This window comes from Neoarius graeffei, chromosome 11, assembly GCF_027579695.1.
Source record: "Neoarius graeffei isolate fNeoGra1 chromosome 11, fNeoGra1.pri, whole genome shotgun sequence".
Classification (NCBI taxonomy): Eukaryota; Metazoa; Chordata; class Actinopteri; order Siluriformes; family Ariidae; genus Neoarius; species Neoarius graeffei.
The window spans coordinates 567,108-692,397 of record NC_083579.1 but is presented as its reverse complement, the minus strand read 5'-3'; the positions used below and the strand labels follow the sequence as shown (position 1 = coordinate 692,397).

The 125,290-nt window shown below is 45.2% G+C and overlaps 1 protein-coding gene across 2 annotated transcripts; it reads left to right on the top strand.

The window, feature by feature from the left end:
* The first annotated feature begins 13,293 nt into the window (after window positions 1–13,293).
* LOC132894017 (zinc finger protein 551-like) lies at window positions 13,294–80,554 on the top strand. Of its 2 annotated transcripts, XM_060933202.1 has the most exons (7): window positions 13,294–13,406; window positions 14,236–14,306; window positions 21,785–21,956; window positions 42,125–42,396; window positions 57,831–57,898; window positions 58,059–58,249; window positions 78,326–80,554. In XM_060933202.1, exons 1-7 carry the CDS (start codon window positions 13,346–13,348, stop codon window positions 79,279–79,281), a joined length of 1,791 nt encoding a protein of 596 aa, XP_060789185.1. In that variant the 5' UTR covers window positions 13,294–13,345; the 3' UTR covers window positions 79,282–80,554. The 2 variants fall into 2 exon arrangements, with proteins under 2 accessions (XP_060789185.1, XP_060789186.1); XM_060933203.1 differs by lacking the exons at window positions 13,294–13,406; window positions 14,236–14,306; window positions 42,125–42,396 and having other exon boundaries at window positions 21,797–21,956.
* Window positions 80,555–125,290: the final 44,736 nt, after the last annotated feature.

Here is a 125,290-nt window from a genome sequence, read left to right as displayed (position 1 = left end):
AAGTGGTTCGGAAGAACTCGAGGCCATGCTCGAAATGGGCATCGTCGAGGAGTCTCACAGTGACTGGAGCAGCCCGGTGGTCTTGATACCCAAGGCCGACGGGTCGGTCCGGTTCTGTGTAGACTATTGAAAAGTCAATGCGGTGTCTAAATTTGACGCGTACCCAATGCCTCGTATTGATGAGTTGCTCGATCGACTAGGCACGGCTCGCTTTTACTCGACACTGGATTTAACAAAGGTTTATTGGCAGATCCCCTTGACTCCATTATCCCGAGAAAAAACGGCCTTTTCCACACCGTTCAGCTTCCACCAATTTGTCACACTTCCTTTTGGGCTGTTTGGGGTGCCCGCTACGTTTCAGCGGCTGATGGATAGGGTCCTCCGCCCCCACGCCACCTACACGGCCGCATACTTAGATGACATCATTATCTATAGTAATGACTGGCCGCGGCACCTACAACATCTGAGGGCCGTCCTTAGGTCGCTGAGGCAAGCGGGTCTCACAGCCAACCCAAAGAAGTGTGCGATTGCGCGGGTGGAAGTATGATATCTGGGCTTCCACTTGGGCAACGGGCAGGTGCATCCCCAAATTAACAAGACAGCGGCAACTGCGGCCTGCCCAAGGCCCAAGACCAAAAAGGGGGTGAGACAGTTCCTGGGGCTGGCTGGCTATTATCGTAGGTTTATACCTAATTATTCGGACGTCACCAGCCCGCCCGCTGACTGATCTGACTAAAAAGGGAGCACCAGATCTGGTCCAGTGGACGGAGCAATGCCAGCGGGCTTTTTCTGAGGTAAAGGCTGCACTGTGTGGGGGGCCACTTTTACACTCCCCTGACTTTTCTCTCCCCTTTACTGTATGTTACAGACGGATGCATCGGACAGAGGGCTGGGGGCTGTTTTGTCCCAGGAGGTGAAGGGGGAGGACCGCCCAGTGTTGTACATCAGTAGAAAGCTGTCGGTGCGTGAGGGGCGCTACAGCACTATTGAAAAAGAGTGCTTAACAATCAAGTGGGCGGTCCTTGCCCTCCGTTACTACCTGCTGGGACGCCCTTTCACCCTCTGTTCGGACCACGCGCCTCTCCAGTGGCTCCACCGCATGAAGGATGCCAACGCGCGGATCACCCGTTGGTATCTGGCACTCCAACCCTTTAACTTCAAGGTGATCCACAGGTCAGGGGCGCAGATGGTCGTGACCGACTTCCTCTCCCATCGGGGGGGGAGTCGGCTGCAGGCCGGACGGCCTCCCGGCCTGAGTCGGGCGGTGGGGGTATGTGGCAGCGGGGGCGTGGTCAAGCGTCGGTCTGTGACCGGAGGGCGGAGTCAGGGAAGGTAAGTGGCTGAATCACTGCACCTGATGTTAATTAATGTGTTTGTGTGTCTTCCCCAGTGACCGCGCCCTATTTAAGGAGAGAGAGCGAGAGCAGAGGGAGGTCTCTCCCCCAACCAGATGACTTGTGTGTGTGTGCACGCGCGTGCGGCTTGGAGAGTCAAAAGTTTGCACTGAAAAGTGAAAAATAAAAGAGTTTTGTGAACTCAGTTCTGGCCTGCCGTCCTTCTGTGCTCCACCCACCCATACGAACTGTCACAATTATCAATATGAGTTTCAAACGAAAGACTGGGGTCAATGATCACTTTGAGGTCTTTTACTGCTGCATGTGTAGAAACGGAAAGGCCATCCAGAGGTACTATGTAATCAGAAAGCCTGGTCTGATGAGTCTCAATTTCTGCTGCAACATTTGGGTGGTAGAGTCAGAATTTAGCATAAACAACATGAAAGCATGGATCCTGCCTTGTATCAACAGTTCAGGCTGCTGGTGGTGGTGGAATGGTGTGGGGGATATTTTCTTGGCACACTTTGGGCCTCTTAGTGCCAATTGAGCATCATTTAATCACCACAGCCTACCTGATTATTGTTGCTAACCATGTCCCTCCCTTTATGACCACAGTGTACCTAACTTTTGATGGCTACTTCCAGCATGATAACGTGCCATGTCACAAAGCTCAAATAATCTCAAACTGATTTCTTGAACATGACACTGAGTTCACTGTACTCAAATGGCCTCCGCAGTCACCAGATCTCAATCCAATAGAGAAACTTTGGGATGTGATGGAACGGGGGATTTGCATCATGGATATGCAGCCAACAAATCTGCATTAACTGTGACGCTATGATGTCAATATGGACCAAAATCACTGAGGAATGTGTTTAGCACCTTGTTGAATCTATGCCACAAATAATTAAGGCAGTTCTGAAGGCAAAAGGGGGTCCAACTCAGTATTAGCAAGGTGTATCTAATAAAGTGGCGGGCGAGTGTGTATACGTCTTTTTTTATTATTATTATTTACACACACATGATGTAACCTCTGCTCCCTCTCTCCCTCCTCTCTTGCCTCCTCTGTCACTGCTTCCTTCCCACCCTTTGAATCCTTCTCCAGTCTCCCCACTGTATGTGCTGCATCTTTTCTGCTCTCCCCTCTCTCCTCATCACTGGATACATTATCTCCTCTTGTCTCCAGGCCAGCAAGATCTTCTCCTCCTAGTCCCTGGATGTCTGAAACACTTCACACCAACAGAAGCAGTCTACGTGCAGCAGAGAGGAAGTGGAGAAAATCCAGGGCCCCAGCCAACCTGTCTTGCTACCAGTCCCTCCTTGCAGAGTTCATAGCTTTTCTCAAATCAGCCAAGATCAAGTTTTATCACTTCAAAATTCATACCTCCATCCCCAACCCTCGTCAACGGTTTTGTTTTCCCTTCTCTCCTCAACTCTCCACCAGCTCAATCCTCCATCACTGCAGAGGACTTTGCAGTCTTTTTTGAGGAAAAGATCATGGCCATCCTCAACTCCTTCACCACCCCTGCCTCCCCCTCCCCATCCTCCCTGTCTCTTCCCCCTTGCTCTCTGCTTTTTCCCCTCTTTCTAATTCTGATGTCTCCCAGCTCCTGTTCTCTCACCGTCCACCCACCTGTGCCCTTGACCCTATCTTCTCATCTTTCCTCAAGACTATCACTCCTGACATCCTTCCATTTATCACCTTTCTTTTCAATGCTTCCTGTTCCTCTGGATACTTTCCCTCCAGCTTCAAACAGGCCCACATCACTCTTCTGCTGAAAAAACCCACCCAAGACCCTTCTGTCATCCAGAACTACCACCCCATTTCTCTTCTCCTCTTCCTATCAAATACACTTGAAAGTATTGTTACTAACCAACTCTCCTCTTTTCTCAACTTCCCGGATCCTTACCAGTCCGGCTTCTGAGATGGACACTCAACCAAGACTGTGCTTCTCTCCATCAGTGAGGCCCTTCATGCAGCTTGTGCCACCTCCCTCTCCTCTGTCTTAATTCTCCTTGACCTTTCTGCTGCATTTGACACTATTGATCACCCCACCCTACTGTCATCCTTGTCAGCTCTGGGGATCTGCAAGACAGCCCTAGACTAGTTCAAGTCCTACCTCTCTGGTTGCTCCTTCCAGGTTACCTGGTCTGGTACTGTATCAGCACCATGCCTGCTTTACCACTGGTGTCCCTCAAGGTTCAGTCCTTTCTCTCTCTTCCTTTTTCTGACAAACAGGTCTCTGCTTGCATCTCTGCTTGCCTGTGTGACATCCAGAGCTGGATGGACAACCATCACCTGAAGCTTAACCCAGGCCAGACAGAGGTGATCTACATTCCCACTCCATCCTCTCCACGCCAGACATCGTCATCTCTCTGGGGGACATCTCTATGTCCCCTTCACCCAGTGCAGACAACCTAGGGATGGTGTTTGACGACAGACCCTCCTCCTCAGAGAACATCACTGCAGTGACCCAGATACGTAGATTTCTCCTCTACAACATCTGAAGGATCCACCCCTTCCTCATCACCTACTCTACTTGGCTTCTGGTCCAAGCACTGATCCGCTCCCACTTGGACTACTGCAACTGTCTCATTGCTTGCCTTCTAGCATCTGCCATCAGATCCCTGCAGTTCATCCAGAACACTGCAGCCTGCCTGGCCTACAACCTCCCTCGTTCCTCCCACATGACCTCTCTGATTGATGCCCTGCACTGGCTACTTATCGCAGCTCACATCAAATTTAAGATATTGGTGCTAGCTTACCAGGCAGTCTAGGGACTAGGACCAGCATATCTCCAAAGACTGATCTGCTTCTACATACCAGCCAGATCCCTATGCCCCACTACTACTGGTCACCTGGCCCCTCCTCCTCTCCGCTCCTGCCCAGCCCACTCAAGACTGCTGTCTGTCCTAGCTCCCCGTTGGTGGAATGACTTTCCCATTGAGGTCAGAACTGCCGACTACCTGCCCACCTTCAAGCCCAGACTGAAGACTCACCTCTTCAGGCTGCACCTCTCCCCTGCTTCCCTGCCCACTGTGTAACTGTGTATCGGTCCTGACCAACCCAGGCTGTGTATTGCAGGGTTTCCCGCAGCGCTTTATAGTTAGGGCGGCCGCCTTGACAACAACTGCCCCCCCGCCTTGACTACGTCCCCCCGGAAAAAAAAAATCTGCTGCATCCACGCATGCATAGACAATTAAAATACGGCCGCATCACGATGAGGCCAAATAGCGGCATCTGCTGGTTAAATATGTTACTGCGCCATCTATCACTTGTTGCTATGCCAACATTATTTTTTAATAATATTTTTTAATTATAATAACATTCTTGTTATTGTTTATTTTGTTATTGCACTTTGTTATTGCACTTTGTATGTTGTTATCTTGTTATTGTGTTATTGCACTTTAACTGTTTTGTTTATTTATAAAGAGTTCAGTAAATAAAAGAAGGCTGTTGCCCTTAAAGAAGTTGTTGGCCCTGTGCTCCCGATTTCTTGCCAACGTCACCCAAACAGGACACCGCCCGCCCAACCCGGCTCGACTGTCGCCGCCGCCACTGACCCCCGGCCGCCGCCCCCTCCCCCCGGTCACCACCTTGACTAACTGATTTTCTGCGGGAAACCCTGTACTGTCTAGCCTGGGGTTAGCCATTGGAATTTTACTTTTCTCTATTTAGTTGTACATTTTCAGTTCATTTGTATGGTTGAATTGTTTCCCTTGGCTGTTTGTTGAGTATTGGTACTTCAAAAGAATATTACACTATTGACGCTTTTCCACTACAAACGCGGCTGAGTTGGGCTGAGCCGTGCCGTGCTGAGTTGGGCTGATTCGAGCTGAGTGGGGCTATTGGAGTTGCATTTCGACTACCACTGCGCTGAACCGTGCTGGCTGGAAGTGGGTGGACACATTGGGTGGAGTTAGCGAAAGTGGGTGGACATCACATGATGTCGTTAAGCGGCACAAACAGTGACATCAGTGATCTTTTAAGCAGTAGTCTCACAACCCGGATAGTAAACAATAAACATGGAGGACATGGAGTCGTTAGTGTTGCTGGTCTTGGTGCTGTGGCTTGTTGTCACCGACAACGCCAACAGATACTGGCAAGAGCGTATAGATGAGGTGAGGCGCATAAGGCTCCAGAAATTCTCATAATTCGTAATTCTTCTTCTTCCAGTGTTTACAGATCCCAGCGTGCTCGCAGGGCGTGTGTGGGCATGTGAGGACACTCCTCCTCACCAGTCAGTGCACAGGGGAGTGTCTGCTCACGCCCCCAGCCTCACTCAGCTCGGTTTGGCTCGCTTCAGCCCCACTCCAAAACCGTGCGAGTTTTGGGTGCTAAGCAGGGCTGAAGCGAGCTGAGTCGTGCTGTTTTGAGATAGTCGAAACGCAAGCCGTGTCGGGCTGAAGTGAGCTGAAGTGAGCTGAAAAAGGGTAGTGGAAAAGGGCCATAAATGTTCTGTCACTTGTTCAGTTGGCACTAGAAATTTATTGTCTAGAATTTCAGCACTTCTTGTACCTAACTTTTGCACTTGGTGTATGTCACTCTTGATAAGAGCATCTGCTAAATTCCATGTAATGCAATGTAATGTAATGTCATGCCAATGTGACAAATATAGCCACATGGACTCAGGAGTACTTTGGAAAAACATTATCACTTAACACAGTGTGCTGCTGCATCTAGAAATGCAACCTGAAACTGTATTACACAAGGAGGAAGCCATTCATCAATTCTATGCAGAAATGCTGCTTGTTTCTTTGGGCCCAAATTCATCTCAGAAGGACTGAAAGACAGTGGAAACGTGTGCTATGCTCAGATGAGTCCACATTTCAAGTCGTTTTTGGGAAAACCGGATGTCGATTTCTCAGTGCCAAAGGTGAACACAACCATCCAGTTTGTTATCAGAGAAAGGTGCAAAAGCCAGCATCTGTGATGATATGGGGGGCATCAGTGCCCATGGCATGGGTGAGTTGCATGAGTGTAAAAGTACCATTGATATGTTGGAGCATATATTGGGATTTTAGAGAGAAGTCCATGCTTATTTCAGCAGGACAATGCTAGGCCTCATTCTGCACCGATTACAACAGTGTGACTTCGTAGACAGTGTGTGTGTGTGTGTGTGTGTGTGTGTGTGTGTGTGTACTTGACTGGCCTGCTGCCAGCCCAGATCTGTCTTCCTATTGGGAATGTATGGTGCATCATGAAGAGGAGAATCAGACAATAGTGATCACAGATTGTTGAGCAACTGAAGTCTTGTATCAAGCAAGAATGGACAAAAATTCCAATTGCAAAACTGCAACAATTTGTATCCTCAGATCCCATATGATTAAGAAGTGTTATTTAAAGGAAAGGTGATGTAACACAATGGTAATAATGCCTCTGTCCCAATTTTTTTTGACAGTGTTGCAGGCATACACTATATTATATACATATATAATATATATAACGAGAATAATGAGAGACGACAAAGAATGAAAGGCTTGGTATGAACTAGAGAAACACAAAACAATACTTTGCATTGGAGCAGAGTGAGTGAGGAGCTTAAATAGCATGACTGGCAATTAGTGGGATGAGTGGCAGTTGTCATCCATAAGCCAGTGACGGAGAGCACTGTGGTTCTTGGGAGTTGTAGTTCAAAGAGTCCATGTCTGTAGTTTGGTTGTTCTCAACGGGTTTACTGACACACACACACACATTTTATATATATATAAAATATCACACGTGTGTGTGTGTGTGTGTATTACTACTCTGGAAAAAATTAAGAGAGCACCACAAAATTATCAGTTTCTCTGGTTTTACTATTTATTGGTAAGTGTTTGAGGAATATGAAAATTTTTCTTTCTTTTTTAATTTAAATTTTATTTTTTATTCTGTCAGGGTGCAGGCACTTACAGATGCAAACTCAGGAGAGAGCAGGTGCAGCGCAAACTGTAAACAAAGCCAAATTGGGAAACTGGAGACATAGGGACAGGCAAGGGTCAGGCGAACAGAATATCAGAGATCAGGCCAAAGAACAAAGTCAGAAATAAATGTAAACAGAGTTCAATAACGGGAAGTCAGGCAGATGATCAAACGGCTCAGTAAAGTCAGGCATGGGGACACAGAACGATACTTTGCAAAGTCAGAGTGTGAGAGCTGAGCTTATCTAGGGGACGTGATTGCCGGTAAATTAGAGACAGGTGTTGAGGTTAGAGTTCTGGTGACGCGGGGCGCTGTGGTGCTTGGGAAGTGTAGTGCAGAATGGCCATGTTTGGAGGCTGCTCCGAGCTCAGGTTTTCAAGCGCTGTTACTGACATATTCCATAAACTACTGACAATATTTCCCCCAAATTCCATATCAAAATATTGTCACTTTGAGCATTTAATTGCAGAAAATGACAAATGATCAAAATAACAAAAAGATGAAGTAGTTTGATGTTGAATAATGCATAGAAATCAAGATCATATTCAATTCTAAACACCACAATAATGTTTGAACTAAGGATGAGCTCAGAAATCAATATTTGGTGGAATAGCCCTGACATTTAATCACAGCTTTCATGCATTTGAAGAAAGAAGAAACCTTTATTCGTCACATGCACACTTCAAGCACAGTGAAATTCATCCTCTACATTTAACCCATCTGAAGCAGTGAACACACACACCCAGAGCAGTGGGCAGCCACACCAGAGCACCCAGGGAGCAGTCAGGGGTTAGGTACCTTGCTCAAGGGCACCTCAGCCCAAAGCCGCCCCACGTCAACCTAACTGCATGTCTTTGGATTGTGGGGGAAACCGGAGCACCCGGAGGAAACCCACGCAGACACAGGGAGAACATGCAAACTCCACACAGAAAGGCCCTCGCCGGCCACTGGGTTTGAACCCGGAACCTTCTTGCTGTGAGGCGACCGTGCTAACCACTACACCACCGTGCCACCATGCATTTGGGCATGCTGTCCATCAGACTTTCACATTGCTCTTGGGTGATTTTATGTCACTCCTGGCACAAAAATTCAGTCAGCTAATATATATATATACTAGTGCATCTCAAAAAATTAGAATACCATGAAAACGTTCCTTTTTTTCATAATTTAATTCAAAAAGGTAAACTTTCATATATTCTATATTCATTATATGTAAAGTGAAATATTTAAAGGCTTTTTTTGTTTTAATTTTGATGATTATGGCTTATAGCTCATGAAAATCAGAAATCCAGTATCTCAAATTATTAGAATATTCCCTAAGATCAATCAAAAAAAGGATTTACAATACAGAAATGTCCAACTTCTGAAAAGTATATTCATTTATACACTCAATACTTGGTTGGGGCTCCTTTACCATGAATTACTGTATCAATGCAGTGTGGCATGGAGGTGATCAGTCTGTGGCACTGCTGAGGTGTTATTGAAGCCTAGGTTGCTTTGATAGTGGCCTTCAGCATATCTGTATTTTTGGGTCGGGTGTTTCTCATCTTCTTCTTGACAATACCCCATAGATTCTCTACGGGGTTCAGGTCAGGCAAGTTGGCTGGCCAATCAAACACAGTAATATCATGGTCAGCAAACCATTTGGTAGTAGTTTTGGCACTGTGGGTAGGTGCTAAGTCCTGCTGGAAAAGGAAATCAGCATCTCCAAAAAGCTTGTCAGCAGGTGGAAGCATGAAGTGCTCTAAAATCTCCTGGTAGATGGCTGTGCTGACTTTGGACTTGATAAAATACAGTGGACCAACACCAGCAGATGACATGGCACCCCAAATCATCACAGACTGTGGAAACTTCACACTGGGCTTCAAACACCTTGGATTCTGTGCCTCTCCACTCTTCCTCCAGACTCTAGAACCGTGATTTCCAAATTAAATGCAAAATGTACTTTCATCTGAAAAGAGGACTTTGGACCACTGAGCAACAGTCCATTTCTTTCTCTCCTTAGCCCAGATAAGACACTTCTGACATTGTCTCTGGCTCAGGAGTAGCTTGATATTAGGAATGTGAAAGTTGTATCCCCTTTCTTGAAGATGTCTGTTCGTGATGGGTCTTGATACACTGACACCAGCCTCAGTCCACTCCTTGTGAAGCTCTCCCAAGTTCTTGAATCAACTTTTCTTGACAATCCTCTCAAGACTGCGGCCATCCCTGTTGCTTGTGCACCTTTTCCAGCCACCCTTTTCAGCAATGACCTTTTGTGGCTTACCCTCCTTGTGGAGGGCATCAGTGATCATCTTCTGGACAACAGTCAAGTCAGCAGTCTTCCCCATGATTGTGGTTGTGTGTACTGAACTAGACCGAGAGATGCACTGTGTTCATACTGTTTTACTCAAACTCGAAATGAAATATTCTCCAACCCCGATTCCAAAAAAGTTGGGACAAAGTACAAATTGTAAATAAAAACGGAATGCAATGATGTGGAAGTTTCAAAATTCCATATTTTATTCAGAATAGAACATGGATGACATATCAAATGTTTAAACTGAGAAAATGTATCATTTAAAGAGAAAAATTAGGTGATTTTAAATTTCATGACAACAACACATTTAAAAAATGTTGGGACAAGGCCATGTTTACCACTGTGAGACATCCCCTTTTCTCTTTACAACAGTCTGTAAACGTCTGGGGACTGAGGAGACAAGTTGCTCAAGTTTAGGGATAGGAATGTTAACCCATTCTTGTCTAATGTAGGATTCTAGTTGCTCAACTGTCTTAGGTCTTTTTTGTCGTATCTTCCGTTTTATGATGCACCAAATGTTTTCTATGGGTGAAAGATCTGGACTGCAAGCTGGCCAGTTCAGTACCCGGACCCTTCTTCTACGCAGCCATGATGCTGTAATTGATGCAGTATGTGGTTTGGCATTGTCATGTTGGAAAATGCAAGGTCTTCCCTGAAAGAGACGTCGTCTGGATGGGAGCATATGTTGCTCTAGAACCTGGATATACCTTTCAGCATTGATGGTGTCTTTCCAGATGTGTAAGCTGCCCATGCCACATGCACTAATGCAACCCCGTACCATCAGAGATGCAGGCTTCTGAACTGAGCGCTGATAACAACTCGGGTCGTCCTTCTCCTCTTTAGTCCGAATGACACGGCGTCCCTGATTTCCATAAAGAACTTCAAATTTTGATTCGTCTGACCACAGAAGAGTTTTCCACTTTGCCACAGTCCATTTTAAATGAGCCTTGGCCCAGAGAAGACGTCTGCGCTTCTCGATCATGTTTAGATACGGCTTCTTCTTTGAACTATAGAGTTTTAGCTGGCAACGGCAGATGGCACGGTGAATTTTGTTCACAGATAATGTTCTCTGGAAATATGTGACCCCTCACCGAATCCAGGGACGCATGTCGGCCGAAACGAATCCGAGATAATCGCAAAAGCAGCATTTTTTTTTCGAAATTTGTGATTTTCGTTTTTTTCCATCATGTGCAAGTTGAGATCTTGAAGAATGCAATCAGTATTTCAGATAATAGATTGTTTTGTTGGAAAAGCATACATTTTTTGTTGCAAATTGTCTCGTTTTTGTCAGGACTGTAGCCTGCTGGGGGGGTGTGGGTAAATTACCATATGGGCCATTCACATGATAATTTAAGTCTTTTGGGTTTTTTTTCGCCAATCAGCTGTATGATACGAGCTGAGCTCGTGGCTGCTTAAGCTGCATACAGGCATGTAATTTCACTATGGAATGAGCAAGCTAAACAGAGCGCAGAGGAGCTGAAACACCGCGAAGCAAACAGACACACAGTATTTACATCGGAGATAACCATTTCTAGCAAAAAAACCCGCAACCTCGTTTTCCAGATTGAATGGAATACTTGAATGATTGGATGATACACGGACCGTTCTAGGATTACATTCCATCGGAGGCATTGATGTGTGCAAGGCGACGTTTCTCTTTCTGATGGGGTAAGTTTATTAATCTAAGGCTGTGTGGTTATTTTTGCATGTAACGGAGAGTGTTGTGGTTTGGTTAAGCCTAGGTCACAACCGGACATACGATTTTTTGGCCGTGCGATTTCATGGAGAAAGACGCGCGTTGGCCGTAAGTTTGTCTTGCAACCTGAAAAAACGTAAGCACCCGTAGAGTTTGTTTGACATGACAAAGAACCTCTGTGGCCGGTCTGCGGCTCGAAAATCAGCACATCACATGCGCGCTCTCGTGCGTTTCACGCACGCCCTCTGTGCGTTTCTTGCGTTTTTTGCATGTAGACCGGCCGTAGGAGCACGTACGGCCGGTTGTGACCAAGGCTTTACATGAAACTAGCGTTGTGTTAGTTGTGTCATCATCGTGTTATCTTTCTTACGGTGTGAGTAATTTTTCAACCACAAAACATTAAAGTATACTTTAGGACTTATTTTTGCACTTCATAATTGTTTTGGGCATACTTTGTATGGAAGGAAAATTGACGTGGTGATCTTTGTTTACATGAAAGTAGTATCGTGCTAGCTCATAGGGGGTAGGGCTTTCCTTAATGTCATGCAGATGAGCACCATTATGTGCCCGCCCTACACCCAGAGTAGCTGAGATGGAAAACTTTGAGGGCGATTTTCTCCCTTTTCTGTTTTAAGAGGTATGCACTTTCAAAAGGCCACACATTCTTCAAATATTGTCAGATCTCCACATGGAAGGCATCATTGGAAAGCTTAGAAACTGTACTTTCTGAATCTGTCAATAACTCAAAATGCCCCCGGGTGGACATGTGTCCCTGGATTCCATTATCTGACGCATATTCCTGAGCCCATTTTGTGATTTCCAATACAGAAGCATGCCTGTATGTGATGCAGTGCCGTCTAAGGGCCCGAAGATCATGGGCACCCAGTATGGTTTTCCGGCCTTGACCCTTACGCACAGAGATTCTTCCAGATTCTCTGAATCTTTTGATGATATTATGCACTGTAGATGATGATATGTTCAAACTCTTTGCAATTTTACACTGTCGAACTCCTTTCTGATATTGCTCCACTATTTGTCGGCGCAGAATTAGGGGGATTGGTGATCCTCTTCCCATCTTTACTTCTGAGAGCCGCTGCCACTCCAAGATGCTCTTTTTATACCCAGTCATGTTAATGACCTATTGCCAATTGACCTAATGAGTTGCAGTTTGGTCCTCCAGCTGTTCCTTTTTTGTACCTTTAACTTTTCCAGCCTCTTATTGCCCCTGTCCCAACTTTTTTGAGATGTGTTGCTGTCATGAAATTTCAAATGAGCCAATATTTGGCATGAAATTTCAAAATGTCTCACTTTTGACATTTGATATGTTGTCTATGTTCTATTGTGAATACAATATCAGTTTTTGATATTTGTAAATTATTGCATTCCGTTTTTATTTACAATTTGTACTTTGTCCCAACTTTTTTGGAATCGGGGTTGTAATATTTTGAGATTTTTTTTTAATGTTTTTGTACTGTATGCCATACTGATTAAAATTAAAATAGAAAAATGCTTGAGATGCACTAATATATATATATATATATATATATATATATATATATATATATATATATATATATTTTTTTTTTTTTTTTTTTTTTTTTTGACCAGCCATCTTCCTCTGAGATGGATTTTAATAGGGTTCAGGTCTGGAGTTGGGGCTGGCTATGATGGGTTCTTGATCTTGTGATCCTCCATCAACACAGGGGTCCAGAGTGCCATACCCGCTAGAACGGCCACTGATCCCTGTACACAAACAGGGACACATAATAAACAATGGGGAAACCACCACAATTATTAATTTATCCTCGACTGTACTTGGGAATGGTTTTAATGAAACCAAACAACGAAAGACTTCCGTTTTGACGCTCACCGCGTTTGGCGTGAACGTGCCTGTGGGTTCGGATTGGTGTCTTCTGCCCTGGAACTCAACTCCAGCCCAGCTGGTGGCGACAACGCGCCCAGTAGCTGCTTCTCCAACCGCTAGAAAACATTGGCGAAGAAGCTGATACTCCTCATTACCACCGTGCAGTAGGTGGCAGCAGGACGCCACTGGTGTCCATGGCAACGCTGGCCATCAGGCGGGTTGGCGGGAACTGGCAGTGGAAACAGAGAGGATGGAAACGGAAGTGTCGACAGAGGAACACAAAGGAAATCCGGAGAATTTTGAAGCTTCAGGTATGTTTTTGCCATTTTTATGATTTAAAATGCAGAACAAAACAAAGTAATTTAATGCAACATGATGTCCAGTTTTGCTTGCTGTGTAACTCTGTTATCTAAGTTCGCTGTGTGCGGATCCTCTGATATCAGTCGCAGGGGAGAGAGAGCTCGATTAGATTGACAAGCCTAACGCGATCCATTTCAGTGCGGCGTTTAATGCTTACAGACTTAAACTTCCCACCGACTGGATCAGTAATCACTGTTTTTTACGTTTACAGCTAATGGCAATTTAGGTTTCGCTATTTGGGGAGAGTTTTTCGGAAAACGTTAATGGAACGGCGTTGAGCAGAAAGTTCTGGAACACCAGCGCAGTGTTTTGTCTGCGATTAATATTAATTGTCCAGCTCGTAATGAGTTGAGTCCGGTATACTGATACAGTGAAAAGTTTAGTGTGCAGATCTGCTCTGCTTCTCCATCCGTAATGTCGTGCTGTTCTCCTCTGTTGCAGTGTTTCTCTTAGCGGGGCTGGGGGAGATGGGGGCGGTTAATTTAAAAGAAAAAGGATGATGGGGGCCGCCGGTTAATAATCCGAACATTCTTCCAAGTCACGCTCTTTCTTTTCGGCCACCGTACACTAATCAAGATAAAAACAGATTGTATAAATTTTGCTGAATGACTTAGCAACTTAGTATTTTTTCATCCCAATATTCTGTTTTTGTTTCTTAAATTTTAACAATTTTAATGCAGAGGTTTAAAGGTTAATGATCCGCTTTAAATATTTATTTTCTTAGAAATATAAACTGTTATTATTTATTATTATTTTTTCGTTTGTTTGTTTTGTTTATAGCTGTTATAATGAGCTCAGCAGAAGATAGACAGTGCTTCTCAAGGAAGTCTGGGGCTCCTGATCCCTCACAGGTAAAGCTTAATAATGATTTGTGTTACAAAAACGTAGGGGTCGACCATAACCTGAGCCGATATTCAACATGTTTATGGTTATCAGAATCTGCACTTAAACTTGTTTCCTTGGCTACAGAAGCCTTTTTTTTGTGATGTATGTGTATATCTGACAAAACCGTGATCAAACGGGTACACTTCTGTAGTCTGGCCCAGTGTTCTTCCCACAGCATTATTGGATTGCTTGGAATGTGGATGATGCATCGGGTACAACCACCCAACACTTCTGTAATCTGTATTACGGTCGGGCCGATGGGTGATGCTAATGGGCATCACAATGTTGAGCCCAGCGTCATTATTCCTACCACCCACCTACAACCAATCCACACCAACAGTGGGACACACCTTGACGCATGCACACTATAATTCTAGTGTCTTTTCTATAACGTAGAAAAATAAATTAATTGCTTGTTCCTTAATTATTACTTATTTGTTGGGATTTCCCCAAGAATCAAGTTGAGCTGTAAAACTGATGAATATAAATTTTAAGGAGAGTCAGCCAGGCAGCACAAAAATGAAGGATGGATTTATTCTAATTCTAAGGGCCAAAGTATACCGAAATCCAACCCCAGTGAAGAGACGGTGGGAAGCCATAGTGTAAACAATCAGTAAACAAGAATCAGTAATAAAGATGTCATAACCTTTGAATGTGTGTGGGTGATAATATTTCTTGTAAAGTTAGATATAAGCTCGCCAACCTATCAATGCCAATCTCCCTTAAAAAATACAAGTCCCAGGAAAACTGAGCTTAGCCCTTGGTCTTTTCAGAAAAAGAAGAAACCTTTATTCGTCACATGCACACTTCAAGCACAGTGAAATTCATCCTCTGCATTTAACCCATCTGAAGCAGTGAACACATGCTCAGAGCAGTGGGCAGCCACATCACAGCGCCCAGGGAGCAGTCAGGGGTTCGGTACCTTGCTCAAGGGCACCTCAGCCCAAGGCCACCCCATGTTAACCTAACTGCATGTCTTTTGGATTGTGGGGGAAACCGGAGCACCCGGAGGAAACCCACGCAGACACGGGGAGAACATGCAAACTCCGCACAGAAAGGCCCTCGCCGGCCGCTGGGTTCGAACCCGGAACCTTCTTGCTGTGAGGCGACCGTGCTAACCACTACACCACCGTTTCAATAGCTAGAAATACCCCTGGGCTAACAAATGATGAAAAACACCATGTCATTCTGGGTTTGACTTAGACTTTCTTTATTATCATTCAGATTTGCATCAAACAATACACATCAGAATGAGATTTCGTTGCTTTGGCTCAGTGTAGTGCAAAACGAAACAGCAGCAAGTATATTACCTGAATAAATAAATATGTATATAAAAAAGAAAACTGTGTATAAAGTCCTATATACAGTGCCTTGAAAAAGTATTCATACCCCTTGAACTTTTTCACATTTTTCCACCTTACAACCACAGACTTAAAAGTTTTTTATTGAGATTTTATGTGATAGACCAACACAGAGTAGCACATAATTGTGAAGTGAAATGAAAATGATAAATGGTCTTCAAAATTTTAAACAAATAAAAATCTGAAAAATGTGGTGTGCATTAGTATTCAGCCCCCCTGCGTCAATACTTTGTAGAGCCATCTTTTGCTGCAATTACAGCGGCAAGTCTCTTGTGGTATGTCTCTACCAGCTTTGCATATCTAAACACTGAAATTTTTGCCCATTCTTCTTTGCAAAATATTTCAAGCTCAGCCAGATTGGATGGAGAGCGTCTGTGAACAGCAATTTTCAAGTCTTGCCACAGATGCTCAATGGGATTTAGGTCTGGACTTTGACTGGGCCATTCTAACACATGAATATTCTTTGATCTAAACCATTCCATTGTAGCTCTGGCTGTATGTTTAGGGTCACTCAGTACGTTTACATGCACATCCAAATTGAGCTGCTGTCGGTAATCGAGCAAAGGGTCCCAGCAGGGGTGCCAGAGAAATCCAATCTTACATGCACACAAGGAAATTGAGCTATTGTGTGAGGTACATTGTGCACCCGAGCCACAGGTGGCGCTACATGGCCCATCGTGTTGGTGCACTTCCGGTTGTCGTCATGAAGAAGAGCTATTCAAGAGTGTAAACAAAGTTATCAGTTCCGTGTTCTCCATTGCGCGTTTTTCTCCCATCCATGAATTTTAATATATTCAACTCCTTAAGCTGAATGAGAATGAACTCTCTCTCCTCATTGCTCCAGAAGTGCACGTTTCTGCTCGCCATTTTCTCTTCTTCGTTTGTTCCTCCTGACCTCTTCTGCTGCTCGCTACTACTGTTGTCATGCCGACCGAGGCTGTCGTGTTTCCCGCTTGTGGTCTCATCACTCGTCAAATCAAATCAAGTTTATTTGTACAGCGCTTTTAACAATAAACATTGTCGCAAAGCAGCTTTACAGAATTTGAACGACTTAAAACATGAGCTAATTTTATCCCTAATCTATCCCCAATGAGCAAGCCTGTGGCGACAGTGGCAAGGAAAAACTCCCTCAGACGACATGAGGAAGAAACCTCGAGAGGAACCAGACTCAAAAGGGAACCCATCCTCATTTGGGCAACAACAGACAGCCTGACTATAATATTAACAGTTTTAACAGGTATAACCCTCAACTGTCCTCATGGGGCCGTCCTTCACAGGAGCGATGCGATAAAACTCCGACCAGACACAGGGCACCAGGATGGATCAAGCAGGTCCGAGGGGCAGAAAAGGCCAGCATCTCAATCCCAGGATCAACATGTAACTCAGAGGGACAGATGGGGGGGGGAAGAGAGAGAGAAAGAAAACACGTTGTTAGGTATGCCCTAAAAATGACAAGTACTAAATCTGTGTGGTAGGCTCGCAGAGACGAGAGTCTTTACATCAGGCATAACACACAATGGCATGTTAATATGGTAAAAAATATATCATGACCTGCTCTGGCTGGATGCTTGATTGGGTGATGGGAGCACACTCCTCAGCAATGATGAGATGCAGATGGGACCCTTAGGGCTGGCCAAGACAATTCAGTTACATTTCACCGGGTCTGGGACATGCGACAGAATGTCTGACGGCCGATTCCCTGCAGGCTACGATAGCCAGTCGAGGTCCCCACCGTCTCCACCAAAAGATTTCCTGTTGACTCCATGTAACTCAGAGGGACAGATTTGGGGTGGGGGGGAGGGAAAGAAAACACAGGTGGTTAGGTATGCCCAATGTCACCTGAATAAGTAGGAACCTTGCTCAAGGTCACTTCCGGAAGGGGCAGTGCTGAAGTAAGTAGCTCGACTACGTAGCTCGATAGGGTATACATGTACTAAGTAGCTCGGCAAAAATTGCATAATCTAGGTCGTGTAGCTCGATTACGAGAAATCAAGTTCAGTTCAATTTCAGCCTAGCTAAGGTGTTTCCATGGCATTTAGAACTTCGATTTCAGTCGAGCAACAGCAGAAATTCGATTTTCTCTATGTGCATGTAAACGCACTGACTGTCTTGCTGGAAGGTGAATCTCCTTCCCAGTCTCAAGTCTTTTGCAGCCTCCAACAGGTTTTCTTCCAGGATTGCCCTGTATTTAGCTCCATCCATCTTCCCATCAACTCTGATGGGATGCAGGGTGATGAGCAGTGTTAGTTTTCCGCCACACATAGTGCTTTGCATTTAGGCCAAAAAGTTCAACTTTGGTCTCATCTGACCAAAGCACCTTCTTCCACATGTTCGCTGTGTCCCCTACATGGCTTCTGGCAAACTGCAAACGGGACTTCTTATGCCTGTCTTTCAACAATGGCTTTCTTCTTGCCACTCTTCCAAAAAGGCCAGATTTGTGGAGTGTACGACTTATAGTTGTCCTGTGCACAGATTCTCCCACCTGAGCTGTGGATTTCTGCAGCTCCTCCAGAGTGATCATGGGCCTCTTGGCTGCTTCTCTGACCAGTGCTCTCCTTGCTCGCTCTGTCAGTTTAGGTGGACGGCCATGTCTTGGTAGGTTTGCAGTTGTGCCATACTTTTTCCATTTCTGAATGATGGATTGAACAGTGCTTCTTGAGACGTTCAGAGCTTGGGACATTTTTTTATAACCTAACCCTGCTTTAAACTTCTCCAGAACTTTATCCCTGACCTGTCTAGTGAGTTCTTTGGTCTTCATGATGCTGTTTGTTCTTCAGTGTTCTCTAACAAACCACTGAGGCCTTCACAGAACAAGTCTATTTATGCTGAGAGTAAATTACACACAGTAGGACTCTATTAACTAATTAGATGACTTCTGAAAGCAGTTGATTGCACTGGATTGTATTTAGAGGTATCAGAGTACAGGGGGCTGAATACTAATGCACACCACATTTTTCAGATTTTTATTTGTTTAAAATTTTGAAGACCATTTATCATTTTCGTTTCACTTCACAATTATGTGCTACTCTGTGTTGGTCTATCACATAAAATCTCAATAAAAAACTTTTAAGTTCATGGTTGTAAGGTGGAAAAATGTGAAAAAGTTCAAGGGGTATGAATACTTTTTCAAGGCACTGTACAATATAAAGTGTATTGCCTGAATATAAAGTATATTCCCTAGGTGGTGGGGAGGGTTAATTTGGTTCAACAGTCTTATGGCATGTGGGAAAAAGCTGTTGTAGAACCTGGCTGTTCTACGCCGGAGGCTGCATAGCGTCTTTCCAGAAACCAGCAGCGAGAACAGTCCATAGTGGGGGTGGGAGGTGTCTCTACTGATGTTGCAAGCCCTGGTCAGGCAGTGTTTTTCTGCAATATCCTGTATTGGAGGAAGTGAAGTCCCAAGGATTTTCTCCACTGTCTTCACCACCCTCTGCAGGGACTTCCAGTCAGAGGCCTTGCAGGCTCCTGACCAGACAGAGATGCAGCAAGTCAGTATGCTCTCTATAGTGCCTCTGTAGAAAGTGGTGAGAATTGGAGAGGGGAGATGTGCCTTCTTCATCCGGCGCAGAAAGTGCATGCGCTTCTGAGCCCTCTTTACAAGGGCCCCGGTGTAATGGGACCAGGTCAGAGTGTCCGTTATCTGCACCCCCAGGAACTTTGTGCTGCTAACTCTCTCCACTGCTGTGTCGTTGATGATGAGTGGTGTGTGAGTGCGCCAGCTCCTCCTGAAGTCAACGATGATCTCCTTGGTTTTGGCGACATTCAGGACCAGGTTGTTGGTTTGGTTTGTAAATCAACGGGAAAATTGAATTTCTTCACTGTTGGTTGTTCCAAAACTCTTCTCACTTCTGATCAAATGTAAATCAAGTTTTGTGTTGAAGTAAAGGCTAAAGGGAGTCCTCATACCCCTTTTGAATAATTCCATGTTAAAATAACCTTGAAGCATATACGCAGAGCCATGGCTTCACTTTCGTTTATAAATGCCTTGAGACCTCAAGAATGGCACAGGAATAGTTTTAAGCGCTAACAATAAATCTAATATAGTAATTTTTACGATTAAAGTAATTCATATAGGTAGCAGTCTGAGTGAATGACCTTAACGTCCATAACATCACAGTAGGAAGTCTATCGGTCTCGTCGCTATTTCCGCTATACTAAAACACAGAGCTGACTGCAACTCTGATCCTCCATTTTGAGCTAATTTATCGCCATGCCACGTAGATGTGGTTTTGGCCAGTGCAGCAACACAACAGAAAGGGGATTTATGTTGCATTCATGGCCCAAGAATGTTCAAACTGCAAAGATTTGGATGCGTTTTGCGAGAAAGTGACGGACATATTGGGCGGCTATGAAGTGGTCTCTCCTCTGCTCTGCACATTTTACTGAAGACTCGTACAAAACCTCTGATCTGTTGAGGAGCGTTGGCTATAAGCCCGTGTTGAAAGAGGATGCAGTACCAACAATTAAAGGAAAATAAAACAAGAAAAGAAAGTATTTATTTTATTTTTTTAAAGTGAGTTCAGTTGCACTAGTCCTCCTGGAGCATGAGCCGAGGGTTGTTGCTAAAACCCGGAACGGGACAGGACATCTCGCTCGGGCAGTGACCTCCCTGTGGTTGTTGCTAAAACCGGTGACATCCTGTTTCGTCCCGGGTTTTAGTAATTGCCTGAGCCGAGCAGTAATGACGGAATACGCAGTATGGAGAGAATGAATGGACCAGCTGTCTTATTTCTAAACTGGATGTTGCTTCCATCTTGCCCTTATGTGGAAGAAGCGAATGAACAGAGAACTGAACAAACAACTGAAAGTCAGACTGTTTCTAAACAGTCGGCCACAAGATCAGACTTGAAGAAGTGAGAACACAGACGGGTAAGCTCCGACTCTCATTTGGATAAAAAGCAACAAAAACAACTCGTTGTTTCCCTGCATTTAGATTAATACAGGTAACTTGTATTGTGTGTTTAAGTTACTGGTATAAGGTTATTTAATTTGCTTCAGAATGTGATGGTCTCAGTTCATCTGATTATTTAATTAGCCTTTTACGTTTTATCAGTGAAAATGCATGCATGTACATGTATATTGCATAAGTTATAGATTAGATTAGATAGAACTTTATTGATCCCTTTGGGAGGGTTCCCTCCTTATAACACCTATCCTGTTTTAATGAGAGTCAAACCACAATCAAGTCAAATCAGTCTTACTTGAGCAAGTCGGTAATGGTATTTCTTACTTTCACCATAAATTTTTATTTATATGACTTTGGTCTACAGCTGTAAAAGGCCTTGGCCTTTAAACCGGTTACCGCTATGATGTCACGCACTCAGGGCTGGCTGGCTCAGCGGGGCAGCTCCAATGCCAACTTTGCAGTCGATTTTAACTCAAAAATATATATTTTTTTATTCCCATTTATGCAGCATACAAGAGTCAAGGATGGAGATACTATCCACTCAGAAATGTATTTAAAAATAAAGGCTCTGTGTATCTGCTTTAAGTAAGCTCAAACTAAAAGATGTTTATTTTAGCTTGATGGTGCACAGGGCGCCCCAAAACGGACCTCTTTCTTATTAGAGGCTGGAGTGGAGCCCAAATTTTATATGTAATGGAGAGGCCTGTATCTGTACAAATATTTTAATTGTGCCAGTTTGGTTGGTATAAACCTGTATTAAGTCCATTTTGATAAGTCGGTAACTAAGAAAAAATACAGACTAAGAAAAAGTGAAAAATACTTATTGGACTTAATTTTCCAAGGAAAAAAATGGAGAATATTTTTCAGAACCCAGAGGGAACCCTGTACATGCCTAAGAGTGGTCTAATGTTAAACATTTATATATTGTGAGTAAGAATTTAATTCTTGTCAATTTTGAAAATGTAACCATCAAATTTATGGTGAATGAATATCTGTCCCAAATATTGGTTATTGGTGTCCTTGATTACTAATTATTGATATCTGTATTGGCCCAGAGTAAAACCTATTGGTCGATCCCTAGCATAAACAATGTTTTCAGATTAGTAAGCCTTATGAGCAGATTTATAAACAGTGCTGATATTTTTTGCTAAATAAGTGTTTATTATTTGATCCTCAGCTGTGTGAGGACATGAAAACAGAGACTTCAGATGGAGAGACAGCCGAAGCATCAGAAGTCTGTGTGAAGAAGGAAGAGACGCTGGAGCTGAACAACCATGGAGATGATCTTGACAACCCACCTGAAAGTCTCTCCATTAAAGAGGAAGAGCCTGACAATAAAGACTACCTCTGTAAGACATCAGGCCACTCTGGAGCTCAGTAACAGTCTAGCTGATTGCACTAAAAGTACAATAGTCATTTGGGATGTAGCCTCTGTCTCAGATTTAGTCACCAAATTGTGACTAATTGAATTTGTATTTTGTTTTTATTGAGAAGGTGCCTAGATACCTAGGAGTGAGGGGAAACTAATTAATTTTTAAAATTTCCTTTAAATACATTCCAGACATAAACACGTGCCGACAATCTGAACAAAAAAGTGTGGATTAACACTTGATGGCTCATGCAGTTATATAAAAACAAGCTATGCCTGGGTGATTTCATAAAACAGCATGGTCCAAAGTGTCTTATTCCCCTTATACCACAGTGATTTTCCTACAATTGCAGGTTTTAATTTATTAATGAATAATACATCGCATGTTTTGTTCATTTATTGCTATATTTAATGTTGCTGAATGTCTGTGTTCCTGTTCTCATTTGTTATAGCAGCTATAAACAGTCATTCTCTCTGTCACGATCCAGCCCGGAACTTCCAAGTCCTATTCTTTGTGTCTGTATTCCATGTGGTCCACTCTGGGTTTCCCTGTTCTCACCTGCGCTACAGTAGCGCACCTGTTATGCATTCACCATTAGTTACCTTATATAAATGCGGCATGGGTAGCGACTCAATGTGGAAATATACTCGCCGTCACATCAAGTCTCGCTTGCGTTTTTCTGTGTCACGGTGCAGGCACTTACAGATGTAATCGCAGAAGAGCGACAAGGAGTAGGCAGTGTCAGGGCCAAAATGTGAGACAAGAATCAGAGTTATAGAACTAGCGAGGGTCGGGTGATCGGCAAACAGCGTTAAAGGGAAAAGAAAGAGCACAAACAGAAAACAGGGAAGCAAGAGTCAGAAGAATGAGAGTCAGTCAGAAAATAACAAGGCTTGGTATGAACTGTAGAAGGCAGAATGATACTTCGCATTGAAGTGGAGTGAGTGGTTTATATAGGCAAGGGGACTAATTGGAATAATGAGTGACGGCTGATCTCAGTACTCGGGAGACAGAGGGCACTGTGAGTTGCGGGAAGTGTAGTCCATGGTGTCCATTTTTGTAGTTTTGGACAGGTTCAGTGGGTTTACTGACAGAGCCCCCCTGAGGAACTCCCACTAGGAGCTATAGTCTTTCTAGGATGCCCCCTACCTCTGGGTGCAGGTTTGTCTGGGTGTAGTGAGTGGAATTCTTGCTTGAGGAGTGGATGTAGGATGTCTTTGGCTGGAACCCAGCTCTGTTCTTTGGGCCCATAACCCTCCCAGTCTACCAGGTATTCAATCTGCCCTTTTCTACGTCTAGAGTTGGGGAGCTTGTTTACCTGGTAGATGGGTTCACCTTCCATGACGAGAGCTGGATGTTCTTGGTATGGTGAGTTCTCAGAGAGAGGCCCCGGGATGGCAGGTTTGAGGTATGACACATGAAATGTTGGTGATAGTCTACCGTGAGGAGGAAGTTCTAGCCTGTACAAGACTTCGTTGATGCGGTCCAGTACCTTAAAAGGCCCGATATAACGTGGCTGGGGCTTTCTGCAAGAGTTGGGTTCCCTGAGCTTTCTGGTTGCTATCCACACTCTGTCACCTGGGTTGTATGTTGGGGGTTTCTGCACGATGCATATCTGCATACTTCTTGTACTTGGCATTGATAGTCTCGATCCATTGGTGGACCTCCTCCCATACGGCCTGGCTGCGAGTGAACCACTCTTCGACGGCTGGAACCTGGTTGGGTGTGTCGTTCCAGGGGAATAAAGGCGGCTGGTAGCAGAGTATGCACTGGAACGGTGTTAGTTGGGTTGCAGAGTGATTGAGGGAGTTTTGTGCATACTCGGCCCATGGTGGAAAGCGTGCCCAATCTCCCTGGTTACGCATGCAAAAGATTCTCAAGAAGCAGCCAATTTCTTGGTTGGCTCTCTCGACTTGTCCGCTAGACTGAGGGTGGTAACCAGAACTGAGACTGACAGATACCCCTAGTTTTTCCATGAAGGCCTTCCAGAAGCATGAGATGACCTGAGAGCCTCTGTCACTTACATTGTCTTCAGGGAGACCATAGTATTGAAAGATGTGTTGAAATAATAGTTCTGCTGTTTGGGCTGCAGTGGGAATGCCAGGTAAGGGTATTGGCTTGAGGGCTTTGGAGAAGCGATCAATGGTTACCATAATTGTTGTGTGATTTTGTGAGGGAGGAAGGTCCGTGATGAAGTTTATGGCTATGTGGGACCATGGTCTTTGAGGCACCGAGAGGGGACAGAGCTTACCGGTGGGTGGAGTTCTGGGTACTTTGGCTTGTGTGCAGCTCGAACATGATGCGATGAACTGGTTGTGACGACCATACGGTCTATGGTGACGACTGCGAGTGCTCCTGGGCGCGGTTGCACTGATTGCCACCTGGCGGGATGAGCTCACCTGCGCCCTTATTTATTGGACTTCCCTCAGTTGTTAGTTGCCCGTGAGCATTAGGCTTCACGTTGGCCGCTTATTGTGTGCGTTTGGTTTTCTGTGATTGTGAACTTGCAAGTGTTTTAATAAAAGACCCATGGTATTTTGAATTTGGTTTTTGGGTATTTTTTTTGGTGTTGTTACGTTTTTGAGCCACACTTAACATATGGGGGCTCGTCTATTTGCGATTAGTTGAATTGGTTGTTTTGTATCTGGTTTGCATCTGGTTTAGTCAGTGTGGAGGATAGTGAGTGCAGTGTGTGGGATTGTCCATTGTTGGAGATTTAGTCTTATCAGGTGAGTAAGCAGTGCTCAAATGAATGTGATTTAACCCTGGGTAGGTCTAGCGGCGTGTTTCATTTTGAGGCATGTCGTGTTGTTTTTATAATAGTGTTGTGCTGAAGGCGAGTAGAGCATTGCTAGGGAGCACTTCTGTGGAATCGCAGGCTGTTGCTGATTGCCAGTCACGGCCGGCGTTCTGCTGGTAATAGTGCATAAGTACCCCTCTCTTGTAACCGCATGAAGACTAGGTATAGTGTAAATAGGGTTTGGGGTTGTAGTTAGTTGGGGTGATCACTTTTATTTGTGCTTGTTTACGCTTTTATTTTCTCCAACATGGATGTCAGTACATTTGTTGAGACTCCGTGTGACTTGTATTTGAACAGTTGCACTAAAGAAACACTGTTGCAAATTGCCTCCCATTACAAGATTCCTATTTCAGACACGGACCGTAAATTAAAAGATAGCATTAAGCTGTCACTGAAAGGGGCTTTGCTTGACAAGGGAATTTTGCTTCAGGAACCTGGCCCAAAGTCCGCTCCGGGGACGCCACCTGGAGGTGAAATATTGACGTTCGAGCAGAGGAAAGAATTGCTGTTGCTGGAGATAGAACAGGAAAAATTGAGACAATCTTCAGAAACTAACCGTATTGCTTTAGAAAAGGCGAAGTTAGACCTGGAATATCGAAAGCTTGATTTAATTAAGGATGGTAAATTGGGTGTAGAGGGTTCAAAGGAGGTGTCATCTAGTTTGCGGTTGGTTCCTCAGTTTAATGATAAGGACTCTGATGTATTCTTTACTTTGTTTGAACGTGTTGCAGACACCAGGAAGTGGTCCGATGAGCACAGGTGTTTGTTGCTGCAGTGTGTGTTACAGGGGAAAGCACAGGAGGCTTACTCCTCTTTGTCCTCGGAGGATGCAAGAGACTACTCTAAGGTTAAAGCTGCTGTTTTGCGGGCATACGAGCTTGTGCCTGAGGCGTACCGCCTGAGATTTCGGCAAGCAAGGAAAGAAGTAGGACAAACGCATCTGGAGTTTGTGAGAGATTTGCGCAAGCATTTCACTCAATGGTGCTCTGCTGGTGACATTAAAACGTTTGATGATTTGTCTGATTTGATGATAGTTGAACAGTTTAAATCTTCTGTGCCTGAACGTGTAGCTACCTTTATCTCTGAGCATAAAGCTAAAACTCCTGAAAAAGCGGCGGAACTGGCTGATGAATTTACATTAAAGCATAAAAATAGTTCTCATGATGTTGGTAAGCCTGGGTTAAATGCAGCCCAGGGGGCGAGTAGACCATTGCCGGGGCCCTTGACGTCATTGTCAAGTCAGGCCACGGACTTAGTATGCAATTACTGTCGCGAAATTGGGCACTGGAAGGTTGATTGCCCCGCCTTAAAAAATAGACCACCGCGCTCGACTTATAAGTATGTTAAACCAAATGCACTAGCTAGGTCTTTGCATTCTATTGAGTCGTGTGCACGGAGCTCGGGGGGTGACAGAGATTTTGCAAAAGATTGTTTAATGTCCTATTTGCCCTTTATTACTGATGGCTGTGTTTTTTTTTTTTTTTTCCCAGGTCAGAACAGTGTTCCGGTGAAAATTCTGCGGGACACAGGCGCTGTAGATTCGTTTATTTTACAGTCTGTGCTACCTTTCTCTGAGCAGTCATACACTGGTGATAATGTTTTTAATTCGTGGAATTGGTTTGAATACTGTTTCTGTTCCCCTTCACAGAATTAATATTCAGTCTGATTTTGTGCAGGGGGAAATTGTCCTCGGGGTTCGTCCGGCCCTCCCTGTGGATGGAGTCCATATTATTTTAGGCAATGCAATTGCAGGGCACCGTGTTTGGGGTGACGCTCCTTCACCCATTGTGTCTGATTCCCCTAGTACACCTGTTTGTGCTCCCAGTAATGAGGGGGAGAGCCCAGCCTGTGCAGTGACAAGGTCGATGAGCAGCACTGATCATCATGTGGTGCCGACTGCTGTGCAGAGGGAAAGTTTGGGGTCTGTGCTAGGTGTTCCTGATTTGTCTAATCTGCCCTTTCCTTTGTCAGGGGAGGAGTTGCGCAATGCACAGGCTGGTGATCCAGGGTTGGCTGATTTTGTTTAAGAACGTTTTGTCCCCCACAGATGCATTGGGAGTAGCAAGGGGGTACTTCCTGGATAATGGGGTTCTCTTCCGTAAGTGAGTACAGCAAGGGGAGGTGTTTGTGGGGGATGCCTATGTCCAGGTGGTAGTTCCTGCTCAATTTCGAAATTCCGTATTGCAGGTTGCGCATGACCAGTGCGGTCATGGGGGCGTGAAGAAGACGTATGATCGAGTTCTTAGAACTTTTTTTTGGCCGCGCGTAAAAAAGGATGTGTCCGCGTATATAAAGACATGCTATACCTGTCAGATCACTAGTAAGCTAAATCAAACGCTCAAACCCGTGCCTTTGCGCCCAATTGTAGCTGTTGGGGAACCTTTTGAGCACATTGTTATTGATTGTGTAGGTCCACTGCCTAGGTCGAAGAATGGTAGTAATTATATTTTTACGCTAATGTGCTTGAACACTCGTTATCCTTTCGCTTTTCCTTTCCGCACTATCTCTACGAAAGCGGTACTACGAGCTTTAATTCAGTTTATGTCTGTTTTTGGCATTCCAAGATTTGTGCAAAGTGACCGCGGGTCTAATTTTACTTCCCGTGTGTTTGCTGATGTCCTAAAACAACTGCGCATAGAACACCTTACATCCACAGCATATCATGCACAGTCACAGGGTTCCGTTGAAAGATTCCATCAGTCTATGAAATCTCTCCTCCGCGCTTACTGCGTGCAGCTGGATGCAGACTGGGAGGAGTCACTACCGTGGCTCATGCTGGCTGCTCACGAAGTTGTGCAGGAGAGTACTGGGTTTAGCCTGAATGATTTGGTGTTCGGTCACAAGGTGCGGGGACTTTTGTCAGTTTTGGGGGATGTAGGTAAACCTGTTGTACCGCCCACCAATGTTGAAGGTTATGTGCTTGGGTTTAAGGACAGGTTGTCCAGGGCTCGGGATATAGCAAGAACAAATCTGGAGAGCGCACAAAAGAAAATGACTCTACGTTGTATCATGTAAATTTGATGAAGCCTTTTTATGAGTCTATGTGCACCAAGCCAGTCTTAACCTCTGCTCCTGTTTTTGCTGGAGAAACTGGTGATGAAATTGTCAATCCAAATGATGGCATTCTTCGTGGGCGTTTGAAGAACTCTGAGTGTTTGTCGCAGTTGGAGGGGATATTTGTGTACATACCTGAACCCCAATGGGGGGAGTTAATCCATCTGATATGTAAATATCCCGACCTGTTTGGAGACATTCCGTCTCGAACCACCTGGATGGAGCATGATATTGATGTTACTGACTCTGCCCCTATTAGACAACACTTTTATAGAGTGTCACCAGAAAAACGCAAAGTCTTGGAAACTGAAATTAAATACCTGATTGATAATAACCTTGCTGTACCTTCCTTTTCGGAGTGGGCGTCTCCATGCATCCTGGTAGAGAAGCCCGACAAAACGGTTAGATTCTGCACAGACTTTAGGAAAGTGAATAGTGTCACCAAAGGAGATAGTTTTCCTTTGCCTCGTATTGAGGATTGTGTGGATTCAGTGGGCTCTGCCAGGTTTGTAACGAAACTTGATCTCTTGAAGGGATATTGGTAGGTGCCGTTAACACCAAGGGCCAGGGAAATATCATCCTTTATCACCCCGTTTGGATTATATCCTTACACCGTTATGAGTTTCGGTCTGAGAAATGCGCCCGCCACGTTTCAGCGGCTTATGAATCGGGTAATTTCGGGGTTAGAGGGCTGTGCCGTTTATTTGGACGATTTAATTTTGGTCAGTGACACTTGGGAATCACATCTGCAGAGGCTCAAATCAGTGTTTGATCGCTTGATTGAGGCACAGTTGACGGTGAACTTATCCAAATGTGAATTTGCCAGAGGGACTGTGACTTACCTCGGCAAAGTTGTTGGCAAGGGTGAAGTGCGCCCTGTTGATGTTAAAATTATGGCTATTCAACAGTACCCACCCCCAATTACAAAAAAAGATTTGCGGAGATTTTTGGGTTTAGTGGGGTTTTACAGATGTTTTTGTAAGAATTTTGCCACCGTGGTAGCACCATTGACTAATCTTTTGAGGGATGGAGAAAAATGTGTGGACTTCTGGCTGTCAAATGGCTTTTGAAAATGTCAAGTCAATTCTGTGTTCTGCTCCTGTTCTGTCTGCCCCACGTTTTGATAAGCCTTTTGTATTACAGGTTGATGCCAGCAACGTCGGAGCAGGCGCTGTTCTGATGCAGGAAACTGTGGAAAAAAAAAAGCTACGATCCAGAGGGCTCTGCGTTTTTTGAAAGGGGGGGGGGCGTGTGATGACCATACGGTCTATGGTGACGACTGCGAGTGCTCCTGGGCGCGGTTGCACTGATTGCCTGATTGCCACCTGGCGGGATGAGCTCACCTGCGCCCTTATTTATTGGACTTCCCTCAGTTGTTAGTTGCCCGTGAGCATTAGGCTTCACATTGGCCGCTTGTTGTGTGCGTTTGGTTTTCTGTGATTGTGAACTTGCAAGTGTTTTTGATAAAAGACCCATGGTATTTTGAATTTGTTTTTTGGGTTTTTTTTTTTGGTGTTGTTACGTTTTTGAGCCGCCCATAACACTGGTTGATCTCAGTGAGCCTGTTTTCTCATCAATATTTGTTTCGAAGCATCTGATGGGTGCAATGGCTGCCTAGGTGTCCTGTGGCGGGTAATGCATGTGCCCATGTGATGAGTCTGCTTCTGAGTTGCTTGGGTACATATAGTAGACCAGGTGGAAGGTTCTCGGGGAGTTGTTGAGGTTGAGAGTCTCTGATTTCTCTGTCTAAGTCCCAAGTGATGGACTGGAGGAAGCATTGGGAAGGGAGAATGGGATGGGCAGTGGAGTCCTGATGAGGAGGAACAAAGATTCGTGAGAGAGCATCAGCCTTAGGATTCTTGGAGTCAGGGCAGAAAGAGATGGTGAAATTGAATCTAGTGAAGAAGAGGGCCCATCTGGCTTGACGGGGGTTTAACCGCTTAACCTTCCGGAGATATTCTAAGTTCTTATGGTCTGTTAGGATTATGAACGGGTAATTGACACCTTCCAATCAATGGCGCCATTCTTCGAGGGACAGCGTAATTGCGAGTAGCTCCCGATTTCCTATGTCATCATTTCTTTCTGCTGGTGAGAGTTTCCTCAAAAAGAAGGCCACTGGATGAAGTTTCTGCTTCTCCCGGAAGCGTTGGGAGAGAACTGCCCCCACCCCCGTGTTGGAGGCATCAACTTCCAGTGTGAACGGCTTGGAAGGGTCAGGATGCTGTAGGATGGGGGCCGAGGTGAACGCTTTCTTGAGACAACAGAAAGCCTCCTCTGATGCAAGGTTCCACTGAAGCTCCTTGGGTCCCTTCTTGAGGAGTGCCATTAAGCGGGCGGCGATAGAACTGAACCTTCTGATAAACCGGCGATAGAAGTTTGCAAAACCTAGAAAGCATTGATGTTCTTTGACGGACGTGGGAATGGGCTGAGACGTAACTGCAGAGACCTTTGACGAGTCCATGCAAACCCCCTCGGCACTGATGACATATCCAAGGAAGGAAATACGTGTTTGATGGAACTTGCATTTTTCTGCTTTCACACAGAGATGATTCTGGAGCAAGTGTTGTAGAACTGTTCTCACATGCACTTGATGGCTCTCTTCATCTGGGGAATATATTAGGATGTCATCGATATATGCAATAGCACACCGACCCAGCATGTCCCATAGCACGTCATTGATGAAGCGCTGGAACACACTGGGCACCGAAGAAGGGCCATACGGCATTACCCGGTAGTTGAAGTGACCAGCAGTGGTGCTGAATACAGTTTTCCATTCATCTCCCTCCTTGATCCTGATAAGACTGTACGTGCTGCGTGGATCTAGTTTTGAGAAGATCCTTGCTGATCGAAGTTGTTCTAGGGCTGCGGGAACCACAGGAAGTGGATAAGGGTATTTCACTGATACCTGCTAAAATCCCCTGTAGTCAATACGTGGGCAAAGACCCCCGCCTCATTTTTCCACAAAAAAAGTCAAGCCTGCTGAGGCTAGAGACCTAGAAGGGCGGATGTAACCCTGCTTGAGATCCTCCTGAATGTACTCCTCCATAGCTGCTTGTTCTTTCTGAGACAGAGGGTATATATGTCCCCAAGGTGGTGACATGCCTGGCAGGAGGTCAATAGCGCAGTCATATGGTCTGTGAGGCAGTAGACCACAGGCCTTTCCTTTACTGAAAACCTCCTTGAGGTCCAGATAACATTCAGGAACGTTGTCAAGGGTGTCAGGCTGGGGGCTCTCCACAGAGGTGGGTGCGAGAGTGACTTGAGGTCGAGTAATGCAGCCCTGAAAGCATGCAGGAGACCACTGTAGAATATCCTTGTTCTGCCATGAGATGAAAGGGTTGTGAAACTGGAGCCAAGGGTTGCCAAGGATAAGATCATGACTTATGGTGGTAGTGACGTAGAGCGAAATGAGTTCTGAATGAATTGCACCCACTTGGATGCAGAGAGGAGTTGTGCATAGAGTGACAAAACCATCTCCTATTGATCCTCCATCGATGGCCTGAATGCTGCGCGCAGTGTGCAGTGGTGTTGTTTGGCAAGTTGAACTTCTGCACAATTGAGTTGCTGAAGTTCCTCTCTGCCCCTGAATCAATGAAAGCAGAAAGGATATGAGTAGAAGTAGCCAACTTTAAAAGAACTGGAACCTTGAACGATTTGGAATTGAACCTTCTTATAGGACTTACGTTGCGAGGAGGACGAATGAGACAGTTATTGAGCTGATGTTCAGGGCTACCGCAGTAGAAGCATAGTCCCTCTTTTCTTCTTCTGGCAGGTTCAGAATGAGTTAACCGAGTGCGTGAGACGTCCATGGCAGAACTTTCCTCGGAAATAGGCTCCGGTTTAATACTCTCCTGTAGAGAGGGTCGATGAGCCAAGAGATTGCTTAGGTGGATCGCAAGGTCAATGAGAGAATCGGGCGTGAGTTGTTCATCACGGCAGGTGAGTTCACGCAGAATTTCAGGGCACAAACCTTGGCAAAATACGGCCTTCAGCGTGGGATCATTCCATCCGCTAGCGGCTGCCAGTGTTCTGAATTCCATAGCATACTCGGCCACGCTTTTGGAGCCCTGTGATATGGTGAGTAAACTTTCACCTACTTCAATCCCCTTGGGTTTGTGATCAAAAACTCTTTTGAACAGAGTGAGAAATTGTTCATAAGATTTTGTTGGCTTGCCGCCCTTACTCCAAACCACGCTGGCCCATCACAACGATTTTCCCGTAAGGAAGGAGAGAAATTTGGCAAACTTGTGCTCGTCAGATATGCTAGGTAGAGTCGTGAAATAGATGGAGCATTGAAGAAGGAAGCCTTTACAGGCGAGCGAACTTCTCCGGAGTTGTAGCGCTGAGCTCGTCGATGACTCAGGACGCGTTATGAGGGCCTGCGACATCACAGTTGCTAGCTGGGATATTCTGGTGTTGAGGTCGGCTAGCATCTACTGATGCTCTCCTAATAAGCATCCTTGGACGTTGAGAGCAGTTCGCTTTGCTTCTTCCACTACATCCATGGTGGCGAAGTATCCTGTCACGGTGCAGGCACTTACGGATGTAAATGCAGAACAGCAACAAGGAGTAGACAGCGTCAGAGCCAAAATGTGAGGCAAGAATCAGAGTCATAGAACTAGCGAAGGTCGGGCGATCGGCAAACGACATTAAAGGTAATAGACAAAGAGAGTAAATGGAAAATAGGGAAGCAAGAGTCAGAAGAACGAGAGTCAGTCAGAAAATAACAAGGTTTGGTATGAACTGTAGAAGGTAGAATGATACTTCGCATTGAAGTGGAGTGAGAGGTTTATATAGGCAGGGGGACTAATTGGAATAATGAGTGACAGCTGATCTCAGTAGTCGGGAGACAGAGGGCCCTGTGGGAAGTGTAGTCCATGATGTCCATGTTTGTAGTTTGGACAGGTTCAGCGGGTTTACTGACACTCTGTTTAAGTTCTGTTTTTTTTTGACTCTGCACTCTGTTTTTGGATTAAGAGTTTTGCCTGCTGTTCTGGGATTCTCGCTCTGGCTATATTAACTGTGTTTCCTGAAACTGATCCCAACCTGTGCTCTCCCTTGCGGAGTCTTCACTACAAAGCCTCACCAAGGTACATCTTGGTCCTCTTCTCTGTGATTACTGTAGCTGCTTATCATGTGCTCATCTGCACCAGCAACTTTCGGGCCGTAACAGAATATTTCCGCCTCATTATGGACCCAGCAGTCTATGACGTGTTCAAGGCTGCATTAGTTAAACAGGGCTCAAAGCTTGGAGCCCATCAGCAAGAGATCATAGCAGTCCACCACGGCATGACCATCACTGAGACTCTGCAAAGACTCTCCTCCCAGATGGAGAGCCTTCAGGCTTCTATCACTGGCCGACCAATACCGATGCCTGTCAGCTCACTGGTGGCACCTGCATTTCCACCTCTGAAAGCCCTGGCTGCCTGCTCCTCAGCTGTATGATGGTGAGCCTGGGACATGCTATTCACTCCTCTCTCAATGCTCCTTAGCTCTGGAACTTCAAGCGTCTGCCTTCCCTTCTGAGAGCTCTTGTGTAGTGCATGTCCTCACGTGTTTACCATGAAAGGCATGCTAGTGGGGCATAGTGGTTTGGGATGTCAAGGCTCCCTGATCAAGTTTTAAGGAGTTTTTGGAAGAAATGCAGAAGGTTTTTGACCAATCTTGCAAGGGCAGGGGGGTGGCTAGATGGCTAATGGGACTGAAACAAGGAGGTAGACCAGTTCACGATTTTGCCATTGAGTTGCAGACTCTGGCTGTGGCAGTGGATTGGGATGCTAGTGCCTTATATGACACCTTTTTTTTCATGGACTTAATCATGCCATTTTGGATGAGATTGTGCCTCATGGCCTTCCTGAAAGCTTGGATGGCCTGGTGGATCTTGCCAGCCGGGTGGACAATCGCTTACAGCTGTGGAGTCGGAGAAGAAGCCGTAGGTTAAAGCCTAGGACTGTCACCCCTCAACTGGATGGTGCCACCTCTGCCAAACCAGAGCCCACGCAATTAGGCAGGACCTGGGTAACTCTGGAGGGAAGAAGGTGCTGACGTGAGACTAGTTCCTACTTTTACTGTGGACAGTCTGGACATTTTATCTTTCTCTGCTTGTTAAAAGGGGTCTGCCCACCGGTAGCTACAGGAATACACATGGGTGTCTCAACACATTCAAAGAGGGCAGCCTTTACCATCAAAATAGTTTTTCAGAATAAGATTCAATCTGTCAAAACCCTCATTGACTCTGGGGCAAACCAGCAGCCGGTTTCACTGAAGTAGTTTAGACTGGTCTATGGGTTAAGATTGGTCTTAAGTTTCTTTATAGACCAGTCTAATGCAAGTAAGACAGTTTCACAAAAGTTAAGACTAATTTTTTAAGTCTAATTTTAGGCTTAAAAAGTAAGACACCCTCCCCCCAGTCTAATATGGGTCTAAGGGCTATGTCCATCACAGCGTAGAGGACAGAGAGGATGAAGAGGACCAGCAAGGAGCTGGTCGATTTGTGTGCCAAATGTATGTGGAGAGAATCTTCAATGCACAAGACTGACCAATCTCCAACAGAAACTAAAGACCACTTGCATTGTGTGTTAGCGAAATAGTGTGTGAATCAGTGTGTGTGTGTGTGTGTGTGTGTGTGTTTATTATTATTATAGTGTTGTTCTTGTTATTATTACTATTGTTGCTGTTGTTGTTGTTATTATTAATATTATTATTATTATTATTATTATTATTATTACTATTGTTACTATTATTACTGGACATACTTTCTTAAATGAATAAAATTTAATTAAAAAAAACAGTCAAGCCATAACTGCCATTAATGTCAATAACTACAAGAAAGCTTGAAATGTTAAGGCAGTGAAGTACATTGCAAGTATGTAATACACAAATTTAGGCTATTATAATCTAACTATGAAGTATTCAATAAAGAACAAACAGTGTAATGCTAGCTTATTCATTTTATTACTTATAAATAATATAAATATATCAATTCATTTATGCATATAATTACATCACCACTCATCACTTATCTCTCTCTCTCATACACACACACACACACACACACACACACATTACTACATCACTCCATCTGCGCGAGTCTCTTCAATTTAAGTTGCAGTCTTTCCTTTTGGAGCTGCAAGACCTCAATCTTGTTGTATTGCTTGTCAAGCACCATGGCCTTGGTGGTGGTTCTGGTGGTGGCAGATGTCTGGGAGTCCTCCACAACCAGTTCAGGGACCAAGGAAACTTAAAAAAAAAAATCAGACCAAGGTTTTCATTATTAGAAACTGTAGTCACACCACAACATAGTATTTAGGTCAGCTTGTTCCAAACGTCTTTCTTTACGTGTACTACCTACTGTAGCAGAATTTAAATCTATGTTGGTCAAACCAACGACTGTATAGTCTATGGGTCAAACCTATGTTCCATCGTTTAGTAACAGACCTTGGTATCAACCGAGTGGAATAGCTATTTCGCCATCGCAAGGTAACTGTAGCTTAGCTCAGTGCTGTGGGAACATAATCTCCCCTACTGTTTATGCTGAAATGACAATAAAACCCCACTTGACAACGTTTATAACTTAAACAAGACTCTACCTGTAATTTCCTCCTGATCGGTAGGCTCTTCGTGTAGTGTCACATCCGCGCAGGTACTGGGTGATGACAACTCCGAGGGTGAAGGAGCCTCAGCTTCAACGTTGCTAGCAACGTTGCTAAGGGAGTTGCTGCTGGGTCTGGCGAAGCCGGTTACTCTGCTCTCCTTTCCTCCTTTCACTCCCCAGAATAAGGGCGACTCGTCGCCATAAATGTTGATGACCATTTCGGTGGTTACTTTTAGTTTCTTCAAACCCCCTCCTCAAGTGGGGGTGATTTTACATTTGAAAATTTCTTTTTTTGCTTCTTGGACCATATTTTTAAACCGTTTCTGCATGGCAGTAACATCTCTTCTCGCAGATGGATTAAAGGGATAGTTCGGGATTTTTGACATGAATCTATATGGTATCCCCGTCAGCAGTGTCGTGCATCCACACTGACTTACCCCCGACAGTGTTCTGTGAGCCTAGATATTGTCCAGTGTTGGTCAGTGCACAAGTAGTTCCGGCAGGTTTCCTGGGGTCTGCAAAGTAACACGTTTTTCTTCTCAAAACAGTTCGTGTTCGAATGAGTGATTTATTAGCATAACAAAACCCTTGTAGTCCAAAAAGTCACACCTTGTAATTGCTTGGGGCTACTTTCTCTCAATAGCGATCAGTGCGCGCTGTCACTGTTAACAGTTGTGTGCGAGCTAGCCAACAACTTTCATTAGTTGTTCGACAGTGTTTAGCAGCGAGCTCAGACCAGACGCAAACGCAAACAAGGTGATGCTCAGGATAAAAGCTTTGCTTCAAACATGAAATTGCAACATAAATGACTTGGGGATACACAATAATAATAAAGATATGCGTCACCAATAAAATGTTATGGTATGTATATGATTATCATTAGATTCATTCAATGATTCATGTTTTGACTGTAGGTTGCAGTAACCTACTGCAGGGCTCAGACTAATAAAATATTACGCCATACAATATAATTGAGCTCTTGTACAGTAGGGTAATAACACTCACTCTGCAGACAACTGGCCATCGGGTCCAGCTGGTCTGGGGCGCTTCTTCCAGTTGATTTTCGGGATGTGGAAAAATGTCTCCAGGACACCCGCAGTCAGGAGCGCAGGTAAATCCTTATTGTTGGTGATGCAGACAGATGCTGACGCGTCGGCCTCCTCGTCAATCGAAATGTCTTGCATCCGTGGCATAACGAGGTCCCATTCTTGGCAACAGTAGCATTCAACCTCGGTCTGCATTACTTCGCACTTGAAACAAGTACACCACCAATTGTCCGTCACTCGAGGTCTCACGGCTGCGGCTTCACCTTCCACCTCTCTGCTCACCATCTCTCTCTCTCTCTCTGCCCGTTCTACTTCCATCTGTTGAATTTCAGCATCCGTATATTCGGGTTCATAAAGATACCCCCTTGGCTGTGTGCTGAAATCAATGTCTTTGTCGTCGCTGCTGTAGTCAGACATGATGCAGTCAACTTCCCAAGCACTAAACTAAGTGAATGAAACAGATAGCCTGGCTACCTGTCAACTAGCGACTGTAGCGCGCACTGATCGCTATTGAGAGAAAGTAGCCCCAAGCAATTACAAGGTGTGACTTTTTGGACTACAAGGGTTTTGTTATGCTAATAAATCACTCATTCGAACACGAGCTGTTTTGAGAAGAAAAATGTGTTACTTTGCAGACCCCAGGAAACCTGCCGGAACTACTTGTGCACTGACCAACACTGGACAATATCTAGGCTCACAGAACACTGTCGGGGGTAAGTCAGTGTGGATGCACGACACTGCTGACGGGGATACCATATAGATTCATGTCAAAAATCCCGAACTATCCCTTTAACGCTATTCACAGACGACGTTATTTTTTCCCACACTTCATGTTTTTTCTTATTGCTACATTCTTCACTGAATTTGCCTAATAAAACGTCTTTGTCGGAATTAAATTCCTCTAATATAGCCAGATTTTCCGAGTGGCTAAACGGCACTGAACGACCACTGTCCGCCATTTTTTTTGTTTTGAGAAGAGTCTTAAAATACCCACAATCCTTTGCAGCATAGTACGACTTAAGATAGTCGGAGTCTTAACTGCTTTGTGCAACAGTATTTGTTAGACGTCTATGGTAAGCCCGACTATACCCGCTGTCTAAGTTAAAGTCATAGTCTAACTTAGTGAAACCGGCTGCAGAGCTTTATCAAGACTTCCTTGGCAGACATATTGGGCATCTCCTTGCGGGAATTAGATCGTTCCCTTGTATTCGGATATATTAGGCAGCAAGTGAACAACTGTCAGTTCTTGAAGTCGATGTGTTGGAAGTAGGGAAAATGGGGCAAGCAAAAGGATCTGCGCAACTTTGGCAAGGGCCAAATTGTGATGGCTAGACAACTAGGTCAGAGCGTCTCCAAAACGTCAGACCTTCTGGTATGTTCCTGGTATGCGGTGATTAGTACTTTCCAAAAGTGGTTCAAGGAAGGATAACCATTGAACTGGCAACAGGGTCATGGGCACCCGAGGCTCACGGACATGTGTAGAGAGCGAAGGCCAGCTTGTCTGGTCCAGTCTCACAGAAGAGCTTGTAGGTGCAATAGGCTTATCAAATCAGTCTCATGTAAAAGGGATCAGTCTCATAAATTCATTTATTCAAGTGTCTGATAGTTTAGAGCTAAACTATTAAAATTAATGGAATAACTTAGTGGTGATATTGCTATAGTTTTAGTGAATATTGTAGCTCTAATGTAATAGGTTTACTCTAGAGCTATAACATTCATATAATAACCAAATGGGCAAAGCCAATTAGAATACTTGTTTGGCAGAGGTTGGCACTCAGTGAATGTTGTAGCAATAGACAGGACACAGTTTATTCCAAAGATACCATTTATTGAAATAGCTGACATGAATTAGCAAACTAATACTGATCAGATATTTTTGTATTTTTTGTATTTAGTTGTATTTAGCAACAATAGCAGCCAAGGAATAATTCAATATAAATGGTGATACAATGTATACAGGTAATAATCAGTAGCGTATATGATGATAACTAAGACACTAATGGTGATCAGAAATAATAAGCTATATGCAAGTTTACAGTGTAGGGGCGAGTGGATGTTAAAATGTGAGAGGGAAATCACGTGTTTGTGTGTGTGTGAGAGAGTGTGTGTGAGTATGTGACTGGAATGCGCGAGCCTTGTGCTAGGCCTCTCCTGAAGAGGAATGGGCAACACGGAGAGCGCACGAGGGAGAGAGAGAGAGAGACAAAGGATCTGTAGTTTAAAAACTAGTGTCGGCTAGGCCTTTAACCCAACTTCTACTCAACCCTTAGCTACTCCTGAAATCCCAATATTGAGGGGTGTAGTGCGACGGAGGGAGTTAAAAAGAGAGTGAGAGAGAAAATGCATGCATGATCTAACTAAATACAGATAGTAAACAAAGTAAATCAAACAACACACGGTCTAAGACCAACTTTCATGTGAATCAAAATGCGTACATTTAAACCATAAATGAATTCAAATAAACAACACTCTTCCCATTAACTAGCCACAACTAAGACTAACAATTGCCCAGATGCCAGCCTCACTTGAGATCGCTCTTGCTTGGCGACTGAAAGTGCGCCGGCTGTTATCCGAAGACAGCACAGAGCGCAGGTCCAGGGAGAAACAGTTCTGTTCCTTTCACTTTTACAGCTCGTCAGCTGAAGATCTTCGGTGTCCCGTCGGTCGTCCAATGATCTGGAAGGAATCTTGTTTGTAGTTCATCAACGTTGAGAAAGGGAAAAGGGATCTGGTCGCCTTTCCTCTTTAAAAATACTTTGTGGGCTGCAGTAACTAACCGGTTCAGTTATTATTACAACTATGCGAAGATCAAATATATTGAACTTTGGCTAAAGGTCCGGTATCAATAGCTCGTTCTTTGTTCTTCTGTAGCACTGATGCAACAGCGTCTCTTTCACGCATGGAAACCCACTGCCAGAGAGAAAGAATTTCGATTCCGCTGCGGGTTTAAAGCACAGTCGTGCCGCCACTGTATTTGGTATCCGGTATCGTCTCTGTATTCAATACCATTACAGGGAGTCAGAAGAATGGGGGGAGCTAGAATATGGCATCGAGTACAGGGATTGGTGTGTTCAATGCTGTACAGTGAAAGAGAGAAGATGGTTCATATGGCTGTGGCTTGGCAGCTCCCCCTATAAGCTACTGTAGCATAAATTGGTGAAAAAGTTAATGCTGGCTATGATGGGTGTCGGAGCATATGGTGCATAACAGCTTGATTGCTGCATATGAGTCTGCGTAGTTGCACACTGGTCAGAATGCCCATGCTGACCCCTGTCCACCGATGAAAGCACCTACAATGGGCACATGAGCATCAGAACTGGACCATAGAGCAATGTAAGAAGGTGGCCTGGTCTGCTGAACCATGTTTTCTTTTACATCATGTTGATGGCTAGGTGTTTGTGTGTCACTTAACTGGGGGAAGAAATGGCACCAGGATACACTATAGGAAGAAGGCAAGCCGACGGAGGCAGTGTGATGCCCTGGGCAAGGTTCTGCTGGGAAACCTTGCGTCCTGGCATTCATGTGGAAGTTACTTTGAACATACCCCCTATCTACACATTGTTGCAGACCAAATACACCCTTCATGGCAACCGTATTCCCGAATTTCCAGTGGTCTCTTTCAGCAGGATAGTGTGCACTGTCAGACTGCAAAAAATGTTCAGGAATGGTTTGAGAAACATTTGGACGTGTGACTAAGTGTTCTTATGTATGGATATCCACATGTCAAGTCAAGTTTATTGGTATAGTGTTTTTAACAACAGACATTGTCACAAAGGAGCTTTACAGGAAATTAAAGACTTTAAACATACGAGCTAATTTTATCCCTAATAAATTTATTTATCTCTGATGAGCAAGCCTGTGGCAACAGTGGTAAGTTATCAGCTGTTCATGGATGGAGACTTGAGTGCAAGACTGTTCATGACAACTGCAGTCCTAAAGTTATCATGGCAGTTGTAGTCCTCAGCCATCAGAGCAAAACTGTAAATGTCTAGAGCCATCTTCCAAGTGCGACTTTCGACTGTCTATATGGGGCTATCCTCCACAGGGGTAATGTGATGAGACTCCATCCAGACGAAGGGCATCAGGATAGATCAGGCAGGTCCAAAGAGCAGGAGAGGTCAGCATCTTACTGGTGTCTCAGGATCAACATGTAACTTGATGGAGAGAGACAAACAGAGGGAAGAGACGAGGGGCCACAGGTTGTGACGTATGCCCAGTATCACGTAATGGTAAAGAACATGAAAGATTTTGTGCTGAGTACAAGCATGGACTTTGGCAAGACTAACTATGATAGCATAACTAAAAGGGAGAGCCAGAAGGTAATGCAGTCATGAGGGAGTCCTGGGACATAAGCAACAGCCACTCCACTATTGACAAACCCGAGTGAGAGTGCGGTGGGTGACAGCATCCATACATCCCAATTTACCAAAACAGTCTGTGCCTGAGGACTCTCCAGGTCTACTCCTTGACCTAATAAATCTATTAGCAAAAGGTTTGACAAAAAAATATATGTTTTCAGCTGAGACGTAAACACTGAGACTGTGTCTGCGTCCTGAACGCTACTTGGAAGGCTGTTCGATGACTGGGGTTTTGTAAAAAAAAAAGGCTCTGCCCCCGATGTAGACTTCACTATGTGAGGTACCAACAGATAGCCTGCACCTTTTGATCCAAGTAGGCGTGGCGGGTCATAAAGGACCAGAAGTTCACTCAGGTACTGTGGTGCAAGACCATTCAGTGCTTTGAAGGTCAATAGCAGTATTTTATAATCCGTATGAAATTTGATTGGGAGCCAATGCAATTTGGATAAGATAGGGGTGATGTGGTCATATCTTCTCATTCTAGTAAGGACTCTTGCTGCTGCATTTTGAACTAACTGGATCACAGATGGGATAAAGTTCTTGTGCTGGAAGGCAGTGCTTTCCTTTCTTCAAATTTAACGCTCATTTTCAACCAAAAAGTTCTATTTTGGTCTCATCCGTCCACAAAATATTTCTAATAGCCTTTTGGCTGGTCTATGTGATCTCTTGCAAACTGTAGACAGGCAGCAAGGTTTTTTTTTTTTTTTAAATGGAGCAATCGCTTTCTCCTTGCATCCCTGCCATGCACACCATTGTTGTTCAGTGTTCTCCTGTTGATTGACTCATGAACATTAACAGTAACCAGTGTGAGAGAGGACTTTAGTTGCTTAGAAATTACCCTGGGTTCCTTTGTGACCTCGTGGATGATTACATGCCGTGCTCTTGGAGTGATCTTTGTTGGTTGACCAACAAAAATCTTGAATTTTCTGTATTTGTATACAATCTAGTGGGTTGTGGTTGTGTGGGGTGGTGGGTTGTTGTTGTTGTTGTTGTTTTCTCTCTCTCTCTCTTAAGTCCAAACTGTTTAGATATGGTTTTATAACCATTTATTAGATAATAATAGTAATATTGGAGCATTTTGCTCAATAAATAAATGACCAAGTATAACATTTTATTTGTTGAATTGGGTTTTGTTTATCTACTACTTTTAGGACTTGTGTTAAAAATCTGCTGATATTTTACCTCATATTTATGCAAAATTGTAGAAAATTCTAAAGGGTTAACAAACTTTCAGGCACCACTGTACATATGCATTTGGACATAATTCCTTCCCATTGCATTTTCTCTGCTCCCAGACTGTGAAGTTTGCAAAACCTCCTTCTTCAACAAGTGTGAGTTTCATGGATTTCCCCTCTTCATCCCTGATACTCCTGTTCCCATGGGAGTCCCTGACCGAGCCAGGAAAACTCTTCCTCCTGGACTAGAGATTCGGAAGTCCGGTATTCCTGGTGCAGGCCTGGGAGTGTTTAATAAGGGGGAGATGGTTCCAATAGGTGCGCACTTCGGACCCTACCAGGGAGAGTTGATAGATAGAGAGGAACCCATGAGCAGTGGATACTCCTGGGTGGTGAGTTTGTTATAAATTTATTACAAAGATATTTTATATATATATATCGCATATGACCTTTTAAGCAAAAAAGTCACCACTGGATGAAGGTAACTCCAAATAATATAAATTTCTTCTTGCCAATGATATGTGGAGACACTTCAAATGCACTTTCAGGTCCATCAAACTGTATATAACTTACTGGTACTTGTACAGTTTACTCAACTCTTTCCATTTTTTTTTAAAGATTAAAAAGTCATTGACTTTTGAGGATGGTTAGCTAAAAGATTTCATATAAATGAATAATTTTAGTTTGTTTACAAAAGTCTGTAAACGGCAAAGCTTTCCCTTCTCTTATAGGGTCCCATCAGGTTTGTCCTCACTGAACAGCTAGCCTTGTGTCTTAATTTGCTATATTTCAAGTAGAGCTGGGCAATACGGAGGGTTGAGACAGAGTGCTAACCTCCTTGCGGTATCCTCCGGGCAACAGCTACAGCAATGACCTTGGGCTGCGATACCACCGGGGGCATGGGGGAAACCATCAGGCCTGTCCTGTAAGGTTCTCCCTGCTCCTGGCAGGTTCTACCATGGTGGGACGGATCCCAGGGGAGCTGCTGCTGGCTAATAGCACCTGCACCGCCTCAGTCCTCGATGGGCAGTCTACAAAACCAGGCGGGGTTGTGCACAGGGCCAGCAACCCGCCACTTAAAAAATTCTTGCGACGAAACCTCGACAAATGAGAAACTCTGATCGGACTGATCTTAACGGAGCATTGACCCAGGAACGACTAGACGTACGGAAGAAGCCTAATGGTAACACTTTGAGGATAGCAACATGAAATGTGCTGACAATGGGAAGGGAAGGGTCAGCACAGTTAGTCTCAAATGAACTTGCATGCCTGAACGTCTCCATGGTGGGCCTCACTGAGGTCCGCTGGACTGGCACAGGAACCCATACAGCAAATGGATACACCTTTTTTTGGTCCGGAAGGGAGGACAACATACACCGCCAAGGAGTGGCACTTGCCCTCGCACTCCCAGCTCAACGTGCTCTGATCTTCTGGAAACCTGTTGACAATAGGCTGCTCCTAGCCTGCCTATGACATAAATATGGAAGGATCACAGTCATCATAGCTTACGCTCCAATGGATGCAGCCTCTGATGCTGAAAAGGACGATTTCTACATTAAGCTGTCAGACCTCACAGCCGGGATTTCCAGGCACGACATAATTTGGGTTCTACGGGATCTAAATGCCACACTAGGCACAGACAGACAGGGGTTTGAGGGGTCACTTGGGCCCCATGGTACAGGCACCTGCAACGACAATGGCAGGAGACTCCAGGAGTTCTGCTCTAGCTACAACCTTCGCTCTGAACGATCCTTCTTCCCACACAAGAGAATCCACTGCATGACATGGATTAGTAATGACAGCCACACCACTAAGGAAGTGGACCACATCCTCACCAGTAGGCGTTGGCATACCTCCACTGACTGCCAGGTCTACCGCAGCGCGGAATTTGGAAACACAGACCATCGGCTGCTTGCCATGACTGTCAGCCTGCACCTGCAGGAGAACCATGTCAAGCAAGCAACACAAGTTCGATCTGTCCAGACTCAAGGCAGAAGAAGTCAAAGCCAGTTTTGAACTCGATCTTCAAAACCGCTTTGCAGTATTATCTGAACCCTCTACCGAGGATAGTCTGAAGGAAATCTGGGGAGCGTTCAAAGAAAATATTACAAGCTCTGCACCAAAGGTACTTGGCCGTAGGAGAGCCAGAAAGAAGGACTTTCTATCTGAGGAGACACTCAGAGTGGTGGAGGAACGGAGAGGGAAACAAAACGAGTACAGACGCCTGAACCTGGTAAGAAACCAACTACTGCGCAGAGACAAGCAACAGTGGCTTGACAAACTCGCTGATACAGCAGAGTCAGCTGCACGTAGGGGGAACCAGGGCACCCTGTACAAGACACTCAGAACCCTCACAGGGAAAACAACCCCTCCCACAGCCTGTGTGACAGCTCTAGATGGATCCGACCTGGATACGCCTGAACAACAGCTGGATCGCTGGTGAGAACACTTCTCTCAACTCCTCAATCGGCCACCACCACCCCCATCTCCAGAGCTGGATGCCTTAGCAGCCCAGGCCATTGAGGACAAGTCCATCTCAACTGAGCCCCCCAGCCCAGATGAGGTAGAGAAGGCCATACACAAGCTCCAGCCTGGACAGGCTGCTGGTGCTGATGGCATTCCTCCTGAACTGCTGCTACACGGCGGCCCACCCGTGGTGAAACAACTGCACTCTCTGATCTCCTGCGTCTGGAACTCTGAGACCATCCCTACCGACTGGCGTCATGGAATCATTCTCCCCTTTTGGATGAAGGGCCCCAAGAGCAACTGCAGCAATTACAGGGGTATAACCTTGCTGAGCGTCCCAGGGAAAGTGTTTGCCCACATCATCCTAACCAGACTGCGACTGCTTCTTCTCCGGAAGCAACGACAGGAACAGAGTGGATTTACCCCAGGCGGCTCCACAGTCGATAGGATCCTGACACTTAGGCTCCTAGCAGAGATGAGACGGGAGTACAGGAAGCCTCTCTACGCTGCCTATGTGGATTTAAAGCAAGCATTTGACTCCGTGGACAGGAAAGCTCTGTGGAAGATTCTCAAGTTCCTGGGAGTCCCTGCAAAACTGCTGGACTTGCTGTCCCTCCTCTACTCCAACACAGTCTCCTGCGTAAGAGTGAACGGGATGCTGTCGGACACCTTCCTCATAAACAGTGGCGTCCAGCAGGGATGCGTTTTGGCACCAACCATCTTCAACACCGCCATCGACCATGTGATGGGAAGCACTGTGGCTCAGAGTGCCTGTGGAGCTAGCTTTGACAACGTGACCATCTCTGATCTGGACTATGCGGACGATGTGGCCATCCTTGCCGAATTAGTTCAGACCCTCCACCTCGCCCTCAAGGTCATGGACAAGGCAACCAAACCACTGGGACTGATGATCAGCTGGAACAAAACAAAGATCCAAAGCCTAAGCAACTTCGAACCGTCCCCAGCTACACCAGTAATCAGCACCCAGGAGGTGGAAGTGGTGGAGAAGTTCAGCTACCTTGGCAGCATCCTGGCCTCCGACTGCAAAAGCACAGCAGACATCAGGACCCGCATTGGCCGGGCTACTGCAGCCATGGCAGCCCTTTCCACCATCTGGACCAACAGTCATCTCTCTCTCCACACTAAGATCAGACTGTACAACAGACTGGTACTGTCGTTCCTGTTGTACGGCGCAGAATCCTGGACCCTGACAGCCACTCAAGAACGGCTCCTGGACACCTTTGACAGCAAGTGTCTGCGTAAGATACTGAGGCTCCAGTGGTACAACTTCACCTCGAATGCCACAGTACGCCAGCTGACCAACCAGCCACCAGTCTCCAGACTAATCCGATCAGCCCGCCTCTGTTTCTTCGGCCACATAGCCAGAACAACACCACCTCTCGAGCTGGCCAACCTGATCAGGGAACCCGCCCCACCCCACTGGTCCCGCCCCAGAGGGAGACCCCGGACCAGGTGGCTTGACCAGCTTAAGGTAGATCTGAGAGAGGCCGGACTTAACCTCCGCACAGCCTGGCTCGCTGCCGAGAACAGAACGAACTGGAGGGTCATCTGCCGAGGCGCCACGCTCTCACGAGCCAGCGAGGATGAGTGAGTGAGTGAGAGAGTGGGCAATATGGCCTAAAAAAAAATCTTCGATTTTTTCACAAAAAATCCGATTTTTGATTTTAATAGATTTTTCCCCCTACTAAAAATCAAACAACAGATGACAAAGAAATGGTTCAAAACAAGTTTTACCTTTATTTTGTTTTCACTTAAATTTCCCCTTTGGGGTTAAAGTGCAACCAGAAACCAAAAAGAAGCCAAAAAACAAGCTTGTAGATGAGATGGCAGACCATGCCATTGTAAACAGTGAGAACATACAGTAACTTTTTTAGAAAGCTTTCTCCAATGTAGCTTAGTTTCAAACTGGCACTGACACAATGCACCCTCAAACTTAAAAAAAAAAAACCTCAAAAAAATATATATCGGACATTCCACTGAATGGGTGCCATTTGCTTGTTGTACCATTCCCAAATTAAACTTAATTTGTTATATCTTTTCAACACTGATTATAATAACACACATATTTAACTATTCAAAATGTTTAAAGGCTATGTTATTTATTTTTTTACAAGGTTTGGAAGTCAAAGATGGCTGCATTTTTTTCAGTCCTGTTACCAAAACTCAAAGTAACACAACTGAGCTTTTAGGCTAGGATTAGCTAATACATGGAATTAAGCCACATGGCGTCATCGCTAATAGCATGACCACACTTAGCACATTCTAGTGACTTACCAAAAATCTGTAAAATAAACAAATATCATCTAAGAAATAATTTAAGTAACAGGACAGTATGTTGACATTGACCTTATCAGTCAAAGTTAAAAAAAATCATCAGATATACAGAAAAGTAAATGAGAGAACTAACTTTTGGTCTTCCCATGACCTTCAGAAGACACAACTGATGTAACTTCCTGTTGAGCATGTGATTTATGGAATGTTCCAAATTTGTCAAATGGGGTAATATGTTTGGGTAACAGGACTGAGTGAAAACCCAGGGACACGACAAAATGTGTATTTTAACTAAGATATTGTGGATTTCTTATGAAAAAAATATATTTAAACCATGGATAGGATATGGAGTCACACAACAGTGCAAAAGAAATACTGTTTCTGAAGGATTTTAATCATAATATTTCATAGTTAAGTATAAAGTTAGAGTGCGGGGACAGGTAACACATGCTATTTTTCAGTGTTTTAGGTAGTTTTTATTAATACTTACAATCTCATCTCATCTCATTATCTCTAGCCGCTTTATCCTTCTACAGGGTCGCAGGCAAGCTGGAGCCTATCCCAGCTGACTACGGGCGAAAGGCGGGGTTCACCCTGGACAAGTCGCCAGGTCATCACAGGGCATACTTACAATTATATATCTTAAATTTGAAATCAGATCAATGTGCAGGACATTCTGCGTAATAAGGAAATGTATTTTAAAGGACATTTTTATGTGCATTTAAACATATAATTTTCTAGGGAGGGAAATGACACCGATTCGGTGGAATGGCTCATATATGTTATTTACCAGCTGGGAGGTCACGGTATTTCACCATACGGACCGACCTTAAGCCGGTAAATAATATATTTATTTTTTTCTTTTCCAAATTCTAACAGAAAACGAGAGCGCCCGAAAGGGAAAACCGAGCCGAGCCGCCATTTTGAATCCTCATTCACGGCTGTAATGCAAATTGCTTTCTCCTCGGTATACAAGTGCACTTCCATGGCAGGGAAAAAACTACATTTTACCTCCTATGTAGTCCCCTATTTATACAAATAGGAGTCATTCAGGATTCAGCCATGTTTTTGCTCGGCGTTAGCAAATTACAGGTTTTTAGCTTTCTCCTGAAATGTTTTCTTTTATTTCTTCTTCCTCAGGGTAGTAAAACTTGCTTTTGCTGTGAACACTGTCATTATCGCTATCCATGATGTAAAATTAATGCTATTCTCCTGAGAAATGCTGGCAAAAATTTATAAGATTTTTGTTAATCTTATAAATAAATCTTATAAAAAAAAAGATAAATGTTTGTTGTTGTTGTTGTGAACGAGCGAGTTGCCAGAGGTCCGTAACCGGGGTCTGTACCATAGGATACAGACCTGCTCGCCAGCCAATCAGAGCGCAGGATTTGGACCGGAAAAAAAATAATAATAAAAAATAAATAAAATTGTGTCCTTTTCGATAAAGCTGACAAAACAGGGAAAAAAATCCCGACTTTTCCACCGTATGTATGGGCACCATGTCTTTTGCAATAAACATCGCGATAGCATCTGTGATTGCCTTCCACTGCGCCCCATTCTTATCATAAGGCACACAGTTCGAAAATGTGTCCGGGACGGTTGCTTGCTTTACTGTGGATCGTGCGCTCATGCTGTGGCTGTTTTCATTCTGCTGGGAACAGCACTTCTCCCGCTCTGCTGCAGGCTTCTGTTTAAGGTGTTGGAATAAATTTGTCGTGCTGCTTCCTTTGGAAGAATACGGTTTTCAAACACACCTTACAACGAGGACTTGTTTGGTCTGTGTCCGACGCCGCAAAACCGAAACAATTCCAGATCACAGAGGAAGTTACTCCTTTCTTGGGCACAAGTTGCGGCTTTCCCCCAATCGCTACAATGTTGTTTGTGTGTCTATGGCAAGCGCGCGGGAGGAGGGCTATCGTGTCAGTGCCCGATCCATTCTGCACATGTGCAGAGGGGAGCGTCGGTGGCTGATGTTAAAACTGAGAGAAAAACGATTTTCATAAAAACACATCGTCCTTAACTGTAAATTTGAATTAATCGATAAAATCGATTTATCGCCCAGCTCTCATTTCAAGTCATTAATATGAAACAACTGGGTCATTAATATGAATGAGCTGAGTTTCATTTATGTGTAATTTAAATAAATTAAATTTAAATTTGATGGCATGCAGTCAAGCTGGAAAGTCTGCACACCCCTTTCACCTTCTTCACGTTTTATTACGTTACAGACTTATTCTACAATAGATCGAGTTAATTTTTTGTCACAAAATTCTACACAAAATGGCCCATAATGACAAACCCTAGACATTTGTGCTAATTTATTAAAAATCAAAATGTAAAATATCATATGTACACAAGTGTGCATACCCTTTGCAGAGACTCAGATTGTTGGCGCGCCTGCGTCTAAGACGCACTATTTCGAATAATGAACACATTGTCGAGAGGGGCAGGGGCCAATATGGATGCAAGCATTTTATACCCTATTTGGAACGTTTCGTGGCATATTACTTGACTTCATGGTCTCGATATCGAAAATCTTGCACAAATATGCAACTTCCAACATAATTATCTGGATATTCAACAGATTTCAGCATCGGATGAATTTGTTTTGACCGCCGCCATATTGAATATACGTCGGACCTGTTCGTGTATTTACGCCGCCCCGTTTGTAGCGTCCCAAGCAAGTAAAACCTGATCCCAGTCTTTCGCTAGGTGGCATCTTATGGTCTATGTACGAATATTCGAAAGAGACAAGAAAACATGGATAAGAAAAAAAGAAAAATACATCTATTTTGTCATTCTTCGGCAGAAAGAGAGTACATTCACCTGAAAAAACTGAATTTTTTTATGATAAAGAATCTGGTGTATATTTTACTATATGTCATAGAAGTTCAGTATTATTGAGGAATCTGAGTGGGATGGTGTTATGGATCATGTGGATTCCAAAAAAAACCATTGACCAATAATGGTTGAAATTGGTTGTACAGTATACTGCAGGCAGCAACACACCAGAAATTGAATCAATCAAAACTAAGATGATGTCAGATGATCTGATCATTACTTGTATAAGTTGTCACTATGGTTGTTAAACATTAAAGAAATGTTCAGAGATTGAGTTCAATTATTTTATTTTCTATCATCACAAAATACTGAACAGCATGCAGAACAATCATAGACATACATATGCACACATCCTGATTCTGATGATTTAATCAACTGTTGTATCATTACTATCAGACATTATTCATTTTCAAACTTCATAGCCTGAATTTGAACCCAAGATTGAAGATTCAGCATCCCATCTGATTCTCTGAAATTAGAAGTAGAGATGATTAGAGACAAGCAGAATTAGACCGTCACAGCATGCAAAAAACAAACCCATTCTTGTGCGATAATTTACAAGGAGGAGATAATATAGATGTGATATATAGTGGCCTGTGGTTGAATTCCAAAATATTGCCACTGATTAAACAATATCTCAATATATTTGGTTGAAGCATTGATTTTTGTCATTTACATTGCTTCATATGGCTTCTAATACCAAAAAAAAAACAGAATTGAGAAGAAAAAAGCAGCCCCTGGGCTGCCCCAGCTGTTCATTGGGTTCGCTTCGCTCACTAGGTTCGCTTCAACTGAAGGATAATCACTGGGCCCCCCCATTGTAGAAATGGGCCCCTGTTTTTTTCCCAGGAGGGGCCCTGTGGGCCCCTTGACCTGCAAAACAATCTGAGTCTCTGCCTTTGGTATGACACCCAAAAGTGAGCTGAGGTGCATTTTGTTTCCACTGATACTGCTTGAGATGTTTCTACAACATAATTGGAGTCCACCTGTGGTAAATTCAATTGATTGGACATGATTGGGGATTGCCAACACCTGCCTATATAAGGTCCCACAGTTGACAGTGCATGTCAGAGCAAACTCCAAGCCATGGGGTCAAAGGAATTATCTTTAGACCTCAGAAACAGGATTGTGTCAAAGGCATAGATCTGGAGAAGGGTACAGAAAAATTGCTGCAGCTTTACAGGTCCCAAAGAGCACACTGGTCACCATCATTCGTAAATGGAAGAAGTTTGAAACTACCAAGAATCTTCCTAGACCTTGCCGCCCAGCCAAACTGAGCGATCGGGGAAGATGGGCCTTGGCCAGGGAGGTGAGCAGGAACCCAAGGGTCACTCTGACAGAGCTCCAGCGTATCCTTGTGGAGATGGGAGAACCTTTCAGAAGATCAACCATTCAGGCAGCATTCCACAAATCAGGCCTTTATGGTATAGTGGATCAACAGAAGCCACTCCTTAGTAAAAGGCATATGACAGCCCACTTGGAGTTTGCCAAAAGGCACCTAGAGGACTCTCAAACCATGAGAAACAAGATTCTCTGGTCTGATGAAACCAAAACTGAACTTTTTGTCCTAAATACCAAGTGCCATGTCTGGAGGAAACCAGGCACCGCTCATCACCTGGCTAATGCCATCCCTACAGTGAAGCATGGTGGTGGCAGTATCATGATGTGGGGATGTTTTTCAGCAGCCGGAACGGGGCGACTAGTCCTGATAGAGGGAAGGATGAATGCAGCTACGTACACCAAGATCCTTGAAGAAAACCTGCTCCAGAGCGCTCTGGACCTCAGACTGGGGTGAAGGTTGACCTTCCAACATGACAACGACCCAAAGCACACAGCCAGGAGAATTAAGGAGTGGCTTTGGAGAAAGTCTGTGAATGTTCTTGAGTGGCCCAGCCAGAGCCCAGACCTGAATCCAACTGAACATCTGTGGAAGGAGCTGAAATGGGCTGTGTACCGATGCTCCCCCATCCAACTTGACGGAGCTTGCAAGGATATGCCAAGAGAAGTGGGCAAAAATGTCCAGAGACGAGTGTGCCAAGCTCGTAGCTTCTTTCCCAAGACGCCTTGAAGCTGTAATTGCTGCCAAAGGTGCATCAATCAAGTATTAGGCTAAGGGTGTGTACAGATATGTAACTCCTAAATAACCTATTTTTGTCAGTAAAATAAAATTGCATATTTTCTAGAAACCTGTTTTCACTTCGTAATTATTGGCGATTGTGTGTAGATGTTTGAGGCAAAAAATGAACTCAGTCTATTGTAGAATAAGTCTGTAACATAAAACGTGGAGAAGGTGAAAGGGGCATGCAGATTTTCCGGCTTGACTGGAATCCGTGTTTAAATCTCCAGTAACTCATGGCAGTTATGTTTTATTGCTCATCAGTCAAGGTTAAATCTACACAAGTTCATTTTCACAAATAACATGAATTTTCATGAATACCAAATTTCTTTAAGATAAATCTTTGAATCTTTTCAGACACAACACCGTTTGATTTGAGATAAGTAACGTTAACTTTACAGTATCCACTGCCATTATCAACTAGTCCAAACACAGTTTTAACATTTATCAACGTAAGACAGTAAACCGAGGATGTCAATACAGAAGTTATCACTGACGTTAATCTAAATTGAGCTTAGTTAGGGAATGTGTGTCTGACTCTTGTGCTTGCTTTAAAAAGCGCACTGTTGAATTTGTAGAGTTTTAACCTGTAAACCTTTCCGATTCAGAAACATGAATGCTGCTAACACATCCAGTAGCATATTTTCATTCTTCAAATATGATTGCATGTTATTTCAGCAAGTTCTGAGATGAGATTCTTTGTAAAGTCAGTTTATTTGTATTGGTCTCTCTCATGGCTCTTGTCTCACTCCTTTTTATCCTGGACTGGAAGATCCTTTCCTAATCTGTGGCAAAATTGCCTTAATTGTTTGGTAAATATTTAATTAATTAAAAAAAATTATTAGGAAGAATAGTTGAATGAGCAGATTTTATGTTGTGTTTATTAGACAAGATACTTTAAATTTTTGTTTTGGATTACCTATACATCATCTATATACAGTGGTGCTTGAAAGTTTGTGAACCCTTTAGAATTTTCTAGATTTCTGCATAAATATGACCTAAAACATCATTAGATTTTCCCACAAGTCCTAAAAGTAGATAAAGATAATCCAGTTCAACAAATGAGGCAAAAAATATTATACTTGGTCATTTATTTATTGAGGAAAATGATCCAATATTACATATCTGTGAGTGGCAAAAGTATGTGAACCTTTGCTTTCAGTATCTGGTGTGACCCCTTGTGCACCAATAACTGCAACTAAACGTTTCCGGTAACTGTTGATCAGTCCTGCACACTGGCTTGGAGGAATTTTAGCTCATTCCTCCGTACAGAACAGCTTCAACTCTGGGATGGTGGTGGGTTTCCTCACATGAACTGCTCGCTTCAGGTCCTTCCACAACATTTCGATTGGATTAAAGTCAGGACTTTGACTTGGCCATTCCAAAACATTAATTTTATTCTTCTTTAACCATTTTTTGGTAGAACGACTTGTGTGTTTAGGATCGTTGTCTTGCTGCATGACCCACCTTCTCTTGAGATTCAGTTCATGGACAGATGTCCTGACATTTTCCTTTAGAATTCGCTGGTATAATTCAGAATTCATTGTTCCATCAATGATGGCAAGCCGTCCTGGCCCAGATACAGCAAAACAGGCCCAAACCATGATACTACCACCACCATGTTTCACAGATGGGATAAGGTTCTTATGCTGGAATGGAGTGTTCCTTTCTCTAAACATAACGCTTCTCATTTAAACCAAAAAGTTCTATTTTGGTCTCATCCATCCACAAAACATTTTTCCAATAGCCTTCTGGCTTGTCCACGTGATCTTTAGCAAACTACAGACGAGCAGCAATGTTCTTTTTGGAGAGCAGTGGCTTTCTCCTTGCAACCCTGCCATGCACACCATTGTTGTTCAGTGTTCTCCTGATGGTGGACTCATGAACATTAACATTAGCCAATGTGAGAGAGGCCTTCAGTTTCTTAGAAGTTACCCTGGGGTCCTTTGTGACCTCGCCGACTATTCCACGCCTTGCTCTTGGAGTGATCTTTGTTGGTTGACCAATCCTGAGGAGGGTAACAATGGTCTTGAATTTTCTCCATTTGTACACAATCTGTCTGACTGTGGATTGGTGGAGTCAAAACTCTTGAGAGATGGTTTTGTAACCTTTTCCAGCCTGATGAGCATCAACAACACTTTTTCTGAAGTCCTCAGAAATCTCCTTTGTTCGTGCCATGATACACTTCCACAAACATGTGTTGTGAAGATCAGACTTTGATAGATCCCTGTTCTTTAAATAAAACAGGGTGCCCACTCACACCTGATTGTCATCCCATTGATTGAAAACACCTGACTCTAATTTCACCTTCAAATTAACTGCTAATCCTAGAGGTTCACATACTTTTGCCACTCACAGATATGTAATATTGGATCATTTTCTTCAATAAATAAATGACCAAGTATAATATTTTTGTCTCATTTGTTTAACTGGGTTCTCTTTATCTACTTTTAGGACTTGCGTGAAAATCTGATGATGTTTTAGGTCATATTTATGCAGAAATATAGAAAATTCTAAAGGGTTCACAAACTTTCAAGTACCACTGTACCTTACCTGTCAGGGTTGCGGGGAAAGCTGGATCCAATACCAGCTGACTCTGGGTGTGTATACACCCTGGGCACTTGGCCAATCTGTCACAGGACTAACACAGAGACAAATAACTATTCACACACGGGCAATTGAGAGGAGCCAGTTGACCTAATCCGCATGTCTTTGGACTGTGGGAGGAAACTGGAGCGCCTGCAGGAAATCCATGCAGGCACGGGGAGAATATACAAACTCCACACAGAAAGGCCCCAGTCAGCTGCAAGATTCAGACCCAGAACCTTCTTGCTGTGAGGCAACAGTGCTAACCAGTGCACTACCATAGCACCCCTGTTAAATTAGATGTAATAAATAATATGAAGTTATGTCTGTGAAGATTCTCAGTCATCCAGGTCATACTGTGGGTGGTAAAAGAGAGCAACTGGACTTGCTTGAAGATTCTTGAAGACGTTTCACCTCTCATCCGAAAGGCTTCTTCATTTCTGTCTGACTGGTAGGGAGCATCAGGTATTTATCCTCTCATGGGTGAAAAGCTCATCTAAGGTGTCATTGAGTCAACTTGTTGGTGTGAGTCACTGGGGGCTGGATGTGAACAGCCTTGAGAGTCCTTCAAGACAGCATCTTACTGGATAGAACGAGCCTCACCACGGACCAGATTTGCACCCTGCTTGACCTCTGCCTGACTACCATTTATTTCCAGTTTAATGAAAGTTTCTACAGACAGAAGCATGGCTGCGCCATGGGCTCACCGGTGTCCCCTATTGTGGCCAATCTTTACATGGAGGAAGTGGAACATAAAGCTTTGACTACTTTTTCAGGAGTTGCTCCCAGCCACTGGTTCAGATATGTGGATGACACCTGGGTTAAAATCAAAACCCATGAAGTGGAAGCCTTCTCTAAGCACATCAATGCAGTGGATATCAACATCAATTTCACTCGGGAGGACGTCAGTGGGAATAATCTAGCCTTCTTGGATTGTGATGTACACATTAGACAAGACAGAAGTCTTAGCATCGAGGTCTACTGGAAACCCACACACACAGACCAGTACCTACTCTTCGACTCTCACCACCCACTGGAACACAAATTGGGGATCATTAGGACCTTGCAACACAGGGCTCAGAACATCCCTGCAACAGTAGAGGGAAAAGAGAAGGAACAGAATCACATCAAGAAAGCACTTAAGAACTACAGGTATCCCAACTGGGCTTTCTTCAAGAGCAGAAAAAGGAACAGAACAGACAAGGAGGATAACAGGAACAAACGCAAGAACATTGTCATTCCTTACATTTCTGGTCTATCTGAGAAACTCAGGAGGATCTTCTACAAACACAACGTTCTGGTACATTTCAGACCCAGTAACACCCTGAAGCAGAAACTGGTCCACCCTAAGGACAGAATACCCAGACACAAACAGGACAACGTAGTGTATGCAATTCAGTGCAGTGAGGAATGCACGGACTCGTATATTGGGGAAACAAAACAACCGCTTCACAGGTGCATGGATCAACACAGGAGAGCCAGTTCCTCAGGCCAGGACTCTGCTGTCTACCTTCATCTTAACAAAGGACACTCATTTCAGGATTGCAACGTACGCATTTTAGCCAGAGAGGATCGTTGGTATGAGCGAGGAGTTAAAGAAGCCATTTTTGTCAACCTGGAATGGCCATCACTGAACAGAGGTGGGGGTCTAAGACATCATTTATCAGCCACCTACAATGCAGTCCTTGGCACACTTCCCAGACAACTGAATGCACACCAAAACCCAGCTGTTTTCAGTGACTTACAGGAGGACAGAGAGAATCAGCATTCCATTGATCACCTTAACGGGCGATCCATTGATCACCCTAACGACTCTCAAGGCCGTTCACATCCAGCCCCCAGTGACCCACACCAACAGGATGACTCAACGACACCTTAGATGAGCTTTTCATCCATGAGAGGATAAATACCTGATACACCCTATTATGGCCCTTTTCCACTACCCTTTTTCAGCTCACTTCAGCTCGCTTCAGCTCACTTCAGCCCGACACGGCTCGCGTTTCGACTACCAAAAACCAGCACGACTCAGCTCGTTTCAGCCCTGCTTAGCCCCTAAAACTCGCACCGTTTTGGAGTGGGGCTGAAGCGAGCCAAACCGTGCCGAGTGAGGCTGGAGGCGTGAGCAGACACTCCCCTGTGCACTGATTGGTGAGGAGGAGTGTCCTCACATGCCCACACACGCCCCGCGAGCGCGCTGGGATCTGTAAACACCGCAAACCCGGAAGAAGAAGAATTATGAATTACGAGAATTTCTGAAGCCTTATGCGCCTCGCCTCATCTATACGCTCTTGCCAGTATCTGTTGGCGTTGTCGGTGACAACAAGCCACAGCACCAAGACCAGCAACACTAATGACTCCATGTCCTCCATGTTTATTGTTTACTATTCGGGTCGTGAGACTACCGCTTAAAAGATCACTGAATCAGTGACATACAGAGCATCGTGGACGAGTTCGCGGAGCGCAAGGCTCGTCGTATGCCCTTCAAATAATGCGTGCAGTAGGCTATTGATGTTTTATTATGAGCCATGTACAGTATGCCGCCTAATGTTTTTTTGTTTGAGTTACATGTTCGTTTGAAGGACTTAATGTACAAAATAACATAGTTGCACCCCGTAGTGTTGAAATTGGTAAACACAGTGCATTCAGTGAGGTTTGCACCGCCCTCCTTTTATTTCTGACTCTTCCTGTCACCGCTGCAGCCTCTGAGCGCTCATTCGTATGCCCTTCAAATAATGTGCGCAGTATAGGCTATTGATGTTTTATTATGAGCCATGTACAGTATCCTAATGTTTTTTGTTTCTGAGTTACATGTTCGTTTGAAGGACTTGATGTACTAAATAAAGTTGCACCCGGTAGTGTTGAAATTGGTAAACACCGCAGTTGCGGACATTTTGTAGCCTAAAATGATGTTATGATAAGCTTTAATAAAATGCCCGGTCATTTGCCCCGCCCCCGGCCCGGCTCTGACTTGTTCCGCCACTGTCACTGATGTCACTGTTTGCGCTGCTTAACGACATCACGTGACGTCCACCCACTTTCGCTAACTCCACCCAATGTGTCCACCCACTTCCAGCCAGCACGGTTCAGCGCGGTTGTAGTCGAAATGCAACTTCAATAGCCCCGCTCAGCTCGACTCAGCTCGACTCGGCACGGCACGGCTCAGCCGCGTTTGTAGTGGAAAAGCGGCATTAGTCAGACAGAACTGAAGAAGCCTTTCTGATGAGAGGTGAAACGTCTTCAAGAATCTTCAAGAAAGTCCAGTTGCTCTCTTTTACCACCCACAGTTAATATGAAGTCATTCACTACTTGAGTATTCACTGTATGTCATTTGTTTTTACTCTTATTCAAGTCATTATTTTGTTGAGCAATTTAATTCTACTTGAGTAGTTATTATAAAGTGGCTATGCTTTTACTAGTACAGTTTTTTTTACTAACTCTACCCACCTCTGTTCCTGTGTATCTCAATTAATTTGAAGGCATGGACTGACTTAATGAAGGAAATATAAATCTGTAATTTTTCTACAGATACGCAGGACCAGGAAGTGTGAAGAAAACATAGATGGCAAAAGAGACATGCATGCTAATTGGATGAGGTGAGGAATACATCAGTTGTCAGGTCTTTGATTTTACAGCTCCTAATTTGTTGGAAGAATTTTTTTCTTCCTGGCTCTGATATCTCCCCCATGCTTTCTCTCAGGCTGTAACTCTGATCTGATTTTTACCTTTTTTTGCTACTTTGCCTCATTCTTTTAGGTATGTGAATTGCACCTGTAATGATGAAGAACAGAATCTTGTAGCATTTCAGTATCGAGGGGGAATTCTGTATCGTTGCTGTCGACCCATTAACCCAGGACAGGAGCTCTTGGTGTGGTATGAAGAGGAGTATACCAAAGAGCTCAATCTTTCATTTGACTTCCTCTGGAACAAAAATTGCTCCATCAATGGTAAAGTCTGTCCATACATACTGCAAATCATTTCAGTTCTATTCAATTATATTTGTATAATTTGGAGTCTTGACATTCGATGTTTTTCCAGATCGGGCACTGGCATCCCATCAGGCACAAAGACTAACACGTATAGCTCGACCATAGCTTTCTTGAAGTCATGAACCCTAAGATCTGCACCTTTACCCTCAAAAAAGTTATTTAATAAAATGCTTGAATAAATCAGTATCTTCAAAATTAATGATGGAGAATACTTCAGTTTAAAAATGAGAAGATTGTTCCATAGTTGGGGAGCTTTTTAACAAAAGGCTCTGGGCAGCTGCTATAGTAGTTCATTATTCTAGGTACTAATAAAGAACCTGCACGTTTTGATTAAACCAGGCATGGCAGACATTAAAAAAAAAAACATTGGCTCAGGTATTGTGGGTTGAGACCGTTTAGTGCTTTTTAGGTCATTGCTACTATAATGAATTTGTAACTTTACTGGGAGCCAATGCAGTGCGCATAAGGTAGGGGAGATTTGTTTAATTGGTAGTTGTTTGTGCCTGCAGGAACAACCAGACAGCAAGGTGTTACTATAGTCTAAGAGGTTATAGAGGTTTTTCTCCAATATCTAGTTACTTATATATTCTTATGTGCTGTTTTCACAATTATGTTTGTCTTTTTGAATAACACCATCTAACTCCGGCAACTAGGTCCTGTGTGTGTGTGTGTGTGTGTGTGTGTGTGTGTGTGTGTGTGTGTGTGTGTGTGTGTGTGTGTTATACAGTGGGGCAAAAAAGTATTTAGTCAGCCACCAGTTGTGCAAGTTCTCCCACTTAAAAAGATGAGAGAGGCCTGTAATTTTCATCATAGGTACGCTTCAACTATGAGAGACAGAATGGGGGGAAAAGACTCCAGGAAATCACATTGTAGGATTTTTAATGAATCTCGTCTCGTCTTCTTCCACTTTATCCGGGACCGGGTCGCGGACGCAGCAGTCTAAGCATGGAAGCCCAAACTTCCCTTTCCCCAGACACCTTGGCCAGCTCCTCGGGAAGAACACCGAGGCGTTACCAGGCCAGCCGAGAGACATAGTCTCTCCAGCGTGTCCTGGGTCTTCCCCGGGGGGACATGCCTGGAACACATCCCCAGGGAGGCGTCCAGGAGGCATCCGAAAAAGATGCCCGAGCCACCTCAGCTGATTCCTCTCGATGTGGAGGAGCAGCGGCTCTACTCCAAGCTCCTTCCGAGTGACTGTGCTTCTCACCCTATCTCTAAGGGAGCGCCCAGCCACCCTGCGAAGGAAACTCATTTCGGCTGCTTGTATCCGCGATCTTGTTCTTTTGGTCATTACCCAAAGCTCATGACCATAGGTGAGAGTCGGAACGTAGATCGACCGGTAAATTGAGAGCTTCGCCTTTTGGCTCAGCTCCTTCTTCACCACGACGGACCGGTAAAGCGACCGCATCACTGCGGAGGCTGCACCAATTCGCCTGTCGATCTCATGCTCCATCCTTCCCTCACTCGTGAACAAGATCCTGAGATACTTAAACTCCTCCACTTGAGGCAGGACTTCTCCACCAACCTGGAGAGGGCAAGCCACCCTTTTCCGGTCAAGAACCATGGCCTCGCACTTGGAGGTGCTGATTCTCATCCCAGCCGCTTCACACTCAAATGCAAACCGCCCCAGTGCATGCTGGAGGCCCTGGTTTGAAGAAGCCAACAGGACATCATCATCTGCAAAAAGCAGAGATGAAATCCTGTGGTTCCCAAACAGGATTCCTTCCGGCCCCTGGCTGCACCTAGAAATTCTGTCCATAAAAATTATGAACAGAACCGGTGACATGTATGCATAATGCCCCCGACAACATAGGTCCTAGGATCATTCAAGCACACAAACCCCTCCACCACAATAAGGTAGCAGTTCTAGGAGGGGTTTTAATGAATTAATTGGAAATTCCTCTGTAAAATAAGTGTTTCATCACCTACAAACAAGCAAGATTTCTGCCTCTCACAGACCTGTAACCTCTTCTTTAAGAGGCTCCTCTGTCCTCCACTTGTTGCCTGTATTAATGGCACCTGTTTGAACTTGTTATCAGTATAAAAGACACGTGTCCACAACCTCAAACAGTCACACTCCAAACTCCACTATGGCCAAGACCAAAGAGCTGTCAAAGGACACCAGAAACAAAGTTGTAGACCTGCACCAGGCTGGGAAGGCTGAATCTGCAATAGGTAAGCAGCTTGGTGTGAAGAAATCAACTGTGGGAGCAATTATTAGAAAATGGAAGCCATACAAGACCACTGATAATCTCCCTTGATCTGGGGCTCCCCGCAAGATCTCACCCCATGGGGTCAAAATGATCACAAGAACGGTGAGCAAAAATCCCAGAACCACACGGGGGAACCTAGTGAATGACCTGCAGAGAGCTGGGGCCAAAGTAACAAAGGCTACCATCAGTAACACACTACGCCGCCAGGGACTCAAATCCTGCAGTGCCAGACGTGTCCCCCTGCGTAAGCCAGTACATGTCCAGGCCCGTCTGAAGTTTGCTAGAGAGCATTTGGATGATCCAGAAGAGGATTGGGAGAATGTCATATGGTCAGATGAAACCAAAATAGAACTTTTTGGTAAAAACTCAACTTGTCGTGTTTGGAGGAGAAAGAATGCTGAGTTGCATTCAAAGAACACCATACCTACTGTGAAGCATGGGGGTGGAAACATCATGCTTTGGGGCTGTTTTTCTGCAAAGGGACCAGGACGACTGATTTGTGTAAAGGAAAGAATGAATGGGGCCATGTATCGTGAGATTTTGAGTGAAAACCTCCTTCCATCAGCAAGGGCATTGAAGATGAAACGTGGCTGGGTCTTTCAGCATGACACTGATCCCAAACACATCGCCCGGGCACGAAGGAGTGGCTTCGTAAGAAGCATTTCAAGGTACTGGAGTGGCCTAGCCAGTCTCCAGATCTCAACCCCATAGAAAATCTTTGGAGGGAGTTGAAAGTCCGTGTTGCCCAGCGACAGCCCCCAAAACATCACTGCTCTAGAGGAAATCTGCATGGAGGAATGGGCCAAAATACCAGCAACAGTGTGTGAAAACCTTGTGAAGACTTACAGAAAACGTTTGACTTCTGTCATTGCCAACAAAGGGTATATAACAAAGTATTGAGATGAACTTTTGTTATTGATCAAATACTTATTTTCTACCACAATTTGCAAATAAATTCTTTAAAAATCAGACAATGTGATTTTCAATATAAGGACCTGGAGTGTCCCGCATAAGCGGAAGAAGACGAGATGAGACAATGTGATTTTCTGGATTTTTTTTTTCATTTTGTCTCTCATAGTTGAGGTATACTTATGATGAAAATTACAGGCCTCTCTCATCTTTTTAAGTGGGAGAACTTGCACAATTGGTGGCTGACTAAATACTTTTTTGCCCATTGTGTGTGTGTGTGTGTGTGTGTATGTGTGTGTGTGTGTGTATATATATATATATATATATATATATACACAGTGGTGCTTGAAAGTTTGTGAACCCTTTAGAATTTTCTATATTTCTGCATAAATATGACCTAAAACATCATCAGATTTTCACACAAGTCCTAAAAGTAGATAAAGAGCACCCAGTTAAACAAATGAGACAAAAATATTATACTTGGTCATTTATTTTTTGAGGAAAATGATCCAATATTACATATCTGTGAGTGGCAAAAGTATGTGAACCTCTAGGATTAGCAGTTAATTTGAAGGTGACATTCGAGTCAGGTGTTTTCAATCAATGGGATGACAATCAGGTGTGAGTGGGCACCCTGTTTTATTTAAAGAACAGGGATCTATCAAAGTCTGATCTTCACAACACATGTTTGTGGAAGTGTATCATGGCACAAACAAAGGAGATTTCTGAGGACCTCAGAAAAAGTGTTGTTGATGCTCATCAGGCTGGAAAAGGTTACAAAACCATCTCGAAAGAGTTTGGACTCCACCAATCCACAGTCAGACAGATTGTGTACAAATGGAGGAAATTCAAGACCATTGTTACCCTCCTCAGGAGTGGTCGACCAACAAAGATCACTCCAAGAGCAAGGCGTGTAATAGTCGGCGATGTCACAAAGGACCCCAGGGTAACTTCTAAGCAACTGAAGGCCTCTCTCACATTGGCTAATGTTAATGTTCATGAGTACACCATCAGGAGCACACTGAACAACAATGGTGTGCATGGCAGGGTTGCAAGGAGAAAGCCACTGCTCTCCAAAAAGAACATTACTGCTCGTCTGCAGTTTGCTAAAGATCACATGGACAAGCCAGAAGGCTATTGGAAAAATGTTTTGTGTATGGATGAGACCAAAATAGAACTTTTTGGTTTAAATGAGAAGCATTATGTTTGGAGAAAGGAAAACACTGCATTCCAACATAAGAACCTTATCCCATCTGTGAAACATGGTGGTGGTAGTATCATGGTTTGGGCCTGTTTTGCTGCATCTGGGCCAGGGCGGCTTGCCATCATTGATGGAACAATGAATTCTGAATTATACCAGTGTATTCTAAAGGAAAATGTCAGGACATCTGTCCATGAACTGAATCTCAAGAGAAGGTGGGTCATGCAGCAAGACAATGACCCTAAGCACACAAGTCGTTCTACCAAAGAATGGTTAAAGAAGAATAAAGTTAATGTTTTGGAATGGCCAAGTCAAAGTCCTGACCTTAATCCAATGGAAATGTTGTGGAAAGACCTTAAGTGAGCAGTTCATGTGAGGAAACCCACCAACATCCCAGAGTTGAAGCTGTTCTGTATGGAGGAATGGGCTCAAATTCCTCCAAGCCAGTGTGCAGGACTGACCAACAGTTACCGCAAATGTTTAGTGGCAGTTATTGCTGCACAAGGGGATCACACCAGATACTGAAAGCAAAGGTTCAAATACTTTTGCCACTCACAGATATGTAATATTGGATCATTTTCCTCAATAAATAAATGACCAAGTATAATATTTTTGTCTCATTTGTTTAACTGGGTTCTCTTTATCTACTTTTAGGACTTGTGTGAAAATCTGATGATGCTTTAGGTCATATTTATGCAGAAATATAGAAAATTCTAAAGGGTTCACAAACTTTCAAGCACCACTGTGTGTGTATATATATATATATATATATATATATATATATATATATATACACACACACACACACACACACTGTGTATTATATATATATATATATATATATATATATATATATATATATATATATATATATATAAATAAAATATGCATGCAAGCTGGAATTTCTTATTTTACTTTACAGGGACACCCCAGTCCTACCTACAGCAGTAATGTTTCTTGTAAGTTTTTATAAATAGGTTTGTAAGAGTCAGATCTGGGCTCAGTTTTGACCTTGTGGTCATGTCATTTAGTTGTACTTTAATTATTACACTTTCAGATTTTACTGATTAAATTCAGAATTGCATTTTTTAGCACAAACCAGGTTTTACGTTGGGACATATATTTTCCTTCACAACAGAAAGCTATTTAAGTGGAAGTTACTTTTTTTTTTTGTCTCTTATACAGTTTGGTTACATTGGGCCTCAATTTTTAATCAAGTTGTGTGTAAATGTTTGCATATGTCAATCTGAACTGAAAAAGAAAGTGAAATGCAGGATTTACAAAAAACTGATCTACTTTGTTCTCACATGCCTGTTGTTGAATGCAAATCACCCATAAAATTTGCAGTTTTAGTCACACACACCCCAGCTGATTTGCATTTGGTGAAGCCCAGAAAAGCTCCATAAAAAGCAAAGCTCACAGAGCTGAAATTGGGGGGGAATAGATTATAGTAATTGTGGGCACCAAGCACAGAACACAGGGACACTGGAGGTTTTTTTGTTTGTTTTGTTTTAATTATTCGGAGTATCTTGGTGACTCCCAGCCAGAAATGTTTCAAAGACCGATGTGCCCTTCTCAGTGCTATGAAGATGTTTGCATGCAGCACATTAGATTAGATTAGATTAGATTAGATTAGATTAGATTAGATTAGATTAGATAAAACTTTATTGACCCCTTTGGGCAGGTTCCCTCAGGGAAATTAAGATTCCAGCAGCATCATTACAGATAAACAGAGAAAATAAATAGAGAAATAAATAGAGAAATAAATAGAGAAACCCCTCCTAGAACTGCCACCTTATTGTGGTGGAGGGGTTTGTGTGCTTGAATGATCCTAGGAGCTATGTTGTCGGGGGCATTACGCCCCTGTCAGGGTTTCCCAAGGCAGACAGGTCCTAGGTGACAGGCCAGACCAAGAGCAGTTCACCAAAACCCTATGGAGAAACAATCAAGGACCGTGACGTCGCCCGGTATGGCACAGCCGGGGCCCCACCCTGGAGCCAGGCCCGGGGTTGGGGCTCGTATGCGAGCGCTTGGTGGCCGGGCCTTTGCCCATGGGGCCCGGCCGGGCTCAGCCCGAAGAGGTGACGTAGGCCCGACCTCCTGTGGGTTCACCACCCACAGAGGTAGCAGTAGGGGGCTGGTGCAGTGTGGATTGGGCGACAGTCGAAGGCAGGGGCCTCGACAACCTGATCCCCGGACACAGCGGCGAGCTGTTGGGACATGGAATGTCACTTTGCTGGGGGGGAAAGAGCCTGAGCTTGTGCGGGAGGTTGAGAGGTACCGGCTAGAGATAGTCGGGCTCACCTCCAGGCACAGCTTAGGCTCTGGAACCCAGCTCCTCGAGAGGGGCTGGACTCTCCACTTCTCTGGAGTCGCCCATGGTGAGCGGCGGCGGGCTGGTGTGGGCTTACTTATAGCTCCCCAGCTCAGCCGCCATGTGATGGAGTTTACCCCAGTGAACGAGAGGGTCGCCTCTCTGCGCCTTCGGATTGGGGAGAGGGCTCTTGCTGTTGTTTGTGCCTACGGGCTGAATAGCAGTATAGAGTATCCGGCCTTCTTGGAGTCCCTGGGAGAGGTACTGAGGGGTGCTCAGACTGGGGACTCCATTGTGCTACTGGGGGACTTCAATGCTCACGTGGGTGACGACAGTGACACCTGGAGGGGCGTGGTTGGGAGGAATGGCCTCCCTGATCTGAACCCGAGTGGTGTTTTGTTATTGGACTTCTGTGCTAGTCACGGTTTGTCCATAACAAACACCATGTTTGAGCATAGGGGTGTCCATAAGTGCTTGTGGCACCAGGACACCTTAGGTCGGAGGTCGATGATAGACTTTGTTGTCATTTCATCTGATCTCCGGCCCTATGTCTTGGACACTCGGGTGAAGAGAGGGGCTGAGCTGTCAACTGATCACCACCTGGTGGTGAGTTGGATCCGCTGCTGGAGGAGGAAGCCAGACAGACCTGGCAGGCCCAAACGTATGGTGAGGGTCTGCTGGGAACGTCTGGCCAAGCACTCTGTCGGGGGGGTCTTTAACTCCCACCTCCGGGAGAGCTTTTCCCAGCTTCCGAGGGAGGCGGGGGACATTGAGTCTGAGTGGACCATGTTCTCTACCTCCATTGTAGAAGCAGCTGTTCGGAGCTGTGGCCGCAAGGTCTCCGGTGCCTGTCGTGGCGGCAATCCCCGAACCCGGTGATGGACACCAGAAGTAAGGGATGCCGTCAAGCTGAAGGAGTCCTATCAGGCCATGTTGACCTCCAGGACTCCTGAGGCAGCTGACGGGTATTGGCAGGCCAGGCGTGCCGCAGTTCGGGCAGTTGCGGAGGCAAAAACTCAGAACTGGGAGGAGTTCGGGGAGGCCATGGAGAAGGACTATTGGTCGGCCTCGAAGAAATTCTGGCAAACCGTCCGGTGCCTCAGGAGGGGGAAGCAGTACTCTGCCAACACTGTTTACAGTGCGGGTGGGGAGCTGTTGACCTCGACTGGGGACATTGTCGGGCGGTGGAAGGAATACTTTGAGGATCTCCTCAATCCCACCGTCATGTCTTCCATTGAGGAGACTGAGGCTGATGACTCAGAGTTGGACTCGTCCATTACCCAAGCCGAAGTCACTGAGGTGGTTTGCAAGCTCCTCAGTGGCAAGGCACCGGGGGTGGATGAGATCCGCCCTGAGTATCTCAAGTCTCTGGATGTTGTGGGGCTGTCTTGGTTGACACGCCTCTGCAACATCGCGTGGCAGTCGGGGACAGTGCCTCTGGAGTGGCAGACTGGGGTGGTGGTCCCTCATTTTAAGAAAGGGGACCGGAGAGTGTGCTCCAATTATAGGGGAATCACACTTCACAGCCTCCCAGGGAAGGTTTACTCCAGGGTACTGGAGAGGAGAATTCGACCAATAGTCGAACCTCGGATCCAGGAGGAACAATGCGGTTTTTGTCCTGGTCGCGGAACACTGGACCAGCTCTATACCCTTCATAGGGTGCTCGAGGGTTCATGGGAGTTTGCCCAACCAGTCCACATGTGCTTTGTGGATCTGGAGAAGGCATTCGACCGTGTCCCTCGTGGTATTCTGTGGGGGGTGCTTCGGGAGTATGGGGTTTGGGGCTCTTTGCTAAGGGCTGTCCGGTCCCTGTACATACGGAGCAGGAGTCTGGTTCGCATTGCCGGCAGTAAGTCAGACCTGCTCCCAGTGCATGTTGGACTCCAGCAGGGCTGCCCTTTGTCACCGGTTCTGTTCATAATTTTTATGGACAGAATTTCTAGGCGCACCAGGGGCCGGAAGGAATCCTGTTTGGGAACCACAGGATTTCATCTCTGCTTTTTGCGGATGATGTTGTCCTGTTGGCTTCTTCAAACCAGGGCCTTCAGCATGCACTGGGGCGGTTTGCAGTCGAGTGTGAAGCGGCTGGGATGAGAATCAGCACCTCCAAGTTCGAGGCCATGGTTCTCGACCGGAAAAGGGTGGCTTGCCCTCTCCAGGTTGGTGTAGAAGTCCTGCCTCAAGTGGAGGAGTTTAAGTATCTCGGGATCTTGTTCACGAGTGAGGGAAGGATGGAGCGTGAGATCGACAGGCGGATCGGTGCAGCCTCCGCAGTGATGCGGTCGCTTTACCGGTCTGTCGTGGTGAAGAAGGAGCTGAGCCAAAAGGCGAAGCTCTCAATTTACTGGTCGATCTACGTTCCGACTCTCACCTATGGTCATGAGATTTGGGTAAGGCAAGGCAAGGCAAGTTTATTTATATAGCACATTTCATACACAATGGCAGTTCAATGTGCTTTACAGAAGTAAAAACAAAAACAGTAAACAATAGAGAAAAAAAATTACATAAAATAATTTTATTTTTATTCTAAAACAATTAATTAAAAGAATTAAAAGAAAATAATAAGAATTAAACAATAGTAGAAATAAAATAATAAAATGCCAAAAAGAAAAGGGAGAAAAAGAAACCAGCGGAATAAAATAGAATAAAGTTAAAGTTAAAACATGCAGAGAAAGTAAAGATTATAAAAAATGTAAAAATATTAATTATTTAACAGAAAGCATCTGAAAACAGCTTGGTCTTTAACCTAGATTTGAAGCTGCCAACAGCAGGAGCATTTTTAATGTCCTCTGGCAGTTGGTTCCATAGCTGTACTGCATAGTAGCTAAAAGCTGCTTCACCACACTTTGTTTTAACAACTGGTTTTAATAGTAAATTTTTCTGTTTTGATCTGGTAGATCTGATTGGGTTAGGCCGCTGCAACATATCAGAGAGGTAATTGGGCCCTGTCCCATTTAGAGATTTGTATACCAGCAGCAATACTTTAAAGTCAATTCTATAGCTTACTGGAAGCCAGTGAAGGGACCTTAGAATTGGAGTAATGTGCTCTGTTCTTTTTGTTCGTGTGAGAACCCTCGCCGCTGCATTTTGAACCAGCTGAAGTCGTTTGATAGTCTTTTTTGGCAAGCCTGTGAAAAGGCCATTGCAGTAATCAACCCTACTAGAGATGAAGGCATGTATTAGTTTTTCCAGATCATTTTTTGACATAAGTCCTCTTAGTTTGGAAATGTTTTTTAGGTGATAAAATGCCGTTTTAGTGATTGCTTTCATGTGACTGTCAAAGTTTAGCTCGCTGTCAATGAAAACACCAAGATTTTTAACCATTTCTTTAGTTTTAATCCCTTTTGTGTCAAGAATAGTGGTAATCCTGAGTCTTTCATCTTTTTTTCCAAATAGAATTACTTCTGTTTTATCTGTGTTCAGCTGAAGAAAATTTTGTGACATCCAGTTGTTGATTTGATCGATACACTGGTAGAGACATTCAAGGGGGGCATAATCATTAGGTGATAGAGCAAAATAAATTTGGGTATCATCTGCATAGCAGTGATACAAAATTGAATTTTTATTGATAATTTGCCCAAGTGGGAGCATATAAAGGTTGAAAAGTAATGGTCCAAGAATCGACCCCTGGGGGACACCACAGGTCAAGGGCATTGACGTTGAGGAACAATTTCCCAGGGTAACAAAGAAGCTTCTATCTTTTAAGTATGATTTCAACCAATTGATAACTTTACCAGTCAATCCAACCCAGTGTTCAAGTCGATATAGCAGTATGTTGTGATCAACAGTATCAAAAGCTGCACTGAGGTCCAGTAATACCAGGACCGATGTTTTGCCTGCATCAGTATTAAGACGTATGTCATTTATAACTTTAATCAGCGCTGTTTCAGTGCTATGATTGGCATGAAATCCTGACTGAAAATTATCAAAACGGCTGTTTGATATCAAGAAGGCAGTTAATTGATTGAAGACAATTTTTTCCAGGATTTTCCCGATGAATGGTAGATTTGATATTGGCCTGTAGTTATTTAATACTGAAGGATCCAGATTATTTTTTTTAATAAGGGGCTTTACAACAGCTTTTTTTAGGGACACAGGAACAACGCCAGTCTCCAAGGATGTATTTATAATTTGAAGCACATCTGTAATTATAAGATGAAGAACAGACTTAAAAAAGTTGGTGGGCAGAATGTCCAGTTCAGATGTTGAGGAACTGAGATTTTGTACAGTTTTTTCAAGAGTCTCATAATCAATTAAACAAAATTCTGACATTGTATTAAAGTTATCTATCTGTGTCATTGGTGATTGCAGTTTTTCAATTTTTTGCAACTGAGATATATTATGAGAAATATTCTGCCTTATTTTATCAATTTTACCTTTGAAAAAAGATGCAAACTCATTGCATTTATTAACTGATAGAAGTTCGGGTGCTAATTGTGGTGGGGCATTAGTTAGCTTCTCTACTGTTGAAAATAGCACACGGGCATTGTTCATATTCCTGCTGATGATGTTGGAGAAGAAAGACTGTCTTGCTTTACAAATTTCATAATTATAATTACAAAGCATCTCTTTATGGATTTGATAATGGATGTGAAGTTTAGATTTGTGCCATTTTCTTTCAGTCCGGGTAATGACCGAAAGAACAAGATTTGCGGATACAAGCGGCCGAAATGAGTTTCCTTCGCAGGGTGGCTGGGCGCTCCCTTAGAGATAGGGTGAGAAGCACAGTCACTCAGGAGGAGCTCGGAGTAGAGCCGCTGCTCCTCCACATTGAGAGTAATCAGCTGAGGTGGCTCGGGCATCTTTTTCGGATGCCTCCTGGACGCCTCCCTGGGGAGGTGTTCCAGGCATGTTCCCCCGGGAGGAGGGCCCGGGGAATACCCAGGACACGCTGGAGGGACTATGTCTCTCGGCTGGCCTGGGAACACCTCGGTGTTCTTCCCGAGGAGCTGGCCGAGGTGTCTGGGGAAAGGGAAGTTTGGGCTTCCATGCTCAGACTGCTGCCTCCGCGACCCGGCCCCAGATAAAGCGGAAGAAGACGAGACGAGATAAATAGAGAAAACTTCTAGATAAATTAAAATAAATTATTTACATATACAAATATAAAAAGAATAAGATATGGGGAAGGGGGGGGCGGCGGCAGGAGAGATATTGCACTTTATATTGCACATTGTCCGGTATTGCTTACATGAAGGAATATATGGCACATTGCAGCTTGAGACATACCAGATAGAATAGAATGCCTTTATTGTCACTATATCCATGTACAATGAGATTAAAAGCAATTCCAATAACAGTGCAAACAGCATGTAGAAAAGAAGGGAAAAAAAGGGGTGAGTGTAAGGTGCACAGTCCTGAGGTGTATGTGTTGCGTTTCACATTATGGAGTGAGGTATTGTACATTATAAAGTATTGCACAGAGAGAGTCATATTATAAAGTATTGAACAGGGGGGTTAGACTATAAAGTCAGAGCATATTCGAGTTCAGGGTGGTTATCGCTTTTGGAAAGAAGCTGTTTTTGAATCTATTTGTTTTTGTCCTGATGCACCTGTCGCGCCTCCCTGAGGGCAACAGGTCAAACAGATCAATGCCAGGGTGGGAGCTGTCCTTGATAATGTTCTTAGCTCTGCTAAGGCAGCGGGAGGTGTAAATGTCCATCAGGGAGGGGAGAGGGCAGCCGATGATCTTCCGTGCTGTCTTTACTACTCTCTGGAGCCTCTCCCTGTCTGCAGCAGTGCAGCTGCCGTACCATACTGTGATACAGTACGTCAGCAGGCTCTCGATGGATGAGCGGTAGAAGGTCAGCAGAAGGTTGGAGTTCAGCTTGTGCTTCCTGAGGACTCTCAGGAAGTGTAGCTGCTGCTGAGCCTTCTTAATGACTGCTGTAATGTTCTCTGACCAGGAGATGTCGGCAGAGATGAGGACGCCGAGAAACCGGAAGGTGTTGACCCTCTCCACATACTCGTTATTTATGTAAAGGGGGGCTAGGTCAGTGCTGTGCTTCCTGAAGTCAGCGATAAGCTTTTCTTGGTGTTCAGAGCGAGGTTATTCTCTGAACACCAGGCTGCCAACTTCAGGACCTCCTCTCTGTAGGCTGCCTCGTCTCCCTTTGAGATGAGTCTGACCACTGTGGTGTCATCAGCAAACTTGACGATAAGGTTGTTGTTGTGGGTCAAACTACAGTCATGGGTGTAGAGGCAGTGCAGGAGGGGGCTCAGCACACAGCCCTGTGGAGAGCCGGTGCTCAACGTGCGGGTGGAGGAGAAGTGGGGGCCAAGAATTGGAGACCATCCAAGATGGCACCAGTGTGCGTGGCCTGCTGTCTGTCTCTGCCAGCCTTATGTGTGTTTGTGCTTTATCTGTCACTTGTCAGTCTAAATGTCTACTTGCTACTGGTGTATGATCGCCAAACACTGTTAGATATTCAAGTTTCTACCAAAGATCTGGTGGGGTTTGATCATGGTGGACAAAAGTCTTTGCCCCCTTTCCTATCGGGGATCCCAGCTTACCTCTGCTGCGCCCCAGCTCCATCTCTCCGGTGTAAACGCCACCGCCGCCGGGGTAAACGCAGCGGTCAACTGGTAAGGCTGAAGGCCTGTTTGTCGCGCACTTCCAAGATTTCTTGGACTAAGTATGGAGCAGTGCCTTGCCTTGTTATTTCTCGACGCTCGCTGGACCCTGTTGATGCCTGGCTGGTACCTGTCGTCGGCCCGGATGAGATGCTCCAGCCCCGCGGCCCCTGCTCTCCTCAGCCTCGCTGGCGCGGGGTGAATTTGTGCAACCTATGGCCTTTGTGTCAGGCCCCCCGGACGGTTATTACCGTGGATCCGCCGATTCCTGCCAAGTTTGGGCTCGTCAATGCTAGGTCGCTAGTGAACAAAACTTTCATCCTGAAGGATTTCCTTACTTCCTGAGGACTGGATTTTCTCTGTGTGACTGAGACGTGGCTAGCTGTTGGTGAGTCCAGCGCCCTCACAGAACTTTTACCTGGGGATTGCTGTTATTTTAACTCCCCGCGGACCTCGGGCCGAGGAGGAGGAATAGCAGTTATTAAGTTATTATACCGGTAAATGTAAGCAACTGTCTCTGTCATCCTCTTTTACCAGCTTTGAGATGAGTTTATTTGAACTGGCTCGCCCTCACACAGTGTTGTGTGCAGTGGTCTCCAGACCTCCCAAATACAATAAGGACTTTATAAGTGACTTTTCTGATTTCCTGGCTGAAATTATGCCCAAGTATGACCGTCTCCTTATTGTTGGGGATTTTAATGTTCATGTGTGTTGTTCTGATAAGCCAATGGTGAAGGACTTTCTTAACCTTATTGACTCTTTTAATCTAGTACAGTCTGTTTCTGGTCCCACACAAGAACGCGGACACACACTCGATTTTGTTTTATCATATGGTTTGCCTGTTTTTAACTTGGAGATCTGTGACGCAGTGTTTTCGGACCATATGCCTGTACTGTTTGATGATGTTGTTGCCGGTAACACAGTTAAACCTCGCGCTGCTGCTGCCCGGTGCTGTCACGTCATTAACCCTTCCACTGCTGGTCAGTTCTCGGCCATTTTTAATCAGAGCTGTGTCGTTCCTGAATCAATGTGTAACGACATGGACGAGCTTAGTTCATGGTTTCACTCCTCCTGCCAAATTGTTTTAGACACTGTGGCTCCATTAAAAATTAGGCAGCCTAAAACTAAATGTGAACCCTGGCTAAATGACACTACTCGTGCTGTCAGATGTCAGTGCCGTAGAGCTGAGCGCAAGTGGAAGAGAGACAAACTGCAAGTGTCTTTTCAAATGTTAAGAGAGTGCTGGCGTAACTATCAGACAACTGTGAAAGCTGCTAAAACTAAACATTTCTCTGATATTATTCTGTCAAACTGTCATAAGCCTCGTGTTCTGTTTAAGACTATCGACTCTGTTCTTAACGCTCCGCAGACCGTCGGTATTGAGGCTTCGCCTGCTGTTTGTGAAGACTTTCTTCACTTTTTTATTGACAAGGTTGCTGGCACTAGGGCTCTAATCTCACCTTCTGCATATGACCCTTCAGTCTTTGTCCCCTGCTCAGCTGTCTTTGATAGGTTTGAGTCTGACTCTGTTAGATTTACAGGACACTGTTGGTCATTTAAAACCCTCAGGCTCTCCTAATGATGCTGTCTCCTCTCGACTATTTAAAGAGGTTTTTCCTACTGTGGGTCCATCTGTGCTTGCAGTTATTAACAGCAGTTTGTCCTCAGGTGTAGTCCCTAAAAACTTTAAACATGCAGTAGTGCAACCTTTAATTAAAAAAACAGGTCTAGATTCTTCGGTTCTGGCTAATTATAGGCCTATTTCCAAACTGCCCTTCCTTTCAAAACTCCTCGAAAAGACAATCTACAAGCAATTAATGTCCTTTCTGGAGGAGCGCAATATTTTTGAGGTTTTCCAATCTGGTTTTAAATCACTGCACAGCACAGAATCGGCTCTTTTAAGAGTTTTTAATGATATTCTTTTAACTTGTGAGTCCGGTGAATGTGCTGTTCTTGTACTTTTAGACCTAACTGCTGCATTTGACACTGTAGACCATGACATTTTAATTTCACATTTGGAGCAGTGGGTGGGCATCAGTGGCATAGCACTGGAGTGGTTCAGGTCGTACTTGGCAGATCGAACTTTCTGTGTGAGCCTTGGTGACTGTATCCTCCTCTGTTCCTCTGTCATGTGGTGTCCCGCAGGACTCAGTCTTAGGCCATCTTCTCTTTTCTTTGTACCTGCTCCCGCTTGGTTCTGTATTTAGGAAGCATGGTATTTCATTTCATTGTTATGCGGATAACACTCAGGTCTACTGTATATGCCTCTTAAAAAGAATCACGCATTCTCTGTAAGACCCTTACTTGAATGTCTTGACGACATAAAGGCCTGAATGGCTCTAATTTTTTTTTTTAACGAAAAGAAGACAGAAGTGATTTGTTTTGGGTGGCAGCTCCGAGACCCTCTGTCTAGATCTAGGTTCCTTGGTTCAATACCTAAAATCCAACATCACTAACTTGGGAGTTAAGGTGGACTCTGATCTCAGACTTGACAATCAGATCAAGACAGTGGTGAAGTCAAGTTTTTACCAACTGAGGCAGCTAGCCAAAATAAAGCCAATTCTTTCAAAGCAGTACTTTGAGACAGTAATCCACACCTTTGTCACCACACGGCTGGATTACTGCAATGCACTTTATGTGGGGGTTAGTGGGTCCTCCATCAACCGTCTCCAGATGGTACAAAATGCTGCTGCACGTCTTTTAACCGGCACACGCAAATATGACCACATTTCCCCCATTTTAGCCTCACTCCACTGGTTGCCCATACATTTTAGGATTCATTTAAAAATTATTTTATTTGCTTTTAAATCTCTCAATGGTCTCGCCCCTCCCTACCTCTCTGAATTGCTGCACCCATATTCACCCACCTGCTCTCTCAGGTCAGCTGATCAGCTCCTCCTGAGGGTGCCAAAAACTAAGCGCAAGCTCAGAGGGGACCGTGCTTTCGCTGTGGCAGCCCCTAAAATGTGAAACGATCTGCCTCTGCACATTAGACAGGCGTCTTCCTTGTCTGTTTTTAAATCCCTTCTTAAAACCCATCTCTTTTCCATGGCCTTTGACACCCTGTAAGATGTTGATTTTATTTGATTGTTTTATGTTATTTTATGTTATTTTATTGTTTTGTCTTATTATATATCTGTTTTTATTGATGTTTTTATGTCTTTTAATTTATTTTGTATTTATTGTATCATGTACAGCACTTTGGTACCTTCTGGTTGTTTTTAAAGTGATTTATAATTAAAGCTGGATTGGATTGGATTGGATTGGATTGGATTGGATTGGATTGGATTGGATTGGATTGGATTGGATTGGATTGGATTGGATTGGAATGGATTGGATTGGATTGGATTGGAATGGAATGGAATGGAATGGAATGGAATGGAATGGAAGTCTCACAGTCTGGGGCCGGTTGGTAAGAAAGTCCTTTATCCAGGCACATGTGAGAGGGGGGAGGCCGAGAGTGTCCAGTTTACTGATAAGAATGTTCGGGATTATTGTGTTGAAAGCTGAACTGTAATCCACAAAAAGTATGCGGACGTAGCTCTGCGGCTGCTCCAGGTGGTTCAGCGCAGAGTGGAGAGCTACGGCGATAGCGTCCTCTGTGGATCTGTTCGCGCGATATGCGAACTGGTAGGGGTCAAAGTCTGGGGGGAAGTGGTCCTTGATGTGCTGAAGAACTAGTCTCTCGAAGCACTAAATGATTACTGGGGTGAGGGCCACAGGACGGTAATCATTCAGGCTGGTGACGGGAGACTTCTTCGGCACTGGGATTATTGTTGCTGATTTTAGGTAGGGCAGGATGACTGCCTGAGCCAGGGAGAGGTTAAAGATCCTGGTGAAGGTGGGGCGAGCTGGTGGGCGCACGCTCTGAGCACCTTACCAGGTACACCATCTGGGCCGGCAGCTTTCTTGGGGTTCACTGCCAGGAGCACCCATCTGACATTGTGCTCCTGTACAGTGAATGGAGTGGTGTAGGAACTGTGTGGTGGTGGGGGCAGGGCTGGAGCAGATGAGTGCTGCTGAGATGTTTCAAAGCGAGCAAAGAAGCAATTTAGCTCCTCTGCCAGTGGCACACTCCAGTCTCCTGTTGACGTGTCACAGTCTCTGAAGTTTGTGATGTCTTGTATGCCCCGCCACACCTCCCGTGTGTTGTTGCTGGACAGGTGGGACTCTATACTCAGCCTATGGTCCGCCTTGGCTTTATCTATTCCTCTTTTCAGATCAGCTCGAGCGGCTCTGTACAGAGCTCTGTCACCTGACCTGAAGGCAGCGTCGAGAGCACTGAGGAGTGAGCGGACCTAGCTGGTCATCCAGGGTTTCTGATTTGGGAAGACCCGGATGTTTTTGTCCACCGTCACATTCCCGATGCAGAACTTGATATAGTCCAGCAACGTTCCTGTGAATGTCTCCAGCTCCTGATGTTCAAATAAGTCCCAGTCTGTCTGATTGAAGCAGTCTTGTAGTTTGGAGAGTGCATTGTCAAGCCAGGTTGTAACATTCCTAATGGTGGGTCTGGCTCTGCGTCTGAGGGGGGTGTAGGCTGGGGAGAGCAGGAGGGAAAGATGGTCTGACTGGCTGAAGTGGGGGAGGGGTATGGCTCTGTACGCGTGCTTGATGTTGGAGTAAACATGATCCAGAGTGTTCTTTCCTCTAGTGGAACACTTAACATGTTGGTAAAACTTTGGCAGTACAGTCTTTAAGTTGGCCTTATTAAAGTCTCCTGCGATTATGTGAACACCGTCGGGGTGGGCTCGCTGCTGTTCATTTACGGTGTTCAGCAGGAGAGAGAGCGCCGTGTTTACACAGGCGTCGGGTGGAATATACACAGCTGTGACAATCGCTACAGTTAGCTCTCTCGGTAGAAAAAAAGGCCGGCATCTTACAGACATGTACTCGAGGTCTGGGGAACAGTGTTTGTCTATAATTGTTCTGTTGTTACACCAATTATCATGCACATAAATACAGAGCCCCCCTCCTCTGCTCTTACCGGAGTCCTCAGTCCTGTCCCAGCGGAGCAGAGTGCGACCTGCTAGCTGCAAGCTAGCATCGGGTGTTTCCGGATGAAGCCAGGTTTCTGTGATAATTAAAACACAGCAGTCCCGAACATAGCGATTTCCAGCGAATTCCAATTGTATTTCCAAGTCATTTCCAAGTAATTGTAATTCCAAGTCATCCGTTTTATGCACCAGGGATCTGGCATTGGAGAGATACAGGCTCGGTAGAGGTGGCTTGTGTGGTTGTTTTCTTAGCCTTAGCATAGCACCAGACCTGCGGCCCTGCTTCTGCTTCCTCTCCCTCCTCCGTCTGCACCGCCTCCTAGACCCGACAACAATCCACGGAGAGCCCGGCGGTCTCGCTATGTCATCTGGGATGTTATGCGTGTAGTGAAAGACACTCGAAACAGATATCTGGTATCGGTCACTGATGGCCAAAAGTGTCTGGTGGGTGTACTGGATGTTCGCAGAACCGATGGTGCACAAACAAGCAAGAAAGAAATATAAAAACATACAAAAAAGAGCACTGAAAAGAAGAGCCGTGAGCTGCTGCAACCACGCGCGCCGCCATCTTGGTATAATTTCACACAGATCTGACCCATATTGGTCGCAAATGGAACTGGCTTGCGTGTTGAGCTGCACCAATAACCACATCACTGCCATACCCATCAACTGTAGAAAACAAATTTCATTTGCCAGCTGAACTTGTGTCAATGCTGAAATAATATAGCTATCAAGACTATATGGCCAATCACGGTTTGACCTACCTTGGCTGTGTGCAAGTTCTTTGAGTAGTTCATAATGCATCATGATTGCTTAGTCTGGGATATCCTTACACTTTTTGCTGTCCTGTAGATTCTGTGGATTATCTACACTTGTGGTCTCGCCACAGCTCCACATTTGACTATGGGTTACTCGTATTTCTTCGTGGACCTTTTAAAAACGAACTCAATGTAGTTCCATCTACCTGCTTGTGTTTACAAGTTTACAATTGTGTCCACTTAGGAATTGCTAGTGTTTTTTGATATATATGTGTGTGTGTGTGTGTGTGTATATATGTATGTATGTATTATTTATTTATATGGCGGCACGGTGGTGTAGTGGTTAGCGCTGTCGCCTCACAGTAAGAAGGTCTGGGTTCGAGCCCCGTGGATGACTAGGGCCTTTCTGTGCGGAGTTTGCATGTTCTCCCCGTGTCCGCGTGGGTTTCCTCCGGGTGCTCCGGTTTCCCCCACAGTCCAAAGACATGCAGGTTAGGTTAACTGGTGACTCTAAATTGAGCATAGGTGTGAATGTGAGTGTGAATGGTTGTCTGTGTCTATGTGTCAGCCCTGTGATGACCTGGCGACTTGTCCAGGGTGTACGCCGCCTTTCGCCCGTAGTCAGCTGGGATAGGCTCCAGCTTGCCTGCGACCCTGTAGAAGGATAAAGCGGCTACAGATAATGAGATGAGTGGAGATATAAGTATGACAGCATAACTAAAGGGAGAGCCAGAAGGTAACACAGACATGAGGGAGCCCTGGGACATAACAGTCAGCCATTCCATTGTCGTCAAACCTGAGTGAACCGGTGGGGTGGGGGATGCAACAGCATCCATCCATACTTTTTGGTCAGATTCATTCATTTGGTTGAATTCCACAAACTAGATCAATTCCCAGATCTTCTTATTCTCTGTTGTTTGTTTCCTGAATTACAGATTAGAAAGTCTTCATTCATATAGAATCTCGAATGTTGACTTAAATGCTATTTTATGTAGTGATACTGCGCTTGCGTTTTATAATCGTGTTGCATTTCATGTTTAGTTTCTAATATTTGTCCTTTCACTTCACACAGGAGTGAAGCCGTATCACTGCTCACAGTGTGGAAAGAGTTTTACTCAGCAGAGTACTTTCCAAAACCACCAACGCATTCACACAGGAGAGAAGCCGTATCACTGCTCACAGTGTGGAAAGAGTTTTACTCAGCAGAGTACTTTCCAAAACCACCAACGCATTCACACAGGAGAGAAGCCGTATCACTGTTCACAGTGTGGAAAGAGTTTTACGGTACAGAGTCATCTCCAAATACACCAGCGCATTCACACAGGAGAGAGGCCCTATCATTGCTCACAGTGTGGAAAGAGTTTTACTATACAGAGTCATCTCCAAAACCATCAGCGCATTCACACAGGAGAGAGGCCCTATCACTGCGCACAGTGTGGAAAGAGTTTTACTCAACAGTATCATCTCCAAATACACCAGCGTGTTCACACAGGAGAGAAGCCATATCAATGCTCACAGTGTGGAAAGAGTTTTACTATACTGAGTAACCTCCAAACACACCAGCGCATTCACACAGAAGAGAAGCCGTATCACTGCACACAGTGTGGAAAGAGTTTTACTCAACAGAGTACTCTCCAAAAACACCAGCGCATTCACACAGAAGAGAAGCCCTTTCACTGCTTGCAGTGTGGAAAGAGTTTTAACCAACAGAGTAATCTCCAAAGACACCAGCACGTTCACACAGGAGAGAAGCCGTATCACTGCTCACAGTGTGGAAAGAGTTTTATTCAACAGCGTCATCTCCAAACACACCAGCGCATTCACACAGGAGAGAAGCCGTATCACTGCTCACAGTGTGGAAAGAGTTTTACTCAACAGAGTAATCTCCAAAAACACCAGCGCATTCACACACAAGAGAAACGGAGTCACTGCTCACAGTGTGGAAAAACATTTACTCGTTCAGTTACATTTCAGACCCACAAGTGCTCTAACTTGGAGATATTGCATGATTTGAAGTTGTCAAATTAATTATATTTATTACAGAACATGTTCTGTATTTTGAAATGTATTTTCATTTTATTTTGACTTTCTGTTGATTGGTAAAACATGCAGTCTTATAGTGGAGCTCCCTGTACAGAAAGCGCACAGAGCAGAGCCCTATACTTAATAGAAATGCAAAAGAAATGGCTTTGACTGTAGGACAAACATGTACCACCACAGGGAACCTGATCATAAGTGCAATGCAGTGTATCTCAACACTTGACAACCAGACAATGAAATTTCTATCTTTCTTTACATAAGATAGATGGGCTTTATCTAGCAATTATTTTTAATTTGCTTTTTTAAAAATAATGTGGGCTTATTTACTAACATTTTATGGAAAATATTCACGACAGTTTCATACGAAAGGGTAGTAAATGAATGTAATCACAGGAAGAATTTTATTGAAAACTCTCTAGCAAACGGATCCAAAACAGAGACAAAGGCAGAGTAAAAAAACAGGCAGTGGTGGTGTGAGGCACAGACAGGATATCAGAGGGAATACAATACTCACAGTCCAAAAACACAAACAGGGTCACAACCAGAAAAATGACACAAAATAAAAGGTTTTTGCAAAGTCTCTGTGTTACTGAGAGCCCTTATATGTACACGCTGTGATTGCACTCTAATCAGGAACAGGTGCATGCTAATTAGTCCTAAGGGCGTGCATGTGCTTTGCATGTTACAGCTGCGAGCTCCAACATGTGGATGTGACAGATGAAACCGGACACCTGTTTGATGTATGGCGTGTGATATTGGATGGTAACTCTCCAGTAGTGGTGTAAAGTGAAAGTGCTGGTTCACTGCTGTCCACCAGGCACCCAGCAGAGTCACACCATAATGAATGTGGTGGTGGTGTTTCTGGCGCATAGCATGCGATGTCAAAGAAAGGAACAGATATGTATTTGTAACTGCGATGAGTATCTCATTATTGGCGTCACTGTCACAAGGCAATGCAGTGATTTATTGAAGTGAAATACACGACACTACACAATTCGATGGTTCATATGCTATAATTTTATTCTATTCAGGTTGATTTTGTGCCTTTGCAAATATTTTGCTCATTCACTCATCAGGAGCTCCGCTTTTAGGTACTGACTAAATATCTATATTGATAATGTTTAAAATGAGATTCTTGATGTTTTCTTTCAACTTTAAGTAGTTGACATTATTACGACACAATTCATGCCTTCACAACAGTATTTTCAGTGTTCTACTGCAGCATTAGACTAAAACAGCCAGTGAGATACCAGAACGTTTGTCAATAAACTCGAGTCACAAACAGAGTGGAAACTTCTGTTTCGGTTCATCAAAAGTCTTTTTAAATAAATATATAAATAAATAGAATATCTTTATTGTCATTGTAAATAAATACAATGAAACTGAAATGAAGTCCTTGGTGCAAAAAAAAAAAATCTAAAAAACCTTTGAAAATAGTAAAATAAGATAAACAAATACAGTGGTGCTTGAAAGTTTGTGAACCCTTTAGAAGTTTCTATATTTCTGCATAAATATGACCTAAAACAACATCAGATTTTCACACAAGTCCTAAAAGTAGATAAAGAGAACCCAGTTAAACAAATGAGACAAAAATGTTATACTCGGTCATTTATTTATTGAGGAAAATGATCCAATATTACATATCTCTGAGTGGCAAAAGTATGTGAACCTTTGCTTTCAGTATCTGGTGTTGCCCCCTTGTGCAGCAATAACTGCAACTAAACATTTCTGGTAACTGCTGATCAGTCCTGCACACCGGCTTGGAGGAATTTTAGCCCATTCCTCCATACAGAACAGCTTCAACTCTGGGATGTTGGTGGGTTTCCTCACATGAACTGCTTGCTTCAGGTCCTTCCACAACATTTCAATTGGATTAAGGTCAGGACTTTGACTTGGCCATTCCAAAACATTAACTTTATTCATCTTTAACCATTCTTTGGTAGAACGACTTGTGTGCTTAGGGTCGTTGTCTTGCTGCATGATCCACCTTCTCTTGAGATCCAGTTCATGGATAGATGTCCTGACATTTTCCTTTAGAATTCCCATGTATAATTCAGAATTCATTGTTCTGTCAATGATGGCAAGCCATCCTGGCCCAGATGCAACAAAACAGGCCCAAACCATGATACTACCACCACCATGTTTCACAGATGGGATAAGGTTCTTATGTTGGAATGCAGTGTTTTCCTTTCTCCAAACATAACGCTTCTCATTTAAACCAAAAAGTTCTATTTTGGTCTCATCCATCCACAAAACATTTTTCCAATAGCCTTTTGGCTTGTCCACGTGATCTTTAGCAAAATGCAGATGAGCAGCAATGTTCTTTTTGGAGAGCAGTGACTTTCTCCTTGCAACCCTGCCATGCACACCATTGTTGTTCAGTGTTCTCCTGATGGTGGACTCATGAACATTAACATTAGCCAATGTGAGAGAGGCCTTCAGTTGCTTAGAAGTTACCCTGGGGTCCTTTGTGACCTCGCCAACTATTGCACACCTTGCTCTTGTTTCTTCTTGTTCTTCTTGGAGTGATCTTTGTTGGTCAACCACTCCTGGGGAGGGTAACAATGGTGTTGAATTTCCTCCATTTGTACACAATCTGTCTGACTGTGGATTGATGGAGTCTAAACTCTTTAGGGATGGTTTTGTAACCTTTTCCAGCCTGATGAGCATCAACAACGCTTTTTCTGAGATCCTCAGAAATCTCCCTTGTTTGTGCCATGATCCACTTCCACAAACATGTGTTGTGAAGATCAGACTTTGATAGATCCCTGTTCTTTAAATAAAACAGGGTGCCCACTCACACCTGATTATCATCCCATTGATTGAAAACACACCTGACTCTAATTTCACCTTCAAATTAACTGCTAAACCAAGAGGTTCACATACTTTTGCCACACACAGATATGTAATATTGGATCATTTTCCTCAATAAATTAAAGACCAAGTATAATATTTTTGTTTTATTTGTTTAACTGGGTTCTCTTTATTTACTTTTAGGACTCGTGTGAAAATCTGATGATGTTTAAGGTCATATTTATGCAGAAATATAGACAATTCTAAAGGGTTCACAAACTTTCAAGCACCACTGTATATAAATAAATAATTTAGAAAGCTATATAAAACAACAATCACCACTTGCAAACATTCACATCCTGTGGTGTGGAGGGCATTACACAGTCCTTTATTGTATCATATTATGTTAGTGAATGTACAAGTTTGTTTTATTTAATGCCCTTATGGCGCTGGCATAGAAACTGTTCCTAAGCCTGTTTGTTCTAGCTGTTAGTGTCCTGAAACGTCTGCCTGAGGGTAGCAGTTCAAACACAGAGTGTCTGGGGTGAGATGGGTTCCTGAGAATATTTCGTGTGGGGTTTTTTTTATTTTATTTATTTATTTTTACACTGTGGGAATTGTACTGATCCTCCAAGGAGGGGAGAGAGTCGCCAATGATCTTCTGGGCCATAGTTACGATCCTCTAGAGCGCTTTCCTGTCTCCTGCTGTGCAGCTGGAGAGCCACACACACAAACATTAAGTCAATATGCTCCCAATGGCGCAACGGTAGAAGGACACCAGCAGTTTTTGTGAAAGATGGTAGCTCCTGAGCACTCTTAGGAAGTACAGTCTCTGCTGTGCCTTCTTGATGACAGTTGTGGTGTTGACGCTCCAGGCCAGGTCATCCTGAACGTGGAACCCCAGAAACCGAAATTCTGAGACCCTCTCCCCACAGTTCCCACTAATGAACAGGGGCAGTCTGTTTTCTTCATTCTAAAGTCTATGATCAGCTCCTTAGTCTTGGTGGTGTTTAAGACCAGGTTGTTATCTGTACACCACTCTGACAACCGCTCCACCTCATCCTGATATGCGGACTCATCTCCCCCGGAAATTAGCCCCACCACAGTGGTGTCATCAGCAAACTTGATGACGCTGTTGCTGGAGTGGACAGGGATGCAGTCATTGGTATAGAGGGTGTAGAGTAGGGGGCTCAGCACACAGCCCTGAGGGGAGCTAGTGCTGATGCTAAGGGCTGAGGAGATGTGGGGACCTACTTTCACTCTCTGGGAGTGGTCAGTGAGAAAGTCCTTAATCCAGTGACAGATGGCTTGATATATTCCCAGGTTTGTGAGTTTGGTCACCAGTCTGTTCGGGAGGATGGTGTTAAAGGCGGAACTGAAGTCCATAAAGAGCAGCCGCGCATAGCTTCTCTGCTGCTCCAAGTGGGACAAAGCAAGATGGAGAGCTGTGGCTACTGCGTCCTTTGTGGACCTGTTGGCTCTGTAGGCAAACTGGTGAGGGTCAAACCTGGGTGAGAGGTGTGAAATGATGTGGGTCCAGACCAGTTTCTCGAAGCACTTCATGATGACAGGCGTAAGTGCTACTGGCCGATAATTGTTAATGCTGCTGTGGGTGCAATCACAGTTACTATTAATATTAAGGGATCAATCTCATTAAATCAGTCTCATTAAATTTGAAGGTTAATAATTAAAAATAATCAGTCTCATTTGAATCGTTTGAAGTGAATTGTTCAGTGAATCGTTCAAATGAATCGAATCAGTGAATCATTCAAAGTGAATCAGTGAATCATTCAAAGTAGTGAATCATTCAGCTAAATTATGATCACTTACCATATTACATAACTTATATGCACCTTTTTGAATTCTTTGAGAGATTGGGGACTTCGAAAATTATTGGAACACCAACAAGATGAATACACACAGCTTTGATAATAAATGAATTTATTACACAAAGATAAAAAATGGATAATCAGTTGGAATATATACAGTGAGGTGTGTGTATATGAATGTGTGTGTGTGTGTGTGTGTGTGTGTGTGTGTGTGTGTGAGAAAGAGAGGGAGAGAGAGAGACACCTTGGGTGTTGCTCTTGAGAGGGTTGGCTCTTGTGGCTAACTCCACGTGTTTGTGGGGGAGGAGTTAAGGCCCAAGGACCACCTCGTGGAGTTAAACAAAGAAAGATGTGTTAGGTCTAGCTTGTTGCTATGTGAGACGCAGGAATTTTGTTATCTGATGTGTTGGTGTGTGTGTGTGGGGGGGAAGGCCCTATGGCCTAGCTAAAGTGTGTTTGTTATCTGCAATCTTGGGGGAGGTGAATCCTCATGGTTTAGTGAGCACATGTTTTCTAAGGCCCTGTCCACACGGCAACGGATTCAGGTGAATCCGATACAATTGTTTATCGTTTTGGCCTGGCGTCCACACGGCACCGGCGTTTTGGGTGCCCCAAAATGCAATCTTTTGAGAACGGGTTCCAGAGTGGAAAGATCTGGCAATGTTGCCGTTGCGAAGTCGTCTGGATGAGTAGAACGGATTTGTTTACGATGACGTCACAACCACATGACTGTGAGTGCTTCACGCCGGGTAGAAGTGTAACGAACTCGATGCGAGTTGTCAACAAATCCTATAACTTGGTTCATGAAACGCGCTTACAAAATATTTTCACTGTGAATATTTATTTTGTAATGGTGCAAAGTGAGAGAGAGAGAGAGAGAGAGAGAGAATAGCCCTTAGGGCAGAGTCAATCCCGCCAGCAAAAATAGGGAAAAAAAGGAGCGATCTCACCTCTTCAGATGTTGGTTTAAGTCCTACAATACATTCCTCAAAAAGGGCGTAGAAGAACAAATTAATCCATCAACGTGTAGCATTCAATTTATTCCTGACCATTAAAGACGCCGCCTTCCGCGTAGAATCATACGTCATCCTCGCCGCCATATTGGATGGGTCAAAGCGGAGAATAAAGATGCCTCATTCATGTGCTGCGTTTAACTGTACCAACAGGTTTACCGTTCAAACGAGATCACATGGGATTACCTTTCACAGGTGAGACTGGAAAAATACTTTTCATTGTATTTGGTCATTATAATGTAATTTTACGAACAGATTTTCCTGACTTTGTGGCTAATATGAAGTCTCGCGCATAATAGTTTATGCGCATGCATCCTTACTTCTTCTATTGTTCTGATGTCTCCGAAGGGACCGTCTTACAGCGCCCCTAGAGGTGTGGCATGTGTATTGCATCATTTTCAGCAAGCGTTGCGTTGCCGTATGGACCTGATATTTTACTGATCGTTGCCCATGTGGACGCGATATTTTTTTTAAATAACATCTCGTTGCCGTTGTCGTGTGGATGTAGCCTAAGTAACAAAGGAATTCCACACTCATAACATTATCAAACCCCCTGAAGTCTTAATAAGGTCAAAATGTGTAATAAGAATGAAATTGAGGATATTAGTAAGGAATGAAAGAGAGAGAGACATGCACAGCCTATCTAATTGAGATATTAAAACAAACAGATCAATTCAACACTCTAAGTGTTTTCAGTGTAGCAGATAAACCGTTTCTGAGTTTAAAATTCACACTACTTCATAAACAACTTATTAAGACTAGCTTAATTATATTATTTTGCCCAAATGCCAAAGTCTTACTCAATCCTGCCTGTAGCAAGATAGGAAGAGATGATGTCCGAGACTTTTGAGCTTCGCCATTGTAGAGCTTCGCTGTTCACGAAGCACGTGAGCCGCCCATGTAGAAAGCGCAAAGTCTTCTTGGATCTGGCGGAGCACTTGGGTCGTTTCCCTGAAGGCAGAGGACTCTTGATCTGAACTTCAGCGTTTGTGAGGAAAAGTCTCTGATCAGAATAATATGCACAGCGCTTTTGAGTTAAAAAGGATTTAATCGCTTCTTAACTTTTAACTGAAACTGCTTTTGAGCGGCAGTCGTGACGTCACTTCTAATACGAATAAACCGGCTGTAACTCACTGAGTTTTAAATCGCGCGATCTTAGATTTTTACCTTGGCCAAGGGTAAGAAATCGCGCTGAATGATGGATCGTGCAAGAAAGGAAGAAAAAAACGTCTTTTTGATAAAGAGCATCTCTTTATGCGCGTCTAGATTTCTTGAAATCCAGACACCAGAGACAAAGGGCGGAGCTTCACGGGTTGTTTTATGCTCTCGTTGGAAGCGACGTAGATGATCCCGCCCAGGCGTGACGTAGGTCACGCGGAAGTTGGCTGGGAGTTGTAGTTCTTAGACACAAAATGGTGGACTGTACCTACACTGCTAATGGTGTTCTTTTGGAGGGGGACGATTGTGGAGGACTTGAAGCAGAGTGGGACAGCAGCCTGAGACAGGGACAGATCTTGGTGAAGACCCCAGCCATCTGATCCGTGCAGACCCGCAGCGCCCGTTCTGAGACGCTGTCAGGTCCTGCAGCTTTCCTCAGGTTCACCGTGCTCAGTGTATGCCTCACCTCATGCTCTTCCACCATGAGGGTGTGGCTGCTGTGGGCTTGTGGGTGTAGTGTGGCTGCCTCTGGTGGCTCCACCTCAAAGCGGGCAAAGAAGTGGTTCAGCTCTTCTGCCAGTGAGGAGTCACCAGCAGCCGCGAGCAATGTTCCCTCTAATTTTTTTCAGCACTGAGCAAATTGAAATGTGTCTGAGCGGCGTGCTTCAGCACTGTGAGCAGATTTACGCAACTGTAAAGTATGTGATCGGGATAATAATGCATAATAGATTATAATCGCAGCAACATGTCTTTAATCTTATTTATTAACTTCTGTTCAGTATTCAAGTGTTTAACAACAGGTATAGAACTGTGATTGTGTTCACTTCCATGAGATTTTAAGTCTGAGCTGTAAGAACTTGGGTAGACCTGAAATATGCTAATTTCCATCTATGATTTAAGAACTTTGGTAGGCATTTAGAACATTTCTTTGTGATTGTGTTCACTTCAGTCATTTTAAAGAACGTAGGTAAGTCTATACAGTAGAACTTAGAACTAGTGATTGTGTTCAACTTGTGTTAAACTGTCCATGAGTTAAAGAAGGGCCTAGATGTAACTCATCCTCCAATTTGCATGGAGACCTCTCTGTAAGGGGAGTATCTGAAAAACACAAACCAAAAGAGTAACATCCACTTACTATTGCTCAAAATCTTATACCAACAACATTTTCAAGCTTTTTTCTAAATTACAGTTTTTAATCATCATATAATGATGCAGTAATGCAAGCAAGATAACAGGCTACATTTGGTTACTGTCCAATGTAATATGAAAAATAATTAATATAAATTATTCTGGGGCGGCACGGTGGTGTAGTGGTTAGTGCTGTCGCCTCACAGCAAGAAGGTCCGGGTTCGAGCCCCGTGGCCAGCGAGGGCCTTTCTGTGTGGAGTTTGCATGTTCTCCCCGTGTCCGTGTGGGTTTCCTCCGGGTGCTCCGGTTTCCCCCACAGTCCAAAGACATGCAGGTTAGGTTAACTGGTGACTCTAAATTGACCGTAGGTGTGAATGTGAGTGTGAATGGTTGTCTGTGTCTATGTGTCAGCCCTGTGATGACCTGGCGACTTGTCCAGGGTGTACCCCGCCTTTCACCCGTAGTCAGCTGGGATAGGCTCCAACTTGCCTGCGACCCTGTAGAGGGATAAAGCGGCTAGAGATAATGAGATGAGATGAGATAAATTATTCTACCTTAAATCTTCTCTCGTCTGTTTTTGGCCCCTTTCCAGTGGTTATAGACCTTATGGAGATTTATGGGACCCTCTGCTTGTCCTGACTTGATTCTCATCAGTTGGTCCAGGTGTTTGACCTCAAGTCGGTTCCGTGATTTTGTCTTATTACGATTCATGAGACTGAAACCGCATTCACAGTCTGCACTAGATGCTTGGAATGTGCCACATGTCAATTAGATGTAGCGGATCTGGAAACCTCTCACTTCTCATCGACGAGGTTATAGTCTCAGCAAACGTCTGTATTGGTCCCGTTTTTCTTTTTTCTTTAATTATGAACTTGAAATCATCGTATTGTTGGGAGATCCGTGTTGTGACGTCCTCTCCCGTATTACCAAGAAGTGCTTGAAACTTCTCTGTCAGTTTAGTGACGTAGTTCACCCCATGATCAAAGCCAAACGTTGAATCCAGTGTGCCGAGGTCAAATGCAGCCCACTCTTTGAGCTCATCTTCAGGAAAGCGAGCATCTAAATGCTCACAGACTTTGCGGACAAAAAGAATAATGTCCGTTGTATTTACCGCATTCTCACTCTCCAGCAGTTCACTCACATGTCTGCTCCAATGAACGCGTTCTCCTAGGTACTGAATGCGTAGTTTTTTAATTCTGGCTCTGGCGAGACAATGCCCATCCATAACCGTGAGGTTGCTACACTGTAAACTGACACAGAGCTGAGCTAATTCTTCCAAAACATCTCCAAGCACAGTGAGCGCAACTCTGTATTTGGAATCGGTCAGTTTTTGATGACAGTATTTTGCAATTGGATCATTGGCAGCCTCTTTTGTGCAGTATTCTGTCAATACAGAGTAATTTCTCAAAAGAGCACAGACAGCTTGATATCGGGAAAGCCAGTGCACTTCATTCAAAGGCCTGAAAGACAGTGACTCCACCTCTAAAACATCAGCCAACTCTGTGAACTTGGCTTTCTTCACTGATGACCTGCTAAACATTAAGTATACGGTCCTGAGCAGTGTTTCAACCTCCTTCGTTAAAGGCACATCATCACAAGCGTCATCAATTCCCAAATTGCCACACAGTGTTGTTCAGTGAGGTGTGGTATCTGCCTTTTCAGTAAAGCAGTGACTCCTTTATGTTTCCATAACATACAGTGGGGCAAAAAAGTATTTAGTCAGCCGCCAATTGTGCAAGTTCTCCCACTTAATAAGATGAGAGAGGCCTGTAATTTTCATCATAGGTACACTTCAACTATGAGAGACAGAATGGGGGGGAAAGAATCCAGGAAATCACATTGTAGGATTTTTAATGAATTAATTGGTAAATTCCTCAGTAAAATAAGTATTTGGTCACCTACAAACAAGCAAGATTTCTGGCTCTCACAGACCTGTCACAACTTCTTTAATAGGCTCCTCTGTCCTCCACTCGTTACCTGTATTAATGGCACCTGTTTGAACTCGTCATCAGTATAAAAGACACCTGTCCACAACCTCAAACACTCACACTCCAAACTTCACTATGGCCAAGACCAAACAGCTGTCAAAGGACACCAGAAACAAAATTGTAGACCTGCACCAGGCTGGGAAGACTGAATCTTCAATAGGTAAGCAGCTTGGTGTGAAGAAATCAACTGTGGGAGCAATTATTAGAAAATGGAAGACATACAAGACCACTGATAATCTCCCTCGATCTGGGGCTCCACGCAAGATCTCACCCCGTGGGGTCAAAATGATCACAAGAACAGTGAGCAAAAATCCCAGAACCACACAGGGGTACCTAGTGAATGAACTGCAGAGACCAAAGTAACAAAGGCTACCATCAGTAACACACTACGCCACCAGGGACTCAAATCCTGCAGTGCCAGACGTGTCCCCCTGCTTAAGCTAGTACATGTCCAGGCCTGTCTGAAGTTTGCTAGAGAGCATTTGGATGATCCAGAAGAGGATTGGGAGAATGTCATATGGTCAGATGAAACCAAAATAGAACTTTTTGGTAAAAACTCAACTTGTTGTGTTTGGAGGAGAAAGAATGCTGAGCTGCATCCAAAGAACACCATACCTACTGTGAAGCATGGGGGTGGAAACATCATGCTTTGGGGCTGTTTTTCTGCAAAGGGACCAGGACGACTGATCCGTGTAAAAGAAAGAATGCATGAGGCCATGTATCCTGAGATTTTGAGTGAAAACCTCCATCCAATTCAAGGGCATTGAAGATGAAATGTGGCTGGGTCTTTCAGCATGACAATGATCTCAAACACACCACCCGGGCAACGAAGGAGTGGCTTCGTAAGAAGCATTTCAAGGTCCTGGAGTGGCCTAGCCAGTCTCCAGATCTCAACCCCATAGAAAATCTTTGGAGGGAGATGAAAGTCCGTGTTGCCCAGCGACAGCCCCAAAACATCACTGCTCTAGAGGAGATCTGCATGGAGGAATGGGCCAAAATACCAGCAACAGTGTGTGAAAACCTTGTGAAGACTTACAGAAAACATTTGACCTCTGTCATTGCCAACAAAGGGTATATAACAAAGTATTGAGATGAACTTTTGTTATTGACCAAATACTTATTTTCCACCATAATTTGCAAATAAATTCTTTGAAAATCAGACAATGTGATTTTGTGGATTTTTTTTTCTCATTTTGTCTCTCATCGTTGAGGTATACCTATGATGAAAATTACAGGCCTCTCTCATCTTTTTGAGTGGGAGAACTTGCACAATTGGTGACTGACTAAATACTTTTTTGCCCCACTGTAACAGAGGCACCATCTGAGGTTAACATGACCATTTTGTTTAAGTCTAGCACGTGGTTTGCATAGAACTTTACAATGGCATCCAGAATGTTCTGAGCGCTGCATCCTGAAAGCTGAATAATACCGGCAAAGACAGTCTTGTGATGCACCTCATTTTGCTCACAAAACTTTATGTACAGCACAAGCATCTTATGCACTGTGATGTCAGTGCTTTCATCGGCAATTAATGTGTGAAAACGGGCATCCCGTACACTGTTCATAATTTCACTCTGAACAACAGCATTGATTGATTCAACAAATTCAAATGCGTAATTCTTGCTTCTCCAGCTGTCAGGTACGTCTAAGTATTTTGCCATATGATCATGGATGTCTTGGACTGACAACATCGATGCATTTATTTTTATGGCAAGAAGCACATTGTCAATTAGCATTTTGATTTGTTCAGGGTTTGCCCTGGCTTTGTTAAGTCTTTCCTGTCGCGCTTCATCAGACTCATTAAGTAGCTGGCTGATGGATGTTGCATGCTTATGACTGTACAGAAGCGACACGGCATCTGTGTGAACATTTTGTGTCAAATGACGCTTCAAATAGTCGAGTTTCCACTCTGTCCATGTTTTACCAGTTGAGAAGTCTCCTTTTGTTTTAGCCTCCATGCAGATTTTACAGACGACTCCACTAGCTTCTTCATATGTGAATATATCTGACAGTTTCACAGTCTTACCTTTACCGTCACTTGTATTTGTTTGAACTATTTCTTCTAGCCACTCTCGTTTAAACTCAGGGCTAACTTTTTTATTCGGGGGTTGTTGTAAAGATAGCACTCCTGTCTTTCTTTTGGCCATCGTTGTCATTAACTGATTCAGATTGAGCAGAGCGTGAGACATGGTATAGAACGCTTGCGTGTAATTGGCTGCATTGTCTACAGCCTAATAAATGGAAATTGAGTATGAGACTGCTCCACTAAATTCGCGGATGAGATGGACATTCGTTTTTTACAATTTTTAAAATTAGTCTAATAAAAAACTGCACTGTCTGAAAAATCTGGTGCGCGGCAGGCCCGAGAGGTCTGCGCGGCTGCGCACGCGCGCAGCTTAGAGGGAACATAGGCCGTGAGGTTGCTGGTTCTGTAGTTGGTGATATGCTGGACCCCCTGCCACACCTGCCTGAAGTTGTTGCTCTAGAAACAGTCCTCTGTCTTCCTCCTGTAAGCAGCTTGGCCTCTCTGATGTCTCTCTTCAGATTGGCTCTGGTAGCACTGTATAGTGCTCTGTCACCAGACCTGAAGGTGATGTTCCTCTCCTTGAGCAGGCTCTGCACTTCTTTTGTCATCCAGGGCCTTTTGTTGGGATAAGCCCAGATACACTTATCCACAATGACAGTGTCTGTGCAGAGCTTGATGCATCCCAGGACAGCTGTTGTGTACTGCTGTAAGTCTTGATGCTCGAAAGCAGTCCTGCAGCTGTTGAGAGGCACCTTCAGGCCACATTTTAACAGTTCTGGCTGTGGTCAGAGCACTTTTCCTGAGGGGGGTTATATGCTGGAATCGAGAGCAAGAACATGTGATCTGACTGGCCTAGGTGTGGTAATGACTTTGCCTTGAAGCCCATCTTGATGTTGGAGTAGACCTTGTCCAGTGTATTTGCTCCCCTGGTAGCACACGTAACATGCTGATGAAATTTAGGGAGCACAGTCTTTAAGTCACCATGATTAAAGTCCCCTGCCATGATGTGAATATTTTCTTTGACCTTAGTGCAACAGATTGAAGTTCAGGAGACTGAAGAGAAGGGGACAGGTAAATTACTTTGACTGACTTTTTAGTTTTATTTTTGTTTTTCACCTTGACTTTTATTTTCAGGTCTTGCACTGAGACACTCCAACACACTAAATTCAAGCATGCAAATGTGTGCATATACATGTAACTCTGTGCTGGTTCTGACTTTCTCTGTTGGCTCTCAGCACCCCTCTTATGCCTTCCAACATTAAGTACAACGCAGAGCACACTTGTTAATTAAATCTATCACAGGTGCAATCCCTCTGCCACTTACCTCCCTTGGCTGCCTTCTCTGTTGTAGGTACACACAGTCCCTTTTAGAAACTACATTTCCCATCAGCCAACTTCCACGTTGACCTACGTCACGCGTGGGCAGGATCACCAACGTCACATCCTCCATGAAAGCATAAGAAACCCGGGAACTCCTAGCTCCTCCTCTTTTGGTGCCGTGATTTCAACACGGACACAAGGAGGAATCGCTTGCTTCACCCAAGCAAACCAGAAAAAGACCTCTTTCTTGCAAGATCCACGATTTAGCGCGATTTCTTTCCTACCCTTGGCCAAGGTAGACTCCAGAGTCGTGCGATCTTTAACTCAATCGAGTTACAACCGGTTTTATTCGTATTAGAAGTGACGTCACGACTGCCGCCCAAGCAGTTTTAATTCAAAGTTAAGAGAGCGGCTTGACCCTTTTTTAACAAAGCACTGTGCACCTTGTTCTACAAAGATTTCCTTCCCATGAGCTACGAAGCGTCGGACCAAGAATTCTTTGTTTTTCTACAGAAGTCTCTACGGGCTCCTGTGAACTCAGCCTCTCCAAGAAATTCCCTGTGCTTCACGGAGATCTCCACAACGGTGAAAACTCCAAAAGTCTCGGGACATCTCATAATCTCGCGTAAGACTGGCATTTTGGGGCATAATAAAAAAAACCTAGTCTTAGGAATTTAGCTTTTATTGAAGTAGTGTGAATTTAAACCCAGGAACGGTTTGTTACTCTGTAAACACGCAGTGTGTTGAATTGATTATTGTTTTGTTTTAATCTCTCAGTTGTTTTAATGGATAGGCTGTGCATGCTTCTCTTTATTCCTCACTAACACTTTAATTTCCTTGTCACACATTTTGACCTTATCAAGGTTTCAGTGGATTCAGTACTGTTATAAGCTAGTGAAATTAGCCTACAGCTAATTTCTTTTGTCCCGTTAGCATCCAAAGCTAAGTGTATTGTCTTAGAAACACGTGGTGGTCCTCCCCCACACACAAACACACCTTAGCTAGCTTTCCTTTGCCTTAGCTAAACACAAGGCTAATCTAGGCCTCCACACGTGGCCACATGTCTCACAAACCCACCTTAGCTAGCTTCCCTTTGTCTTAGCTTAGCCACACAAGGCTAATTCCTTTGTTCTCTTCAAATCCCACGTGGTGATCCCTACACCATGTGGGCACACACAAACATACCTAGCTAGCATCCCACGCTAGCCTTCTGCTCAGGCCATAGGGCCTTTCACTCACACACACACACACCCACATCTCACACACCTCACTGTTTGTATATATTTCAACCGCCATTATCCATTTTTATCTTTGTTATAATAAATTCATTTATTATTGAAACTGTGTTTATTTGTGTTCCAATATCTTTGAAGTCCCCAATCTCCAAAGAATTCTAAAAGGTGCATATGATTTATGTAATATGATAAGTGATCATAATAATTTGGAATATACCATAATTTAGCTGTTTGGTAATTTATTATTAAGCACCCAAATTAATTGTATTAATTAATGAGACTGATTCCATGAGTGATTTAATGATAATATGAGACTGATTCAATGAAAATAATTCACTGAAAATGTTTCAAATGAGACTGATTCAATTTTAATTATTAACCTTCAGATTTAATGAGTTTGAGCACTCAATTACCCAAATGCACCTACATTAAATTGGTGCCCCGTGTGAGGAGATTGGTGTTGACTTCTTGAATATTGTTGCAACAACAGATAAACTATCAGTTTGATTAAACAATTGCTAAGATATATCCCCAGGTGTGTTAAAACAGTTAACAGTAGCGTGATAACCATATCACAAATACTTATAACCTATTCGTAACTTAGGATAAGAGATAGCATTTCCAAACAAAACAAACCTTTTTAATTAATTACATAGTTAATATTAATTAATAAAAATTAATTAATAAATTAACTCATTGATTAATTAATTACCTAATATCCAGACTAAGCAAAATGGCATCCCTTCGTGTCTCAGAAATTGAAGACAATGCTCAAGACGTGTCCCTCTTTGACATCATTGCCGACCTCATTCACTGCTCTGCCTCCGAAAGGGCAAGCATTAAGGACATGAGTAGGCGTGAATGCCAAATTAACTTAGTCAACTCAATAAAACATATGAGAGATCCAAAGAGAACAACGATTAGTGTCCAAGAGGCACTAGGTAAGCTATTCCTTTTACACTTCCAGGATACTGATCTAGAGATCAGATCCCTCTGCGGAGAGGTTGACAGGCTGACCACCAGCAACGCCGAGCTGGCAGCCGATGTCAATGATTTACATAGGGAGTATGAGCTCTTGAAAAACTCCCTTGATTGCGCCGAAAGGCTAGAGAAAGCCGAAAAGGCTGCTAAAAGGGCTGCCAAGGAGCAGACCCTCCAAGAAGGGCGCGAGGGGCATGAAAGACCCCCAACAATGCGCTGAAGCTCAGAGCGGGAAGAGGCGTCCGAACCGGACACCGTGGATTACCTGGTCGAGAACCAGACATCCCGCCAAACTCCATCAACTCGCTACTCGACTCCGTCATTTAGCCAAGATGGAGCCGTCCTGCGCTCATCCCGAGCCCAGGCCTGTAGCACACCCAGGTCAGTGTGCTACAGTATCCCTGATCCATCTTCAGATGAATCAGACCACGCATCTCGTGCGAAACAGGAGCGATTCCAGAGTAGCTCAGATAGTGAGTACTCAGGAGAGCGAAGGAGGCCGCACAAGGACGTGCACCAAGCCCTCCGCATACGGCAAATTGACCTACTTGCCCAAGATGTCGAGCGATTCGACCCCGACAATAAAAGAACAAAGGTAAATGATTATTTGCGAGAAATTGACCGATGCCTGATGGACCTGCCGAACGCCACAACGCGAGAAAAACTTAAGCTAATCTGGAAGACCTCCAGTAGCAGCGTTCGTGCCTTTTTAGAGACTCTACCCCCAAACATTCGTGATAGTTACTCGAAACTTCGCAATTACATGAAGGAAGAATATGCGCCGTACACGGATGAAACCTCCGCGACATTGTGTGCTATACAAATCAAACAAAAACGGTCTGAGGCGCCTCGTGAATATTATAGACGGCTATGCACTGCCTATTTCCAGGGTAGTAGCGCACCAGGCTTGGAAGAAGATAGAGGCTTCAAATCCCTCTTCTTACATGACCTCCACCCAAGCATGCAGACTCAAGTCACACTGACGTGTCGACGAGGTTGCTACTCAGTGAGGGAAATTAGGCAACTAGCCCAAATGACCTGGGAGACCATCGTCAAAACCGCAAACGGAAATGATGATGAACCCAGAGTCCTTAGTTTCCAGGGTGAGGACAAGCCCCCGCTAACCTTAGAAGGAGGTGAAGCTCCAAAAGGGGGACCCACCTGGAGAAACTACGGTCCAAACCGCCCCTTGACGAGCCATCACCAGGGTGAGTGGGAGAATCGGCAAGGTAAGGCCAGGAGAGACTGATGGCAAGGCCATAATGACCATGGCAACTGTTCATCAGATGAGAATGGTCATAAGGAACAAAACGGTTGGCAGCAAGATCGTCATCCCCGCTCTGGCCGGAAATGGCAGGAGCGCTCCAACCGTAGCTCTCCACGTAGGGGTAGAGGTGACCGAGACAGTGACTCAGACCAACCTGGTGAGTTCCGCTCAGAGCTGGACTCTTTGAAAGCCCAGTTGGCTGAGATTAAAGAACTGTTACAACAGAGGTCAGACCCCTCAACAGATAAAACAAAAAACCTCAAGAAAAATGACAAAAGCTACCCGCTGGCATGACTAGGCCAGGAACCATGGGTATATCTCGTGAAAGGGGGAGGAGATCCCTCTGAAACAGCAGGCGATGGTCAAGATTTAGGGCCCCCCCTGGTGGCGAAGGCAAACACACAAGACGCACATCTCATGCGCGCTAAAGTCTCCACCACCATCTCTCAGACACGGCTCTCACAAGGTGACCCAATCCCAACCAAGCCCTACAACATAAACTTAGTCAACTTCACACAAAACAAAACCCCACAGTCATTGGACCCCACAAAACATCCACAAACCCGTTGCGACGAGATTAGTGCGAACACCGATCAACCAAGTGCCACACGAGACCAAATTTCCGATGAACTTCAGTTCATGCCTTCTTACACAGAGTCTGGTGTCGAAACACCCAACATCGCGACTCCCCCTAGTGGCCACAATTCTTTGAAAAACCTCCCTCTATCCATCGACTCGTCTATAGGCACCCATTTCCCTGCTGGTGTAATGGCTGCGCTGTGGAACATGTTAGGCGTTCAGGCGAAATTCCATATCGTGCACCACCCTCAATCCTCTGGTCAGGTTGAACGAGCCATTCAAACCATGGTGAGCATGCTGCGAAAGTATGCCACCCACCATGGTAAAGATTGGGATGTGAAACTTCCCTTGGTGCTAAGGGCCATTAGGTCCACCCCTCATCGCACCACTGGAGTCACACCCTCTGAGATGATGACTGGGCAAGAGATGGTTCTCCCCCTGCATCTCCTGTACAGACCAGAAGACATGAGCGTCGCAATTGCATACACCGCACATCAATATGTCGCCGACCTACAATGCCACCTACAGTCAACCTTGGCATGGCCCCAAAAGAATCTTGAAACGAGCGTAAAAGGACAAAAAGCCTACTACGCCCGAATCTCAGAGAAGTTCCTACCACCCTGGTCGAGACCTTTCGATCATGGGAAATCCATTCCCTGTCGCGTATCGCATTAGGACATCCAGACCTAATCAAACGCTCTCATATCGATGGGTCCATAATAATCGAATCAAACCTTTTGAACAGTCCTCACTCCAAAAGGGGGGGGGGGGGGGGGATGACAGCTAGACCCATCCTGTCCACCTAGCTTGTACACCTCACTCGCCCATAAGCGTACACTAACATTCCCGGTCAGACTTACCAACCCAATAAAGTAATAACCCTTCGGTATAACATGGTAGATAAAATACTAAAGCCGCTATTATTACGAGTGTGTATTCATCGCAAATACACCTGGCATATAGTCTTGGCAGTGCTATCCTCATTTTTTGTGAATCCACAAGACTTAGAGATGTGCACCTCCACTAAAGACATCCACTGGGTCTGCCCAGGCAACCCATATATATAACACTACACGCCAAGCTGGATAAGATGGTCTGCGTCCCTGACAGCTTTAGCTGCAGTAGCACACGCTTTCTGGCCAGACCACCCGCTGCTATCACCTTTCTAGAAGATTAGGTTTACCAACCCAAACACTAACACCTCTTTTCTTTCCTTCACTTCTTCTCTTTTCTTGTTGTTTTTTTTTAAGTGTAGGAAATGAAGTATATATGTAGTGTTTACCGTTTAAATTTTTGATGTGACTCTGACCTAGTTAGATAGTGGTTATATGCCCAAATGCCTATAGAGTGATTATATGCCCAAATGCCTCTGCCTCCAACTGTCTTACTGGGACTCATGAGTTTACACAGTTTTCACAGGACACCATGGACTGTGCAGAACAAAGCTACCTCAAGGATTATGGACACGACGGACTGTACAGTACTGTGCTCTCAGTGCTACGACTCCATCATACCCCTGAGACCAAAAGGGGGATTGTAGGTACACACAGTCCCTTTTAGAAACTACATTTCCAATCAGCCAACGCGTGGTCAGGATCACCAACGTCACATCCTCCATGAAAGCATAAGAAACCCAGGAACTCCTAGCTCCTCCTCTTTTGGCGCCGTGATTTCAACACGGACACAAGGAGGAATCGCTCGCTTCACCCGAGCAAACCAGAAAAAGACCTCTTTCTTGCAAGATCCACGGTTTAGTGCGATTTCTTTCCTACCCTTGGCCAAGGTAGACTCCAGAGTCACACGATCTTTAACTCAATCGAGTTACAACCGGTTTTATTCGTATTAGAAGTGACGTCACGACTGCCGCCCAAGCAGTTTTAATTCAAAGTTAAGAGAGCGGCTGGACCCTTTTTTAACAAAGCGCTGTGCACCTTGTTCTACAAAGATTTCCTTCCCACGAGCTACGAAGCGTCGGACCAAGAATTCTTTGTTTTTCTACAGAAGTTTCTACGGGCTCCTGTGAACTCAGCCTCTCCAAGAAATTCCCTGTGCTTCACAGAGATCTCCACAACGGTGAAAACTCCAAAAGTCTCGGGACAGCTTCTCATAATCTCGCGTAAGACTGGCATTTTTGGGCATAATAAAAAAACCTAGTCTTAGGAATTTAGCTTTTATTGAAGTAGTGTGAATTTAAACCCAGGAACGGTTTGTTACTCTGTAAACACGCAGTGTGTTGAATTGATTATTGTTTTGTTTTAATCTCTCAGTTGTTTTAATAGATAGGCTGTGCATGCTTCTCTTTATTCCTCACTAACACATTAATTTCCTTATCACACATTTTGACCTTATCAAGGTTTCAGTGGATTCAGTACTGTTATAAGCTAGTGAAATTAGCCTATGGCTAATTTCTTTTGTCCCGTTAGCATCCAAAGCTAAGTGTATTGTCTTAGAAACACGTGGTGGTCCTCCCCCACACACAAACACACCTTAGCTAGCTTTCCTTTGCCTTAGCTAAACACAAGGCTAATCTAGGCCTACACAAACACGTGGCCTCTCACAAACACACCTTAGCTAGCGTTCCTTTGTCTTAGCTAAACACAAGGCTAATCTAGGCCTCCACACGTGGCCACATGTCTCACAAACCCACCTTAGCTAGCTTCCCTTTGTCTTAGCTTAGCCACACAAGGCTAATTCCTTTGTTCTCCTCAAATCCCACATGGTGATCCCTACACCACGTGGACACAAACGAACATACCTAGCTAGCATCCCACGCTAGCCTTCTGCTCAGGCCATAGGGCCTTTCACTCACACACACACACACATCTCACACACACACACCTCACTGTTTGTATATATTTCAACCGCCATTATCCATTTTTATCTTTGTTATAATAAATTCATTTATTATTGAAACTGTGTGTTTATTTGTGTTCCAATATCTTTGAAGTCCCCAATCTCCAAAGAATTCAAAAAGGTGCATATGATTTATGTAATATGATAAGTGATCATAATAATTTGGAATATACCATAATTTAGCTGTTTGGTAATTTATTATTAAGCACCAAAATTAATGGTATTAATTAATGAGACTGATTCCATGAGTGATTTAATGATAATATGAGACCGATTCAATGGAAATGATTCACTGAAAACGATTCAAATGAGACTGATTCAATTTTAATTATTAACCTTCAGATTTAATGAGGGGCGGCATGGTGGTGTAGTGGTTAGCGCTGTCGCCTCACAGCAAGAAGGTCCGGGTTCGAGCCCCGTGGCCGGCGAGGGCCTTTCTGTGTGGAGTTTGCATGTTCTCCCCGTGTCCGTGTGGGTTTCCTCCGGGTGCTCCGGTTTCCCCCACAGTCCAAAGACATGCAGGTTAGGTTAACTGGTGACTCTAAATTGACCGTAGGTGTGAATGGTTGTCTTTGTCTATGTGTCAGCCCTGTGATGACCTGGCGACTTGTCCAGGGTGTACCCCGCCTTTCGCTCGTAGTCAGCTGGGATAGGCTCCAGCTTGCCTGCGACCCTGTAGAACAGGATAAAGCGGCTAGAGATAATGAGATGAGATTTAATGAGATTGATCACTGTGGCAGTTCGTAGGAGGGGGAGGAGCACAGAAAGACGGCAGGCCAGAATAAAGTTCCATAATGCTCTTTTATTTGTTCTTTTCAGACACAAATCTCTCCAGTCACACCACACACACCAGTTGACTGGTTCCAGAGAGAGCTGCCTTCCTCTGTTCTCTCTCTCTTTATATAGGGCGCGGTCACTGGGAAGACACACAAACACAGGTTAATTGACATCAGGTGTAGTGATTTTGCCACTTACCTTCCCTGACTCCGCCCTCCTGTCACAGACTGATGCTTGGCCACGCCCCCGCTGCCACATACCCCCACCGCCCGACTCAGGCCGGGCGGCCATCCGGCCTGCAGCTGACTCCCCCCCCCCCCTTGACGGGAGAGAAAGTCCGCCACAACCATCTGCGCCCCCGGCCTGTGGATCACCTTGAAATTAAAGGGTTGGAGTGCCAGATACCAACGGGTGATCCGCGCGTTGGCATCCTTCATGCGGTGGAGCCACTGGAGGGGCGCGTGGTCCGAACAGAGGGTGAAAGGGCGTCCCAGCAGGTAGTAGCGGAGGGCAAGGACCGCCCACTTGATCGCGAGGCACTCCTTCTCTATCGTGCTGTAGCGCCCCTCGCGTACCGACAGCTTTCTGCTGATGTACAGCACGGGACGATCCTCCCCCTCCACCTCCTGGGACAACACGGCCCCCAGCCCTCTGTCCGACGCATCCGTCTGTAACATAAAAGGGAGAGAAAAGTCAGGGGAGTGTAATAGTGGCCCCCCGCACAGTGCAGCCTTTACCTCAGAGAAAGCCCGCTGGCATTGCTCCGTCCACTGGACCGGATCTGGTGCCCCCTTTTTAGTGAGATCAGTCAGCGGGCTGGTGACGTCCGAATAGTTAGGTATAAACCTACGATAGTAGCCAGCCATCCCCAGGAACTGTCTCACCCCCTTTTTGGTCTTGGGCCTTGGGCAGGCCGCAATTGCTGCTGTCTTGTTAATTTGGGGACGCACCTGCCCGTTGCCCAAGTGGAAGCCCAGATACCGTACTTCCACCCGCCCAATCGCACACTTCTTTGGGTTGGCTGTGAGACCCGCTCGCCTCAGCGACTTAAGGACAGCCCTCAGGTGTTGTAAGTGCCACTGCCAGTCATTACTATAAATAATGATATTGTCGAGGTATGCGGCCGCATAGGTGGCGTGGGGGCGGAGGACCCTGTCCATCAGCCGCTGAAACGTAGCGGGCGCCCCAAACAGCCCAAAAGGAAGTGTGACAAACTGGTGTAAGCCGAACGGTGTGGAAAAGGACGTTTTTTCTCGGGATACTGGAGTCAAGGGGATCTGCCAATAACCCTTTGTCAAATCCAGTGTCGAGTAAAAGCGAGCCATGCCTAGCCGATCGAGCAACTCATCAATACGAGGCATTGGGTACGCGTCGAATTTAGACACCGCGTTGACTTTTCGGTAGTCCACACAGAACCGGACCGACCCGTCGGCCTTGGGAACCAAGACCACTGGGCTGCTCCAGTCACTGTAGGACTACTCGACGATGCCCATCTCGAGCATGGCCTCGAGTTCTTCCCGAACCACTTTTTTCTTGTGTTCGGGCAGCCTGTAAGGACGGCTACGCACTACCACCCCCGGGGGCGTCTCAATGTGGTGCTCTATGAGGTCGGTGCGGCCGGGCAGGGGCGAGAACACATCTGAAAACTCGGTCTGCAACTGGGCGACCTCCGCAAGTTGGGTCGGGGAGAGGTGGTCTCCACAGGGGACCGGAGAGGTATGCGATGCCAATGTGCCATTTTGAAGCTCCGGCCCCAGCTCCGCCTTCTCCGGAACCACCGACACCAACGCTACGGGGACCTCCTCGTTCCAGAGTTTGAGTAGATTGAGGTGGTAAATCTGTAGCGCCCCACCCCTGTCCGTTCACCTCACCTCATAGTCGACGTCCCCGACTCGCCGTGTGACCTCAAAGGGTCCTTGCCACCTGGCGATCAATTTGGAGCTCGATGTGGGCAACAGTACGAGTACTTTATCTCCTGGTGCGAACTCCCTAAGGCGCGTACCCCTGTCGTACAGGCGGGTTTGCCGTTCTTGGGCCTGCCGCAAATTCTCCTGGGTTAGGTGTGTGAGCGTGTGGAGTTTTGCGCACAGGTCAATAACGTATTGAATTTCATTTTTACTGGGTGAAGGTCCCTCCTCCCAATTTTCTCGCAGCACGTCTAAAATGCCACGCGGCTTATGCCCGTATAACAATTCAAACGGGGAGAACCCCGTGGAGGCTTGGGGGACCTCTCGCACTGCAAATAACAAGGGTTCGAGCCATTTATCCCAGTTACGTGCGTCCTCACTTACGAATTTTTTAATTATATTCTTGAGGGTGCGATTGAACCGTTCAACTAAACCGTCCGTTTGTGGGTGATACACGCTGGTGCGGATCGGCTTAATACCTAATAGCCTATACAGTTCGCTCAGTGTTCGTGACATAAACGAGGTGCCTTGGTCAGTCAGAATCTCTTTCGGGATTCCAACTCGGGAGATGATGCGGAAGAGTGCCTCCGCAATACTGCGTGCTGAGATATTGCGAAGAGGCACCGCTTCCAGGTATCGCGTTGCATAGTCCACCAGAACTAATATAAAGCAGTACCCTCGTGTTGACTGATTTAATGGCCCGACGAGATCCATCCCAATCCTTTCGAACGGGGTCTCGATTAATGGTAGGGGGCGCAAAGGCGCTTTTGGAATGGCCGCTGGATTTACTAACTGGCATTCGTGGCACGCCGTGCACCACCTATGGACATCGCCGCGAATCCCCGGCCAATAGAATCGGGCCATTATTCGGGCTAGTGTCTTATCCTGCCCTAAGTGTCCAGCCATGGGATTAAAGTGAGCCGCCTGGAATACCAATTCCCGGTGGCTTTTTGGAATCAAAAGCTGGGTGATTTGCTCTTTCGTCTGAGTGTCCTGCGTCACTCGGTATAATCTATCTTTCATAATAGAAAAATAGGGGAAGGACGGGGTGGCGTTCGGCGGGAGCGTTTGACCATCGATTACTCTCACTTGGTCAAACGCATGCCGCAGAGTCTCGTCTCGCGACTGCTCTAACAGGAAATCCACAAGGGATTCCCCGAGAGAGGGAGGAGGAGCCTGTGGCTCCTCACTCTGACGCGAAGATGACGTGGACGGCTCTGAGACAGCTGCCCCCACCAAAGCGACACCGGGACCTCCCCCTGCTGACCTATGGCAGGACCCACTCTTCACTAGATGACTCATCAACTCCCCGAATCCCGGCCAATCAGTCCCCAAAATTATCGAGTGGGTGAGGCGAGGATTAACCACCGCCTTTACTATAAATTTTTCCCCTCGGAACAAAATGTGGACCGACACCAACGGGTAGCTGTGAACATCCCCGTGCACACACAACACCTTCACCCCCTGTGCTCCCCCCAATGCCTCGTCTTGCACCAGGCTTTGGTGGATTGAGGTCTGATTACAACCGGAATCCACCAATGCCTGATATGTATCCCCTTGGATACTCACCGGTATGCGATATGCTCCGGCCCGATCGAGGGCAGCTCCTGGCACGTCGGGGATCTGAACCACCGCGCCCACTTCCATTGCCGAACACTGCTGTTGGAGGTGGCCCGGCTCCCCGCAGCGCCAGAAAACCGGCCCGGGCTTCCTCTCTGCACCGGCGCCCCGGGGCTCACTCACCTGAGGGGGGGAAGAGACAGACACAGAAGGGAAAAACGGGAGGACACTGCGGGTGCGACGGGCCGGCTGGGGTGGGGCCAGCCCCCGCCTCTGCGGTGGGGGAACGGGTTGAGGACGAGACACAGGAGGAGAGAGTGGGAGAGAAGAGGATGTTCGCTGTCCTGCCGTCGGAACAGCCGCCAAATGGTCCTCCGCCAACTCGATGGCCTGATCCAGCGACGCCGGGCGGTGGCACTGGACCCACTCCGCGGTTCCCTCTGGCAGGCGGCCGATGAACTGCTCCAGCACCACCTGATCGAGAATTCCCTCGGCATCGCAGTTGTTGGCCCTCAACCACCGCCAGCAGGCGTCCCGGAGCTGCTGGCCAAACGCGAACGGCCGGCCGACTTCCTCCAGCCGCAGAGCGCGGAAGCGCTGTCGTTGTTGTTCGGGGGTGCACCCCACCCGCTGGAGGACGGCCCGGCGAAGGTCCGCGTAGGCCAGTCAGCGGGGAGCTGTAGCGCGGCCAGCTGCGCCTCTCCTGTTAGCAGGGGGAGAAGGCATGCCGCGCGCTGCTCCATCGGCCACCCCGAGGTCTCCACGACTTGCTCGAAGAGCGTGATGAATGCCTCGGGGTTGTCCTGCGGGCCCATCTTGGTTAGGATGAGGGGGGACGGGCCCGCGGTGGGAGCGCTGGTGGACCCCGCCGATGTGAGGAGGTGCCGGAACGCCTGACGATCTTCCTGCTGCGCCAGCACCAGGGCCTCGAACCGGCGCTCTTGCTCCTTCCGGAGGGTGATTAGCGCCTGGTGCTGGCTCTGCTGGGCCGTGGCGAGGGCGTGGACCAGGTCCGCGAAGGTGGAGGGCTCCATGGGGCTGTTCTTTTCCTGTGCTCCGTCCCGGGTTTCGGCACCACTGTGGCAGTTCGTAGGAGGGGGAGGAGCACAGAAAGACGGCAGGCCAGAATAAAGTTCCATAATGCTCTTTTATTTGTTCTTTTCAGACACAAATCTCTCCAGTCACACCACACGCACCAGTTGACTGGTTCCAGAGAGAGCTGCCTTCCTCTGCTCTCTCTCTCTTTATATAGGGCGCGGTCACTGGGAAGACACACAAGCACAGGTTAATTGACATCAGGTGTAGTGATTTTGCCACTTACCTTCCCTGACTCCGCCCTCCTGTCACAGACTGATGCTTGGCCACGCCCCCGCTGCCACAATCACTCAATTACCCAAATGCACCTACACTGTCTACAGACTGGCACTCAACTCCACACACTCCCACCGTGCACCTAAAGCTGGGGAGTCATCCTGCCTGACATTGACTCACCAACCTCCTCATTCCCCCTGTGTCTTTGTGAGAGAGGAAGTCTGCTGCAGCCATCTGTGCCACTGGCCTGTGGATCACCTTGAACTTGAAGGCTGAGCCATGTGTTGGCATCCTTCATGTGGTGGAGTCACTGCAGTGGGGTGTGATCAGAAAAAAGGGTGTAGGGAAAGTCCCAGCAGGTAGTAAAGGAGTGTGAGGACTGCCTGCTTGATGGTCAGGCACACCTTTTTTTTGTTGGTGCTATACTTAGATTTTCTCACAAGTGTTTACAGCTTATGGACAGCAAGGAGCGCTCTTCACCACTCCCTCCACTACCTGGGAAAGAACGGCCCCCAGCCCTCTGTCTAACGCGTCAGTCTGCAAAACAAACAGGAGAGAAAAGTCATGTGTGTGTAGAAGTGGCCCACCACAGAGTGCAGCTTTCACCTAAGCGAAAGCCTGTTTGCACAGTTCTGTCCACTGGAATGGATCTGGTGCCCCTTTTTAGAATAGAATAGAATGCCTTTATTGTCACTATACACATGTACAATGAGATTAAAGCATTTCCAATAACAGTGCAAAACAGCGTGTAGAGTGAGAGAGAGAGAGGAAGGGGGGAGAAAAAAAGGGAGGGAGTGTGTCAGGGGGGTAAGGTGCACAGTCCTGAGGTGTATGTGTTGTGTTACACATTATGGAGTGAGGTATTGCTCATTGCACTGTAGGTACACAGTCCGTCTAAGAACTACAACAGCCATCTCTTTAAGAAACTACATTTCCCATCAGCCCACTTCTGCGTTGACCTGCGTCACGCCAGGGCGGGATCACCAACATCACGTCCTCCATGAAAGCAAAAATAATGGAACAAACTTCCGCTCTTTCTCTTTCCGTCGCGGGACCAGCGGTCTGCAGACACAAAGAGGCTGCTCGCTCCGCCGGGCAAACCAGATAAGACGTCTTTTTCTTCTCTTTCTTGCAAGATCCACCATTCAGCGCGATTTCTTTGTTTACCACTGGCCACGGTAAAAATCCAGAATAGCACGATTTTAAACTCAGTGAGTTACAACCGGTTTCATTCATTATCAGTACGTACGACTGCAGCTCAAAGCAGTTAATTTATAATTAGGAGCGACCAGAATTCCTCCTGATTGAAGCGCTGTGCATATTACTTTGATCAGAGACTTTCTTTTCATCACGAGCGACCGCACGCCGGACCCAGAAATTCTCTGCGCTTTCTACAGAAGGCTCACGTGCTCCAACGGCGAAACTCCAAAAGTCTCGGAACATCTCTTCATAATCTTGCTAGAGGCAGGATATTAAGTAAGACTTGGCATTTTTGGGCATAATTAAAGCTAGTCTTAGGAATTTGCTTTTATTGAAATAGTGTGAATTTAAACCCAGGTTTATTTGTTACACTGTAGACACGCAGCGTGTTGAATTGTTGATTGATCTGTTTTGTTTTAATCTCTCAATTGTTTAATAGATAGGCTGTGCATGCTTCTCTTTACTCCTACTAACATATTTAGTTATCTTATTATACATCTTGACCGCATCAAGATTTCAGTGGATTCAGTATTGTTATAAGCTAGTGAAATTAACCTATGGCTAATTCTTTGTTCCATTAGCCTCCAGGGCTAATTGTATTGTCTCAAGGGATCACAAGGCCTCCACCACATGGAGTTAGCTACACAGGCTAATCTAGGCCTACACAAACATGTGGCCACTCACAAACACACCTTTAGCTAGCTCCCCTTTGTCTTAGCTTAGCCACACGAGGTTAATCTAGGCCTACCCGAACACGTGGTCAACTCCTCCCCCACAAACACACGTGGAGTTAGCTACAAGAGCTAACCCTGTTGTAGGCCACACCCAAGGCCTCTCTCGCTCACACACACCTTAGATAGCAATCCATGCTAACTCTTTTGTTCTCCTCAAACCCCACGTGGTGACACACCCTCCTTAGCTAGCCACACAAAGCTAATTCTTTTGTCTTAGCTACACAAAGCTAATTCTCTTGTGTGGGCCACACCCACACAAGGCCTCTCATACACACACACACACATACACACACACACCTCACTGTTTGTATATATTCCATCTGCTAGTATCCATTTTTATCGTTGTTATAATAAATTCATTTATTATTGAAACTGTGTGTTTTATTTGTGTTCCAATATCTTTGAAGTCCCCAATCTCCCAAAGAATTCAGAAAGGTGCATATAAGTTATGTAATAAGGTAAGTGATCATAATAATTTGGAATATACCATAATTTGGCTGTTTGGTAATTTATTATTAAGCACCAAAATCAATGGTATGATTCACTTTAAATGATTCACTTTAAATGATTCAATTTAATTATTAACCTTCAGATTTAATGAGACTAATTTAATGAGATTGATCACTCAATTACCCAAATGCACCTACAGCACATATAAATTATTGCACAGAGAGAGTCACATTATAAATTATTGCACAAGAGATTCACATCTCGTCTCGTCTTCTTCTGCTTTATCAGGGACCGGGTCGCGGAGGCAGCAGTCTAAGCATGGAAGCCCAAACTTCCCTTTCCCCAGACACCTCGGCCAGCTCCTCGGGAAGAACACCAAGGCGTTCCCAGGCCAGCCGAGAGACATAGTCCCTCCAGCATGTCCTGGGTCTTCCCCAGGGCCTCCTCCCAGGGGTACATGCCTGGAACACCTCCCCAGGAAGGCGTCCAGGAGGCATCCGAAAAAGATGCCCGAGCCACCTCAGCTGATTCCTCTCGATGTGGAGGAGCAGTGGCTCTACTCCGAGCTCCTCCCGAGTGACTGTGCTGCTCACCCTATCTCTAAGGGAGCGCCCAGCCACCCTGCGAAGGAAACTCATTTTCGCCGCTTGTATCCGCAATCTTGTTCTTTCGGTCATTACCCAAAGCTCATGATCATAGGTGAGAGTCGGAACATAGATCGACTGGTAAATTGAGAGCTTCGCCTTTTGGCTCAGCTCCTTCTTCACCATGACAGACCGGTAAAGCGACCGCATCACTGCGGAGGCTGCACCAATCCGCCTGTCGATCTCACGCTCCATCCTTCCCTCACTCGTGAACAAGGTCCCGAGATACTTAAACTCCTCCACTTGAGGCAGGACTTCTCCACCAACCTGGAGAGGGCAAGCCACCCTTTTCCGGTCGAGAACCATGGCCTTGGACTTGGAGGTGCTGATTCTCATCCCAGCCGCTTCACACTCGACTGCAAACCGCCCCAGTGCATGCTGGAGGTCCTGGTTTGAAGAAGCCAACAGGACAACATCATCCGCAAAAAGCAGAGATGAAATCCTGTGGTTCCCAAACAGGATTCCTTCCAGCCCCTGGCTGCGCCTAGAAATTCTGTCCATAAAAATTATGAACAGAACCGGTGACAAAGGGCAGCCCTGCCGGAGTCCAACATGCACTGGGAACAGGTCTGACTTACTGCCGGCAATGCGAACCAGACTCTTGCTCTGTTTGTACAGGGACCGGACAGCCCTTAGCAAAGGGCCCCGAACCCCATACTCCCGAAGCACCCCCCACAGAATACCACAGGGGACATGGTCGAATGCCTTCTCCAGATCCACAAAGCACATGTGGGCTGGTTGGGCAAACTCCCATGAACCCTTGAGCACCCTATGAAGGGTATAGAGCTGGTCCAGTGTTCCGTGACCAGGACGAAAACCACATTGTTCCTCCTGGATCCGAGGTTTGACTATCGGTCGAATTCTCCTCTCCAGTACCCTGGAGTAAACCTTCCTTGGGAGGCTGAGAAGTGTGATTCCCCTATAATTGGAGCACACTCTCCGGTCCCTTTTCTTAAAAAGAGAGACCACCACCCCAGTCTGCCACTCCAGAGGCACTGTCCTCATATGCCACGCGATGTTGCTGTTAGGACTAGGACTGTTTTGGCCTCTAGAGGCCGCTGTTATTTCCTTTTCATGTCGTGTTTATTTTGGCCTCTAGAGGCCGCCACTGTTCCTGTGTTTTGTGTTTGTGTTAATTGCCTAATTATCTTCACCTGTGTCCTTAATTAGTTTGTCTATTTATACCCCTGAGTTCAGTCCTCTTGTCACGGAGTCTTTGTGCTGTTATGTTTATCTCCAGTTTCCTTTGTACTGTGTTTTTTGATCTTCTTAGCTTTTGTATTTTTGCACTTTGCTTTTCTTTTGGATTATACTCTTTGGTTTTTTTTTTTTGTCTTTTGTTTTGCCCTGTATATAGTGTATATAGTTTAAATAAACCTTTTGATTCTTTTTCTACTTCCGCCTCACGCCTCTGCATTTGAGTCATCCCCCTGGTGGCCTAGTGGGGGTTTGCTGGATTATCACACCAACGAACCAGGTTCGAATCCCAGCAAAACCCTAACAGAAAGACTCCGTCATGACCGACTCAGCAGAGGCTGCTTCAACTGTCTACCCGGCCAACCTTCAGGGAATTATGGCAGCTTTGACACGCTTCGGAGCGACCATGGACGCTCATGGACGTACGCTTACCAGCCAACGTGAGGCCCTCGCTCGCCACGAGGAACTGCTTCAGCAAATTGGGAAAACCCTGGCACAGCTGACATCTCTGCCTGCATCTCCTGCTCCTGATCCAGTTCCTGCTCCTGATCCAGCTCCCACTCCTGCTCCAGTGCCTCCTGCAATGCTGCCTTCTTCACCTCGCGAACCCAGCCTTCCTGCACCACAGAGGTATGACGGCAAGCACAGTGAGTGCCGAGAGTTCCTTACCCAGTGTCAACTCACCTTTGAGCTTCAGCCTACCACCTACACTACAGATCGCCGCAAGATTGCCTTTGTGATCACCTTATTAGCTGGTAAGGCGCGAGCCTGGGCTACTGCTATCTGGCAAAGACAGGGACCTGAGTGCTTTGATTTCCAGCTGTTTTCTGAAGAGATGCTTCGGGTCTTCGATCAGGCAGACATCAGTACCGACGCAGCCCGAAAGCTCATGTCCATCCGGCAAGGAGGAAGCGTCGCAGATTACGCCATCTCGTTCCGAACACTCGCAGCAGTAAGTGGATGGAACGAGACTGCCCTGGTGTCAGCCTTCCACCATGGTCTGTCTGACCCCATCAAGGACGGTCTGGCCTCTATTGGATGCCCAAGTGACCTCGAAACCCTCATCTCACATGCTATTCGTCTGGACAACAGGATGAGAGAACGCCACCAAGCCTTGAGCCCCCCCAGCCTCCCTACCTCTACCTGGAGACCGTCTACCTCCTTCAGTGACTGTCCAGAACCCATGCAAGTGGGTCGTACTCGCCTCTCCGCATCTGAGAGGGAGCGCAGAAGGAGGGACAAGTGCTGCATCTACTGTGGCAAGCCTGGTCACTTCCGAGCATCATGTCCCGAACTCTTGGGAAAAGGACCGCCCCGTCCAGCCGAGGGAGGGTTGTGACGGGGCCTACCCTCTCTCCCGGACTCCCTGGCCAAGGAATCTACATCCCGGTCTCCATCTCCTGGGGTGAGTCTGTCCACTCTTGTCAAGCTTTGATAGACTCAGGGGCGGCTGGGAACTTTATGGATATTCACTTCGCCCAAAGCATCAATATTCCGACTGCACCTCTTGAAGTCCCACTGTCTGTGTCTGCCCTCGATGGCCAAGCGTTAGGTGATGGAAGAGTCACCCAAGTTACTTCTCCTGTTTTCCTCCAGTCTCAAGGTCACAAGGAAGAAATATCCCTGCACCTGATTCCTTCACCTGAGTTCCCTGTTATTCTAGGCCTTCCTTGGCTTACTCGCCACAACCCTCGCATAGACTGGGTAACAAGCCAGGTTGTGGAATGGGGCCCTGCATGCCATGCCTCTTGTCTGCTCTCTAGCTCTCCTGTGTCTCCTGCCGAGCCCCCTGATCTCACCGAGTTATCTCAAGTTCCCACAGAGTACTGGGATCTCAAGGAGGTATTCAGCAAGAGCAGGGCCGCCATTCTTCCTCCGCACCGGGCCTACGACTGTGCCATCGACTTGCTCCCTGGGACTACCCCTCCTCGTGGCAGACTGTTTTCACTCTCTCAGCCAGAACGCAAGGCCATGGAGGAATACCTCAAAGATGCCCTGGTCTCTGGGTTTATTCGACCCTCCACTTCACCTGCTGGAGCCGGCTTCTTCTTTGTCGGCAAGAAGGATGGGGGGCTCCGACCATGTATTGATTACAGGGGCCTGAATAAGATCACTGTGCGCAACCGATATCCCCTTCCGCTGATGTCCACAGCTTTCGACCTGCTCCAAGGCTCCACCGTCTTCACCAAGTTGGACCTACGGAACGCATACCACCTCATCCGTATCCGACAGGGAGACGAGTGGAAGACTGCCTTTAACACCCCGTCTGGGCACTACGAATACCAGGTGATGCCCTTCGGACTCACCAACGCACCAGCTGTTTTTCAGGCCCTAATCAACGACGTCTTAAGGGACATGATTAACTTATACGTTTTTGTCTACCTCGACGACATCCTTATCTTTTCCAAGACCGTGCAGGAGCACCGCCACCATGTCCGCCAGGTTCTCCAGAGGCTGCTACAGAACAATCTGTTCGCCAAGGCCCAGAAATGCGAATTTCATGTTCCCGAGGTCTCCTTTCTGGGATTTATTGTACGGACAGGCCAACTCCAAATGGACCCTGCCAAGACCCTGGCCGTCCGGGATTGGCCTACTCCCAAGTCCGTTAAGGAGGTTCAGCGGTTCTTAGGATTCGCTAACTTCTACCGCAAGTTCATCAGGAACTTCAGTTCTGTGGCAGCACCCATGTCTGACCTCACCAAAGGGACAGGTGGATCTTATGGCTGGTCTCCTCAGGCAGAAAAGGCGTTCAAAGACCTCAAGGACCGCTTCTGCACGGCACCCATTCTGGTTCTCCCGGACACCTCCCAACCATTCATCGTGGAGGTGGACGCCTCGGACAGTGGTGTCGGCGCGGTGCTCTCTCAACGTTCGGAAGGAAAGCTGCACCCCTGCGCTTACTTCTCCCACCGCCTGAGTCCTGCTGAGTTCCGGTACGATGTGGGGGATCGAGAACTGCTAGCGGTCAAACTGGCCCTTGAGGAGTGGAGGCACTGGCTGGAGGGAGCACAACATCCATTCCTGGTTTGGACTGACCACAAGAACCTGGAGTACCTCCAGCAAGCCAAGAGACTGAACCCTCGACAGGCTAGGTGGGCCCTGTTTTTCAGTCGGTTTGACTTCACCCTCTCATACCGCCCCGGCTCCAAGAACACCAAACCTGACGCACTGTCCAGACTGTTCTCTGCCACTAACAGGGAGAATGAAGTCGGGCCTATTATCCCTGTGTCCCGGATTGTGGCCCCTGTCCGCTGGGGTATTGAGGAGGCTGTCCGACGAGCCCAATGCCAGGACCCCGGTCCTGGGACGGGGCCACCAGGCCTCTTGTACGTCCCACATCAAGCCCGGGCCAAGGTTCTCCAGTGGGGTCACTCTTCCCCTCTCACCGCCCACCCGGGAGCTCGGAGGACCCTGGACTTCCTGAAAAGACGCTTCTGGTGGCCTAACATGGAGAAGGAAGTAAGGTCATTTGTCCTGTCCTGTGAGGTTTGCACCAGAACCAAGAACCCACGACAGCGTCCCCAGGGTCTCCTGCATCCTCTGACCATTCCCCGGCGTCCCTGGTCCCACGTGGCAGTCGACTTTATCACGGGTCTCCCTGAGTCACAAGGTAACACGGTCATTTTGGTCTTAGTTGACAGATTCTCCAAGGCCTGCCGCTTCATACCACTGTGCAAACTCCCCTCTGCTCTTGAAACTGCGAAACTTTTGTTTAATCATGTCTTCCGAGTCTTTGGTCTTCCACAGGACATCGTCTCAGACCGAGGGCCCCAGTTCTCCTCCCGAGTGTGGCACGGGTTCTGCAAGGTCATCGGAGCCACTGCCAGCCTCTCCTCTGGGTTTCACCCACAGTCCAATGGTCAGACGGAGAGGCTCAACCAGGACCTGGAAACCACCCTGCGAGGCCTGGCTATGGATAACCCGACATCGTGGAGCACCTGGCTGCCATGGGCGGAGTACGCCCACAACACCCTGCAGTCATCGGCCACCAAGCTGTCGCCATTCCAGTGCCAATTCGGGTTCCAGCCACCTCTGTTCCCGGACCAGGAGGAGGACGCGGGGGTGCCCTCGGTCAACCAATATGTGAGACGGTGTCGCAAGACCTGGAGCAAGGTCAGGAAGACCCTCATACAGACCTCCAGAACCAACCAGACTCAGGCCAACCGCCATAGAAGACCTGCACACGCTTTCCGCCCTGGGCAGCGTGTTTGGCTGTCCACTAAGGACCTTCCACTGCGGGTGGAGAACCGCAAGCTTGCTCCTCGCTACATTGGCCCCTTCAAGGTGGTGCGCAGGGTGAACCCTGTCTCCTACCGGCTCCAGTTGCCCCGGACTCTGAGGATCAACCCCACTTTCCATGTTTCCCTGTTACGGCCCGTACTGACATCTACGTATGCCCCTGCCCCTAGGAACCCCCCACCCCCCCGCATCTTCCAGGGGCAGACTGTGTTCACTGTGAATCGCCTGCTTGACTCCCGCCGGGTCCGCGGCGGGTTGCAATATCTGGTGGACTGGGAGGGCTATGGTCCTGAGGAGCGCTGCTGGGTTCCTGCTCGGGATGTCCTTGATAAAGAACTATGTCGGGACTTCCATTCGGCCCATCCGGATCGCCCTGGGAACGTCAGGAGACGCTCCTAGAGGGGGGGGGTCCTGTTAGGACTAGGACTGTTTTGGCCTCTAGAGGCCGCTGTTATTTCCTTTTCATGTCGTGTTTATTTTGGCCTCTAGAGGCCGCCACTGTTCCTGTGTTTTGTGTTTGTGTTAATTGCCTAATTATCTTCACCTGTGTCCTTAATTAGTTTGTCTATTTATACCCCTGAGTTCAGTCCTCTTGTCACGGAGTCTTTGTGCTGTTATGTTTATCTCCAGTTTCCTTTGTACTGTGTTTTTTGATCTTCTTAGCTTTTGTATTTTTGCACTTTGCTTTTCTTTTGGATTATACTCTTTGGTTTTTTTTTTTTGTCTTTTGTTTTGCCCTGTATATAGTGTATATAGTTTAAATAAACCTTTTGATTCTTTTTCTACTTCCGCCTCACGCCTCTGCATTTGAGTCATCCCCCTGGTGGCCTAGTGGGGGTTTGCTGGATTATCACACCAACGAACCAGGTTCGAATCCCAGCAAAACCCTAACAGTTGCAGAGGCGAGTCAACCAAGACAGCCCCACAACATCCAGAGACTTGAGATACTCAGGGCAGATCTCATCCACCCCCGGTGCCTTGCCACCGAGGAGCTTGCAAACCACCTCAGTGACTTCGGCTTGGGTAATGGATGAGTCCACCTCTGAGTCATCAGCCTCAGTCTCCTCAATGGAAGACATGATGGTGGGATTGAGGAGATCCTCAAAGTATTCCTTCCACCGCCCGACAATGTCCCCAGTCGAGGTCAACAGCTCCCCACCTGCACTGTAAACAGTGTTGGCAGAGTACTGCTTCCCCCTCCTGAGGCGCTGGACGGTTTGCCAGAATTTCTTCAAGGCCGACCGATAGTCCTTCTCCATGGCCTCCCCGAACTCCTCCCAGTTCCGAGTTTTTGCCTCCGCAACTGCCCGAGCTGCAGCACGCCTGGCCTGCCGATACCCGTCAGCTGCCTCAGGAGTCCTGGAGGTCAACATGGCTCGATAGGACTCGATAGGGATAGATTAGGGATAAAATTAGCTCATGTTTTAAGTCGTTCAAATTCTGTAAAGCTGCTTTGCGACAATGTTTATTGTTAAAAGCGCTGTACAAATAAACTTGATTTGATTTGATAGGACTCCTTCTTCAGCTTGACGGCATCCCTTACTTCCGGTGTCCACCACCGGGTTCGGGGATTGCTGCCACGACAGGCACCAGAGACCTTGCGGCCACAGCTCCGAACAGCCGCGTCCACAATGGAGGAAGAGAACATGGTCCATTCAGACTCAATGTCCCCCATCTCCCCCGGAAGCTGGGAAAAGCTCTCCCAGAGGTGGGGGTTAAAGGCCTCCCCAACAGAGTGCTCGGCCAGACGTTCCCAGCAGACCCTCACCATACGTTTGGGCCTGCCAGGTCTGTCCAGCTCCCTCCTCCGCCAGCGGATCCAACTCACCACCAGGTGGTGATCAGTTGACAGCTCAGCCCCTCTCTTCACCCGAGTGTCCAAGACATAGGGCCGGAGATCAGATGAAACGACAACAAAGTCTATCATCGACCTCTGACCTAAGGTGTCCTGGTGCCACGTGCACTTATGGACACCCCTATGCTCGAACATGGTGTTTGTATCAATGGATTGAGAGTCACATTATAAAATAAAATATTACACATTTATGAAGTATTGCAAGGTAAGGTAGGTGCACAGACTTGGTGTGTGTAAAGTGCACAGTCCTGAGGTGTATGTGTTGTGTGTAAGGTGCACAGTCCTGAGGTGCATGTGCTGTATGTAAGGTGCACAGTCCTGAGGTGAGGTGAATGTGTTGTGTTTCACATTATGGAGTGAGGTATTGCACATTATAAAAGTATTGCACATAGAGAGTCCCTTATAAAGTACTGCACATTATAAATTATTGCACGAGGAGAGTCACATAGTAAAATAAATAGATTATAAAGTCAGAGCATATCCAAGTTCAGGGTGGTTATGGCTTTTGGAAAGAAGCTGTTTTTGAATCGGTTTGTCTTTGTCCTGATGCACCTGTAGCGCCTCCCTGAGGGCAACAGGTCGAACAGATCAAAGCCAGGGTGGGAGCGGTCCTTGATAATGTTTTTAGCTCTGCTAAGGCAGCAGGAGGTGTAAATGTCCATCAGGGAGGGGAGAGGGCAGCCAATGATCTTCTGTGCTGCCTTACCTACCCTCTGGAGCCTCTCCCTGTCTACAGCAGTGCAGCTGCTGTACCATACTGTGATACAGTACGTCAGCAGGCTCTCGATGGATGAGCAGTAGAAGGTCAGCAGCAGGTTGGAGTTTAGGTTGTACTTCCTGAGGACTCTCAGGAAGTGTAGCCGCTGCTAAGCCTTCTCAATAACTGCTGTGATGTTTACTGACCCGGAAATGTCGGCGGAGATGAGGACGCCGAGAAACCGGAAGGTGTGGACCCTGTCCACATACACGTTGTTGATGTAGAGGGGGGCTAGGTCGGTGCTATGCTTCCTGAAGTCAACAATGAGCTCTTTGGTTTTCTTGGTGTTCAGAGCGAGGTTATTTTCTGAACACCAGGCTGCCAACTGAGCCTACCTCCTCTCTGTAGGCTGCCTCGTCTCCCTTTGAGATGAGTCCGACCACTGTGGTGTCGTCAGCAAATTTGACGACGAGGTTGTTGTTGTGGGTCGAACTACAGTCGGGGGTGTAGAGGCAGTACAGGAGGGGGCTCAGCACACAGCCCTGTGGAGAGCCGGTGCTCAGCACACAGCCCTGTGGAGAGCCGGTGCTCAACGTGCGGGTGGAGGAGAAGTGGGGACCAAGTCTCACAGTCTGGGGCCGGTTAGTAAGAAAGTCCTGTAATCAGGCACATGTGAGAGGGGGGAGGCCGAGAGTGTCCAGTTTTCTAATAAGGATGTCCGGGATTATTGTATTAAAAGCTGAACTGTAATCCACAAAGAGCATGCGGACGTAGCTCTGCTGCTGCTCCAGGTGATTTAGCGCAAAGTGGAGAGCTACGGCGATGGCTTCCTCTGTGGATCTGTTTGTGCGATATGCAAACTGGTAGGGGTCGAAGTCTGGGGGGAGGTGGTCCTTGATGTGCTAAAGAACTAGTCTCTCGAAGCACTTCATGATTACCGGGGTGAGGGCCACAGGACGGTAATCATTCAGGCTGGTGACAGGAGACTTCTTCGGCACTGGGATTATTGTTGCAGATTTTAGGCAGGGCGGGATGACTGCCTGAGCCAGGGAGAGGTTAAAGATCCTGGTGAAGGTAGGGGCGAGCTGGTGGGCGCATGCTCTAAGCATCTTACCAGGTACACCATCTGGGCCAGCAGCTTTCTTGGGGTTCACTGCCAGAAGCACCCGTCTGACATTGTGCTCCTGTACAGTGAATGGAGTGGTGTGGGAACTGTGTGGTGGTGGGGGCAGGGCAGGAGCAGATGAGTGCTGCTGAGATGTTTCAAAGCAAGCAAAGAAGCGATTTAGCTCCTCTGCTAGCGGCGCACTCCAGTCTCCTGTTGGCACATCACAGTCTCTGAAGTTTGTGATGTCCTGAATGCCCTGCCACACCTCCCGTGTGTTGTTGCTGGACAAGTGGGATTCTATGCGCAGCCTGTTGGCTGCCTAGAGGACTCTGCTCCTCCTACTCAAGCGAGTAGGACGCTTCTTTGCTTTGCTCCTGCTTTCTTGATCTTTATTTCTATACTTTACTTTCTCATTGAATTTCCACTATTTTTTTTCTCATTTTATTTTTCATCTTTATAAGCTTTTAATTTAATTTTAATTTAATTTCCACTTTTTTTTCTTCATCTTTATAAGATAAGTTAGTCTTTAATACAAAATGCCAAGAAGCAAAAAATCCTGCAGAAAATGCATGGAACTAGAACAGAGGATTTCTATTCTGGAATCAAAGGTTAATGCTCTGCCAAAGACGGACAAATTAAAAGCGATATCTCAGGAAAGGAGTACAGAAACAGTGGCTGAGAATGCAGAGATTGCACTCCGACAGACCGAGGACATTGTGGATGAATTCACCAATCAAGCTGGGCAAAATATGAGTACAGAAAACTGGCAAATGATGGGTGGTAAGCCCAAAAATAAAAACAGAAGAGTGATTACTTCAACACCAGCTCGTTCTACAAATTACAATAGGATATACAATCCTATGGAAAATCCACAGCCCATAAGGATTCAGAACAAATTTGAATGCCTCAGGGATGTGGAAGAGGATTTTTCAAGCGGACAAGGACATAGCAAAAAGAGATCGCACCAAGATCGAAGAGCTGTGAGAAGAGGCAAAAAGCAGCTCGTAACACCACCTGATCCCACAACCCTTGTTCTTGGTGATTCCACTGTAAGACAATTAAAAGGTTATGGGATGATTATTTGTTGTCTTCCAAATGCATCCATCTCTGACACCAAAGACAGCATTTTGAAGCTCATGTCCGAGCATAAAACTATTAAACGTATTGTTGTGCATGTGGGAGCAAATGATGTTTTCAGAGAACAGCTGTTTGTCCAAGATGATTTCAGAAAACTTTTTTCTGAGCTCTATAAGACTGGAATTCAATCTTTTATCAGTGGCCCACTCCCAGCGAGAGGAAGTTTTGCTTTTTCTCGACTCTTCAGTCTTAACACCTGGCTTGGAAAAACTTGTTCTTCATTTGGTATGAACTTCATAGACAATTTTAACCTTTTCTGGAATCGCAGAGAATTTTACAAGCCAAATAGCACTGAACTCAGCAGGATTGGAGCCAAAGTCTTAGTAGACCATTACAAACTTGCAATCTTTTCTCAGCCAGCACTGAGGAAAACAGTTGATAAGATGTCGCAGACTGACATAGTTACAAAGCCTAAACAATCATCTTTGCAAGTCGTCATCAAGGACACACAAACATCTGACTTGCAAGACTCCCAACATTCAAGGACAGACGACTCCACTTCCCCTCGGATGGATTTCCCAAATAGCATGAAAAAATTGCTCCCAATGGCTACACTCTCTTTTTCCAGCCCAAATCTGTCGCGACAAGCAGTGTACCCAGTTCGCCCAGGACTTTCAGCTGGCTACAAATCTTTTTCACCATCCAAAAGATACATGTCATCTCCAATCCTTTCACCCTCAAACCAAATGGAACATTTAGAAAGTCTTGTTTGATGTACTCTGGGTCCCTGCAAATGGGTGTAGTGTTGAAAACCAGCTGGGACCCAATGTGCCTATGCCACTCTCTATTCCTGTGTTGATAAGAAACAGAAAACATAGAGCACATTTAACCCTGGGGGTGAACCAATCTAATCTCCTTCCTGTTTTAAAACAACATCAGAGTGCAAAAGCAGATACTACTTCTAGACTTTCTGTAAAGCTAGCTCTTCTGAATGTTAGATCACTTTTAAACAAGTCATTTTTAATTAATGATCTTATTTGCAAACACAATCTTGATTTTTTGCTTCTAACTGAAACCTGGCTGGATCAAGCAAATAGTGCTTCCACCCTTATTGAAGCAGCTCCCCCAAATTTAAATTTTTTGAATGTTACCCGACAAGGGAAAGGTGGAGGGATCGCAAATATATTCAAAGTCTCTTTTCAATGTAAACAATCCTCACTTGGTGATTTTATGTCCTTTGAACACTTATGTGCACTTGTTACATGCTCTCCTAACATATTATTATTAACTATTTATAGGCCTCCGAGACATTCAGCCAAAGTCTTTCTTGAAGAGTTTGGTGAACTGTTATCAGTCATTTGCTTAGAGTTTGATTGTCTTATTATATCTGGGGATTTTAACTTGCATGTAGATAATACTGATAACATTTATGCCAAAGAACTACTTGCAATTATTGACAACTTCAACCTAGTGCAACATGTACAGGGGCCGACCCACTCTCGTGGTCATACTCTTGACCTCGTCATCACAAAGGGTCTTACTGTTTCTAATACTGTTGTTGACCTGGCCTTATCTGATCATTTCTGTGTTTTCTTTGATGTTTCTATGTCTCCTCACATTCAGAATAGCTCAACGACTATAGGTAGGAGAGTCATAAAAGACAACACATGCTCTCTTTGAGCAAGCTCTCTCAGAACTCAACCAAAATGTCAGACTCTGTAGATGATTTACTGGAATTTTTTAATTTAAATATGACCCAAATTATGGATGATATTGCTCCATTCAAAATCAAAAGAGTCAATGATAAGCAGAAAGCACCATGGAAGCAGTACCCGGCTGTTAAACTGCTAAAGAGAGAATGTAGAAAGACTGAAAGAAAATGGCGCAAATCTAAACTTCACATTCATTATCAAATCCATAAAGAGATGCTTTGTAATTATAATTATGAAATTCGTAAAGCAAGACAGTCTTTTTTCTCCAACATCATCAGCAGGAATATGAACAATGCCCGTGTGCTATTTTCAACAGTAGAGAAGCTAACTAATCCCCCACCACAATTAGCACCTGAACTTCTCTCAGTTAATAAATGCAATGAGTTTGCATCCTTTTTCAAAGGTAAAATTGATAAAATACGGCATAATATTCCTCATAATATATCTCAGTTACAAAAAATTGAAAAACTGCAATCACCAATGACACAGATAGATAACTTCAACACAATGTCAGAATTTTGTTTAATTGATTATGAGACTCTTGAAAAAACTGTACAAAATCTCAGTTCCTCAACATCTGAATTAGACATTCTGCCCACCAACTTTTTTAAGTCTGTTCTTCATCTTATAATTACAGATGTGCTTCAAATTATAAATACATCCCTGGAGACTGGCGTTGTTCCTGTGTCCCTAAAAAAAGCCGTTGTAAAGCCCCTTCTTAAAAAAAAAATCTGGATCCTTCAGTATTAAATAACTACAGGCCAATATCAAATTTACCATTCATCAGGAAAATCCTTGAAAAAATTGTCTTCAATCAATTAACTGCCTTCTTGATAGCAAACAGCCGTTTTGATAATTTTCAGTCAGGATTTCGTGCCAATCATAGCACTGAAACAGTGCTGATTAAAGTTATAAATGACATACATCTTAATACTGATGCAGGCAAAACATCGGTCCTGGTATTACTGGACCTCAGTGCAGCTTTTGATACTGTTGATCACAACATACTGCTATATCGACTTGAACACTGGGTTGGATTGACTGGTAAAGTTATCAATTGGTTAAATTCATACTTAAAAGATAGAAGCTTCTCTGTTACCCCGGGAAATTGTTCCTCAACGTCAATGTCCTTGACCTGTGGTGTCCCCCAGGGGTTGATTCTTGGACCATTACTTTTCAACCTTTATATGCTCCCACTTGGGCAAATTATCAATAAACATTCAATTTTGTATCACTGCTATGCAGATGACACCCAAATTTATTTTGCTGTATCACCTAATGATTATGCCCCCCTTGAATGTCTCTACCAGTGTATCGATCAAATCAATAGCTGGATGTCACAAAATTTTCTTCAGCTGAACACAGATAAAACAGAAGTAATTCTATTTGGAAAAAAAGATGAAAGACTCAAGATTACCACTATGCTTGACACAAAAGGGATTAAAAACTAAAGAAATGGTTAAAAGTCTTGGTGTTTTCATTGACAGCGAGCTAAACTTTGACAGTCACATGAAAGCAATCACTAAAACGGCATTTTATCACCTAAAAAAACATTTCCAAACTAAGAGGACTTATGTCAAAAAATGATCTGGAAAAACTAATACATGCCTTCATCTCTAGTAGGGTTGATTACTGCAATGGCCTTTTCACAGGCCTGCCAAAAAAGACCATCAAACGACTTCAGCTGGTTCAAAATGCAGCGGCGAGGGTTCTCACACGAACAAAAAGAACAGAGCACATTACTCCAATTCTAAGGTCCCTTCACTGGCTTCCAGTAAGCTACAGAATTGACTTTAAAGTATTGCTGCTGGTGTATAAATCTCTAAATGGTACAGGGCCCAATTACCTCTCTGATATGTTGCAGCGGCCTAACCCAGTCAGATCTACCAGATCAAAACAGAAAAATTTACTATTAAAACCAGTTGTTAAAACAAAGTATGGTGAAGCAGCTTTTAGCTACTATGCAGTGCAGCTATGGAACCAACTGCCAGAGGACATCAAAAATGCTCCTGCTGTTGGCAGTTTCAAATCTAGGTTAAAGACCAAGCTGTTTTCAGATGCTTTCTGTTAAATAATTAATATTGTCTTCTTTTTTTATAATCTTTACTTTCTCTGCATGTTTTAAATTTACTTTAATTTTAACTTTATTCTTTATTCTATTCTGCTGGTTTCTTTTTTTCTCCTCCTATTTCTACTTCATTTTATTATTTTATTTCTACTATTGTTTAATTCTTATTATTTTCTTTTAATTCTTTTAATTAATTGTTTTAGAATAAAAATAAAATTATTTTATGTAATTTTATTTCTCTATTGTTTACTGTTTTTGTTTTTACTTCTGTAAAGCACATTGAACTGCCATTGTGTATGAAATGTGCTATATAAATAAACTTGCCTTGCCTTGCCTTGGCTTTAATTATTCCTCTTTTCAGATCAGCTCGAGCAGCTCTGTGTAGAGCTCTATCACCTGACCTGAAGGCAGCATCGCGAGCCCTGAGGAGTGAGCGGACCTGGCTGGTCATCCAGGGTTTCTGGTTTGGGAAGACCCGGATGTTTTTATCCACCGTCACCTTCCCGATGCAGAACTTGATATAGTCCAGCAACATTCCTGTGAATGTTTCAGCTCCTGATGTTCAAATAAGTCCCAATCTGTCTGTTTAAAGCAGTCCTGTAGTTTGGAGAGTGCATTGTCAGGCCAGGTTGTGATAGTTCTTGTGGTGGGCCTGGCTCTACGTCTGAGGGGGTGTAGGCTGGGGAGAGCAGGAGGGAAAGATGGTCTGACTGGCCGAGGTTGGGGAGGGGTATGGCTCTGTACGCATGCTTGATGTTGAAGTAAACATGATCCAGAGTGTTCTCCCCTCTTATAGAACACTTAACATGTTGGTAAAACTTCGGCAGTACAGTCTTCAAGTTGGCCTTATTAAAGTCTCCTGCTATTATGTGAACACCGTCAGGGTGGGCCCGCTGCTGTTTGTTAACGGTGTTCAGCAGGAGAGAGAGTGCTGTGTTTACACTGGCATCAGGTGGAATGTACACAGCTGTGACAATCACCACAGTTAGCTCTCTTGGTAGAAAAAAAGGCCGGCATCTTACAGACATGTACTCGAGGTCTGTTCAGTGTTTATCTATAATTGTTCCATTGTTACACCAATTGTCATGCACGTAAATACAGAGCCCCCCTCCTCTACTCTTACCGGAGTTCTCATTTCTATCCCAGCCAAGCAGAGTGCGGCCTGCTAGCTGCAAGCTAGCATCAGGTATTTCCGGATGAAGCCAGGTTTCTGTGATAATTAAAACACAGCAGTCCCGAACATAGCGATTTCCAGCGAGTTGTAATTCCAGATCATCCGTTTTATGTACCAGGGATCTAGCATTGGAGAGATACAGGCTCGGTAGAGGTGGCTTGTGTGGTTGTTTTCTTAGCCTTAGCATAGCACCAGACCTGCGGCCCTGCTTCTGCTTCCTCTCCCTCCTCCGTCTGCACCGCCTCCTAGACCCGACAACAATCCACAGAGAGCCCGGCGGTCTCGCTATGTCATCTGGGATGTTATGCGTGAAGAGAAAGTCGCTCGAAACAGATATCTGGTGTTGGTCACCGATGGCTAAAAGTGTCTGGCAGGTGTACTAGATGTTCGCAGAACCGATGGTGCACAAACAAGCAAGAAAGAAATGCAAAAACAAACAAAAAAAGAGCACTGAAAAGGAGAGGTGTAAGCCGCTGCAACCACGCGCGCCGCCATCTTGACTATTTTATCAAACTATTTTATTTTTAGTGAGGTCAGTCAGTGGGCTGGTGATGTCCAGATAATTAGGTATGAACCTATGATAATAGTCAAGTCAGGTTTCTTTTTATAGCCCTTTTAATAATAGGCATTGTCACAGAAAATTAAAGACTTCAAACAGGAGCTAATTTTATCCCTAATCTGTCCCCAGTGAGCAAGCCTGTGGCGAGGGTGGCAAGGAAAAACTCCCTCAGATGACATGAGGAAGAAACCTTGAGAGGAACCAGACTCAAAAGGGAACCCATCCTCATTTGGGTGATAACAGATAGCTTATTAACAGATTATAAATAACTTGCTTCTATAACTGTGTCTTATAAAGTCAAAATACAACTGTGTAACCAGAAAATTCATTATAGTTTTAGTATGAAGTTTAGTTTGTTGACGTTATCAGCTGTTCGTTGATGGAGACTTGAATGCAAAACTGTTCATGACACTGTAGTCCTAAAGTTATCATGTCAATTGTAGTCCTAAGCCATTATAGCAAAACTGTAAGTGTCCAGAGCCATCTTCCAAGTGCGACTTTTGACTGTCCATATGGGGCCGTCCTCTACAGGAGCATTGTGATGAGACTCCTGCCAGACGTAGGGCATCAGGTTGGATCAGGACGGTCCAAAGAGCAGAAGAGGTCAGCACCACCGGTGTCTCAGGATCTGCATGTAACTGAAAGAGACAGAGAGAAGGAGAAAACACAGGTTGCTGAGTATGCCTGGTGTCACCTAATGGTTAAGAACAGTATACAGTTTGCACTGAGTGCAAGCAGGGACTCCGGCAAGACTAAGGGCCCAGTCCCACAACACTGATAGTTATAACTATACCTATAACTACAACTGTGACTATTGTGGTGGATTGAGCTGTCTCTGCAGACATACCTCACCATTGGAAAAGTGATTGGCTACTTACAGTGGTGCTCGAAAGTTTGTGAACCCTTTAGAATTTTCTATATTTCTGCATAAATATGACTTTAAACATCATCAGATTTTCACATGAGTCCTAAAAGTAGATAAAGAGAACACAGTTAAACAAATAAGACAAAAATATTATACTTGGTCATTTATTTATTGAGGAAAATGATCCAATATTATGTATCTGTGAGTGGCAAAAGTATGTGAACCTCTAGGTTTAGCAGTTAATTTGAAGGTGAAATTAGAGTCAGGTGTGTTTTCAATCAATGGGATGACAATCAGGTGTGAGTGGGCACCCTGTTTTATTTAAAGAACAGGGATCTATCAAAGTCTGATCTTCATAACACATGTTTGTAGAAGTGTATCATGGCACGAACAAAGGAGATTTCTGAGGACCTCAGAAAAAGCATTGTTGATGCTCATCAGGCTGGAAAAGGTTACAAAACCATCTCGAAAGAGTTTGGACTCCACCAATCCACAGTCAGACAGATTGTGTACAAATGGAGGAAATTCAACACCATTGTTACCCTCCCCAGGAGTGGTCAACCAACAAAGATCACTCCAAGAGCAAGGTGTGTAATAGTTGGCGAGGTCACAAAGGACCCCAGGGTAACTTCTAAGCAACTGAAGGCCTCTCTCACATTGGCTAATGTTAATGTTCATGAGTCCACCATCAGG

Coding starts and splice junctions, on each gene's coding strand:
- LOC132894017 (XM_060933202.1), top strand. CDS start 13,346: ATGGAAACGGAAGTGTCGACAGAGGAACACAAAGGAAATCCGGAGAAT. Junction 14,307..21,784: donor GGGCTCCTGATCCCTCACAG/GTAAAGCTTAAT, acceptor TTTGATCCTCAG/CTGTGTGAGGACATGAAAAC. Junction 21,957..42,124: donor TGACAATAAAGACTACCTCT/GTAAGACATCAG, acceptor CTCTGCTCCCAG/ACTGTGAAGTTTGCAAAACC.